The sequence below is a fragment of the Vipera berus genome (genome assembly GCF_964194415.1).
Source record: "Vipera berus genome assembly, chromosome: 3".
NCBI lineage: Eukaryota > Metazoa > Chordata > Lepidosauria > Squamata > Viperidae > Vipera > Vipera berus.
Window position 1 is genome coordinate 166,765,441 of NC_138204.1, and position 115,988 is coordinate 166,881,428.

Sequence of the window (115,988 nt, forward strand, 5' to 3'; positions counted from 1 at the left end):
TTAATAGAATTGTCAGAATCTAACAATGTTCTTACAGTATTTAAAGATCCCTATAAATCCCTTTGTCCAAAGGAAGTTCAGTTTACAAACATCTTGTTTGGCATAGCCCTGATCATTACAAATGGTCCCCTATTTTCTAGAAGTTGACTTTTGAAAGGCATATGAAATTGTAATTAGATCATCCTATTCTGAACATGGATCCTGCTTATAATAATTAGTTCGTAAATTGTTTGCCCTTTATAATGTAATCCTATCTCTGTGTCTGCTCAGACAGAAGTCTACTGAGCTCAGTGGCATTTATTTCCCATTAAGTAAATAGAGGATTGCAGTCTAAAAGGACACAATTATCATTTTTATTCCATCAGTAATATCAGACACTTGTGTCTTTCCAGTCTCAGACACTAGGAATTAGTAGGAAGATAATTTTCCATGTCTTATAATCTGTCAATTTTAGAAAAAAAAAGAAAGAGAATATGATCATTCTTCACTCAAGGTCTTTCTGCAGTCTCAACCTCCAGCAGCTATGGAACACTTTAGTCTTTCCTCCATATATTTAATCCACTTGCCCTAAAGATATTATATTGCCAAATAATGTATTTGGTAGCCCTCACCTTATGATCATTCATTTAATGACTGTTCAAATGTATGATAGTATTGAAAAAAAGCGAAAAAAGTTCTCACATTTACAACCGTGGCAATGTTCCCATGTTCCCCTGCTGTCATGTGATCTGAATTTGGGCTCTTGGCAACCAGCATGTATTTACAATGGTTGCAGTGTCCCAGCGTCATGTGATTGTTGTTTACAACCTTCCCATGGGATTTCTGACAAGCAAAGTCCATGGGAAAAGTTGGATTCACTTAATGACTGGCAAAAAAGTCACAAAATTGGAAGTGACTCATTTAATGATTGCCTTGTTTAGCAAAGGAAGTTCCAGTCTCAATTGTGGTCATAAATTGAGGAGTATTTTGAAGGAGTATTTCGAGATATACCAGATCATTTATGTATCAGTCCAGGCATATTGTCATTTTCAGAGATCCTTTCCAAGTATCTCTGGCAAAGGAAGTGAGGCACGTGTTCAGGTACCCTGTCTGTTTTTTGAAACCATAACAAGACTTCTTTTTATAAGCACTTTTACATTTTTCTATTGAATATAATTTAAAATGCTCACTCTGCACTGAAATAATGAAAATGTTATAAGTTGTTGAATAGTGTTTTAAATTTGTTTCATCACATTTCAATTATTTATATTTTATTGTTTATTGTTAGCTGCCTTTGGTGTTGTCTGAACAAAAAGGAGAGAGGTTCTTGACATGGGAAGACTGACAGTGACAGATTTAGAAAGAGCTGAAAACTGTTTTCTTTTTGGGAGGAATGCTGGGACCTGTGTGTATGAACGTCCTTAGCATTCCCATCAAACTGTGGTTGTTTTTAGGATTTGTCAAAGAACACTGTAACCGTTTCTTCACCACAGGTCCTCTTTAAATGCTTTTTGTGGACCATGGCCATAGATCACCAAGGTTTAATTCAAGATTTAAATCATAACATTTGTTCAAGCCCCTCTTGACGGCATCTTAGCTCCCCCCAAGGGTTCAACCGACCATAGATTGAGAACCACTGCTGTAACCAATCCAAGGAGTGTCAACATTAATTCAAGCTGAAATACATTTTTGAAAATTCACAAAAGGAGTATATCTAATTTTTCTTACTTTTCTAATGTGTTACAATTTTCCATGTCTTAGGCTATCTCAGAAAAACTTCCATTCAGAGCTCAAGAAAACAACCAGAAGTGATCAGAGGCTGCAGAAGGAAGAGAAATCTGAGCATATTTATTTTCTGTTAGCAGAACTGCATTCACAAATATTAGAATTCTCAGTAGAAATAAATTAATTTACATTATATTTAATTTTGTCGCATACAAATTCCAGTCCATTACTAATAATTTGATTACCGGTACTTCTCATTCAACTTTTATTATGTTCTGAACAGCTTTTAAATGGTATTTTTTGTTTTACTTGATAAAATGATTTATCAAATATATATTTTGCTAAATTATAATTGACTCAAGGGAGCATATAATAAAACCACTGCACTCTCAGCAGATCAAAATAAAGTACAATAAATAAAACACAATGCTAATAAATAAATAATATCTAGCTCCAGATGGCCCTCGGTTAGTCCCCAAAAACATGTTAAAAAATCATTTATTCCGCGCGAACGGGCAGCGGGGCCGCTCTTTGAGAAAGCTGCCACGGCCCGTCTGCAAAGCTGCCACTTTCGGCAGTCTGCAAACGTGCCACGGCAGCTTTCTCAAAGAGCGGCGCCGCTGCCCGTTCGCGTGGAGGTACGCGCGCACCTCTCCAAAGGTTTGGGGAGGTGCGCGTGCACCTACGGTCGTTCGGAAAGGTGCGCGCGCACCTCTCGGAATGGGCAGCGGTGCCGCTTGTTGGGAAAGCTGCCGCGGCCTGTCTGCAAAGCTGCCGCTTTCGGCAGCCTGCAAACGTGCCGCGGCAGCTTTCTCAAAGAGCGGCGCCGCTGCCCGTTCGCGCGGAGGTACGCGCGCACCTCTCCAAAGGTTTGGGGAGGTGCGCGCGCACCTCCGCCCATTCGGAGAGGTGCGCGTGCACCTCCCCAAATGGGCAGTACCACTCTTCATTTGGAGAGGTGCGCGTGCACCACTGCCCGTTTGAAGAGGTGCGCGCGCACCGGGCGGCTGGGAGCCGCAGGAGACGGCTCAAAGAGCCGCATGCAGCTCCGGAGCCGCGGGTTGCCGACCCGTGGCCTAGGGAAAGTCATTTGAGTCATATGTAACACTCATCTTGTAACTACCAACCTCTAAAATTTTGGAATTTTAGCTCAGCTCTGGCTTAAGTTCTTGTTCTCAGTCCTCCTCATCTGGGAACAGTAATGTGAAGCTACCTTAGGGAAATCATGTAACCTACTTTGAAAGAAAGAAGTATTGATGTACTAATGGACTTCTAGCCAACACGAACATCATATTCTTTGTTCTATGCAGGTTCTCTTTTGCCATCTTTGACAAAAGTGCACAATGTTATCCATGTTGTCTTTTTTAGAAAATGAAAGCTGCCAACTGCTTTTGCAGGTGCACAAGACTGGACGAAGTGGTAGTGGTATCTCTGGCTCCTCATTTACAATCTGTTCTGTGACTTCCTAGGCCTTTGTACATCCCATTTCTTAGCACACTGCAGGAGAGACACTTGTATTATCCAGAGAGGAACTATACAAAATAAAGCAGTGGACTATTGGACTACGCCCTCTGGGAGGTGCAGAGATGGAAGAAGGATTTTTTTTAAATCTCTGCCTGCATACTCTGTCCCTCTTGTGGATGATGTTAAACACTGAAGTAGTTGAGTCAATCCCCCATTTCCCCACACTAGGGTACAGTGGTTGAGAAAATTAGGTGATTCTTCATTATTAATTCTGTGCTGCACTACCAGAGTTGCAGGCAGAAGAGAATGCTTCTCCTTTCCTTCTCTAGCCAATAAGATGGTCCAGTCAGACCAGGAGGACAAGAAGGGTGTCAGAGCTGCCCTTACTTTCTTGTTTCCACATTTGCTGCAGTGGCAAAGTGTACAATAAAAGAGTAGCTGGAAGAGATAAACCAGGAGATCTTCTGGATGGAGCATCTCCCCACCCCACCCCCGCTCTTTTCCAGTCTCCGATGAAGAGATGACAAATAACTGTTGTTGGTTTTACTCAACTGGTTGCTTTTCCTTCAAAACAAAGTAGAAGCGGCTACTGCCGTTTCGCAAATGCAAACATATTGCCGTGTACAGTAAAGCCTGGCCGTCCGTCTTTGATAATTAAGTGTGTTCATGCTACAGCATCCGGTTCTAAGTAATAGAATTGATTTTCTACTTTAAAAAAAAAAACTGGCCGGATGTAGCTCCTACCTCGTTTGGTCGGTCGGGGGGTCTTAGAAGCGCTTGCACATTTCTGATTTGCTGAAAATTGCGGAGGGCTCGTCCTGGGCAGAGCCCGGCTGTGCTGCTGCTGCTGACGCGTGGCTCTGCTGCGGCTGCTGCACGTCCTTGTGACGCGCTGGAACAGACTTCGATCCCGGGTCCGGGTTCTGCGGCTGCGGCTTTTTTTGATAAGGTACGCAGACCTCCCTTCTCCCTTTCTTGTCATACAGTTTGGGGAATCTCTTGTGTAAAGTAGATTTGGCGAAATGGAGAAGATGAAAAGCTTCTAAGGCCTTCCTTTTCTGCACTGATTTAAGTCTCTGGTGATGTATATACTAGGAGCCATTTTTAAGTTAACAGTTCGCGGTGAAAGGTTTCGACCGGGATCGCTCCGCAGAACGCCGACATTGCACGAGATGGGCGGATATGTATGTTTGCGTCCTGGGGGAGGAAATCAAAAAAAAAGACTCGGGCAAAAGTCGCTGTACGTTCACACATGCACGCAAACGAGAGGAATGTATGGCCTGGATCCAACTGGCCAATTCATTGGATGACTTGGCTAAACTAGGTACGGATGACTCGATTTAGATGGCGAACTGCGCTTTATTTGCTAGTCCCGGCTAAGTTCTTTCTGCTGATTTACGTATTCTCCCAGTGTGCCCTGAAAATTGGGGCTGGGAGGAAGGGCGCTTTGGGGGGGGGGGTAAGTGGGGGAGGGGAGCGATAAATGCTGAAGGGCTCGTGGAGGAATGGCACGGTCTGCATCGCGGGTCGGCGAGGAAACGCAGAGGTAAACTGCAGCATGAATTGGCTGGAGTGGCCCCGACAAATGGTCCTTGCTTTGTAAATTATCGCACATGCAAGTTGACTCTTTCCCCCCACCACCACCACCCCCGCAAGATTAGGGTCTGCAGCGGCTCCCTTTGGAGAGGATAGCATTCCGAGGCAATAAGAGTCGCATCGTTACGGGGAGGGGGAGGGAGGTGGTATGTTGGCGTCGTCATTTCTTTTATAGCGCTCGTCGGCCGAGGGGAAATTGGGAAGGAGTCTGTGGAGTCGGAGTTGGGGGCAGGGTTGACTTTTTGCCCAGGCGCGCTTCCTGCAACCCGCTTGCCTCTCTATACCAGCGTTTCCCAACCTTAGGAACTTGAAGATGCGTGGACTTCAACTCCCAGAATTCCCCAGCCAGCATAGCTGGCTGGGGAATTCTGGGAGTTGAAGTCCACGCATCTTCAAGTTCCTAAGGTTGGGAAACGCTGCTCTATACATTTGGTGAGAGGGTCACTTAGCAGAAACCGCAGGCGACCGCGAAACTGAGTCTGGGGGCATCCAGCCTGTCAGCCCTAACCCTTTCATTCCCCTGTTGTTGTTTTTTTCTGTGGGGAACTCCCCTGGCAATAAGACACCCGCAGCCCCAACGGTGATTTAGTTGATGATGCGGCGCTAGGTTCCTTCAGGCGGTAGTGAAGGCGCCCGGTGGCCTGATTTTCTTCATTAGGGAAGTCAGCGAAGTGCTTTGCTTGGCTTTTCTTGAGTAAGTCCATTGAGTTCTGGATCTAAAATGAGCGAAATGCGCCGCGGTTCAGTGTCCCAGCCTTGCTGCCTTCCCTTGGGAGTTCTGCTCAGAACCTCGCTTTCCTCTCCTGAGCTTTTTCCCTCCCCCGTAAAGTGGGACGAATTCTTAACAGAAATTTCATTTCCAAGGTAGCAAGTTCCTATTAGTCGTTCTTTTTGGCCCTTGTGCGCTCTCAAATGTTTCTTGATTTCTGGCGACAACCATGCATGCGCCTTGCCTCGTGATAATTGCTGACCGTTGAGCATCGTCCCTGATTACCCCTCTTAATTATTGACGATGATCTGGCTTGGGTCTTTTTTACGCTAAGAAATGAAATAAAGGGGTGGCTAGATACTTTTTAAAGAAGAAAAAAAAAGGACTCGAGTTTCTGTGGGGATGCTGCGAAGTAGTTTTGGCGGCAGAAGAAAAAGTAGCTTCATCCCGCCTTAAATGCCATGTGGTTTTTTACTCCGCCGCGCTTGTTTAACTTAAGAATTGTTCACGTCCCTGGGTTCCTTTTCAACTTGACTGCTCTTTTGCAGAATTCGCCTGCACCCGTCTGGCGTGGCTTTTTTTTTCTTATTCTTTTTTTGAAACTCGGTTGGTGGCATCGTGTTCAGTCTCCGTGGGCTCCAGTCTGCCCCCCCCCCCGCCACCCCGTCTCTCCCCCGCTCGTGGCTTCTGCAATGCGGTGGGTGTGGTTATATAGTAAATTGTAGATCTGGACCTCTGCAGTGGAAGCGCTATATCCTCCTTTTTGCATTTCCAATCCCAAGGCCCTTGTGGCTGTATGTATTTCGGCTGCAGACTGGAGTTTAAAGTTGAGAAAGAAGGCTCCTGCGGGCTTGAATGGAAAGATCGAGGGAAACAGCTGGTATTAATCAGATGTATAGGATGGGGGGGGGGGGGGAGGAAGCGAGGGAAGCAAAGAACCAGGCAAACTTGTAAGCTGAGAATCAACATATGGTGCATTGTGTTTAAATCGTGGTCCTGTTTGGAAGTGTTACTTTTCTGGTTTTTAAATTCAACTTTCTTTTTTTAAAAAAAAACAAACAAAAAAACCCAATGGTGACTCAGTGGTTGATGACCGCTGAGTATTTGATTGCAAAAGTCGCAATGAATTCTACGAATATTTTGAGAGAAATGCTAAATGTAAAGTAGTTGTCCATTTCATATAAAAGTAATGAAGCTATTTAACATTTTTGTGTGATCTATTCTAAAATGTCTGTTAAACATATTCTGTTGTACATTTCTGAGAAAGTCGGTTTGAATTTTAAAATTGTACATAGGGTTATTAATGCCATTTTGCACTGACATTTCATTGCAAAATATGCTTAGTATCATTTGCAGCTTTTTATTGCTTTGTTTTATTTTATTATTAACTACTGTAAGTCAATAAATGAAACAAGTTAAATATGTAGGATAATTATTTGTACAATACGTTAAAAATAAAAATGGTATTTCACTATACCCTTCTAATGAAATGATTTCATTGACGTTAATACTGTTCTAAAAGTAAAAATGGCTATAGGTGATTTACTTATATGGACTTGGGCTTGTATTTAAATTATGTTTGGACTTAGTGCAATTTATAAAGGAGCGTTGGAGTAGATAGGGTATATGGGTTTTGCTTTTCATTTATCTTATTTGATTGGTATCTATAATATTGAAAAGTGGGGTTTTATTCTAGGTCATCTTGTATTTGGCTTAGTGTAGAAGTTGGAAGATAATACTTAACCTTTTGCTAACTCTGCTGTCCACATCTTCCATTGAATTTCCCTTGAAAATATATAGCTCTGTCTAAGTTAATGCACTTTCTCCTAGATAAATAAGTATGTTATCTTTAATTATTTTAAATATAATTGTTTAATAGAATCTGGACTATAGAGTGGAAGTAAAATTAATATATAATGTGAAATATGATTTCCTTTCCTAACCTGATACAGAGGCATTCAGCCATAATTCCTAATAACTTCCATTAACATGACTGATGAATGAGGATGATGGAAGTTGCAATCAAACAGTTCAAGAGAACATATTGGTAAAGGACAGTGTAAAAGAAAACTATTCTTAGTGAAATAAACTTGCAATAGCTGCTTTTTTCATTCTGATTTTCTTTAGATAGCATGATTGTCAGCCTAGTAACCTAGTCTGACTTTTGTTAGTAAAGGCAGCAGTATGTGGTTTCAGGGAGAACCATAATCTTATAGTTTGTTTTGTTTTTACTGAAACTGCTTTGACTAGATTTGTTTCTGAATTATTGCATCTCCTTATTATGGAAAGTGAAAGTTTGTAAAATGTATTGCTTCCTTTGTGCCTGCCATAAGAAAGGTCCCTGATGGCCTTCTTATTTTTGTAGTGTCATGCTATGAAGAAAGGGTGGAGACTACAGAAAAAACTAGAATTGTAGCAATGAAGTCTTAATGCTGTTTTGGACATGACATCACTTTGGCTCAAGAAAATTAGGGTGGGGCCCTGAGACTGACTGACTGAGCTATCATAATAAATCCAATAAATAAGATTACAGTTGTCTTAGACTTTCAGGTCTGTATATGTTTAGAAATAAAACGACAGAAAGCAGATGCTATGCTATTCAGCATCATTTCCCCCCAATAATTGTCCCCAATAATGTTATATAAACTTATCTGATAATATATTTGTGCCAATGTTAGTGCGCACTATGCGTGCGTACTAAGAAGAATGACCCCACATGCCCAGTTGCATTTATTTTTAGGTAAATGTGTTTTTCATTGTAACCTAAAAATGCTTATTTTAAAAAAATGTGTAAATATTTACTAAAATCAAAAACATTATTGAGATGTGTTTATGGATTTATTTCTCCATAAATCCTAATTTGAGCACTCTTGTAAAACAAGAAAAAGTAAGAGTATGAGATTAATAATTGCTGGTGCAAAGTATACAGAACAAGATTATATGATTCATAATTTGGGATCAAATAAGTATATGCCTATTTTATAGCATTAAAATATTCTCTCAGCAGAAAATGTCAGTCAGATTTGTTACATTGCAGAATTCATTATGAGAGTTTTAACAAGTCTAATCCAATCAAATAAACTTCAGCCTCAATAATATTTTATATGTAGATTCAGAAGTCTGACTATTATCAAATTTATCTCCCTCCCCAAGCTCATCTAAAGTGACTCTGGGCCACCCCAAACAATCAGATAAAATAACAAATGTAAAAGCAACAGGTATAAAGTATAAAAATCCATATTAATTAAAAACCAAAGATAAAAACCTAGATGAAGGGAGGATAAGAACGGCACCCAACAATGGAGCCATAAATGCAAGTTGTTGATTCCCTTGGAGTCCCAGGCCTGATAATATAACTAAGTCTTAAAGGTCTTTTGGAATATCGAAACTTATGAAGCTAATCTAATTTCAAGGTGAAGGATGTTCCATATAGTGGATTTCCCATCAGAGGAGGCACATGTAGGGTCCCTAACCCATGGTACCCATAATATTCCTTCTCTGCCAGATCTAATGAGTCGGGCTGAAATAATCCCTCAACCGGGTTCATGTCCAAGGAAACTGGAGAATTTTTTTTTGAAAACTGTTAATTGTGAACTTGTGAAACAAGATGCCATATGATTGTACATCTGTCAGCATTTCAAAATATTTTCCAAAGCCTTTAAACTCTGTTTGACACAAATGGAAATAAACACTACAAGTACAACTGTACAAATTCTATTTTCCATCTGTGTTAGACATAGCCCACAAGATTGTGTTAGTACTCCAGAAATACTGATAAATTGCTTTCACTAAAAGTACGCAAGCTGAGAAAACATTAAGAAATGTATCTGGGAGGAATTTTTTAAAACAAACAAAAATAGCAAAAATTTAACTTCATAATAAGCAGCTATCATTTGTTTTTCTTTAAATTTTAAGCTTCCTACTTTTAGTTTCCAGAACATTTAAAACATACTAGTTATTTTAAGATCATATTTTTGTAGCTAAATATTTTTGTTCATGCTTGGGGAAATAGGGTAATTTGCAAAATAACTTAAATGTTCCCTCTTTATCAGCTACATAAGACAGTTTGATTATTTTATTTCTTCATCAGAAAGAAAAAGAAAAAGGTTTTAACCTTGATCCCACAATTTTATCATTTTAAAAGCACATCTAATTACATAGATTTTATTATCACCTGATAATTTGAAAGTGACTTTAGTAGACATGTAATGACAAAAGTCTTGCTTCCTAGTACTTTTGTCATATGATAGAAAGAGGAAAAGTGGGCTGCAAGAAGGTATTATATGACTCACCCAGATGTGAGCCAGCACTCTCCTGCAGGCTTATTGTTCTAAATCTTGCCATTAGCAGTATTGTCATAATAATATTGGAGAGCAACTTGCCAAGAAGTGTAAGGAGCCCCTAAAAATTAATAATAATTTGAGATAGCTTTACTATATTTGAATGAAACTTCAGTATAACTATAAATTACATGTGAATTATAATAGCCAAATATGTTGTCTTTCTGTAATAATCTTTTCTCAAATGAAACTTTGGAAAATAGTTATCCAATTGAAGACCTCCTCGCAACATTTTAGTAGTAAGGAGTATAAGAATGTCTGAGGTGAATAAAATAACTGTTTACATTGCCTTCTCATTCCCTTTATTTTTAAATAGCTTTTAAAAACCAGTATTTACCACTTGATTTTTAATGTATCCATTGCAATAACAATAAATCTTATCAGTACTTGTTGATTAAGATGTTATTCAGTAAAAATTTCTGAATTCTAAGGGAGATTGCTCAGGGAAATCTCATGTTTAAATTTTCATCTTTATACTGTAGTTTTTAAATCACACTTTCCTTTGGGTTTGTTTCTGTGAGATCACAGTTTGGACTGGCAGTTGGTAAGTTGTTCACAGTTGCCATTTTTTTTAATGTTAGTATTCCATCACTGTTCTATCACTTGCATATATCAAAGCTGGTTTGCTTTGAACATCCAGGAACTGATTTGGGATGGGTCTGATCTGGTAGCTAACTGGCCCTAAATGTTGAAAGGGAGCAAAAGCATGACAATGAAGTAAGGTAATGATAGATCCCAATTACGATAAAGAGACTGGGTATTTAATATTACATGTATTAACAGCAGCGAGAATTATGTATGCCCAATATTGGAAAAGGGATGCGGTGGCTCAGTGGGTTAGGACGCTGAGCTTGTCGATCGGAAGGTCGGCAGTTTGGCGGGTCGAATCCTGAGTGCCGCGTAGCAGAGTGAGCGCCTGTTACTCGTCCCAGCTTCTGCCAACCTAGCAGTTCAAAAGCACGTAAAAATGCAAGTAGAAAAATAGGGACCACTACGGTGGGAAGGTAACAGCGGGGGAACCTTTACCTTTACCTTTTAATATTGGAAAACTTGAGAGTACCAACTGAAGAAATGCTAATCAAGAAAATATTAGACTGTGCAGAAATGGATAGATTAACTTTAGAGATTAAAGAAAAACAGCATTTAGTCTACTATAGAACCTGGAATAAATTTTATCAATGGCTAGACAAACGAATTAGAGAGAAAGGAATGTGATACTTATTTTTGACTTTATTCTACTAAGAAAAATATTATAGATTGAAAATTTAACATTGTTTACTATAATTTGCTATATCTATTGTTGTCATCAATCATTATTCTTACTACTTCTGTTGATATATATCAACCCAGACAATATGCTATTTGCTAAATATTGAATGTAATTGGGGGAAACCCCAACCCCTCCCCCAACTTTTCCGCTATCCCAACCACACACCGTATCCCTTCATTTCCCTCCCCATCCTTATAACAACCAATAAAATTTACATTAAAAAAGTAAGGTGAAATAGCAAATAAACTTTGGCTGGTGAAGACAGAGAAGTTGTGACAGACCATGTAGTAGACTTTTTTATAGGCCACCATTTGGGAATCACTGCCTTTGATCATATCTTTTAAGTTAATTTAGATAATTAAGCAGTTAGTCTTATAAATAGTCTTTAACTTATGACTATAATTGGGACTGGAAATTTGGTAAGTTGTTATGGTTGTAAGTTGAGGTACCCACACAGCCAGAAGCAATTTTCTGTCCTTTTTTGCTAAGATCATTAAAGAAACACTGCAGTCATTAAGTGAATCACAGTAAAGTGTTGCAGAGTGCTATAAAGCTGACCTATCCAGCTTATGGTGACATGATCCTGAGGGCGCTTTGCAACCATTTACTTTGCTCATTCCATAGCTGTCACAATGTGAAATGATCATAATATGACTGGTTGTAAGTCAAGAACTACTTGTACACCATTTCTTTCCAAGATCTTTTTTTTAAAAAAATAGTTTTATGTCTCAATTGTAATACCTCTTAAAATTTAAATTGGTGGTGCTGGTGATGATGAATTTCTCTTCTGCCTGGCTGTCTCTCTTTTTTATTCCTACTAGAGAAAACAACTGAAGGATAGTAATTGACCTAAATTCATCCATGAAACACTGTAATTAAGGGCAGATTTGAACCAATTTTGTTCCTTAATCACTATTTTACAGTTGTTCCACAAGCCGATTTGTTTCTACACTGAGGATTGAAGTCACTGGAAAGGGCTTCCGCTTACATAAGATAAGTCACTTGATCCTCAATTATTCCTTCCCCATAACCAATGCCTGTAGCCACTTCCTTCTGTATTGTAAACTGCTCTTAAAAAAAGGAAAACCCAATTCTCAGCTTTAACTTTTCTGAGATTATCAGTAGGATTGTAATAAGAAGACTGCAGTGAGGAGGCTGCATCACTTATAGGGTACATCAGTTCTTGGACAAATGGGACTACTATGTCTTGGTTTTGAGCCACTGTCACAGGTACTTTGTCCTGTTCTTGAGCCATTGTCACATGTATTTCTTATCCTGTCTTGAGCCGCTGTCAAATAGAGGCTTTTTTTGGTTCTGCTTCGGGTTGTCACCTCTGCTGCTTATTTGGTAGCTCATTTTGAGTAAATAGTTAATGACAGGGAAAAAAGTAATGTGCAATAACTTAACTAACACTTTACGTGCTGTCCTTGCTGATGGCTCATGGACCGGTAGAGGGAATGAAGGTGAAGAGAAATGGTAGCAGCAACTATGGGAAAGAAGAGATGGAATATTGTTGGGAAGACATAGGGGGATACAGAAACACACCTGAAAATTCTGCACATATACAATATGTTTATTTCTTTGACAATGTTAAATGTGTATCTGAGTTCCCTGCTTTAGCCAATTACAATTAAAAATGAAACAAAGATTGCATTTCTCCTGGGTATATCCTATTCTACCATGTACAGTGAGGTTAGGGTCACATTGTACAATAAATTGCTATATATCTGCTTCACCTAGAGCTTAAGCAATTATTGTAAAAGACCTTAATACCTGTGTAAAGTTTAAGTCTTGATTTTTTTTTCTAAGCTGGAGAAAAACACACACCAAGAGATCTCTAAGTGACTGTGTGATTTATATCAAACAATTGGTATGATGGGGGATTGTGATTTATATCTAACAATCAGTTAAACTCCTTGCAAACCGCTGGCACTTTTTGTACTTTTGAACACACTGTATAAAAGATTGTCACTGATAGATGAAAGAAAATACGTTTGTAGTTGAGATTGGATATGGGGGAAGATGCATGGAAAATACAGCATCCTTCATTTCTGTTGTAGTGGTTTCTGTCGTAGACTTTTCAGACAAGTTCTTTACTTTTCACAGAAGAATAGTGGTTGTTTTTGTTTCTATTGTTTTTACTCAGCTCCTAAGCCAAAGGTCTTATTTGAATGCAGCAGCATATTAAAACAGAAGTACCAAAATATTGCTTAAAAATTAAATCAAGTTGATTTCCAGTTGACCTTTCCAAACACTGGTTAGAACACATAAAATTGATGAGTAGATAGTCAGAACTGAGGACTTAAAAGAAGATATTGGATAAGACAGGTGGCTGCAATTTTTTATCTGTTTACATTTTGTTTTGCTTGAATTGTGAAAGATTAGAAACTCTAGAAGAACAATTAACTAAAATGAACTCTGTTGTCCAAAAAATACAATAAATTGTAATGAGGAACAAATTTATGTTCTATAATAGAACTCTCAACTTTTCATTAAAACTTAAAAATGGTTCTATTTCACACTTATAAGTAGTCCTCATTTTACGATGATTTTTTTAGCAACCATTGAAACTTAATAATGGCACTGAAAAAAATGATGTATGACCGTTCTCACACTTACAACCATCATAGCATCCCCACAGTAAAGTAATCAAAATTTGGGTGCTTAGCATGTATTTATGATGATTGCAGTGGGCAGAGTCATGTGATCACTATTTGCAACTCTTCCAGCTAGCTTTCAACCAGCAAATTCAATGGGAGAAACCAAGTTATAACTGTATGATTCACTTAATAACTAAAGCGATTGGCTTAACAACCATGGCAAAAATGTCATAAAATGAAGGGTTGTAAGTTGAGGACTGTCTGCATAATACAATACAGAACATTATGTTTAAATATAATTTGCAGAGAGTTGCACTGGAGGAACTTTGTATTCCATTCTTGCTCTGCAACTCTCTGATTTTAAATAAATAGTTGTGAGGAAATTTGGGAGTGTTATGAATGGAAGATGTATGGAATCTTTCAAAATACCATGAATTAAATATTACATTGAAAAACTATTTGGAAACTTTGATTCTGTAAAGAGATTTTGGTTCAGAAGGGTTTATGGGGACAGATGGTAACTTAAAAGCTTAAAACTAAGTGACTGCAAAAAGACTGCAGATTTGAAGTGAGAAACAGGCATCACGCTTCATTTATCCAGCTTGCTTTTTTAAGATGGCTTGTAGTTTGTTTTCTTTGACTGACATCAATTCAGATAAGGGGGCAAGTTATTTTTGCACAGAAAGTTGGCTTTGTTTCATCTGTCATCACATCTTTTGAATTTGACCTAATAATAACAAACAGTAATAAAAATAAAAAGTTTCAGGTTGTCACTTCAAAGAGGAGGGCCAAAACATACAAACAGAATACTGCTACAACAGATAACTGTATCTTTCTTGCTCTAAAAATAATGTTGGGAGTTATGCTTTTTTAACTGGACAAGTGCTTCTCAACTTCAGCAGCTTTAATACGTGTAGACTTCATCTGCCAGATTCACCAGCCAGCATTCTGGGTACATGAAGTGAAGTCTTCACATCTTAAAGTTGCTGAGGTTGAAAACACTGGACTATGCCGTTGCTTTTCATTAGCTTCTTCCCACATGAAGCTCATTGCACTTCAGCTGCAGGACGTGACACAATAAACTTCAGCAATTCTGGCAAGGACCATTTGTTTTGGTTTCCTTTATTTTGCTTTGCTTTGTTTTGTATGTACATCCTGATACAGAGTTGAACAGAGATGGCCCAGCTATCAATATATATGGCCCTCACTTTCCTGGACAGTAATGATTATATTGATACATCTCTAAAGGTGAATAAGGCCCTCAGTAGTGATTTTGTCCTACACAAATGAACACGAGAGTGGGCACTTCTATTAGAAACTCTATTCACTGTTGTTAACTAATTATGACATAGCTCAGAGGACTTGGGGAACTGCTATACAGAAAAATAACAAAGATCTTGCTAATTATTGACTTTATAGCTTTTGGAGGGTAGTAACCAAACTGTATGCTAAGCATGGAACCAAGTTTTCTAAGATTGAGTGGAACTTAATGACATAACTGGAGATGAACAAGTGGATTTAATAGAAGAATTCAACTACAGATCACATTCTTGTAGTTAATTGTTCAGTGGAGAAATTTATTAATAAATTGAAACCAGCCTTATATGTCAGTTTATTAGATTTCAAGCTTGTCTTTGACTCTGAAGTTTCCCCCAGAAATGGAGGGAACCCCCCCTAAAAACATGTCACTCAATTAGAATTTTATTTTCCTGATGCACAACTGATACCTATTTAAGAACTTGTCCACACTGCAGTGTTCAACTGACTGTCTCTGTATATAAATCAACTATGAATGAAAATAGCTTAATCATTCCTTTTTTGAACTTCAGTCCTTTCCTTCTTATTGGCCATGGGACTGCCTAGGGATCCTGGTTGGAAAATTCCTGATTAGTGGATTTCCTTGTTTTACTTTCCTATTCTCCCTTCCCTTTGTGACAGTTGCTTTCCATTCTTTTGAGAGATATTGAGGGTGGAGAGGGGTTGTGAAGCAACTCTTCCGCTACTAAATTACGAGAGAAAAGGGTACAGATTTTCATTGCAGGCAGCTCAATATTGTGTGAAAGAGTTGGAAGGGAGGGAAATATAGCTCTCAGAATACAACTCACTGGCCAAGTATGTATGTTAACATATGTGTGTATATGTATGTGTGTGTGGCAGAATATTTAGTTGAAATTTTCACATTTCTAGAATTGTATGATGTAACATTCTCATATTGTATGGATAATGCAGCCATCATCTTGCATACCTCCATTGAACTCGAGACTAATAGATTCTTTAATCCATTACTTAAGACAGAATAAGCTAGTTGTTAATTTGCAAAATAGAAACAAAACTTATGGTACAGGTAATCTTTGACTCATGGCCACAGTTGGAAACAGGATTGCTGGTATAAATAGATGAGGTTATAAAATGAGATGACGGCAATCTCAGTACCCTAGGTTGCAGTTGTCAACTGAGAATTGTGGGTCATTATGTCAGTACCCATCCAATCCAAGCCATTCTGTTGGTCCTTCTCAGCCCCAAGCCTCCATCTCTCCCCCCCCACACACACATAAATATACACACATATGTTAACATACATACTTGGCCGGTGAGTTGTATTCTGAGAGCTATATTTCCCTCCCTTCCAACTCTTTCATACAATATTGAGCTGCCTGCAATGAAAATCTGTACCCTTTTCTCTCGTAATTTAGTAGTGGAAGAGTTGCTTCACAACCCCACTCCACACACAAACACACACACACACTGTTGGTTTAGTTACCTTGCATCCTGCCTTGCTTCCTAAGGCTGCACACGGTGTTCCAAAAATAGCACAGCTTTTTGAAGACAACATTGCCTTTGTAAAGAAAGAAAAAAAGTAGAAAATGTTTGCCAGAGAAGCTGGGTCAGAAAAGGAGACAGCAAAAGGTGAAAGGTTGGTGCAGGAATTGGAAGAGAAGGGTGATGCTTGCTGGGGTTGTTGAGGTTTTCTAGGGCAGGGATCCCCAACCTTGGCGACTTTAAGACTTGTGGACTTCAACTCCCAGCTTTGCTGGCTGAGGAATTCTGGAAGTTGAAGTCCACAAGTCTTAAATGCCAAGGTTGGGGACCCCTGTTCTAGGGCATGGCAAACAGTCCCAGAGCCATGTGGCTTGCTGCTCTGTAAGGCAGAATGCAAGGTTGCCAAAAGGGCAAATATGGAGAGGGGGGTTGGAAAGGCAGTAGGGAGAGTTGGAGGAAGTTCCTTGTCTTAATGAGGCTCAAGGCTAGGAAAGGACAAAGTTTTTACCATTGTTCTATTTATTGTATTGGGGGGGTGCTTTTCTAAGTTTGCTGATCAGTAATCATAAATAAACAGGATCATTTACCCTTCCAAGTAAAGGCTGGATGGCCACCTTTTGTGAATGTTTTAATTGGGATTTCTGTATAAAAGAATGAGTTTGATCTGCTAACCTAAGCAGTCTCTTCCATTTTTATAGCTCTGTTACTCTATTTAAAAGACGAATAAAATTTACCCTTACGTGGACAGAAAATGAAAGAAAGAATACAATGGGGGGGGGGGGAAAGGAAGAGAGCAAAACATAAAAATATAAAATTTCTTATATTTTGTTTTTTATATAAAATTACACAATAGTTTCTAGAAAGGATCATCATTTCATTGCAATGTTCATGCATAATCTCTTATGATCAATGAACATAAAGTCATAAAGCATAAAGTCATAAATCATTTTGACTATCCTGGAATTCACAATATATATTCAATTATACTTGTCCTTAAGAGTATAAAATTACATTTTATTTAGTTACAGCTTTCGGTCGTTTACATGGAGAGATCTGTGCATCTTGGTATGGTACTGAGGTAGCTTGCTAAGTGCCTTTCTTTGGGAGTTCTCCCCCCCCCCCCCAATCTTTCAGTCTTGTCTTTCTAATCAAGCATTCAAGCATTGCTTGGTCACTTTCTGTTAATGCTCATACTACTTCCACTTCGTTGGTTTAGTTTTCTCTCTTGATTAGTATCAAGTCATTTTTCTGGGTCTTCTTCACCTTCCTGTCATGCATCTTCTTGAGCCTTCTTTTGCAGACGCTATTTCCAAGGCTTTTCTCTTCTCTCTGCAAGGATTAGAAAAGGATGTGAACAAGTCAGGACCACTGCTGATTTCTTTCAAGGCACTGTTTGGGGCATTTGGGCTAGGAAGTACAATTAAACATGGTCATTGCAAGTTTCATTTATAAATTAGTGTAAAAGTCAGATGACCATTCTTAGCCTTTGTCCAAAATGTTTCTAAAACAGTGTTAAGATTTCATTTCTCTTTTGCAGTTTGTGTGTATTAGCTGAATTACTTTATACAATCCCAATAGAACCTGATCTTGAAAATCACAGCAGTAATACACTACCAGCGCTTCTACAGTCTAAATCCCTTGTCATGATTATACTGATTCTAGATTGTAAAATATTTTTTCAGTCGGCATGGATCCCATGAATTTGGGATGGGGGAAACAAGCAAGTACGTAAGGAAATAGCAGTATCATGTGATGGCAGGATGGAGGTGAAAATTATGTGGAAATTTCCATGTTGAAAACTTGTTTTTGAAAATTCAGAGTAATTCCTTTCACATACATCCTTTGGAAGGATCAGCTACCTATTTTAAAAAGGACTCACAAGTTAAAATTTTCTTTATTAAATTTATACACTATCAATCCCCCAACTTCGAGCAACAAAGTATGTACATACAGTATGTCTTTGTATATCTGTATAAAATTCATTTGTATACTGCTTTAAATTAACAGCATTTTAATTTGAGGGAACTCCTACATCAGAAGCAGTTGTGTCAATATGGAAATGTTGCTCACCCTTGTTTTCAACATCTGTTTTACTTTTATTTTCTCTTTAATTATCTCTTATGTGAAGCAATTGTTATCTTCTCCATTGTCTTATTTTTCTTAGAAACGTCACTGCCAAACAATAGAAATAGTTCTGCTTTCTCAATTTTATAAAGACACAGGTGTAAATATGCATTTAAGATATGAGTTTGTATAAATAGCTCTTAATACAATATTGTCAAATTGGAATACTCATTAATATACACATAAGAGTACATTGGGTTGAGAAAAATAGCTAAATTTTCATATACACAAATATTCTGACATATTGATTGAAGTCATTCCATTTCATGCTGTTTGCACTATCATTTGGACTTCTATTCTGAATTAATTATCCAGATTTCTCAATATTTGCCAGATGTGTCTTCCAACTCTCAATATAATGTTCTTTTGATAAATTTACACATGATTTCTGCCATAGGCTCTACTAAATGAAGTATTTCTTTTAACAAAATAAATTTTCACATCATGTTTATGAATATATTATGCTGAAATTTCTTGTGAGATGTACTTGAGTTTCCTTGAAAAAATAATCCATTTACAATTTTGAATAACAGTTACCCTCCATTCTTTGGTCATATGTGGATCTTATATACTGCTTTATGAAAAGCATGGCAAGCATATGATCAATTATCATTTGCTAAATTCCAGTTTTGAAGTTAAACATTGCTAAACATATCAGTGGTTTGATTGTTACATACAAATAGATTTGTTAACACAATCCAATATTTGTAATGATATTTTATCCTTGATTAAATTGGAAAGTATCTTTCAGAAAGGGAGCAAGCATGGATTCATTTTAAAATGGTCAATGTTTCTAACATAAGTGTTAAAATCCTTGGATACTTTGAATTAATTCTGGTGGATTATACAAAATGAGAAATCAAAAACTAGTGGATATTCTGGGAGTTTCAGGACGGCCCTGCTGAAAACTTGATAATGACATGGAATCAAAGGGTGGCTGAGGCTCTGGACAGGATTGTACCTGTGCAGCATTATTTCTCTGCCCTTGCTGCATCCACAGAATGTTGCTTGGCAGTCCTGACCCCTGAGTCAGGAACACTCAGATAATCATCTTCAGGGCTGTGCAAAATAATTTGTCAAACACCTGACTAACAAAATTGCTCAGATTCATTCCCAGTTGGAACCCATGCATGGTGCAGGTGCAGGTGAAATGCCTGGGAAAAGGTTCTGCTCGGTTATTTGGGGATAGTTTGATCTTGTTGGACCTGAGAAAGTAGACACAATCCTTGACACCATTAGTGCAGCAGGAGTAACCACCTGTCAATTAGGCCCATGTCACTCTTGGTTGGTGAAAGCCTCCAAGACAACGGCGAGCAGGTGGGTTCAGGCAGTGATAAATTCACTTTAGAAGGGGATGTTCTTTGAGCCTTTTAAGGAAATCCTGGTTTTTTCCCCCCTCCTTAAAAATCCATTGCTTGATCCCATGTGCCTGGACGATTTTTCGTCCAGTCTCCTATCTTCCCATTTTAGGAAAAAGGTCTTAGATGAAATTATTTGGACTCCTTCCAGTCAGGATTCAGGCCCAGTTATGGGACAGAAACAGCATTGGTTTGCACCTCATAATTTCTGGTGAGGGCATGATGGGGATAGTGCAACCTTCCTTGCTCTCCTTGATCTCTCAGGAGCCTTTGATACCATCAGCCATGTATCCTCGTGGGCCAGCTTATGGGGTTTGTGACTGAGCAGCACAGTTTTGCACTGGTTTGGCTCCTTCTTCAAGGCTGGTCCCAATCAGTGTTATGGGATATGAGAGATCCATCCCACAGCCACACACTTGTGGCGTGCGGCAGGTCTTGATACTCTTTCCACTCTATTTAACATCTATGTGAAGCTGCTGGGTGAGATCATGCATCACCAGAGGTTGACGTATTATCAGCATGCTGCTGCTGATACTCAACTCTATATCTCCACCCCATGGTGACCCAGATAGATGTTGTTGCTGCTCTTTCACGGAGCTTGGAGGCTGTGGGGGCCTGAATGAGGGACAACAGGACAAGAGCAGGTAGTATTACGGCTAAAAGAGTTGTTGCACAACTTTGGATTGTTTGCCAGTTGTGGCCTTTCCTAGATCAGGATTTTCTGTGCTTAGTCATTCAAATCCTGTCAATTTCACACTTGGACTCTCAATGTACTCTACCCTTGAAGAACATTGGAAAGCTTCAATTGGTGCAAAGTGCAGTGGCGCAGGTAGTATTTGGAGCCACTAGAGTGGCCCATATTTACCATTGTTCCATGAGCTGCACTAGATACCATTTTGCTTCTGGATGCAATTCAGGGTTATTACCTTTAAAGCCTTCATAGCATGGGCTCAGGTTACTTGAGGAACCTTCTCACTCCAATAGGACAAGCCTGCTTCACTTGTGCCAGCAGAGGAGGCATGCTGAAGATCCCATCAGTCAAGGGATTTCAGCTGGTGGGATCCAGAGTAAGAGCCTTATCTACAAGGCCACCACACTTTGGAACAGGGTGGATTTGATTTAAATCAACTCAATTTAAATCATAATTTTTAAAGAGCAGCTGTCTTCTTTGTCTCGCAGCAACTTCTCCTCTGATCCGCTGTTGACTCACTGACATTCCCATTCACTTTAATGGGATGGCTGGTGATGCAGCAGTGACACAAGGTGAGAGACGTGGCGGGCAACAGGTGAATGGATGCCCGCCAACAGGGGCTGCCATGATAGATCTGAAATGACAGGTGCCTTTAAATGTAAGTACTCATTCTTGCTGGTAGTTAGAATCTTTAATATTATTTCCAAACCAAATGAAGGTTTCCTATTTAGAATAATAAGCTGTTAGGTTAGTAAAACAGCAATATCAACCGATTTTAGGTTAATAGGCTCATCACACCTAGTTGGAGAACTACTCAAATTCTTTTATTTAATTAAAACAATAACATTATATTACATATTCTTGTATTTGCTTAAACATCAGTGTTTAGTAACTGAAGTGCATAAACAAAATATCTTTGAAAAAACAAACAAAAGAACTTGAATATATCAGCTGGGTCCACATAAAAAGAAAGTCAAACACGGTCTTTTGCAGCTCACTCATTTTCATCTTCATTCTCTTGCTTGTTCTTGATCTGGAAAAGAAAAACAAGCTTTCCTGCTTTATCAGGCCCTAGACGATTTCTCAATTTAGAGTGAACAAGTCCAAAGGAAGAGAATATTCTTTCAACGCCAGCAGAAGAGGCCATTGCAGTTAAAAGGGAAATCATTACTTCAACACTTTCTGAATCCAAGTACTTAAGTGACTTCCACCACTTCACTGGTGAAACTTTCTTTAAAACCTCATTAGCAAACATATATTTCTTGAATGGTTCCCCTTAGCTCTGAAGTTCATTATAGTTGGCACTAGAGATGGATGATTGCTGGATACCCATGTCATGGCTAACTCCTCTTCTTCAGCACAAGGTTTGACCCTATTGACAATGTGTGCAAGAAAATGAGCTGGAGACAGTACTTGTCCCATTTGCTTTTTTAAATCTTGTAATTACTGCTTGTCAGTGTGTAGTTTTTAAATGCTCACTCAGTTCCTTCCAAATTTTAACAGCATCAGCAATAAAACAACTATTTTTCTGGATTTTATTTGAAGCTTCAGAAGCTTCAGATTTTATTTATTTTATTTGAAGCTTCAGAAATGAGTTTCAGGATGCTCAGCATATGTTCAACATTTCTCTTAAGCCCAATGCTGAGGATTTTGGCTGTGATAGTGCCATCTATTTTTTCCCGATTTTGCACAGAAATGGTCATCAGAATAGGCCAGGTTTTTTTTAAATATTGTTCAAAACAGTCCACTACAAAGTTTCATCTAACATCTTGTGGCAGAGTTAGCTTGATTCCACCCATTATTTTCAGAGCTGATGTTTCAAAATAATTGTATTTAGCAATTTCAACATTACTCTTTATTTCTGGGAGACAGAAATTTTGGCTAGGAAGTGCATCAAATGAGCGCTACAATCGTATGTTATTAGCTTGGTAGTTTCTTCATGTTTTTCTAAATTTCTTCTCATTTTGGATCACATTTGCAGCATTGTCTGTGACCAAACTGGGTACTTGGCATTTGATTTTTTTCCCCACATGTTAAAACTTTTGCTGCTTACGTCTTCTAAGTATGCTGCTGTGTGTGCATGTCCTGAAGTATCAATTGTTTCTGCATGGAATACATTCCCTTCTTCCGTTGTTATACAAGCACTTATAATAGAATCATTGTGGACATTATTCCACCCATCAAGACTTAGGTTAACAATTGTACCTTCTAGACTTGTTGCACATTGCACAATTTCTTCATCATATACTTTATCCAACGTTTCCCTGCAACATCTATTCTACTTGGTGGACTGTATCCTAAGTGTTAGTGATTGAATCATATTAGCAAAGTGTGGGTTTTCAAGCAGATGGAAAGAAGAGTTTGTTGCATAAATAAACTGAGCAAATTTTTCATCAATTCATTCTTTTTCTAATCTGCTGGTTTTTATCACAAACGTACCTATGGTGGTGGTTCCAGATGGTTTCTTTCTTTTAGGTGGTATATTGTGGATATGTGTAAATGATGTGACTGATGCTCTATCCTGGAGAGATAACTCTGAAACTAGAACAAGAGGATGGTGATTTAGAAAGTGGATATTTTCCAGAATCTTTTATGTTGATGGTGGTTTCACCTAAACAAAAAAGTCAATGATGTTGTTTTATTATTTAAACCATATGTGCCTAAAAAGGAATAGTTGCATATTTCAACTCATTATATTTTTTTTGGCAACTGTATAAAAATGCAGTGCCATGCAGTAATAATAGCAGATATATATTATTGCTTTAGCATAACAATACCTCATGGCAGTCTAAAAAATATGGTAAAACAAAAACAGTTTACTAACCTGAAGGTCCTGCCTTTTCAAACGTGTTCTTTCCATCACAGCACTTCTCATGATGTTGTTTCATTCGGGCCACCAGGCCTTGCATCTCTTTGTTGCGTTGGTTGCATTTTGCACGCATACCTGCTTTACCTGTAGGTAGAGGAACTTCATTAAGATATTCCCAAACTGGGACTCTTTTACGGCCTGCTGCCATTTTGCTCCTCAAGGGAGGAAGAAAGCGCTTCAAGCTATGTGCAGAAAGATCACAAGGTTTATAAACTGCTTAGAAGGTTTCATTTTCATTTTTACTGCTTGCCCTTCCTCCTCACACTTAGAGCCTGGTACAGATGCATTTCTCTTCAAACAATCATACAGTTTGTAGTGTACATCGATTTGCAAAACAATGGGATAAAAGAATATACCTGAACTTTGTTTTATGATTTAGCTCATGGTTACTGTGAAATTGTGTGAATGCATCAGTGCAGTGCATGTTATCTCAGCTTGCAGAGCTTGGATTCATTGAGTTTACCAAAAATGTAAATATTGCAGAATATACAGCCTCATGCTACATAACTAAGCTCCATTTCATGCTGAATGAACTAAATTAATAATGTATCTTAAATAGAAAACTATCTTTAGGTAGATTTTTATCCAAAAGCATTTTATTCAAATAAATTTGATAAAAATCAAAAAATCCAATTTAAATTTTAAAAAATCCAATTTAAATCTAAAAAATCTGTGTTGTTGTTTTTTTAAAAAAAACATTGATTATTATAGATCCTGCTTTGGAAGGGTTATGCTCACTATAGAAGGTAAGATCTCCCTTTCTATTAGCCTTTAGGAAAAGCCTTAAAATCTGGCATGGGGTCCTGAAGGAGAAGCTATTGGCTGAAGGTGGTTGGTACATAACAGAGATGAACCCCACCTGTCCCATCCAGACCCATGTATTTTAGTCTGTTTTAATTTTTGTAATTTTAATCTTGTTGGATATTTGTATATTTTATCTTGCACTGATGGGTGACAAATTTAATAACAGCAACAATAATCATAACCAAAATAGAACAAAAATATGCACAATAAGAACAAAAGTCAAAAGATTGTCATATCAGAGAACATTTCAGAATTACCATATAGTGAGAGATATTAGCTTTCCAAGTCTGAGATGCCTTACCTTCTGAAAGTAGATAGTGGGAGAGTTTTTCAAGGATATTTTGTACAAGTTTGTTGACATAATTATTTGTGACTGTAATGCGTGAAGATAAAAATTTTAAGCAAGAGATAGTATATGTCTATTTCATTATTATTTGGGTCTTCTGTTTCTGCCTTACTAAATTTGTGGATGCGCTCGTTCTTTTTAAGTTGGGAGGTTTCTACCACATTGATTTTTTATTCCTTTTGTAGGGGTCTTTCTAAAAGGCTATCTGGGATCTTATAGTGGCAGAATATAAGTAAATCAAAATATATGTTTGTCGATTCAGAAAGTAATAACATTTATGTATAACATTAATTGGTTATGACAGAAATCATAATTAAACCATGGACACTTTAAAAGTTTTTTTAGAATCTACCTATGGACTCACAAAGAGAATATTAAACAAATTATTCTTTCTGATTCAGTCTGGAATCAACTGGAAAGTTTAATAATAATAGGGTTGGGAAACCCTGCTGGGATTAAGGGAAATTAGTTAAAAGGGTGAATATTAATGACATGTGTTTGCCATAGGCCCAAGAAGCTGTTTATGTGGGGAGTAAAGTGTAATGTATAACATGTGCTTCAAAGACTTTTGAATGCCAGATGTTAAATTTGTATACAACAGATCAAAAATGTGAATGTGTTTGTTTATAATAGAAACAATTTTCCTTTTTATTCAATATAAGATTGCACACTAGTGCTCATAATCTGACTCCTATAAAAATATATTGTAACTTTCATTGTTTTATGCATACCTAAAGAATAATTTCATTTATTTGCATTGCGCTTAAGTAGGTGGCAGCAACTAGCTGACTTCAGTCCCACCAGATAAAACAAGCAAGGCCCCATTAATACTTAGATGGAAAAGCACTGGGGAATTCCAGGGCTGTTAAGAGACTAGGGTTTTTTTTCGAAAAAGCCAGAAAGATGGCAGTCAATCATTTTTGTAATACTGCCAAGAAAATTACATGAATGTTGAGCTCAGTTTAAGGAAATGATTGCATTATAGAGAATAAACACAATTTATTTTCATTATCTAAATTGCTTCACAAAAACTAAAGTTAAAGATATAATATTTACAAAGTTAAGTAGCTCATTCTGATCAAAAATAGAAAAAAAATCCCCAAAGAGTACAATTAATCAAGATTCAGACATCTTGTGATATAAGACTGCTTGCTCAGCACTAGGTAGGAAGAGGTGCAAAGTTTCTTGAAGAGCAAATTACACAATTTCTATCTACCGTACTCTGTTGTGTATCATTTTGCATTTCAACCAGAAGGAATGATTGGATATTTGCATGGCTCCTGTAGGAGAATCTCACACACAACTTAGTGTTTTGGCTACAGTATATTACCTATTTTAATTACCTCCTTTAAAATATGTAGTTATGATTCTTCAGATGTAATCAATGCTTAAGATGCAATCACTGAAAATGAAAAATACATTACTGAAGTAAGTGCTGAAGTACTTAAAAATTAAGTATGTGCTATTATCAATAATTAGGCTTTTTCTTAAAATAAGCAGTATTTAAATGGAGACTGTATTAGGGTTGGATTTAATTCTCACTCCTTCGTTTGGTTTCTCTTTGGCTTCATTCTACTCCTCACTTGAGTGCACTCAGAGTAAATTTCTTTTGCTGGTTTATTTATTAAATTTATATGCCACCCGTTTCTTTAATAGGGCTTATATGTAATAGTGGCTTATATGTCATAAAAGTATAACTAGAAAAGTAATTAAAATGTTTAAACTATGTAAATTTAAAAAATTAAAACTGCAATTTAAAACTATGAAAAAAAATCCAGGATATGGACAGCACAGAGATGAGGTCTTCTTACTCTGTCAACTATCTTCAGTGGTAGGCACCCCTATCGGGGCCCCACCCATGGGGCAAAGCCAAGCTTTGATACCACTCTAGGAGGCAAAAAGAGTGAGCAAAGTTCTCACCTTTGGTGGTAGCGTGTTCCACAGAGTTGAAGCCACAGGTTAATGGGCTCTAATCCATCCAAGCTAATCTCGTAGTGCAGGGGTCCCCAATCCCCGGTCTGTGGACCTGTGCCGGACTGTGGCATGCCAGCAACTGGTCCGCACAAACAAGCAAAGCCCCATCTGTGAGATGCAGGCAGCACATAAAACTACGCACCCTCTGTTACATGGAAAAACGTCTCTCCACAGAGCCAGTCCCTGGCGCCCCAAAGGTTGGGGAACTCTGTCATAGTGAATATGTGAGTTTTTAGGTGTCACAGGATTCTATTGGCTTTAGTTCTTTGCTGTAAAAATTAATATGGCTGCTCCTTTATACAGTATATTACAATCAATTTGCAAATATGTTTACAATTTGAAATATGGTTGATAACTTCTCATATACCAGAAAAGTAATGTAATAATGCCCAAGGAAACATATTAGAGCGCCATATTAGAAATTGGCCAAAATCTACAATTTACCAAAATCTACAAATATCTGACTTCAGATAGTAAGGCAGTTACTATTAGAAGTGCAGTTCTCTTCTTCCTCGACTTTTTGCCCTTTGTTGTATTTTTTAGTGAATACACCAACATATTTTAAAGTACTGTCTTTTCCAATAATACAATAAGATACAAACAAATATACCAAGTAAAAATGATAATTATATGCTAATTGTGTCATTGTAAAAATTTTGTTTGTAATGGTCTAATTTCAGAATGTAATTGAAATTTTTTAAAGAAAGAAATTATTCTCCTGAAGGTACCCAAACAGGACAGGATTTAAGGACCAAAAACTGTTTCTTCTGGGCAGATTAAAGCAGGGCTTTTCAACCTTTTCACCCATTGTACCACTTTTAGGATATGGCAACATCCGAGTACCACCAGTCGCCTAGCAAGGTGTCAAAAACTTGATAACCAAAAAAAAGGAAAAAAAGTGATGAAATACAGGTAGTCCTCGACTTACAACAGTTCACTTAGTGACTGTTCAAAGTTACAATGGCACTGGAAAAAGTGCCCCTCAAGCCATAGCTGAGGAAGACACCTGCCTGCCCGCTCAGCGGCGCTCTTCCTCCTGTCTGAGGTTTTCATTCTTGTGAGCATTTCTGTTGAGGATTGCCAGCGGGGGTGAGGTGGGGGGGTGTTTGGTTTTCATTCCCTCCATCTGCTAAGTGGTTGCAGCAGGTTTTGATCACTTCACATGACCCTGGGACACTGTGACTGTCATAAATATGAATCAGTTGCCAAGCATCTGAATGTAAATCACAAGACCCTGGAGATATGCTGCAACATTCAGCTGATCGGTGCTTCTTCTGGTCTCAGAAGCGCTAGGATCAGTGCCGAGCTCCAGCTGGAGCCTGGTGCTTTCGCTGAGCCGTGACAGCCCTGCAGCTCCAGCCATCTCTTGCTCAGGCTTGTCTGGTGCTGCCACCGTTTCAGGTCATTCCCCTCCCCCGCTACCACTTTTCTAGGATGGTCGCGTACTACCTGCCAGGTGCCAATGTACCACAGGTGGTACCCGTACCACTGGTTGAAAAGCCCTGGATTAAAGGATATAACATTTGAGATGGTGTGATGCATCTGCTCTGCTGTAGATGGCTGAGACACTGCTAAAATAATGTGAAAGGGTTAGATTTAATAAGGGCCCACTTGTATAAAGCAACGTAAATTTACAGCTTGCTAAGTGTATGAAATGTCCTGAGTCAGCTCTCCCTTTGAGGTAATGTCTGACATGGATTCCGCATTTTCATTATGTTAGATCTGTGTAGTGAATTTAGGGTAGAAGGAGAGGCTGTTTTGAATTCTGACTGCTAAGCAAGTGACTTCATTTGGTCTTTGGATTTTTGCAAAAGATTAGCGTAGATATACATAATGATATAGTAGAAAAGGCTTCCCCTTAAATAATTAATACCAAAGACTGAACATTAATCTGATTTTAATCCAAAGTAATTTTCCCAAAAGATATTGTACTTGCACCTCTGTATTTTAGTGTTAGTGTTATTTTTGGTGCAATTTTTATGGCATCTGCTTTGTTCTAAAAAGGCCTTTTTTACTTTTAATGTCCTTAAATAATGTGACCTGAAAATTGAAATTAATTAGCAGTTTAGTGTGCTTTTTCATATTGTCAATTTACTTGGTTTGGTTTGGGCTGATAAACTACTGGTCTCAAAATTAAGATCTTCAAAATAGTGGGAAAAGGGGTTTGTATATATTTAAATTATTGTTCTCCTCTTCTGGCCACCCCAGTACTTGTTAACACAGTATTGTCTGAAAGCCTGCTAAGTTGCTATAGCTTAAAGCAGGAGTGTCAAACTGGCAGCACGCAGGTTGGCTGCGTCACGTGCAGGCCATGCTCACCCCAGCTTTGCAAAGGCAAAAAAAAAAGTCGTGATATGTCACGTGAAGCAATCAAGTTTGACATCCTTGATTTAAAGACTGTAATATGGATATTCCTAGCATCCCTACTATTCTGCTGTGGCTTCATGACTTTGACTTTATCTTCTGCTCGGATCATAGTTGTGATAGCTTTAAATTATCGTTAGTTCCAGTTTTAAAGGTACCGGTAGTATGTTTTTTTAACATCATAGCAACTGGTGGCCACTTTATCACAGGCCCACAAAATAAACTCCACCATCCTCAACTAGCCTAAAACATAGGATGGGAATTAACACAGAGGCAGCATATTTTATGCTGGTTTAATTTTCTGCAATCTCAAGAATTGAGAACACTTTTAAGTGAGCCATGGGGATAGATCCTATAATTAAATTGTAACGGGTTTACAAAAATAGTTACATAAAGCACTCTTAATTTTCAAAACATCCTACTGCAATAGCTAAAGATTTGATAGTTATGCAAATTTATAGTAAGAAATGAATATAGGAACATGAAAGAATTACAATGGAGGCATCAGAGATTTTGTGTCTTGATTTTTTTTAAAGAAATGGCTATTTTATTAATTGAAACATCTTGTGTTATTTTGCCATTTCCTAGAGTGTCATTCATATTAATTACTATAATGAATTCCAATTTTAAATATTGAAAACAAATTTAGGCAATTATATGTAGTACTTTATAAAGTATGGAAGAAATGAATGATTTAGTGCCAATTAATCTAGAATGATATTTTAAATTACATAAGAATTTTGACATTGCATAGTATCTATGAATTTCAAACTTTGGATAATCCATTAGAACTGTTTCTATTTTGTAATAGATTTGTTTTGTAATAATTGACTGAAATACTTGATGTGGTGAGAATATTTTCTCATACACTCAACATCAGTAAAAAAATTAGATTAGGTAATAAAATGCTACTGCTAGTTATCCTGCTTATATATAACATCTGCTCAGTAAAACTTTTTTTAGCATAAATGTCCTCACTGTTATCTGAAGTTCTATCTAGAGCAGGTGTAGGCAACCTTGGCTCTTTCATGACATGTGGACTTCAACTCCCAGAATTCCTGAGCCAGCATGGCTCAGTATGGAAACCTTCCTTTTTCCTCAGCATGGCTGGCTCAGGAATTCTGGGAGTTGAAGTCCACGAGTCACAAAAGAGCCAAGGTTGCCTACCCCTGATCTAGAGTATATTATAGCAGTATATTAACAGCATAACTGAAGCTTGCTAGCAGAAAAGGAAAAACAAAACAGTGTTGTACACTCTTTTTCATTAAGAGACAGTAATAACAATAGAAAGCGAAGCCGTAGAATAAACCCAGTATGATTATGATAGGCTCTGCTTATACTCATGGCTGTTATATTTTTATTTTATATGCATTTATTCACAAAGACAATACTGATGATATTAATTTTTCAAGTTATGGCTTTTTCTCATGTTGGAAAATATCTTTTGTGCCTTGACTAAATTATTAATATCCATGCATGATATTGCCAGAAGTGACAAGTCTGAGTAATTCTTATTAATGTACTTATTTGCAGCAGAACCATTAGATTGCATACCTCCTAGTATACAGAAATTTCTAATGGACATCGGCTTACTCTTATCATATTAATAAATTATAGACCTAACAGTCCCACATCTGAGCTCTCATTATGTCTTAAGAGCTCTTGAAATCCACAAAAGATGGGGGTAGTTTTGTTGTGCTACCAAAAGAATCAAAAGACAGATTTATGCAATACATTATCAAATCTAGTACAAAACATAAAATACACTGTTTCAGTTACGTGTACGGTAGTTTCTTAATTAATTAATAATTAATAATAATTAATTATTAATTAATTAATTATTGGGACTTATATGCCGCCCTATCTCCCGAAGGACTCAGGGCGGCTAACAACAACATACAATAAATACAGAAGTTAAGATAAAATTAAAGGCCCCTGTACAATAAATTAAAATTAAAATTAAAATAAATTAAAAAATTAAAGTTAAAAAATTAAAAACATAATTAAAATCCCTGTCAGTCCAGGTCAGCCAGGTGGAAAAGGAGTGTTTTGAGGCCGCGGCGAAAGGACTGGAGATCTGGGGCCATCCGAAGCTCAGGGGGGAGCTGGTTCCATAGGGCTGGCGCTCCCACAGAGAAGGCTCTCCCCCTGGGGGTTGCCAGCCGACATTGTCTAGCCGACGGTACCCTGAGGAGGCCTTCTCTGTGTGAGCGTACTGGGCTATGGGAATTCGTTCCCGGCAGCAGATGGTCCTGCAAGTATCCCGGGCCTAAGCCATGTAGGGCTTTAAAGGTAAGTACCAGCACCTTAAATCTCACCTGGAGGGCAACCAGTAACCAATGCAGCTCATGCAGGAGGGGTGTAATATGGGAGTATCGGGGTGCTCCCATCACTACCCTTGCAGCCACACTCTGCACCAGCTGAAGCCTCCGGGTGGTCTTCAAGGGCAGCCCCATGTAGAGAGCATTGCAGTAATCTATACGGGAGGTAACGAGTGCGTGGGTGACTGTACGTAGGGCATCTCGGTCCAGAAAGGGGTGCAACTGGCGTACCAGGCGAATCTGGGCAAATGCCCCCCTAGCCACGACTCCAATATGATCTTCAAAACTGAGTTGTGAATCCAGGAGGACACCTAGATTGCGTGCTCTATCAACGGGAGGTAAGATCTCTCCTCCTATAACCAAAGATGGAACCTCTTGGACTAAACGAGATGCCGGTACGTAAAGCCACTCAGTCTTGGCCGGGTTGAGCCGGAGCCTGTTCTTTCCCATCCAAATCTGTACCGCTTCCAGGCAACGGGACATCACATCGAGGGCATCACTGGGTTGGTTTGGGGTGGAGATGAAAAGCTGGGTATCATCAGCATATTGATGATACCTCACCCCGAAGCCACGGATGATCTCTCCCAGCGGCTTCATATAGATGTTGAACAGGAGAGGGGAGAGTAACGACCCGAGGCACCCCACAACTAAGGGGCCTAGAGGTTGACCTCTGCCCCCCTGCCAACATAGTTGATCTTATGAAAGCAAAAATGTAATCTTTATGCATGCTGTTTCATTCTTACTTGGTGAAATAATTTGTCATATTAAAATAGAATTTTCTATTGCACATCACTTTTTCATCCCCCTCAAATTCCCCCCAAAATTTGATTTTTTTTAAACAAGAATTTCTGATATCTATACTATTTAAGCAGAGTTAAGCAACATATGGTACTGCATATTACATTAGATTATATTACACTATAATGGAAAGCTGTTACATTATATGGGCTATAAAATTTGGAATCTCCAAAATAAGTATAGTAAAATAAGATAGTAAAATAAAGAACAAAAATGTTGGAAAATGCAGTCAGCTTTTCCCTTAACAAACTGATACTTTTGTTACATACCATTTTCCTCACATCTATGAATATGTTCTCTGTATTGGCATTGTGTGTAGTGTTACTATGTGATATCTATTTGCATAGATATCTGAACAGGTGAGGAATTTATTTCATTTTTTTCAGAGTTAGGGAATCCATTTCCCTGATCTATTAATTGCCTTCTGAAATTAAGGAACAACTTCAGTTCAGAGAACCATACAAATTATATATTTTTAATTTTTATAATTAACATGTTCATACCATGGTACATGGGTTGATGTGCTGTTTTAGTAGTTCCACTTTGATCTCCAACTTTATGTCTACTTGTTATAAAAGGAAAGAAGGCAATGTGAAAATAATAGGGCACAGGTTGCCGTATTCCTGAAAAACTTTGATGCTTGTGAAAATAGTAAATTGAGATTTAGTGATGGATTTAAAAGACATAGAAGAGATGGAACATAAGTGGTTGTCATTAATTTGTTCTTAGCTAGGGAGAAAAGAAGGTCTTGGACAGCTTATAATTAAAAAAGAAGAAATACCGACTATACCAAAACTACATACTTTCCGTATTATATCAAACTGCTGTAATGTTTGCAAGAAATGTGTCTGCAGTTTGACCTCATCCTGTCAGTTGCAGTAGACAGAACCTTTAGGTCCTGGTAGCTTTGGAAAACAAAGCTTTATTTTTGCTGTGTTTTATTAATGGCTGAAAACATGATCCTCTGCATTTGTTTGCCTATAATAATTTTTAAATGTAGTTTTGATATAGTGCATGTTAATACCATGATGTAAGAAAGAATATATCTCAAGTGTTAGGAGGTCCAATGCTGTTGTCTGTGTCCATTTAATTATTTACATTTCTGTGTTACTCAGAAACGCCCATAGATGATTCATGTGTTCATGGTTAAGTTGAAAAGACCAAATGATTTTGAACTATTATCAAAGATATGCAAAGCTTTCCAAGGAAAGGTTGTGCACAAAAAGTATTTTGTTGGTTGGTTTGTGTAGAGCTTGAAATAAAATGCTGCAAGCCCCAAAGTGCATCCAACTGTTTCAATTTAGCTGCAGATCAGTAAAACAAAATTTGAAAGTTTAATGTTTTGTGTTCTCATCAAAACAGTTCTAAATGTTTTTGGTGATGGAAACTATGGGGTTCAGAAACAGCCTCCTGGATTGGAAAACATCTGGATAGCCACTAGGCAGCAGCAAAGAAATCTAGAAAAATTTAAAAGCTTTTCAGCTATAATGTAAAGAATTGTTGCTGTCTATATGTAAAGCCTTAGCCCTAGCATTCCTTGAATTCAGAACAACAATCATTTCACCTGGAGACATAGGTATTTTCTTTGAAAGGAATGTAAGGAAAAAGATTAGTAGATGGCTTTATGTTTTAGGTCTCTTACAGAACCCTTTCAATTTCTTTCTGGGCAGGAAGACACCCTGGCAAAAAATTATACATTAATTCCAACCATTCCTTTCAAAATATTCTAGCACAGAAGAATTGCTGATCTAATTGTTTGGTATGTTCCTGTCCAACTTCACTTCATCAATTATCACTTCAAAATGTTGAGTCAGCTTTCAATGTTATTTCGAAAGCCTTTCTGGATTACAGTATTTCCACAAGCACAAGCACAAATAACTACTTATTAAACTTTTCCATGTCCATGTAAACTTAGATATGGACAATGTGGGAGAGTCTTCAAAGCAGCTATGCCAAGCACCCCGGATGATTCTGATGCCTATAATATTGAGGAGAGAAGTGTCTTGAAACAGTCCTTCAAATGTTTTCCACAACCACAGCTATTTACTGTATTTCTGAATAGACTTTGATACAAACTATGATGTATTGATTTTATATGAAATGTTTTGGATTGTATAGTTTATTCTTCAGGCTTATATCCACTCTGATTTAGGAGCATTAAGTAGTATTTTTAGAACTCCCTCTTATTTTTCTCCACAGTAACAACCCTGTGATAAGTAAATAGATGTAGATCTTTCAGCTGCTTTGACACTTTGGTATCTTACTTCTTGGCCAAGTACTCTTATTGAGCCTGGCCCACCATGATAGAAGCAACCCTCATAGGTTTCCCTTGAAGGATATTTATAATTATAGGTAAAGGTAAAGGTTCCCCCGCACATGCGTGCTAGTCGTTTCCGACTCTAGGGGCCGGTGCTCATCTCCGTTTCAAAGCCGAAGAGCCAGCGCTTGTCTGAGGACGTCTCCGTGGTCATGTGGCCAGCATGACTAGACGCCAAAGGCGCACAGGACGCTGTTACCTTCCCACTGTAGTGGTCCCTATTTTTCTACTTGCATTTTTACGTGCTTTCGAACTGCTAGGTTGGCAGAAGCTGGGACGAGTAACAGGCACTCACTCTGTTACGCGGCACTTGGGATTCGACCCACCAAACTGCCGACCTTCTGATCGACAAGCTCAGCGTCCTAACCCAATGAGCCACCGCGTCCCTTATTATTTATAATTATAGCCACTGGTAAATATGTTATGTGTGTAGAAATTGCATTGCATTGCTGTCTGCTCTTTCTTTCTCTGGAGCTCTCAATTGTTCTGCCCAGTCAAGCTAGCATATGCGTGCACATAGAGGAATCTCAGCTTCTGAGCCTTCCTCTCAAACATCCCATTGCCTCTGGTGTTATCTATCACCCACATGTGTCTTTCTCTAAATTTTGACTGGCCTTTTGGTATACAAAGACTCCATGGCAGGCAGCTGATAAACATAGCACATGTGCATTTCTCTTTTTCCCTCGCTCTTAATTTAGCTACGCAGTTTTCACCCCTATCCTGTTGCACCTATTCTGTTACTTAGTCCTTTGCCTAAGTGCACACCCTGCACTTTCTCATGGTTGTATATTGGAATTAAATATTTTCTTTCACATACATGTTATATTAGTACTTCAACTTGTACTGCATCCTGCCTAATCTAGAAAGCTCTATAAACGTGGCTATGCAGCAGTTGAGTGCCACAGAAGGTTGAAGACTCAAGGCTGTGCTTTAGCACTGCCCTACCTCTCCCCAGACTACACTCCTTCAGGCAGGAGGTCTGAAGTAAGACTGTATTTGCAATCATGAGTATGGCTCCTTGTATAAAAGGAAACCCCTGGCTAGTTTAGACCATTGCATTAACCTTAAAATTAATGCCAGTACTACTTCTCTGCATATCTTACATTGGAATAAAAGGAATTTGAAGATTCTCTAGCCAATTCATATATTTCCCTCTTCAAGCAGATAGCTTCATGCAGCTAGAGATATATTCTCCAACAGGAGGAATACTTTGCAGAACCGGATATTTGATTTTCCTGAGATATCAAAGATAATCTTAAAGAATTGTTTATCTTACTGGTTTTTATTGTATTTTGCAAGTCTGAACAGGCATTGTGGCCCCAGCAAATTAATTTCTATCTGGTACTTTCAATAAATGGAGTTAGGAACATCCTGCATTCAAAAAAAATTATCCAGGCCTTGCTCAGATTGACTTCATGTGAAGGGAGGGTAGAGTTGGACATTTTGACTAGATGGAAAGGAGTCCCTTGTTCCTCACCTGCAAGTGATCTATACATGTGATATTTGTAACAATATTGGTATAAATAGTATTATATAGAGATATTTTATAAATCAACCTTTCTTGTATACTTTTTAGATTGTTAACAATTCTGAATCTCATGATTCTTCCTTTTATTGTAGGATAATCAACTATGACTACAGAATCTGGTTCAGACTCTGAGTCCAAAGATCAGGATCAAGAGCAGAAAGAAACATCTGATAAACAAGAAAAAGCAACCCAAGAACAGCAGCCACAGCAAGTGAAGGAAGAGCACCAGAATGCATTAGAACAATTTCCCAGTGTTGCAGCCCATAGCACTCCTGTAAAAAAGGAACAGGCAAGTTATTTAGGAAATCACCCTTCCTCAATATGGCACTAACCTAATGTGTTAGAGATTAGCATTATTATAGTAACGAGCATTAGAAATAACATTATAGCATGCATCATTTTGAGCAGCAGTAGCCTTCCATGAGAATTTTATAGAAATGATAGTCCAGCTCATTTGGAGAGAGGCAGCACATTGTTACTCACAGAAATCCAAATGGATTTTAGAAAGTATAACAAAACAAAATAAATGCTCAGTGTTGCTTTTTTCTTTTAAGGCTATTTTTACTAAAATTTTATAATGATAAGCATTTATTGTGGAAAGTAGGGAAATTCTGAGATTCTGAATAAAGGACAGGATATAAATCTAAATTCAAAGGACTGCCTGTAAAAAAAAAATTTCTAAAGACTAAAGAATGTGCATTGAACTTAACCACTACATGAGCTGAAATAAATATATTGGCATGTCCCAACTGTGTCACTCTACTGGAGAGCTCTAAATTCACACAACTCCTGGGTTCCCATAGTACCCTGCAGACCATATGCACATCATCAGGAACGAGGAGAGGTCTTTTTGCTTGAAGGGGACATCATTCATACAATGTTAAATGTAGGCTAGTATATACTCTCTCTCTCTCTCTCTCTGTGTGTGTGTGTGTGTGTGTGTGTGTGCGTGTGTGTGTGCGTGTGTGTGTGTGTATGCATGTACAGACAGTAGGATGCTAATTGCTGAAAACACACATAGTTTTCAGCAATTGGTATCTTCCTGTCTGCAATGTTAATAGTTGATATATTAAAAGCAGACTTTAAACATTCAAATTTATAGCTAAAATATATACATTTATTTTGGATTAAGAACACAGAATTTACAGAAGGAATTGCCAAATTATTTTCTCCTGCTTAGCTATTTGTAAAAGTATCTGTCCATTCCTTTCCCAGGAATGAAGTTAGTGTTTATGCTTGACCTAAATGTTTTCCAGAATAGAAAAATATTTTTTTTCTTACTTATTTTTGATATATTTTAACAGGACTATAATTCTTCTCTACATGGGCTGTATTATTCTAAGTGGATTTCTGCACTTCTCTATTACACACTGTATGATCTTTCATCTGAAAGCAGATTAAAGTTTTTGCTGAATTTATTTTATTCCCATGGAAACAAGTTACAATAAGTGAGGCATTTGTAGAAATATTAGTGATGGAAATCAGTACTGTAGGTTGCAGGCCTATTTTAAAGTCATTTCAGGCCAAAATAGGTATTCATTTTACTATCATTAAAAACAAACTTATAAAGTTTGAACTGAATTATTTCTGCATTTCTTCTGCTTTTAAATATGTCTGTTAGCTAGTGGTAGAGGAACCATCCACATATAAGACATTATTTTAAAAAATACTGCTGGTACTGAAAAGAGCAACCACTTGGTATGGAGCATATTTTTGGACTATTACAACATCTGAGATTTCTGAAATGAAACATGGTTGTTTAACAATCATTGCAGTGTTGGATCTTTTCTATTCAGGTTATTTAACTTTATTTTTAAATGAGCGACTATATTGCAGTTTCCTTTAGCACTTTTCTAAAAAAAAATCAACAAAGCTATACAACATCAGAATAGCAGTTTAATTAACCTAAAATGCCTCCACAGTTTATGAAATGTGATTTATCTTTTTTACAATACAGTTTATATGCTTATTTTAAAATGGGTTCTGAACAGACTTCTACAAAGAGATGCTTGGTTATGCTTTGATTGCCCATTTTTATTCTGAAACGAGAATTAAATTTTCCTCTGTTTCTAGGCCACCGAAAAAGAACTTGAAGTTGCTGCTGCAGTGGCAAAGCAGCTGGAATATCAGCAGTTTGAAGACGACAAACTCTCCCAAAAATCATCCTCAAGCAAACTCTCCCGATCTCCTTTAAGGATTGTGAAAAAACCAAAAACTATGCAGTGCAAAGTAATCCTTCTGGATGGCTCTGAATATGGCTGTGAAGTAGAGGTAAAAATGAAAAGAGAGGAACTTCTACAGGATAGATTTATGCACATAATGTTAAATTAGGTAATTTAAAGGTAAAAGTTTCCTCGCACATGCGTTGTAGTCGTTTCCGGCTCTAGGGGCCGGTGCTCATCTCCGTTTCAAAGCCAAAGAGCCAGCACTTGTCTGAGGATGTCTCCGTGGTCATGTGGCTGGCATGACTAGACGCCAAAGGCGCACGGAACGCTGTTACCTTCCCACCGGAGTGGTCCCTATTTTTCTACTTGCATTTTTACATGCTTTCGAACTGCTAGGTTGGCAGAAGCTGGGACGAGTAACAGGCGCTCACTCTGTTACGTGGCACTCGGGATTCGACCCGCCAAACTGCCGATCTTCTGATCGACAAGCTCAGCGTCCTAACCCACTGAGCCACCGCGTCCTAAATTACCTAAATTAAGTAATTTAGGGTCATACAATTGAGTGATTCCAGTGAAATTTCCTTTTTTAAAAAATCTAAAGAGAATGACTCCCTAAATAAGGAAATATATACGCATGTGTATGTGTATGTGTGTGTGTGTGTGTGTGTATAGATATATATACACACACACACACAGCAATGGTGGCAAACCTATGGCACACGTGCCAGAGGCAGCACTCAGAGCCCTCTCTGTGGGCACGTGCGCCATCGCCTCAAACCCGCCTCCCCCTGCAGCCCGCTCCTCATCAGCAGCCCCCTCCTGAGCACAGCCCACGTGGAGCAGCGCAGACAAGGACATGGCAGCCAAGCAGTGGGGACAAGACTTCACCCTTGTATCTGTCACATACAGTTGATGCTGCGGGACACGGGCAGAGGATGTGGCTGCCATGGTGCTGCTGGGCCACCTGGGTGATCTGCGGCGGGCCGTGGAAGTGGTGGGTGGCTGCGCGGGCGAGCGGGGTGGACAGGGGGGCAGTGTTTGGGCACTCGGTCTCTAAAAGGTTCGCCATCACTGATTACAGATTTGGATAGGATATTCTATTTCAAAAAGTCTATATGAGATGGGAAAGGCAATAAATTGATCAAAGACCTAGAGCATTTTATTTGTGAACAAAATTATTGTTCAGAACTCCTTAGCTTATGAAACAAGATATACTGCAAACATATTTTTTTAAATAAATAAATCCTTATATAAAACATTAGTTAAATTGTTACTTGATTTGGAACAATCAAAGTTATAATGTATAATTAATTTGGAGAATTTTTTGTCACAAGGTAAAGTCATGGAGGCCAAAGCCAACAATAGTTGTGATAACGTCATAAGACTTCCAGATTTATACCCATCATTCTATTGTGTTGTGCTGGTTACTGTGCCCCACTTCCACCAAGTGATTCAATTTCTTGTCGCAGAAGCTAAGGAGCTGTCCAGCAGATCATGATTTGAGATAATCAAAATAGGGAGCTGTCCAGTAAAAACAAGGAACACACATATCTGAGATTGTACTTCCATTGTTGTACTTTTATGTGGATGGCTTTACTCATTTGTCCATTCTAGATAGTCTTTCTTTAAACTGATCTAGGACTATGAGAAAATAGTTCTCAAAAAAATAAGTCATTGATTTTGTGCTGACAGATAGCTGAAACTTAAGTTCTGCATTTCCTGTTAAATTTGCTGTCACCGTTGATCTTGGAAGTAATTTTGATGGATCCAATCTGAAGGAAATCCGCATATATAAAAGAAATGGAGCAGTGTGCCAAATCTGCAGCATTTTGTTACATCTGAAGCTGAATAGAACCTTAGAAAAATATAATACTGCAACATTTATCGATATTATAGGCAACATGTTGTTGTTGTTAGTTGCGAAGTCGTGTCCGACCCATCGCGACCCTATGGACAACGTTCCTCCAGGCCTTCCTGTCCACTACCATCTTCTGGGGTCCATTTGAGCTCACGTCTACTGCTTCAGTGACTCCATCCAGCCACCTCATTCTCTGTCGTCCCTTTCTTCTCTTGCCCTCGATCTTTCCCAGCATTAGGCTCTTCTCCAGTGAGTCCTTCCTTCTCATTAGGTGGCCAAAGTATTTGAGTTTCAGCTTCAGGATCTGGCCTTCTAAAGAGCAGACAGGGTTGATCTCCTCTAGGACTGACTGGTTTGATCGCCTTGCAGTCCAAGGGACTCGCAGGAGTCTTCTCCAGCACCACAGTTCAAAGGGCTCAATTCTTTGGCGCTCAGCCTTTCTTATGGTCCAGCTTTCAATAGGCAACATAGGCCACTTCTTTTATGGAAGAAGAGAAGTGACCTTACTGTAATTTAGAGTTTTGTATTGAGAAGGAGGGTGCTTAACTTCTGTCTGTAAACTGGAGGAGCAACCCACAGTTTCTTTTTAATATGTTTGGGATTACCTGTCTATCTTGGGATGCCAAATAAAAAATACTTGATATTGGATTGGCTGGGATTATGGCCTTTTCTGTTTTATCTAAAGTAGCTGTTACATCCAGCAACTATTATAGATTTGTTTGCTGTAGTTCATATCCGTGAGACGATGAATAGAAATTTGTTACATTTTTCTGCCAGTAACATCTCCTTTGAGTTCTTACAAACTCCTGCTTAAATCATCAGTGATTGTATCTAATCATCTTGCCTCCTATCGGCCTTTTTTATTGCTTTCAATTTTTCCAAGTGGAAGTATTTTCCAGTGACTTTTGCCTTCTCATTATGTGTCGAAAGAATTGAAGCATTATCTTCATTGTCAGTGCTTCCAGTAAGCAATTTTATTTCATCTGGTAATGAATAATCTATTTGCAACAATTTTCAGCATCAGATTTTCCTTGCTCAGTCTTTTTTACGGTGCATTTCTCCTGTTATATGTTACAACTTGGGAAACTATGGCCTTGACAATGGATACAAAGCATAGCTGAAGTTTATATTTCTCCCAACAATTTTAATTCCAGTTTTTATTTCTTCTAACCTAGGATTTCTCGTTATATATTTTGCATATAAGCTAAATAAATTAGAAGACAGATTACAATCTTAATACTCTTTTTTTCAGTTTTGAATCATTTATCTGTGCTGTATTCTGTTCCATCTGTTGCTTTTTGGCAATCAAACAAATTACTGTATAGGATGACAAGATGACATATTTTAAGGATGATTCTTTTGTTTATATCCCTTTGAGTCACTGTTGACTCTTAAAGACTGCCTGGAGAAGTTCCTGCAGTTCTCTTAGAAAGATTTCAGATTTGTCTAGGGCTGAGTGAATGACTGCCCAAAGACACCAGTTGATTCCATGCCTATGGCGAGACTAGAACTCAATCTACCAATTTCTAGTTTGGTGCCTTAATCACTACACCAATGGTTTACACAGTCAATCTTTGTATAATCAATAAAGCAGGGATCAAAATATTTGTGAAATTCCTTACTTTTTCCATTAAACACTAGATTTTAACAGTGTGATCTCAGGTCTTCTGACTCTTAAGATCCAGTTTATATATTTGACAGTGCCATTCCATACATAATTGAAATCTGGATTGCCAAACCTTGAACATTATTTTACTAGTGTGTGTGTGTGTGTGTATGTGTGTGTGTGTGTATGTATGTATATAGTTAGATATATAGATATGTGTTAAATGTTTGTTAAGTATTTAGATTACCTTGCTAGGCCCCAAACATGGGACAAATCTTTATTTCCTGTTTCAGCCTAACCCAAGGCCATCCACAGGCAGTGGTCACAGTAGTGACAGCTCATATTTGTGTAAATTTTTTTGTTAGCAACCCAAAAAATTTACATATGTGTGTGTGTAGATAGATAGATAGATAGATAGATAGATAGATAGATAGATAGATAGATAGATAGATAGATAGATAGATAGATAGACAGAGAGAGAGAGAGAGAGATAGATATAGAGATATAGATATATAGATTATAGATTATAGATATATAGATATAAAGAGAGACAAAAAATATTTGATTGTATTTTCTGTATTGATAAGAGTTACCCTGTCAGGTTCTTTAGAGCATTTGAAAAGAAAGTAGTTTTTGTTTGATTTTTTTAGAAGTGTATTTAAATGGACTGCTGTGATCTTAAAAAGGCAATTAACATACAAACATCAGCACACATAGAAGGAATGTTGCTGGAATTTATGGTTATATATCATTTGATGTTCTGAACATTCAACATAGCTTTTTCAAAGTTCTTTCCAGGTTGTGTCCGCATAGAGGCTGGGATTGGCATTCAATTATCATTGCTAATCTCATTAAATCATTTTGGAGAATGAACTATATATGCATGTTAGAAATTGTTCATTTCAATTAATTCTACCTTTTTAAAAGAATATGTAGTTCTGTTTCCTATCTCACTTATCCTGTGCTTCTTCCTATAAACACATTTAGAGTTCTCTGTCAGCTGCTTGTCATCTATGCTTTTCCCCTATATGCTACAAGAATAAAAGACTATGCCTTGAAAAAGATGTAGAAACTCATTGGAAATTATATCAGTCACAAATGTCAAATTTCTATGAAAAAGTGAAAGCTATCACAGTACTAGACCACATTAAAGAAGCTAGAGAAGCAGTGCTTTGTAATATTGGAATGATGTGACCTAGGAGACTGATTTAAGATTGGAATAAGAGCCTTCTAGATAGAAATGATGACGTGCAAAACAGAGTGTCATTTCAATTCCAACACTTGAATTTATTTGACTTAAAAGCAAGCTAACAACCTGCAGAGTGATCAATTGCTTTTCCCACTAAAAGCATATTAATAGCTATGTATCTGAATTATTTTTACTCAGAAAATTAAAACTGAAAATTAGAACATTTAGAACAATTAATTTGATCTGATCTCGGAGTCAGTCTTGTCACAATCACAGTCTTATCAAGAATTGGCTGTCCTTTGTTGAATGTTTGTTTGGCTGTTTGCTTAGCTTAGTACTGGCTTTTTCAGATTGTTAGCCCAACAAGTCGTTGCACTTCTTAATGATTGTTCCACTTAAGTGCTGAGTTGTTTGTTTTGCACTGCAGTCACCTATTTCTTAACAGCTAAACTTATCAGAGCATGACATAGTTCCCATCACAAAGAATATGGGAAATAATAAGCAACTTCTTAAGCTATTACTGTATGCTATGCATTTCTTACTACAGTATAGCTGCTCTTGATACAGAGAAATGAAGGTAAAATATACAGGCATTATAACTGTTGCAATCCAAAGGAGAAAGTGTTCAGTTTTGCATCATTTCTGTACAGATTTATTTAATAATGTCTATTTGCATAGAAATTACTATCCAGTTTTTTGCCTACAGTAAGCTATAGGCATTTACTTTTTATTATGTTTTTTTTATCCCATTTATATCCCACCCTTCTCCGAAGACTCAGGGCGGCTTACAATCTAAGAAGCACAAATGTGCTTAGCAATAGCCTTCATTCTATGTATATGCCTGCTTATTAGGGCTTTCGCCGCCCCCCCCCAGCGTCATTTTTACAAAGTCAGCTTATTGCCCCCAACAATCTGGGTCCTCATTTTACCTACCTCGGAAGGATAGTTTTCTATAGTAAGCTACCCGAGGGACTGTCTCATACCTCTGGGATTGGCCAGCCCCAGGATGCTGACAGAGAAGGCGTGCTGTGGGCCCCATCAGCCAGAGTATTTTGGCTGGCAGAGTCCAGGAAAAGAGCAACATCTGCTGTTGCATCAGGCCTTTGAAACATCTCCCCCCACTCCAGTGAGGTCGGTTTCAATCCTCATGACCTTCCACAAGAGCTTAAAGACCTTTTCCTCCCAGTTGACTTAGGCTCCAGTGGAAGAGTTTCACATGGGAAGTAGTTGATAGATTAATAACAGATCTTATCTCACATTACTTCTCATCCTACTCCCTCCTATCCCACCTTTTAATTGGGACGCATTAATGGAATCTCTACAATATCTTATATTTTTTAGCTTTTGTATAGTTTTTACCTTTTTAAGATTATAATATGGGTAGCCAATAAATTTTACAAATAAGTAAATAAGTCCAAAACCTCCAGAGGACAGACATTCTGTCACAATTATGTCATTCACAGTTATAGTATGAGAAGAAAAAAACCTATTCTGGGAAAAAGTATCTTATAGCACTACTCAGGAAGGCTTACTTCTAGGTGGTGGTTGTTGTTGTTGTTTTTATTATATTCCTGTTTTTATTTAAGAGGGGATACAGGAAGCTTACAGTTCTGTCCTTCTATTGGATGTAATCCATGCTTCTCTGTATGATTTACCACCATTTTATGGACATTGTCATACCATTTGGAGATACACAATTTTACAGTTCAGACTAATGCCCGATTTATGAAATAAATTAAGTGATGAAAATGAACTCACTTTTTCTACACTTTGATATATAACCCCTAATCCATTCTAGCACAGAGTTCCCCAATGTTTCTGGCTTTGTGGAAGTTACCAATTAATTGGAAATTGTTGTTTATCTTTTAAGTAATCAGTTTTAAAATTTGGAATAATACTAAATAATGCTAAATATGCTATTAGTTGCTTAATATTAAAATTACTAAATGTTTTTCAGACAGTAGGAATGGCAAAAACTGTAGGCATGTTAACATGTCAGATTATTGTTTCATTGAAGTATATGTTCATGTTTTCATAACGTTTGCAGAACTTTAGGATAAAAAGATGTTTACATGAAATTGATGAAGAACCTATGTTGTAAACAGTAACAATGCAAGTTCTATGGATTAGAAGTACCTCCTAGACAGATCTTATATTTTTTATACAATCCAGCTGAGTGCATTCAGGAAACTTAACAAACATGTATAGGAGGGTAATCTCTATTAAAAAAATCTGGACTGATATATTTTTGATGCTACTTAACATTGCTTAAGTGGTGGTTTGACATTTTAATAAGACTTCTGTTTGAGAAAAAGTATTAGAAGACTATGGACTACAAATGAAAATTCAACTTCTAACAAAAGTGTATCTCATTAGTTAAGTTAACGGCATGGATGCCGTTAAGAAGATTTTGAATGAATAGTGCACAAGACCATGGTGTTAGAAAGAGGCTGCAGGAGTAGTTTAATAGTATAATACACACTGCTAGGAGAATGGGAGAATCAGTGATATGAAGTCTCAATTGTCAGGTTAAGGTCTAACAATATGTCTTTTCTCTGTTGTCACTTGAAGTGATTACTGAAAACATGTTTTCTGTGGCTGACAGCAAACAAGGTAAAAGCTTCCCATACTTCAGTGTATGGGATAATTAATGCCCATTCATACATTGAAAAAGACATGAGAGAAAGTTTTTTAGAGAAGATCAGAAAGAAGGTTGCTTTTTTAGTGAGAATTTAACAAAAAGGATTATAAGTATAACAAAAAAAGTACAATAAAAAATAACCTGCAGTATAGAAATCAACAATCATCATATGTCAACATATAAATTCCAAGCCTTATGTTTCAGAAAATTCCCACATCAATAAATGTACAGTCTTGCTCACTTTAGAGCACATCAGGAGGACTGGACAGATGTTGAGGAAAATAATACATTCTATCTGGTTGTTTGTTCTTATTTAGAGTTACATTTTTCATGACATATGACATAAGAGAAAACTGTATTCTGTTCCTGTGCAGGACCACACTTTTCTCACCACTGAACTGCATCTAGCTGAAAAATCTGCCTTTATTCTTTCCTCTTCTGAACTACTGATATAAGGAGATCAGAGACTTTGTCTCCAGTTCCTAAAATCTTTAGATATGGAGGAATAAGTAAGCAGTTAAACAGATAACAATAAATCAAGAGGATCTTGCTTGACCTTTTACGCTCAAAAGTTCATTAGAATGGTAAATGGTAAATATTTAGATAAGCATTAACAGGATCGTGCTAAACTTATGGGATAGTACATGTTACATGGAAGCCATTGGGCAGGTACAAAAATATTAGTGATGTATCAAATTGCTTTAACCAATGAATGCTTGTTGTTTTTTCAAGTAAAACATTAAAACGTTAGTGCCTGAAAGAAGAAAAGGGCGAGAGGTTAAGTATTTATGCACATAAATAGTGCTTTTTCTACTTTACCTTTCCAATTAGAGTGTAGTTGGGTGAAGATATAGCAAGCCCAACAAATTGCTTGTTTTTCCTGCTAACACTACTGGCATGCAGGATTGGCTGATGAAACCCCAAAATGACAGGTATTTCTCTTTGAATGTGATCTACTGATATATTATTTCAATATATTGCAGATATTGCTTAAAACAAGGCTTCATTTTGAACATGCTGGCAATATTAGGATGTTTCAATGAGAGAAGGATTGTTCTGTACCAGCCTGCTACCGGCCTTGCAGAAAAGGCAACCCCTTTATAAACGGCAAGAGGCTGGAATACGTCTGCCAAATTTATTACAAAAACAAACAAGACACGTACCAAGATACAGGAGCTTTGAAACACTATCTGAGCGGTTGCTTTCAGCAAACCAGCCCTCCCCAAACATTCCCTTTATAAAGAGTTCAGGGCGTGGCCTCTCTTTGCCTCCTTCCGAGAAGCCCCACAGCCTTCCTCTGTTTGCTCCTACTTGACTGCCTCCTGCGTCGGGCGTCCTTGAACAGGGCCAGCTGTGGGTCATCTTCATCCACACTGTCAGGCTCACACAGCTGGGTCTCCATGGTGACCAAGTGGGAGGGGCCTGCCTGAGGGCTATCATCAGCAAGATCTTCAACACCCCCCTCCTCCTCTGAGTCGTCGTCCGACCCAACTGCCGAACCCACAGGCTGACCCTGAATCACAACAAGGATTTGTTTAGAGTCTCTTCTGCATGGGAGCCATTCAACCTTTTGCAAATAAACCACTGCCTTTCTCAGCATAGAAGCTGACTGAGGGAGAAAATGGCTGCAGTTTTGCATCCTCACTTCTGTTTACTCTTACTATTTTCAATTTGTAGGGTAATCTTGGTGTGCAACACCAAGTCCTGGCTGACACCAGAGCAGGGAGTTCCTTTCTGGAAATGTGTCCAGCTGGGTTTTATGGCTGGCACCAGCCAAGGCCTCATGGTAAGGTAGAGGTCGTAGTGATATCCAGGAATATCTTTTGATCTTCAGGGGCCATGCTCCACAACTTTCTGGGTGTGAGACTCTATTCCTAAAGCTGGGTTTGCTGCATTTGTGCCCAGCTAATTGCTAGCTTTTCCAGCTGACAGTTTCTTTGAGCCCAGCCAGAAGGGAATGTCCATTTTGCACTCAAAACGGCAGGGACTGAGTAGATCTGATACTGTCTGATGTGCCTCAATCACATTTCGATTGGTATCAGCTCTTTGCATTTCCTTGCCACCCGAAATCCAACCCAGTGGAGCAATTTGTCCAATAAAATAAGGAAATGTAAATTACCGTATATACTTGAGTATAAGCCGAATTTTTCAGCCCACTTTTTGGGCTGAAAAATTCCACTTCGGCTTATACTCCAGTCAACAAAAAAAACTTACCGAGGACTTGTGCACGGCCGAGGCTTTGGTGCTTCCGGGATCGCCCGCACCTCTCCCAAGCCACCGCCGTCCGAGACCTGCCGAAGTTTGGGGAGGTTTGGGGAGGTGCGCGCGCACCTCCCCAAACTCCGCGCCTTGCCTGCCTGCTTCTTTCCACAGCGGAAAGAAGCAGGCAGGCAGGGCGCGGAGGAACGGAGACTTGCCGACGTTTGGGGAGGTTTGGGCGCCTCCCCAAACCTCGGCAGGTCTCCGTTCCTCCGCGCAGACCTGCCGACGTTTGGGGAGGTTTGGGCGCCTCCCCAAACCTCCCCAAACCTCGGCAGGTCTCCGTTCCTCCTGCCGACCTTTGGGGAGGTTTGGGCGCCTCCCCAAACCTCCCCAAACCTCGGCAGGTCTCCGTTCCTCCTGCCGACCTTTGGGGAGGTTTGGGCGCCTCCCCAAACCTCCCCAGGTCTCCGTTCCTCCTGCCGACCTTTGGGGAGGTTTGGGCACCTCCCCAAACCTCCCCAGGTCTCCGTTCCTCCTGCCGACCTTTGGGGAGGTTTGGGCGCCTCCCCAAACCTCGGCAGGTCTCCGTTCCTCCTGCCGACCTTTGGGGAGGTTTGGGCGCCTCCCCAAACCTCCCCAGGTCTCCGTTCCTCCTGCCGACCTTTGGGGAGGTTTGGGCGCCTCCCCAAACCTCGGCAGGTCTCCGTTCCTCCTGCCGACCTTTGGGGAGGTTTGGGCGCCTCCCCAAACCTCGGCAGGTCTCCGTTCCTCCTGCCGACCTTTGGGGAGGTTTGGGCGCCTCCCCAAACCTCCCCAAACCTCGGCAGGTCTCCGTTCCTGTTTGGGGAGGTTTGGGCGCCTCCCCAAACCTCGGCAGGTCTCCGTTCCTCCGCGCAGACCTGCCGACCTTTGGGGAGGTTTGGGCGCCTCCCCAAACGTCCCCAAACCTCGGCAGGTCTCCGTTCCTGTTTGGGGAGGTTTGGGCGCCTCCCCAAACCTCCCCAAACCTCGGCAGGTCTCCGTTCCTCCGCGCAGACCTGCCGACCTTTGGGGAGGTTTGGGCGCCTCCCCAAACGTCCCCAAACCTCGGCAGGTCTCCGTTCCTGTTTGGGGAGGTTTGGGCGCCTCCCCAAACCTCCCCAAACCTCGGCAGGTCTCCGTTTCTCCGCGCAGACCTGCCGACCTTTGGGGAGGTTTGGGCGCCTCCCCAAACGTCCCCAAACCTCGGCAGGTCTCCGTTCCTGTTTGGGGAGGTTTGGGCGCCTCCCCAAACCTCCCCAAACCTCGGCAGGTCTCCGTTCCTCCGCGCAGACCTGCCGACCTTTGGGGAGGTTTGGGCGCCTCCCCAAACGTCCCCAAACCTCGGCAGGTCTCCGTTCCTCCGCACAGACCTGCCGACGTTTGGGGAGGTTTGGGCGCCTCCCCAAACCTCCCCAAACCTCGGCAGGTCTCCGTTCCTGTTTGGGGAGGTTTGGGCGCCTCCCCAAACCTCCCCAAACCTCGGCAGGTCTCCGTTCCTCCGCGCAGACCTGCCGACCTTTGGGGAGGTTTGGGCGCCTCCCCAAACCTCCCCAAACGTCGGCAGGTCTGCGCGGAGGAACGGAGACCTGCCGAGGTTTGGGGAGGTTTGGGGAGGCGCCCAAACCTCCCCAAACAGGAACGGAGACCTGCCGAGGTTTGGGGAGGTTTGGGGAGGCGCCCAAACCTCCCCAAAGGTCGGCAGGTCTGCGCGGAGGAACGGAGACCTGCCGAGGTTTGGGGAGGTTTGGGGAGGCGCCCAAACCTCCCCAAACAGGAACGGAGACCTGCCGAGGTTTGGGGACGTTTGGGGAGGCGCCCAAACCTCCCCAAAGGTCGGCAGGTCTGCGCGGAGGAACGGAGACCTGCCGAGGTTTGGGGAGGTTTGGGGAGGCGCCCAAACCTCCCCAAACAGGAACGGAGACCTGCCGAGGTTTGGGGACGTTTGGGGAGGCGCCCAAACCTCCCCAAAGGTCGGCAGGTCTGCGCGGAGGAACGGAGACCTGCCGAGGTTTGGGGAGGTTTGGGGAGGCGCCCAAACCTCCCCAAACAGGAACGGAGACCTGCCGAGGTTTGGGGACGTTTGGGGAGGCGCCCAAACCTCCCCAAAGGTCGGCAGGTCTGCGCGGAGGAACGGAGACCTGCCGAGGTTTGGGGAGGTTTGGGGAGGCGCCCAAACCTCCCCAAACAGGAACGGAGACCTGCCGAGGTTTGGGGAGGTTTGGGGAGGCGCCCAAACCTCCCCAAACGTCGGCAGGTCTGCGCGGAGGAACGGAGACCTGCCGAGGTTTGGGGAGGCGCCCAAACCTCCCCAAACAGGAACGGAGACCTGCCGAGGTTTGGGAACGTTTGGGGAGGCGCCCAAACCTCCCCAAAGGTCGGCAGGTCTGCGCGGAGGAACGGAGACCTGCCGAGGTTTGGGGAGGCGCCCAAACCTCCCCAAAGGTCGGCAGGAGGAACGGAGACCTGCCGAGGTTTGGGGAGGTTTGGGGAGGCGCCCAAACCTCCCCAAAGGTCGGCAGGAGGAACGGAGACCTGCCGAGGTTTGGGGAGGTTTGGGGAGGCGCCCAAACCTCCCCAAAGGTCGGCAGGAGGAACGGAGACCTGCCGAGGTTTGGGGAGGCGCCCAAACCTCCCCAAAGGTCGGCAGGAGGAATGGAGACCTGCCGAGGTTTGGGGAGGCGCCCAAACCTCCCCAAAGGTCGGCAGGAGGAACGGAGACCTGCCGAGGTTTGGGGAGGTTTGGGGAGGCGCCCAAACCTCCCCAAAGGTCGGCAGGAGGAACGGAGACCTGCCGAGGTTTGGGGAGGCGCCCAAACCTCCCCAAAGGTCGGCAGGTCTGCGCGGAGGAACGGAGACCTGCAGAGGTTTGGGGAGGCGCCCAAACCTCCCCAAAGGTCGGCAGGAGGAACGGAGACCTGCCGAGGTTTGGGGAGGCGCCCAAACCTCCCCAAAGGTCGGCAGGAGGAACGGAGACCTGCCGAGGTTTGGGGAGGTTTGGGGAGGCGCCCAAACCTCCCCAAAGGTCGGCAGGAGGAACGGAGACCTGCCGAGGTTTGGGGAGGCGCCCAAACCTCCCCAAAGGTCGGCAGGAGGAACGGAGACCTGCCGAGGTTTGGGGAGGTTTGGGGAGGCGCCCAAACCTCCCCAAAGGTCGGCAGGAGGAACGGAGACCTGCCGACGAGCCGCGGCCACACAGGGTATTCCTGTGTATTCAGGCTTGCAGAACGGCGGATCGGCTTATACTCGAGTCAATAACTTTTTCCAGTTTTTGGGGGTGAAATTGGGGGTCTCGGCTTATACTCGAGTCGGCTTATACTCAAGTATATACGGTATATTACAACTTCCAGGAATCTTGGAACAACACTGCTATTGGTAAATAGAGGCTTTCCCTTCCCCAATTAAATCCTTATTAAAATGGACAGAGGTTCCAAAAAAAGACAGAAAACAAGGTCTGAAGTATTTTGAAGTATCCGTTCTGGGAAGAGTAAAAGGATTAAGGCAATGACTTTAGGGGGGGGATGTTAAGTCATTTTTAAGACTTGCGGGGGAGGGGGGATCAGGGACCAGTTCTGTGGAAAAAAGTTTTTCCCATGGTTTTGTATGTCGCCTGCATCCCATGCATGGGGCTTCACTTGTTTATGTGGCCCAGTTTCTGGCACGCCGTGGACTGGTGCCAGTCCAGGGACTGGGGGTTGAGGATCCCTGCTCTAGAGAATGGAGCCTGTTAGTCCATTAAGGGATCTTTAAATTATAATAGTATTTTACAGTTAATGTCAACTCACATTTGAACTATTACAATGCAATTTACATGGGACTATCCTTGAAGAGTATTTGGAACTGCAAATGGTGTAGAATGTGGCAGGACAGGCAGTTCTTGGGACCCCTAAGGTGGGCCGTGTTATGCTGATATTCTGTGTATTGCACTGGCTGCTGATTCCAGATACAATTCAAGGTGTAGTTTATCACCTTTAAAGCCCTTTCATGACATGGATCCAGGCTATCAGGAACTGTCTCACCCCTATGTGATCAGCCTCCTTCACCCACACCAGCAGAAGGGACATGCTACAGACCTTGTCAGTCAAGGAATTTGGCTGGCAGAGTCCAGGTGAAGAGCCTTTTCTGCCATGGCTCCTGCCTTTTGGAAGATGTAACCCCTGAGGTGAGATCCACACTCACCCTTTGGACCTTCCATAAGTGCATGAAGGGCTCTTTCAGTTGGCCTGGAGCCCAAATGGGCTGCATCACTCTGGAGGTGGCTAATGGATTAAAACATCCTGCTTCTCCCGAGGTGCATCTTGCTCCCTTCTTCTCCATCTTTTAATTGTACATTATTATGATTTATTGTTTTAAAATTTTACCAGCTTTTAATGTTTGTAAGCCACCCAGCGTCACCTCTAGGCAAGATGGGAAACATTCAAGTCAAATAAATAAAATAGAATAATTGAATTGGCTGTAAGTAGCAGTAATTATTTACTTGTGTTTTATCCAATGCTTCCTGGGAAGGTAGAACTTGCTTTGGATGTAGGCTTAGATCTCATTACTCTTTTTTTAAGGTTCCAAATTAGGACCTACCTTTCTACCACTACTATCTGGTTTTGAATCACAATTGTATCTACATAAACTTGTTTAAACTGACTTAGCAGCAGTATGTGGGTGTTAAGCTTAATAAAAGTCTCTTTTATTTGAGTGTCCAATTCATTGTTAACTGTGGTTAGAAGCTTGATAATGCTGTTTGTGCCATCAGTAGGCATTTTCTGGTTGTGAAGTCAGTAATACTGGTGGCACAGTGATTAAAGTACAGTATTGCAGGCTAACTGCCCATAGACTGGAGTTCGATCCTGATGGGGCTCAAGGTTGACTCAAGATCAATAAAATGAGCACCCAAACTGTTGGGGGCAATATTGCTTCTACACTGTAAACCACCCAGAGAATGCTATGGGTATTAGGTATTTAAGCCTAAAATGGTATTGCTGTGCTGTTTCTGTTTTTGTTTTTTAAGTCCTCATCCCTTTGTTGGATATTGTTGCAGTGTATCGGCATCTTGATTCAGGATAACTAGAATAAATGATTTACGTTATAAATATACTTCCAACCAAATGAGAAATAAGTTTGATCCCTGGAATAAATAAAATATATATTAAGCTTAATTTTGCTTGATGAGTTCTATATTCTATAAAATGTTATTTTTTTAAAAAATTAGGATGTTCACGGAGAAGATAGCTTGAAACTCACTCTGATTTTTTTCTCCCCTGACTATAGAAGCGCTCAAAGGGCCACATTCTTTTTGACAAAGTATGTGAGCACTTGAACCTCTTGGAAAAAGATTATTTTGGACTCACTTACAGAGATATGGAAAATCAGAAGGTAAAATTAACCATTTATTACAGAAAATCATGAGATAACATGGGGAAAATATATTTAATCCAAGAATAAGCAACTATAGAATGAGACCAGTGCTTTGTTTAACAGTAATTATAGCTGAACTCCTGATAGGTAATGTACACTGAAATATTCAAAAGAATTATTACATCTCATTTTGATTTTTGAGATTTAAAGAGAACACACATATAGTGTTCTGTTGCATGTTCTTGAAGATGGATTAAATTTAAAAAAACGTATAGCCTTACAGTTATTCATTAATACATATCTCATTGATCTTTTTTTTTACTTTTTTCCTTCAAGATCTCCCTATCACTTCGACAATTCTTTGAGAATCCTAATATTTATTGTTGAAATATTTATGAGGGAGCTTAAGAAGGAAAAATACCTGAAATAGATTTACAGATTACTATTGCCTCCTGCAAGCAATATTTGATTGAAAATGCAACTGCTTTTATGTTACTAGTTAAGCCCAGAAAGTCCAAACTAGGTTGACTTTGGATTTGACATGTTTATCCATCTATCAAATCTTTTCCAAGGACCTGGGATATGCAGACAATCATTGTCTGATTGTCATAGGATGTAAACTGTTCCAAATAAAGCTGCCTTTTGCAATTGATGGATAGTGATTTTGTCAATGCCAGTGGTGTTCAAGTGGTGTTCCATATGTTTTGGAATTGCACTCAAAGCACCTATTACTATTAGTACTGTTTTTGTTTGTTTTTGCCACAGTCATTCTACTTATATTTCAGCTATTTATATTTTGTTATTTTCTCCAATTCCTTTTCTTCTCTTCTGCTATCTTAAGATGTTAATGCACTTTTATTATTGGTATATATCCTTAAACCTGGTTTGTACTAGTTATAATAATAAAATATATAATGAAATTATCTTGTAAGATTAATCATTATATCTAGATTATAGATATAAGCTGCAATTAAGTAACCTGGAATTTGCTTAGGTCTTAGCATGAATTGGAGACATGTTAGTTCTTAGATTTGCTAAAATCTAAAGTGGTTTGACCAAAGTAATTAAGCACAATTAAGTGTCATTCAGTTAAAACATACTGGTATTGGTTCTTAAAGTGTTTCATATTAGTTCAATTTTAATATTTCACTTGTTATTTAACATGACTTATCGAAGTGTTTGCACATCTAATTTAAATATTTAAAATGTTTCTTTTCAGAATTGGTTGGATCCAGCTAAAGAAATTAAAAAGCAGATACGAAGTAAGTTTTATCAGTCATTTATCAGAGGTAGATTCTAAATTTTTAAAGAGAGAGGCATCATTTAATAATTCAGTAATGATGACAGTAGTGATGATATATTTAACTTGTATGCTGCCCAACTCTCAACAACTCTAGATGGCTCGCAACAAAGACATTAAAATAAATCAATAAAACGTTAAAAATAAAAGATTATAATGGAAATGAAAAGGGGGGCGGGTCTCATTCCCCTTTGCCAAAGTCTGGGAGAAAAGCCAGGTTACCACAGCTCCTTGAAATAATAGCAGAATGAAAACTATTTTGGATCCGGAAGCTAACTTGAGGGCTAATCCACATGGAGCCCCATTTCCATCTGTCCTGTTTGCCATCGTTCACTCCCTAGAGACTAAAATGGACAATGTGAAATTTGAGCGGGCCACAAACAAGGAGTATATATCGGAGGTGGTGACCCTTTGAGAGCTGTATGCAACGAAATTTCATTTTGATGTATGCCGATTGGTGTACATTCAAAGTGACAATAAAGTTATCATCATCGGAAGGCAGCACCACTACAGAGAAGCCATCTTTTCAGTGTCCCAGTAGATGGAGGTATTTAATTTAAGGAGCTGTGGACTGCACAAACTTCACAGGATCAAATTGGTTGGGCAGATACTATAGACACAATAAGTCCTATAAATAACCAAGCCGTGTGCCATTTAGATAACTAGAAATATTTTTAAATCTTACAAGTAGCAGTAAATTTTGTACAAAATTTGACTTTTGCAATCTTGCTGGAATAAAGTGGCTATTGCTTCTTAAAATGCAGTGAAGGAACCAAATCATCACTTAGTGTCTCTATTCCATATGAATGAATAAATTAATGAGTCAGAGGAGAAATCTTTAAAAGCTTAGAATTTACTTCATAGAGGCTAACATTATTTATGGAGCTCTGATTTTATGCTATTGAGGGCTTCCAAGATAGAAAAGCTCTTTATAAAATAATCACTGGATTCCAGCCATATTCGAAATCATTCGAAGTTTTTGGACTGTCCTCAAGGGACTTTTGAGTAGGCTTTATTGTGATAACCTTACTTGGAAGTCATTAGATCAGAAATAACAAAGGCCAGACCAAGAAAAAGTAGGAAATAGTTTGCAAAATGAAACTGTTAAAAAGCACTACATGAAGTGTAAACGTTCAAACCACAAATCATTCTTAACTCCCATCAATAAGCATATTGATACAACATCCCCTCCTTTTCTGTACAATTTCATTTATGCTGAAGTTCCAATGAATGAGATATAGAGAGAGTTGTGCATTTCACTGGATTATGGATAGAGATTTTGAAGCTCTACTGAATGCCTACTTATCCATGTGGTTATTTCCGTATTTATTTTATTATTTAACTATTACCGAACATCCTTGCCTATAGTGTTTTATGGAAACTTCAGATAATTGAATTGTTGCTGAATAAAACTCAGAAAAAAATGGTTCTAAGAATTTTAAAGGAAGCATCAGTTTTGAAAGTAGCAACAATGTCTACTTCAGTAAATGAATTATAATGAGTGCAGAAGACAAAGAGTCCCAACAGTACTTTGTTTTATTTTAGGTGGTGCTTGGTATTTCTCGTTCAATGTTAAATTCTACCCTCCAGATCCTGCCCAACTTTCTGAAGATATTACAAGGTAGTTTATACGTTATCACTGAACAGAAATTATTTCTAAAAAAATATTTTATGACCATAATCTACTTAGCTAACAAATTGTTGCTATAAGATCAGCTGATTTCAATCATCAAAGTTCTAGGGTTTCCTGCCTGAGCAGGTGGCTGGAATAGAAAATCTTGAAGGTCCCTTCAAACTCTCTTATTCTGTTATTGAGCTGATAATAAGTAATGGAAAAGCTGTCATACTTACTGGGATGTTGTTACTTCCTCTAACATTCATTCCTGGTTGAAGTTGAAATTCAGCCTAACTTCTAGGGGCTTATCTTAGAGTCACTCAAATTTATTCTTATTGCAGAGTTCAGGAATCGCACAGCTCAGTTTTTCAGGCATTGATTACACAATTTTTAAAGTGTAGATTTCTATTCCTTCTAATCCCTTATGTATTTAATGAAAAAATACAATTCCCAGATATCTTGGCAATGAGTGCTTCCATGTTTAGTGTATGTGGAAACCCAGCTTGTTTGTTTTTAAAACTTTACATTACTGGATGATATGTTAAAGAGCTTATGGTAAGCTTCATTATTTTATTTATTTATATCCCCACCTTTATTATTTTTATAAATAATTCAAGACAGTGAACATATCTAATAATCTGGACTTAATTGGGCTGGGTTTCATGCGTAAGCAGGGCTAGAACTCACATTCTCCTCGTTTCTGGCCTGGCGCTAGAAACTGATCTATCTTCCTTTTGTTACGTTAGCTTTTCTAAGGGAGAACTCTTTATTGCAAAAATTCTCAAGATTTAGTTGAATAAATTCAGAATAGATTATTGTTGACTTTAATAGATGAAATTGTTTGCAATCAATTATTCATTTAGTTAATAATAACTAAAAAAAATAGAAATTGTCACTTACTAAGATCTTGCTGTGCCTCGTAATAACAAATAAAGCTGTTGCTGCAAACAGCATTTCAGCAATTGTTCATATTTTGGGATACAGGGCAATTATTTTAGTTTCCAGTTTGTGTGTATGTATCCATGAAGTGTGAAGTGCTTCTCCCCCCTCCCTGTATTACTTTTTCCTGTTTTTTATGTCCACTATTGAAAACAGCAATGCATTTTATATAAATTGTGTATTTGCTTGTGAACCAGTATAAATTTAAGAATGCTTATTCTTAGAGAAATGCTAATATGCTTTTTTAAAATATAAATTTGTTGCAGGTATTATCTCTGCTTGCAGCTGCGAGATGACATTGTGTCTGGACGATTGCCATGTTCTTTTGTCACACTTGCACTATTAGGCTCCTATACAGTTCAGTCAGAGCTTGGAGATTATGATCCTGATGAATATGGGAGTGACTATGTCAGTGAATTCCGCTTTGCACCAAATCATACTAAAGAATTGGAAGATAAAGTAATAGAGCTTCATAAAAGCCATAGGTGAGACTTGCGGTGGGAATCTGTGCATATAAATAATGGGCCTATGGAAAGTCCTGATCTACTTTGCTGTGCAAGTTGTCTTGACTCTAGTCATTCAGGTGCCTTAGCTTTAAAAACCAAAACTCTCTGCCTTAATACCTCCACTTAAAGCAAATCCCTTTGCATAGCTTTAGCAAAAGTGCCAACTCATTGACTTTGGCATATGCACAGGCATGCATGGAGAATCTACATTTTGAAGAAAATTGTTTTTTATGAAGCAACTTCACTTTCACTTGTTTTTATGTGTGTGTGTTTTTCATATTGATTAACTTTAGGGGAATGACACCTGCAGAAGCAGAGATGCACTTTCTGGAAAATGCCAAAAAACTGTCTATGTATGGAGTAGATCTACATCATGCCAAGGTACATATTTTATTCAGCAGTCTAAAAATTCGACCTCATGAGTCTTCCATGAGGTTTGACAGATTATTTAAATAGAACTCAAACAAGAAGAATAATATAATAAACAAAGCAAAACAATAATAATTACTAATAAAATATAAGTAAAAAATTATAAAAAACAAGTTTTGGTAACACTTTCTTCCCTTTTCTATTTTTCTACCAATACTAACCACTACCTAAATAATTATATTGTATTGTGCACTTAAAAATAGTATTATTGAGGCTGGTCTTTCGTACCTTGAGTGAAAAATATGATTGATTTAGCAATAGCAATAGCACTTAGAATTATATACCACTTCATAGTGCTTTACAACACTCTCAGTGGTTTACGGAGTCAGCATATTGCCCCCAACAATTTGGGACCTCAATTTACCAACCTCAGAAGGATGGAAGGCTGAGTCAATCTTGAACAGGTCAGGATCAAACTCCTGGCAATAGGCAGAGTTAGCTGGCAATATTATATTCTAACCTCTGCGCCACTGTGGCTCTTTATTCTGTGATCCATTTGTTTTCTTGGTTATCTGTGGTCATCTTCAATGTTAAATCAATACACACTCCTGCTTCTTCAAAATTCAGCTTTCATCTCCATAGAATATTTCAGGAAAACTATTATACCTGTGATTTTGATCTTTGTAGATATATACAGATCACAGCTTTTGAATATCTTCTCCAAGGCCTTTTCCTGCTACCTTATCAAGTGCTACTGTGTGGTGTATTAAATTAAATGATTGTGTACAGGGTTCAGTTTAATTTTAATGTCACCTTATTGATCACGAATGATCCCAGGTTATTAGGTTTTAGCCTTGTAGCTAATTATGTCCCTTACATTGAAGTAGTCCTTAGCATTGTTGTAAAGGATTTCACTAACCAGCTGCAGTAAGAAAAATAGATCTTCTTTTATGCATTTAATTAAATTACTTAATATTAACATATTTATTTTTTAAACTTATCTTTCTCCAAAAAAAAAAGATTATTTTCATAAGGCTTTAGTAAAATTGTTGTATTCAATATCATAGCTGATAAACAACCCGTGGACTTGATTCTAGATTAAAATAAATATCCAATCTTTTTTCAGGATTCTGAAGGAGTTGAAATTATGTTAGGTGTCTGTGCAAGTGGTCTCTTGATTTATCGAGACAGACTCAGAATAAACAGATTTGCTTGGCCTAAGGTTCTCAAAATTTCATATAAGAGGAATAACTTCTACATCAAAATTCGACCAGGGGAAGTAAGTAAAATTGAATAAAATTGATCATCATGTTTCTTATGTCTAAATATTGAATTTTACATTAGAAATTAATGCATTGTAATGTATTTATATATTGCCCTTTAAATATTTTGAAACTTGACTTTTCAGTTTCTCTCTTTTACTTGGTACTACTGCTATAACTCCTCTGTTTTTTGCAAGGAGAAAAAAAACAGAGATTTGTAATACAGTATCCAATATGCTATACTTTATTTATCTATTGTCAGTTTGTTATTAATTTAAATGTGGTTATTATTTTTGTTTATTGTGGTAGTGCAATGCTTACAACCCATATTGCTATCCTAACTGCAGATACTACCAGTATCAATCAATCAATCCTTTTTTATCCCAATGGCTAAATCTCTCTAGCTTCCTTTAGAGAGAAAGCATATTGTGTGTGTGTGTGTAATTTAAATGGTTGCCCATCACACAGTAGCAATAGGGCAATTATAAAGATTAAAATCAATGAATTGTGTTACAAACTGTGACCCAAGATGCCTGAGGTAAATACTGCATCCTAATCATAAAACCAGGGACGCGGTGGCTCAGTGTGATAGGACGCTGAGCTTGTCGATCAGAAGGTCGGCAGTTTGGCGGGTCAAATCCCGAGTGCCGCGTAACAGAGTGAGCGCCTGTTACTCGTCCCAGCTTCTGCCAACCTAGCAGTTCGAAAGCATGTAAAAATGCAAGTAGAAAAATAGGGACCACTACGGTGGGAAGGTAACAGCGTTCCATGCGCCTTTGGCGTCTAGTCATGCCGGCCACATGACCACGGAGACGTCCTCGGACAAACACTGGCTCTTTGGCTTTGAAACGGAGATGAGCACCGGACCCTAGAGTCAGAAATGACTAGCACGCATGTGCGGGGGAACCTTTACCTTACCTTTAATCATAAAACCGCACTTGTTTTGATAAAGATTGAATATAACTTCTTTATATATTTATTTTCTTTATTCTTACTTTTTTCTTTTTCTTTGCCGTTTTTGTTTTGTCTCTTCTCTTTAAGTTTAGCCTGTATTAGATTTTACTATTATAATCAAATTCTTAATAAAATTTAATAATAAAAAATGATATGTGTTCATTCAGCATTAATCATGTCACATCCAGTCAAGCCTTTAACAATCAAGAGATGATGGTTGAGTATGTTATATAAGTACAGCAGAATATAATGTCTGTATCTTTATGTTTTAAACACTTTTAAATTATAAAAATCTACAAATGGGTAATAGTATAGGCTTAATTACTGAGCATACAATTTGTAAGTAAATTTGTTTCATCCCAGCTTTCTACATCAGATTTATGAAACCTGAAATGACCATCATGGTCTTGCACACATTTCTGTAGATTCTGGCTTGCATTAATTCATAGTTCTTTTGATTATAAACTAGAGCTTACTGGGTTTTTTAAAAATTATTGGTTAATAACCCAGTATATGATATTTTATGACATTATATTTAATTGTTCTCTCTCTCTTCTTCTGTAACATTTTCATACTGTATGTAGGGTAGAGATTATTCTCATATAAAATAACAAGTAAGTTTTCATGGATTACTACAACTATACAGTGTCCTGAAACCTTTTTGTTTAAATGAGATCAAATTAAATTGGTGTTTTTATAATAATTGATAGTTCAAAATAAGAATGTAACGTAAAAGAACCAGTAAGATATAAAACATGGGGTTAAAAGCCAGATAAAATTCATGGCCCAAATTATTGTAATTAACCTGTGCTAATGGATAACCTTGACTGTGAATTCCTAGTCCATTTGTAAGTAATGTATTCATATTGGTATGAATATATAAAGATAATTCATTGTAAAGAATTCAAATATTTTTATTAGAAATTTTAAAAGTAATTATTTATTTTCTTTCCTAGTTTGAGCAGTTTGAAAGTACAATTGGATTTAAACTACCAAATCACCGTGCTGCAAAACGTCTATGGAAAGTATGTGTTGAACATCATACATTTTTCAGGTACAAAGTTCTTTTTAATGAGTTTCTTCAAAGTCTGTCACAATGAAATAAGAATAAATTGGTCAAGTTATATAAACAGATATAACATTCTTTTTGACCTCTGATCATTCCTGTCCATTTAAAAATCTAATAGAAAGACACCATGCCTATTAATCATAAAATGTAAGTAAATTCTTAAAAGAATAGTTGAAAGCCATGTTACTAAACATCTGTTCTGTTTTTGATACCCAGTAAAATTAAAATATTGTGTGTGTGTGTGTGTGTGTGTGTGTAGATTTTCACGGGTACAGGTATGTAGGTCTTGGCGTATTCGGGTCTTTTCCCGTGTAAGATAGATAGATTTATTTATTTATTTATTTATTTATTTATTTATTTATTTATTTATTTATTTATTTATTTATTTATTTATTTATTTATTATATTTTTATACCGCCCTTCTCCCAAAGGACTCAGGGCAGTGTACAGGGCAATAAATATAAAAAACAGAATATAAAAGTTAAAAAACGATTAAATATAATGCCCAAATTTAAAATTTAAAACAATAATTAAAAACATATTAAAACCCCAACCCTAACCCATCAGACCAGGTCAGATTGCTCAAATAAAATGTTTTTAGATCGCGCCGGAAGGAGCGAAGGTCGAGAGTGTCTTGGTGGCGTTTCAACGAGGTCCCACCCGTCATCTTCAGGCTGGTGTCTTTGGCTTCGTGCTTGTGCACACAGCCCATTATCCAGGTCGTTACAACACAAAAGACTAATGGGCACACAGCCAACACCTCAGCCACACAGGATGTTACAAAACAGCCAACTAAGCTGCAAACAATAACTCCATCAACCAATCAAGATGTAACAACACAGCCAACCAACCCGCTTACAGCAACAAAGCCAGCACCCCACACACCCCCACCAATATTTATAGAGACGGCAGCTCCGATCACGCTTTGCTCGCACAATATATATATCTCCCACAGGTTGGAGGTGGTACAGATCCATGTATCAAGTTACACTACAATGTGAACCAAATGAATTTTTTCTAGGCATTGAAGCATACTCTCACAACTTAGTGAGCTACTCTTCCATTGAAGAGATCAAACAACCTTTCCAGTAAAAAGCATATGATAACAAATTCATGGATTTGATGGCCATGGGCCTATCCCAGGTCATTTGTTGCCTGACCTTGGAAAGTAGACACACCATGGATATGATCTAGTTGCAGCAGGGGCAATGTGATCTGGTAGAAGATTTATCATTATCTCCTCTGTGATGGTCAAACCATGCCCTGCTGCCCATAAGATTTTCCAATCCTGCCCTCCTGCACAGGGTACTCAGATCTATTGGAATGGTTCACCCTTGGTGACTGATACATGCATTCAGGTTCTAGAGGGAGCTGGAGGATGTCCCAGGAGATCTTCTACATGGTCTTGTGGAGGCTCTGACCACAGCTTGGAATCAAAAGGCAGCCAGGACCCTGGACAGTATCATGTCTGTGCCCATCACTTCCAGTGCTTTCTGTGATTCATGGAGGAATTGAGGGTGTTAAAAAGGGCTAAGAAATGGCTAGAGAACCACTGGGGGAAAACGAACAAACCTGTCTGACCACAGATCATCAAGGCCTATCTCATGGCGGTAAGAACAGTGAAATGCAAGTATTTCTCTGCTCTTATTACATCTGCAGAGTGCCGCCCAGTAACTGTTTGAAGTCACCCAACCCCTCCCTAGGGAAGGAGGGCTCATAAGAACATTTACAGGACTGTGTGGAAGAATTGGTATAGCATCTGATGGATAAAATCGCTTAAATTTGTTTTCAGTTGGAATCCAAGCATAGAGCAGGGTCCTCGCCCAGGGAGAGGGAACTTAACAAGTTATCTAGAAGCAGTTTGACTCTGTTGAAGTGGACAGAATCGTGGATCTGTTAGTGCAGCTTCTTGTTTAGATTAATAAAAGCCTCCAGGAGGATGACTTGCAAGTGAGTCTAGCCAGTCATTAATACATTGCTGCAGGAGGGTTGGTTCCCAGTACCATTTAAGGAAGTCTTAGTTCATCCCTTCCTTAATCTGAATCCCACAGATTTTGGACGCATTCTGTAAGTTAGCCCATTTGGAGCTATCTTGATTCAAAAGGGTGCCTTATTTTACCCAGTTAAAGGCTACAGGAAAGAGAGTTTTAGTACTACATAAATTTAATCTTGCAAACTACACAAAAGATTAATTCTGCACTGAGTGAATTTTTTTAGCGTTTTTGTCTTCACTGAAATAAAAGTGAAGCAAGAGGAGAGAGATTTGGGCTTATTCTTTTCCTGTATTTATCCCACATGTTCAGCTCATTAGTTATTATTTCATGATCTTTTATAGACCGTTAGTTTCTGTTTGTATCAACCAAAAATATATTTATGCAGACCATTTGAGTATAGATAGCTAGGCTGTAAGAAGATACAATTCACTCTGGAATCCATGTTAAAACAAGTGGCATGGTAATGCAATTTACAGTTTGTGACTGCTGGTCCATTTATCAGTACCCTCAGAATATTATTATTCTGGCCTTGAAATGGAGATGAGCACTGCCTCCTATAATCAGCAACAACTAGTGGAATAAAAATCTGCGGGGACTCCATTACCTTTACCTTCACACTGAGAATATGTCTGATGTTATTTCTTATATATGTGTTTGGAACAAATCCAGACTGATTAGAATATATCATTGTAGTTAAAAAAAAATAAGTATTGCTGTCTTCATTGAAGAAATAGGTCCATCTGACAAACACATTCTAGCTTGAAATATTTCAGACACCATTTTATAATGGGTAATTGACAATAGTTTTTACTATACACTGAGTTTTTAATAATGCTTAAAGTGATACTAAATATCACATCCCTTCAATTCAAGGACAGGAAAAAATAGTTTTAAAAACACTAATCTTTTATTTCAGTTCAGAAACTCAGTCGTTTGTAATATTTATCCCTGTGTGATATATTCTAGACTCTTGCTACCGGAAGCTCCTCCCAAAAAATTCCTCACCCTGGGTTCAAAGTTCCGCTACAGCGGAAGGACACAAGCCCAGACCAGGAGAGCAAGCGCACTGATTGACCGCCCTGCCCCTTACTTTGAACGTTCCTCAAGTAAGCGCTACACGATGTCTCGCAGCCTAGATGGGGGTAAGATATTCTTAATCATCCTTACTTGGAGCTTTGTCTCATTTTCTTTTTAAATAAAACATTGCATTAGAGGACAGATTCAAGTTTCTTGTAATCTCGTGTCCCCTGAGCTTCTTTGGATTACACATGTAAGTATGTGCATGATATGTCATTTATTATAAGATGCCCGTTAAATGAATATTTGCCCTTTCGCTGTTTCTGGCTTATTCGTGTGGCAGTTCTTAAACTTCAGTTCTCCACATTTGTTTCTTTAGCTGCTACTGTTCTTCCTGCTACTGTATTTTTACCCTTTCTGTGCTTTTTTTAGGGCGCTGTAGCTACCATTGCTAGGATGGTAAATGCACTCAGCTTGTATTTTAACGTTGACTGACACAATATGCAAATTGAATGTCATTATGCTATAGTATTTGGTTGTGTTTTTTTTACAAACTTTATGATATAGTTCCAGTATTCACAAAAATAAATCACTATATGAAGTTGTTGATGCTCTCTCAGCTTGGATGTTTGCTTGCTTATGTTCCACTGCCTGACTAGGTAACGTCATCCGGCTTGCCTGCCGGTGTTGGTGGGGTTTTCATTATTCAGATGAGTACAAAATCAAAAAACCCTAGGGTATTACTGGAAGTTTGGCATTCAGACAAATCAGCCATCAATAGACACATAGATCAACCACATGTACATACCATTCAAAAGTAGAAAATAAAAAGACAAGAACACTTCCTCTTCCATCAGCCAGTACCCAGATAAACAGGGATTAACACCAGACAAAGAAACAAGCAAGAAACTATCAAGGAGAAAATTAAACATCCACCAGCTCTGGCAGGGCAAACTATGGATAATTCTCGACTTGCAACTATTTATTTAGTGACCTTTTGAATTTACAACAGCATTGAATTATGTGCCATTGAATTATGACATAATTAGCAACCATTGCATCATCCCCATGGTCATGTGATCAGAATTTGGCACCTGGTGTTTATGACAGTTACACTGTCCTGGGGTCATATGATCGCCATTTGTAATCTTCCCAGAAAGCTTTTGGCAAGCAAAGTCAATGGCGGAAGCCAGATTCACTTAATGACTGCATTAGTCCCTTAGCAACTGCAGTAATTCGCAGCTGTGTCAAAAAAAGTTATAAAATGAGACACAACTCATTTAACAACTGTCTTGCTTAGAAACAGAAATTTTGGGCTCACTTGTGGTTGTAAGTCCCGGACTACCTGTATATAAACAGAGAGCAAATCTCATACTCACTAGCACTGATGATGTTATCTAGTTGGGTAATGAAACATCTGCAAGCAAACAACCATGCTCAGAGAGCACTTAAGACTCCATGATTCAGCCCTTAGCTACATATACTGTATACTTCAATACATCACTATATTTGAATGAATAATATTAAAAAGGGATTGCATTAGAGAAAATAGTTGATGTATATTAGGCAAATATATATTTAGAAGAAATAGTTCAATTGCTGCAGATTTTTCATGTGAATGGTTATAAATTGTCAAAGGTGATATAAAACTACATGTGGAAAAAGTACAAGTCAAGGAATACCAAAAGTTACCATTCTTAATCTGCATTTCAAAAATATTTTTGGTCAAGATAATAAACCAGTAGTTAACATTCTTCCATACAATTTGGGAAAAAACTGGTTCTATTGTTGATTACATACCATCCAAATTACTATCTGTTTCTTTATGTTACAAATTGGTATAAGTATACTTGCCCTGATGACAAGTAAAAAAACAGTAGCTACCACATTTAGCCAATAGTTAAAAGATTTGGGTTTCTGTACTATAAGAGATTTTAAACTGCATTTACATTACACCCTAAATTGAATTTATGTGATGCCATTTTCCATGAATAAAAATGTGGTTGAGCCAGAAATAAATATGCCATATTAATAATTAAATTTCAGTCATTGTAATAATTAAAACAATGATAGAACTTACAACTTTGGAAATCAGCAGCAAAGAGTCCAATAAAATCATCCATGTATTAAAGGGAAAGGATGAACTGACTTGTTTTGGCATACTTCCTGAAATCTCAGTTTTATTTTGAAGATACCGACTCTTACTCACTGAAAGAAAAGTGAATTCTTTCCTTCCCACTCCACTGTTAAAAAGCTGCATTTTGCAAGCTGCTAGCAGATTAGAAGTTGCTTTTGGCATTCTCTCTCAGCGTAGCTGCACCAAGATGGCTCCTCTGCTTTTTTCTTTCCAGCCTGATGCTTAGAAGATCCTCCCCCCATTCTTGCAATTTCAGTTCTCTCTTCCACTGTATTGCAGACTGAGGGTCAAAGCTTTGCATAGTGACCATGTCCCTTTTAGGCATGGTACTCTTCGTTTGAAAGGCAGATGTGTTAAAAAGACAAAAAAGACATTAAGTTTTCATTAATGGTTGTAGAACTGTAGCTTTTCTTTGAATTCAACATACTTTTTCCATCAAACTGATAAACTTGCTGGGAAACAATTTGCACTCTTCAGCAATACTTCATTTATTGCTATGTGACCCCGCTGCAAGTCACAGATTGGGAAAGACCCTGCCTACAGATTGGGAAAGCCTGTTACTCAAAACACAAGTTTGGAGTCATTGATCTAAGTGGCTTTTTCCAACGCCATAGTTTTATTTACATTCTGATTTTTTTCCAGTGAACTCCAAATGACTTGTGTATAATCAGAGTTGGATTTATTGAGCAAAAGTACTGATTCATAATCCTTTTGAATTCATGAATCTCACTACTTTTAAATGTAAAAATCTTTTTTATTCATTTGTTCATTTTAATTTTCCATATAGTACAGATTCATTATGCTTCCACTTTATTACATAATACAAATTACAGCACAAAGAGTATTTTGTGCTAGTTTTCATCTCTTAATTCATTTTTTTTAAAATTTTTTATTCCAAGTAAGTCCTAAGTGATTTGTATGTACTAAAGTCAATTGCATCTATTTCATAGACCAGAAAAGAACTCATCTAGAGTGAAATATTGAAAATAGCATCCTTCTGATGGCAGATCAAATTCTCTCAGCCCATTGCAGCTTATTTTTCCAAAACCTTATAAAACTCTTCTGGAAAAATTCAGGAAGCATCCTGGAAGATTAAGAGGGAATGGAAAAGTCATTCTTGTATGAGCAGATGTCTTGCATAATTAAAGAGAGCTAATTTTCATCTTTTGCATGCATACTTTCTTTTCTTATAAATGATGACGATAAGAACTCTTTAATACAAGTTCGGTGAGGAATGGTTAAAGGATCTGGATATTTAAGGGAAGGGAAATTGTGATAGTTGTCTTTAAACCTCTGAAGGTTGTCACATAGAAGAGGGAGTGCAATTATTGTCTGTTTTCTCAGAAGGCAAGACCAGGTTAAAATCATAAAAAAGGAAGCCCAGGCTAGACCTCAAGATGACTATGAGCTGTCGGTCAGTAAAACAGATTGCCAAAGGATGTGCTAAGTTTTCTTTTCCTAGAAGATCCAAACCATCAGGCAGGAGAGTCAGGAGCCCCCAGTACCTTAATCATCATAAAAAATCTTAGGAAGGAAGCGTTCTCACGGATCAAGTAATTAAAAATGGTGTCGGGAACTTTTGACTTTCAAACAATCAAAATTCAGGTGCTTGGTAACTATATTTGTTGTAGATTTTAGGTTTCTGCCTTCCCAGCCAGTTTTTGATAATCAATGAGAGAGGCTAGATTCACTTAATGACTGCATGAGTCACTTAACTGCAGTCATGCACTTAACAGCTGTGGCAGAAAAGGTCATAAAATCGCCTGTGTTTCACTGAACCATCTTGTTTAGTAACCACCATTCTCTTCCCAGTTGAGGTCATAATTGAAGACTACTTGTATATGATTAGAAAATAATGCTGTTGTATTTTTGTATGCAAAGCATTTGGAAGAAGTATTTGCAACATTCGGCAGACATACAGAGGTCCTGTTTTATAATTGCTCTTGCCTATTGTAAAATATCTCTTTATTTTGTACAGCCCTAATGTATGCCTTGTATATTTAGAGTGTTTCAAGTTGGTATAATAAAGGTGTGGTGAAATGGCCATTTTTTTTCTTTCTATAAATTACTTTTTAACCTACTCTTCAAAAAAAATTTCTCTTTCCAGTGAATTAGTGATACTTCTTTGAGTCTATATGTCAAGCACATTGGTAGCTTGCAGTTTGAATTAACTGTGTTTAATTGCCTCTGGTTGCTAATTACTTTTTTTTTAAGAAAGTACTTTTAAGTTGTCTATATTAATCGTCTTTAGGTTCTTTACATAAGTATAGTGCAGTGTGGTCAGATAATTTCATTATTTTGAAGCTATTCTAGGACAAACTTTAGAAAAGAAGATTCTAGATATAAAAGTATCTGCATGAATGTGAATATATATCACATTAATACAATAGTTGTATATGCATATACATACACATACATGCATATTAATTGTATTGTTTTATATAGGTATTTAGCATTTATGTTTCTGCATGTTTTAGAAACATGAGGCTTTCATTTCACTGGCAGACTGCTTAATGCTGCAAACCTGTGCTCACTGGCCTGGCCATAAATCCCATTGAATTTAATGAGATTTACTTTTGGGTAGGCATGCACAAAATTAAAGAATTAATCCAGAATATAGTTTTACTTAGCCTAATGAATCATCTGTTTTAAGATTTCATCTTTTCACGTTGCATTTACTTTTAGCATCAGTGAATGAAAACCATGAAATGTACATGAAGGATTCTATGTCTGCTGCAGAGGTTGGTACTGGCCAGTACACTACAACAAAGGGCATCTCTCAAACAAACTTGATAACTACTGTGACCCCAGAGAAGAAAGCAGAAGAAGAGAAAGATGACGAACAGATAAAAAAGAAAGAAGAGGAAGGCACTCCAGTTTCAGCAATACGGCACGATACTAAGGTATAGTTTTATATTTTTAATTTAATTCTGTCAACTAAGCAATTTTGGTGACAGAGCATAAAGTGTTGGCAAATTACCAGTGTTTGGTAATAAATAATTTGTGATTCTGTACAGTAGCTTTTTTCTGTCAATTTGAAGATGAACACTGTCAATTTAGTTTTATATAGAGAACATGATTCACTTTTGAATATGCTACATGCTCTACAATGTAAATAACTCTTTTTGTGGGTTACTGCATTTTATTTGCTGTTTTGAATTGCCTTTAAATTATTTGTCATTATAAGACAACTGTCTTTTTTCCTGATCTTAGAATCAGTATTTTGGCATTGTTTATTTCTATGTTATTGTCATAATAAATCTGAAATTACTTTTAACTCCAGATCATGTTAATTCCAGGTCTCCTATTAAAGAAATAGACTATTGGTAGACCTTCAGAAAATATTGTATAGAATGAACAGCTAGAAAGACTAGCTTTAGTCCCAGATCCCTATATAGTATGTCACATATTGTACAGACACACATATAGTGGCATAGGAGTCAATATACTTGTATCCCTTAGTACAATAAAATCAACACTTATCAATGTTTGGGATGTGAGTCCACCCAGTTTAGACATTTGAGTCCAAGAATTTAAGACGTTAAGTACTCACTGTGTTTCAACATGCTTCTATAAAGGTATACAGATGTATTTTTCCATAATCCTGCTTGTCACGTATTTCTCCCACGGCCATTGTTTTCCAGCAGTTTTGCAGCACACCCCAGATATAGTAGGAATACACTCTCTCAGCTTAGATTGGCATCTTTTGTGTGTGTAGGCCAGCCTTCCCCCAAAAATGTTGTTCTTCCAAACTGGAACTCCCAGAATTCCCAATCACCATAGGTAAAAGCTGAGAATTGAAGAAGTTAAATTCAAGTGTCTAGGTGGGTTAGATAGCATCACCACCAGATGGATTTGTAGCTGGCTGACAGGCTGTACTCAGCGTGTGGTCCTCAATGGAACTGCATCTACATGGAAGGAAGTGTGTAGTGGGGTGCCCCAGGGCTCTGTTCTGGGCCCAGTGCTCTTCAATATCTTCATTAATGATTTGGATGAGGGGATAGATGGGGAATTCATCAAATTTGTAGATGACACCAAGCTGGCAGGAATAGCCAATACTCCAGAAGATAGGCTTAAAATACAGGAGGATCTGGACAGACTCGAACACTGGGCGCTATCTAACAAAATGAAATTCAATGGTGAAAAAAGTAAGGTTCTACATTTAGGCAGGAAAAATCAAATGCACAGGTATAGTATAGGTGGTACCTTGCTCAGTAGTAGTAACTGTGAGAGGGATCTCGGAGTCCTAGTAGACAATCACTTCAATATGAGCCAGCAGTGTGCTGCAGCTGCCAAAAAAGCCCACATAGTGCTAGGCTGCATTAACAGAGGGATAGAATCAAGATCAAGTGAAGTACTAATACCACTTTACAATGCTTTGGTAAGGCCACACCTGGAATACTGCATCCAGGCTTGGTCACCACAATGTAAAAAAGATGTCGAGACTCTAGAAAGGGTACAGAGAAGAGCAACAAAGATGATTGGGGGACTGGAGGCTAAAACATATAGGGAACAGTTGCCGGAATTGGGTATGTGTAGTTTAACGAAGAGAAGAGTGAGGGGTGACATGATAGCAGTGTTCCAATATCTCAGGGGCTGCCACAAAGAAGAGGGAGTCAAGCTATTCTCCAAAGCACCTGAAAGCAGGACAAGAAGCAACAGATGGAAACTAGTCAAGGAGAGAAGCAACCTAGAACTAAGGAGAAACTTCCTGACAGAACAATTAACCAGTGGAACAACCTGCCTCCAGAAGCTGTGAATGCTCCAACACTGGAAGTTTTTAAGAAGAGACTGGCCAGCCATTTGCCTGAAATGGTATAGGGTTTCCTGCCTGAGCAAGGGTTTGGACTAGATGACCTCCAAGGTCCTTTCCAACTTATTATTATTATTATTATAGGTGTGATAGATTGCTGTATAGGTATACATTATCACAGTAATTACTTATTAGAAGGTACATAGGCTGATGTGAGCTTAAATGGACTCCAGAAGATGGTAGAGAACAGGAAGGCCTGGAGGAACGTTGTCCATAGGGTCGCGATGGGTCGGACACAACTTTGCAGCTAACAACAACAAAGGCTGATGTTGCAGTAACTTCACAAAATGTATGAATTCACACTTTTAAAAAACTTAGTTGATAAAAGGACTTTTCACCTCTTAAATATAAAAAATTATCAGAAACAGTTTTATTCATTGTTGCATTTGTCATTCAATTAGCGATTTTAAGATGTCTGGTTGGGGAATTCTGGGAGTTGAAGTCCAGACAACTTAAAGTTGCCAAAGTTAAGAAACACTAAATTAAAGGCTAAAAATGAAGAGTGACATTTATAGTTGCAGATTACATTGCAAGAACTGTCTTGCTGTAACAATGCTTTTCATGTCCAATTGAATGCACTTTTAATTTTTATTTGACAATTAAAGTTCACTAAGTGATAATATGCATGAAATATGGCATATTCTAGGGATTCCATGTTTCTTCAAATGTATATTTAGATTTTTGACAACCATGATGTTTATTCTTATTCGTTACTTAAAATTCCTACTGGAATATATTCACCCTTTGCAATAAATAGATACCACAATGTACTAATTATACCTCTATTATTAAGAGATTAAATGATACGAGAAAAGAGGTTCAGAAAAAATATACCAAGATACATAGTAAGAAAATAGGAAATAAATATTTTTCCTATATAAATACGGATTTATATCTTCTATTTTAGGACCCAATCTACTATTGGTTTTATATAGCTGCATTTAGGAGCAAATATCTTCAAGTGTGACTGTATCAAAAAAATATGTAAACTTACATTTGAACAAAGACCCTTACCTGCTGACTGGTTTCAACCTCTGTCCTTCTGAAACGTATCCAGAAGTATAGAAGTGGGAATGCCAATTACAACGGCATGGACAATGTTTATTTTCCAAATATTGTTGAATCAACTCTTAGCAGGCCTAGGTAACATAATAGTGAGATATACTATAATTGCAACATCTGGAGAGCCACAGTTCACCAGTTCCTCTGTAACAGGATGCACACCTGAAACTCCTTCAGTAAAAAAATATAACACTCATGTGAAATATTACATGCATTGTAGTCAGTGAGATTGTTTCTTTATACTGTTTGTTTTTGTTCTATAGATAGGAGTTCTAGAATTTTATTCTAGGGATGTTAGGGATTCTTAATTAGAAGATCAACTAGTGGACAATTTAATCTGAAAATCCGTTTGATCAATTTATATCTAACTTTCCATAACACTATTTCTGGAGTATTGGATGTGTAGGATTACTTAAATATTGAAATATTTAATTTCTAACTTTTGTGTTTTGTAAAGGAATTGCTTTCATGATTTGCAAAATATAAAACCATTAACAACAATAATCAGTTATTACAAATGTTCACAGTATTTGAAGCAGCAAAAACCGGGGGTGGGGAAATCTAGCAGTTGGTAATACTAATACAGTAAAGCATTTGCCGAAATTTCTACTTTGTGGAATATACATATGAACAAAATAACCTAATTTCTTGGGGAAGGTGTTGTTATAGACAGTATTGTTACAAAATTATGGTTCTGGAGCAGCTTACCCTAAAAGACTGTCAGGTTTTTAGCAAAAAATAATTTTCCCAATAGCAACATCCCAAGTCATTTAGAATTTTTAAATTGCTAGCCCAAACTTTGAATTCCATTTATAAATTAGTTACAAAGTTAATTTATAACCTCCATAAATCAAGCACAATCCAAGAGAATAAATCTAAATGATACAGCAACAAAGACACAGAAAGTCTTTGCTACTGTTTATTAATCAACTAGATTTTGTGGTTAGCATTGACAGTCCTTGTTGAGAAGGCCTCTTGAAATTCTCTGTAATGCATAAGATTTTTTTTTTGTATTTATGTATTTATTTCCCACCATAATTATTTTGAATAAATGACTCAAGGTGTCCAACACATCTTCCTCCTCCTATTTTGCCCACAATAACCGGGGTGGGGGGGGTGGACCTAGGGTGACCATTCCAAGAACATCCAGCTGGCTTTCTTGACTAAGGTGGGATTAGAACTCATGGTCTCTGATTTTAAGCCCGGTGCCTTAATTATTAGACCAAAAGCATTCTCCATGGATGAAAATTTTGAAGATATTTGTTCTGCTGTTTCATAAAAATAAATTAAGAATTAAAATAATTCTCCGTATTCAAGGAGCAAGCACAAATTGTTGGGTTTATATAGACTTCCTGCTCTACTGCTTATGCTAGCAGTGAATATTATCTTCCATTAACAATTTTTATGTAAGATACTGTACGTGCCTCAATTTGAGAGATTCAGACACAGGTGAATTAAGAAAATTCTGGCATTCAGGTAAAAGAAAATATTCCATATTCCTATACAGACTTCTCTGGAAGCAGATCTATTGCAATAAGATATACTTTGATGTAAATTCATTTTTATAAGGCATTGCTTATTATTTTTCAGGTAGACCTTGTTTAGAACCAAAGGATTTTAAAACAACTTTGCGATCTAAGTCCTTTTGTTTGAGCTAGCTATCTAGGGCACTGCATTCCATTCTTAACCTCCATTTCTTCCATTTTCTCTAATATTCAACATTCTGTAACAGTAAACATGGATGGTTTTCAGTAGGCTGTGTGAGAAGATTTGCTCCCTTAGGTTTTTATTTTTTTATTACTAAAGAATTTTTGCTTGGGTTTTTTTGGTAATTAGTAGTTCCATTTTAGTAAGAGATCTTAGTTAAGTTTTTAATAGAGAAGGAGTTGCTGTTGTTTTCATTACAGTAATATATGGTATTTTCATAGACACATTCCTCAGTGTTCAAAATCTTATAGACATTTGTAATACAGAGTTTTATATAAAATGTTCTTCAAAAATCATGGGGAATTATAATTAAAGACTCAGAATGCCATAAAGAAAGAAATCCTTTTTTGGAAAGTAAACTTGAAATGGTAAAGTATTACTTCCACTTTAACTTGTTCGCATCATTGTCCTCTTCCATTTCCTTATCCATTTTACAGTGGTAATTCAGTTGGGAAAATGATGGCAGAATGAGTGGTGAACCACAGATTTACAATCATGGATTCAGAGAATAACTATGTAGCATTCTTGTGTTTGTTTGTTTTTTTGAAATACCAAATTTTATTTTTAGCATGCCAAAGAGGAAGGTACAATTAGAGCAACTTGAGCTAAAAAGGGAATGGTGTAATACACAAAAGAAGCATATAGCCCATATAGTTTCATTCCTTTGTAGGGTAATTTTGAACCTTTCAATTTGAGAATTTCTAGTTTGCAAACTTAATGTAGCAATTAATTACAAAATGTGTATGTTGAACTTTTTAAAATAAGATAATTAATAATGTATATTAACAGATGAGTTGACTTTGTATTTGGCTGCCCTCATAGAATACAGCATGGAAATTGGTATAATTAATTCAATTAAGCTTGTTCTTTTAACTTTATGCAATTAACTTTTATATGCAGAGGAAATTAACCAATTATAATTTTCTTTTTGTCCTTTTGCTCTTGCACTTGCTATCTTTTTTTTTTCATCAGCCACTTTTGCCTGACATTGATTCATTACCCCCCTTGCCATCCTCACCCAATGGTTCCTTTGCATCTTCAACAAAACTCCATAGCAGGAGGTTTAAGGAGAATAGTAAAATATTATTAGATGGTGAATCATTAAAAAACACCAGTCAAAAGCAGGGTGAGACCGATTTGAACTTTAGCAGGAAAGGAAGAGCTTATTCTATTGAACACGACATGGCATTTAATTATAAGCAGAAGGCCAGAAAAGGTGGAACATTGTTTTCTTTCTCCTTGCAACTTCCAGAATCATTCCCTTCTCTCCTGGATGACGATGGCTACTTATCCTTTCCAAATCTGTCTGAAACAAACATTCTGCCACAAAGCGTGCAGCATTTCCTTCCCATTCGCTCACCTTCCCTTGTACCTTGCTTCCTTTTCATCTTTTTCTTTTTGCTTTCGGCTTCTTTCTCAGTACCCTATGCTATCACTCTCTCCTTTCCCTTGGCTATGTGCCTCTGCTACCTGGAGCCCAAGGCGGCCTCCTTGAGTGCTTCACTTGAAAATGACCTGAGTGACAGTTCAGAGGAAGAGGTGTGTACCTCGACACAGAACACACTTTTTTTGTGTTCATCGTTTCAGTCCTAAACAGTGTTAGAATGCTGCACCAGTAGTCCTTTCAGAACCTCATTTTTGTCTGTGCCAATATGTTCAGATATTTTTTTTAAAATTTTTGTTGTGTTGAGAGTGTAGCTTTGAGCCCAGGGTTAGGCACAACACAAAGTGTATAAAATGATGACTTTTACAAATTGCTTCTAGGTAATGAACGTTGCAAATAGTTTATTTCAAATACAATCCTGAGTTGTGGGTTTTCAGCTGTGAAGTCAGAAAGCATTCTGCTTGCTTTTTGCTCCTTTTATATGAACTTGCATCCAGCTCAAAAATTATAACACTTTAGCTAAATAGGAAAATGAAGTTCCAAATTACTCTTCCATCCTTAAAACAGATTTAGTGTCAAAAAGTGTATTGAAGATGAGAGTACCATACATCCAAACTGAGTTTCTTAGTTTCTGTTGAAGAATAGCCAGGAAATTGTGTCTTATCATTTACTTCAGCCCACAAAATTGCATAGATGCAAGCACAGGAGTAGAGAGCACAACTGGAGGGTGTTTCTATTCCTTAGGTGCTACATACTGTACTTCCCTTACTGCCAAAATTATTTGCTTAGAGCATTTTATTTTAATAAGGCCTATAATCAAAGTGAAGAACATGCTTAAGCATGTCTAACAAAAAAATATTCTAGTCTAGCAATAAGTCTTTTACAGGATTAATGAAGCCTATTTAAGACAAAATACTGTCTCCTACACACAAGCTATTGTTTTCCGCAACATAAAATTTGAAAACTGAATTGTACCATACAATTGTACCATGAATAATAGTGTCAAATGTATAAGATGCAAGTACTTTATGACGGTCTTTTAAATTACAAATTTTTGAACAGAAACATTTGCATTTTGCAAATTGTTTAATTAGAATTACCAATCAACCCAAATAATAATTTAATAATTTAATTTGTATACCGCCCTTCTCCCGAAGGACTCAGGGCGGTGAACAGGGCAATACATAATAAAAAACAGAATACAAAAATTAAAAAGTGATTAAACCATTATGCCCGTAATAATTAATACATATTAAAATTAAAACTATTTATAAAAACCCAACCCCATCCCGTCAGACCAGGCCAGCTGACGGGAAGCATATTTTATAATTCATTACAAAGCAACCTTGCTTGCCTGCCAGTAAGCTTAAATGAAATCAATAAGATTTATTCTAAATAAAATTGAGCTGGAATGGGATAGGACGGGTTTTCTAGTTTGTTTGCTTTAGATTGGCTTGGTTCAGATGTAGTGTCAAATCATGATTTGGAACTATGCGGTTAGACCTGTGCTTGCTTTAAATTTTATTTATACCAATTCAGTTAATTATTTTGTTTGTGTAGAAATTATAATGTGCCAATACACAGTTCTGTGTGTGCCAAAACACAAGTTTCAGATCAGCGAACTAGTTGGCAATCCTGGGTTGAAAGGCATGAATATTGTAACACCAACTCATGTCATTATATATGAACCAAGCTTGTGATTAGACCAGGACTAACAGTTGTCTACTAGATTACACTGATTTGTGCCTAATCCAGGGTGCTTCTCTTGTTTGGACATATTGCATGATATTTTCTTTTGAATCTTGGCATGTCTACATTACATCAGCAAAACAAAACACAGCAGTTATTAATATAACAAGCTAGGAAAAAATGTCTGTTTTTAAATTCCAGCAGTAGTTCCAACAAACTTCAAGTTGGTCAATGATCTAGTAATTATTTTCTTCGGGGGGGGAGTCTCTTAAAACTGCTTAAAATCTCACTTTAGAGTGCTGCATTACCTCCATGTCTTGAACCCATTTACCTGGGAGTACAACCCATTGAATTGAATAGGATTTACTTCTGATTAAATACATACAGCACCGTGCAATAAAATTCTCTACAAGAGCAGAAGGAATTGCATTCTAAATACTTATAGCTAGATAATAAGTAAGTGTTTTGGATTTGAAAATGTTCTCTCATGTAAAAATGGTTAAAAGAGGATGCTCAAGCAATTTAGAATTTTAAAAGGTAGCAACAAGCTAGCAACAGCTATAACTCTAGATGCAATTTAGAGTTATAGCCAGTAAAAAGACAAGACATGAAGTGCTGGGTCATACTGATATGATGGCACCTAGAGAAAAAGAGATAAACTGCATAGGTATATCATATATTCCTTGCAATTTATTTAGGATTCATACAGTAACCTGTAGAATTATGCCTGATTCTATTCTGAGAAAAGTAAACCTTCAACTGCCATAATGATTAACAAGAAAGTATTATTCTGGACTGAATGTTTTAATTGTTAACAATTTAATTGCTGACTACAATATGTCTCTATTTAATAGGACTTATTCCCAAATAACTGCAGCATATTAGTTTTAAAATTAATTTTTATTTTATACAGACACTGAATGGAAATAAACTGTGTGCCCCAAAATAAATAAATTGATTTAGTTGTTTTAATGAAATTGTAGTGACATAAGCAGCTCTTTTATATTATTTATTTGAAACTGTTGCCTTCATTCTTTATGCTATAGATATATTCGACTGCATCTTCCTGTTAATAGGAATTAAGGGAGTTTAGTCCAATAGATACACTGGTTGTTATAAACATCATCATACTAACTATATCAGTGCAAATTTTGTTTAAAACAACTTTAACAACTGTTTTTGGTAAAGCAATTTATGCTGTAGTTTTATAGCTTAACCGTACACACCAGAAATAGGTAACATTCCATGTCAACAAGCACATTTGAATTTGAGAGCATTTCATTGATCATCTCACAAAATGGCTCCCATTGAAAAGGGAGCTTAGCTTGTTCACAAATAATTGCTTAGGAAATCCATTCTGGACTTGGCTGGTCATAAAATACTGTAAATTAAAATTAAAAAGAAGTAAATGATAAACTGGCAATTTTTCCCTCCACATGCATCCCAGAACGTAATTTGCAGATACTAATATTCCCACATCCCTTGCTGTCTCAGTGCTACCCTAGTCTTGTAACAGTCAGTTTAATGCAGATCATGCAAGGACTGTGTTAGTGACTAGTGTTTCTCCTTGTCAAATACATGTGAATATAGGTCTAGTTCAACCCAAAGCAGGGTGATAAAAAAGGAATAGGCTTGATTATAACTCTGATTCTTTGAGTAGTAGTTTTTATATTTATACATATGAATGATTCTCTGGAACAAAGACACTACTAGGAACTCTGTAGCCAAGGAGTACGTTTGTTAGAGGTGAGCCCTATATTGCCAAGCCTCTGGATACAGCTTCCAGTCTCTTCTCAATTCAGCATGGCACTCAAGGTCAGGACAAACTTTTGCTAGGGAAACGAAAGAGGTTCATAGAAATGCGCTGATGAACTTCTGAAAATCCATAATCATGTGTAAAAAAGGGGTTTTTTTGTGTGTATTGGCTATGTATGGGTAACTAGCAGATTTACTTTGATGTGAGGTTCCTACCTCTGCTAAGAAGAAAATGAAATGTGTGCAAGTATCTCCCAAAATGTATCCTTAATGCATTTGAATACCAAAATACCGATGCGTTGTGAAGGTAAATGTCTGGGATTGTGCGGATACCTCGTACAAATCCAGCAAAGGAATACCTCAAGAGAAGCAAATAAAGAGGTAGTTGTTTCTGTGGAATGTATTTTGGCAATAGAACCAATAGCCTGGATAATTTTAAATTGGTATCTTGAATGCAATGGGTAAAAAGATATTAGAAGATACCTTTTCAATGCTGAGTACAAAGAGAAGGGAATAGCAAAATAATACAATTTTGTCTGCCTAAAAAGCTAGAGCTCACTTAATTTTATCAAATGTGAATGGCTTTCACTCAGGCAAGCATTTAAAACTATATAGACCTAACAGAGGAGCTCCTATGCAGTTTGTAGTAGCAGCAAACCTTCTAGTAAGAATGATAGGCCAGTAGGAATTACAGTGTCAGCTAAGTGGTATAATGTCTGGATGGAAATCCTGAGATTTCCTGTCAAATGGAATATTGTGCTACGAGTTGTAGGTTATCTTGGACAAAAGGAAACAAGAACCGAAATCATGACTTTCTGGGTCATATTCATGCTACAAGGAAATCTTGAGTAAAGATGAGGAAGGATATCAAGCTTTGTGAAAAGGAAGAAACTATTCTTTCCATGGCTGAAAGAAGGTATTTCTCTGGGATATTTTGGGACAGACTACTGTTGCGCAGATGTAGTAAGCATTTTAGGATGATACAAAAACCTCTGGTTGGGCACAGCAGCACTAAACAGATGTAATAAAACCAAATGCAATCTACTTTGTGTACAAATCAAATAATTTCTTGAATGAACAAGGTAAATTGCAATAGAGACAGGCTAATGGTAAAACTACAGCAGCAAGGCAACAAAAAATGTAGATTCCATCCATCTTCTTTTATATAACAGACAGCTGGTATACCGTTGGTTGCCATTTGAACTGTATTAAGATTTAAAAGCACTTTAATGCATGGACAACTTTGGAAATGATAAACATCTGAAGAAATTGATAAGGAAGCAGTGATCCTTTGGGGATGAATTGCTCCTGATAGACTAGATTCTATTTTAGAACTTGGAAGGATTCAACACCGGATAAGCAGGTTGCTGAAACAGGAGATGCTAAAAAGATAAAGAAGAAATCACCGCCGGTATAGGGTTGGCAGAGGACAATTTTCATATACAGTATTATGAGCAGGGTAGACACAGCCAGATCAGCCTTCTTGATCAGTGTGGCTGTAACACACTGGCATCATTGTAATTTATATATTACAAAAACATGATTCACTGCATTTCATCTTCTGGGGAAAGGCTGAATGGATCCCAGTTAACACAATTCATTAGAAAAGTAAAGAAAATGTTTATCTGAATTGGACAGAAACTCAGTTTGCAGAGTAGGTGTGGAAGAACTGGTGTTGCAATAATTGAAAAAATGTGAATACCTAAATGATAAATGTAGTAAGAACCTATGCTGCTAGTGACAAGCCACATGAACACAAAAGGGTTGGAAGTAAGTTTTTTCTGGAAACCAGCAAAAAAAATGTCATAGACTGCAGCCATGTGACAGCAAGAGCCTTGGTGGAGCAGTGGGCTAATGCCTCCTTAAGTAACACCAGCTGCCTGCAATTAGTGCAGGTTCGAGTCCCACCAGGCTCAAGGTTGACTCAGCCTTCCATCCTTCTGAGGTAGGTAAAATGAGGACCCAGATTGTTGGGGGCAATAAGCTGACTTCGTAATAATGCCGCTTGGGGGCCCCCGAAAGCCCTAATAAGCAGGCATGTACATAGAATGAAGGCTATTGCTAAGCACATTGATTTGTGCTTAGAGTGTAAGCTGCCCTGAGTCTTCAGAGAAGGGCGGGATATTAATGGGATTAAAATAAAAAAATAAAAAAGACATTGCAACCAGTTATAAATGCAAGTTGGTTGACAAACACCTGAAATGCAATCATAGGACTGCAAGGGGAGATGTGGCAGTCATAACCGTGAGGATGGGAAGTCATAACCAAATGGTTGTTAAGCAACTGCTCATTAAGCTAGGACTACCTGTAAGCATAATGAATGTGATACTTCTTTTTCTTGCATTGAAATAAGAAGAGAATTAAACTAACAATACTGCTGTTCATGGAGGCCTCACAGAAGCATGAAGGGCCAGCAGCTTCCTTGGCCATGAGTGTCTTGTTAGCAGTGGGAGGAAGAAGATGATAAAGGTCAGCAGGGATGGTTGAGTACAGGGCAACCAAAATGGCAGAGATGGGGGGAGATGGGTGAGTGGGGTGGGTTGAAGCAGTCGTAAATGTGGGCAGGCTGCCAAATGTCGTGCTGCCAAATGACCATGGGTGTGCTGCAACAGCTGTAACTTTGAGGACCAGTCGTAACTGCTATTTGTTAGTGACATTTTAACTTTGAACAACCACTGAATAAATGGTCATTAAGCGAGGACTACCTGTAGGTAAATTGTTCTGTCAACTTAATGATTGTTATTCCAACCCCAAAATATGAATTAATACAATTGCATGTTTAATATATTACATCATTTGCCCATGAAGAGGTTCTGAACTACTGTAGAAATAGGTGACCTGACACTGTCCAGTTGTGTAGATTTTCAATTTCTCTATGTCCCAATCAGCATGGCAAGGGAATGTGTAGTTATAATCCAAAACATTTGGACTGCATGTTATATATCTACCTACCTATACAGAATAACCGCTCTGTCTTGAATATTTTCAAACATATTTCAGTCCCTTGGATCATTGTATAACTGTCATAGCTCATAGCCTGACTTTTTTCATAATAACCCCATTCAACATTTTATACATTTATTTTAAAGTATTTTTTAAATCTCTTTGTTGTTCATTTTGAGACAGTATTAATGAAAACAAAGTGTTCATGATACATATTAGGATGTATCAATGCTGGATGGATAATGCTGTGCTTTGTTTACTTTGATCATTTCTACTTTCTGTTACTTAAAAATACAATGTTATGTTTTATAAACACTGATAGAAAATATAGCTTTACATAAAAACATTCTCTTACAGCTAGATCAGATTTAAATATTGAGAAATGTTAATTCTGTTCAAGATATAGCTAAATTTGTTCTGTTTGTGTGTTTGTTAAAACTTTACTAATGCAGACAGCCTTAAAACCATGTGAGAAAAAAAAATCTTTGTGCAAATAAGGGGCTAAAATCAAGGGGCTGTTAAAATAGATGTGTATATAGATTTTCCTTCTCTAAAGGAAGAAATTATAGAACAATATTTTTATGATGTCTCATTAAAAGTACTGTACAGGGCTCTCCCCAGTTAAATTATACTTACAAAAGTGCAATTAGCACATTTTGTTGCTTGTTTAAGTCAATGGCTCTCTTTAGAAAAAATAAAGAAAAAATATTTTTCTGATTATGTTTTGTTTGGCTAACCAGTGTCAAGGATGGCTTAATTGATGTTCCTGCGTATTGCAGAGTATTGTACTAGGTGATCCTTGTGTTCCTTCAAACTTCACAATTTAATGATTTTGCGTAATGCAAAAGCCACTACTTTATACAGTATGCCTTGATCTTAATGCTGTCTGATCTGTTGTTTTGGATTATGCTTGTTTTAAATTATCATTTGTCTGAAAAGAGATTATAATGCAGTTCATGAAAATGTAGATTTGACCGTTCAACCTGTGATTTTGTTTAATTACAAATTGGGTTTATTTCTCATTCTTGTTTTCTTCTTGGAACCTGTCATATAACACAGACTGACAGTGAAAGAACTGACACTGCAGCAGATGGTGAAACCACAGCCACAGAGGTGTGTACTGTTGCTCTGGATTTGTTGTCAAAGAATATATCATATATCTTAGATAATCTGAATGTTAGCATAGTTGATACCATTTAGTAATGAAAACACTGTAGGACTGAATTGGCCAGGCAGGTGCTATGCAAGACTGGCCCTCCCTCAAGTAACCAGGCCCTATGCCATGTAGGGGTATGTCCTATGACAGTGCATAAATAGTTTCTATATGAAAATGTTTTCCACTAATTTCAGTTATCTCTCTTTATATATACATTTTGGCTGCTCCCAAAACATTTTGAGATAGCTTTTAAAACAGATGCATCTGGGTGGAGGTTTATGCCAGCAGAAGTGTCAATACTTCCTGTATAGATTGTTCATTTGATCAGTATGAACTGTTTAAAAACATTGCGATGATTATTATAGCTATTAAATGATTTTTATTAGTAAGAATGTTTTCTGTTTTTTTCCTACCTAAACAGTCAGATCAGGAGGAAGATGGTGATCTCAAAGCACAGGCAAGTGAAAGAACGCCTTGTTTTTTTTGTGTGTATGTTGTTCTCCATAGCTAAAAATTCTTGTGTTTATTCATATACCCACAATATTTGCAAACATTACTTAGAACAACATTTTTACATTCTTTGAATATTGTGGTCCTCACGTTTTCCTTTTTTTTCCAGTTTTTTCAGAATAGTCTGATTAAGCGCATACAGGGTGAAAATGTGTATATCAAACATAGTAATCTTATGTTAGAGGTTGGTACGGGTATATATTAGTGCATGTATTCTACGTGTTTTAAATATAGTGGTTAAGCTGTGAATTTGTATATGATGCATGATACGTGCATTTTTTACTTGCTAAATAAATCAAATTATTAATCCTGTAAGATTAGGATATTCTGTTATACTGTTTTTTAGAACTGTTGCACAGTCTGTTTCTAGAATGTGTGTGAACTATGACTCTCTTAAAAGTATTTGATGCTCACATGAATGAGGACTACTTTACACATTGCATATTGAAGTGTGCCCAGGAAATGTTTTCCACATACAGAGCAATGTACAGAGAGCACAGGTGCTTCTGAATGCACATTAATATAGGCTCAGTTGGCAGGGAGTTTGGATTGGCTGGCAACCCCTAACAGGAATCCTACCTAGTAGCAAATGCCCTTGCCACATTGTTATGTGTGAAGTGTCCTACACCTGTCATTTAAAACACCAGTTTCCCAAGAGTGTTGTGTTAGTGCTGTGAGAGCTAATCTCATCAAGGCTTTTTTGCTGATTAACTTTGAAAATTTAGTTGTTTTCCGGTTGTGTTAACTCAGAGAAGCTAATATATATATGTGTGTGTGTATATATATAAAATGCTGCGTTCCCTTTTCTAAAATCAGGAACTAGATAAAACCCAGGAAGATCTGATAAAACACCAGACCAATATAAGTGAGCTGAAACGGACATTCTTAGAAACCACTACAGATACCTCAGGGACTAGTGAATGGGAAAAGAGACTTTCAACGTCACCAGTCCGGCTTGCTGCAAGACATGAAGAAGCCCCTATGATTGAACCACTTGTGCCTGACGAGGTGAGTGCTTATCTGCCTGTTTTTCAAGACTCTCTGTCTACTCCAACAACTTTTCTCGTGGATTTTAATGATAGACATCTTATCCTTTAGACCAAAGAAGATAAAGAAAAATCTGAAAAACGTATATTTTTACAGAAGGAAAGCACGACACATCTTGATTCTCAGGTAAAGAGGAAAGTTTACATTTTATTATCGAAAGATGCTACATCTTAAAATGATAATTTGATAAATACATCACATTTCTTTTGGCAGTGCATTTTTAAAGGTTTGGTTAATATATCACAAAGGTTTCTGATTTAGATTTGTTTCCGGATTTCTTTGCATTTTATGTTTTCAGAGCTTAGAATCTCATCATTGATTCTCTGGACATCTGCATATATACATGTTTAAACATCTCGGTGAAAATAATAACCAATATCAACTGCCTTTAGAATCCATTTTCATTTTAGCATATATATTTTTTTAAAAAAAATTCGATTTGCTTCTACTATTGTAGCAAATATATTTTCCAGATGTGTTTATGGTAAAGAAGCATGCTAATCAAAATACTGCTTGAACTTCTTCATTCTTAGGTGTGCAATTTTCATTGTGCAGGCAGAATCTTCACAAAAGACAGCAAGAATCAAATCTGTACATAAATATGTTTATATAGAAGTAGGGTAGGATCCTGCAGGTGAATGCACTTCATGTATTCCTGTATAGCTTGATCGAATTCAGAAGATGCATTTTTGGCCTGAATGGAAATATTATGCGGACTGGAAATGCTAATAAATATTTCCAAGATTGTCTAGTGTATTTCCATATATGCATTCATATATGTAGTAAGGCAATCCTACCTATAAACTTTTATAAATCATTTTTAAAATGAGGAGGTACTGAATTAGAAATGAGCTAAAAATAGAGTTCACCACTACCTCTACAAGGCATATGATTATATAAACAGCAAAATCTTTAGGTGCTTTTAGAAAAGCTGTATTTTCAATTATTCTATCTCAAATCTGGAATATTAGAGGGGATACCAGTATTTACTGTTTTTCACTTGTAATTCTGTCTCTCTAATCACCTGCTTTTATCTCTTTTTCTTAACTAAATGTTAAGGAAAGCGGCAAGCTGCACCATGAATTTTTAGTAGTAACATTATGGACTGTCACTCAGGAAGTACTATTAAATACATATTCTTGGAAGTATATGAAATTGATGGTTCAGCATATGCTTGCAATTGAATATTCAGACTATAATGTCTTGATTATTTATATAAAGTTACAAAATGCATTATGTAGTGAACAATTGGATAAACAGTGCTCTGTAACATTTGCAATATTTTAGAGAGTACAAAATATTTTAATATTTTAATAAGCAGAATGATTCACCTTCATTTGTAAAATATTTTAAATTGTTTCAAGCACATAACTTCACAGAACTGGGCTTTGAGTATAAAGCTACATCTTCAGATGTTTTGGGAATGTTTATTGCTCCAAACAGTTCTATTTTGCACTTAAAACAGCAGTGTTTTGTGTTGAAGAAAATTAAAAACTAAATGATTTTCACCCCCTAGCTAGCATTTTTAAAAAATGTGTAAAAATATTAAGCTAGTATGGTGCCCTTTGCTGTATTATGTATTAAGCTTAGTTGTCACAAGTTGAAATATTAAACTTGCATTCTGGCTTATGAAAAGATTTAGAAATGTATGTGTTAATTAAGGTAGCTACTGTAACCACCGAAAAGGTGTAATATTTTAGCTTCCTGACATACAGTAGAAGTAACCTCTTAGTTGTTCTAATTGAGCTTTTATATTTCAAATATAGGGCACTGAGGATTGGGTTATTGTAGACAAAGTACCCATTGAGGTAGTTGATGGTGAATCGAAAACCATTGTGACATACAAATTAATGACTGTGAGCAGTAAAACTGGTGACATCCCACCCGAGCTTTTAAAGCACAGTATCACTGACATACAGAGCTTTGAGGACTTGGAAGGTGAATTGCTTTCAAAAGATGATGATAAACAGAAAATGTATACCTTAGGAAAATCCTATGATACTGTTTCTGGAAAAATCGTAACCATGACCACTAAAGTGAAAGAGGGAGAAAAAATGGTCCTGCCGTCATTTCAAAGCACAGAGATGGCAATGCCAGAATCTGTGAAAGTCGTTCCTGTAGTAGCAGAATATGAAATTCTAGAACCAATAACTGATGAGAAAGCCAGAAGATTATCTGATGCCAAAAGGAGGGTCTCTGAGTCCTTGACACCAATTAAAGAAGCAGACTCCAGACTACAAAGTCCAGAAGAAGAAAATGTGAAGAAAATACTGAAGGCAGATGAAGATTTGCAGTTGCCCGAGATGGTGGGACGGGTACAGACAGCCAAAGCTGAGAAATCGCTTGAGAAGGAACAACAGAAAGGAGGAGAGACTTTTGGTTGGAAAACTAAGCCTGAGAGGAAACATGGCAGACAGCCACCTTTCACTATTGCTACTGCTCACTATGTCACTGAGTCATCAGCATCAAAAGTAGTGGTAACATACAACTTTGACCCGGTTTAAGAATTAAAGCATGACTTTTTTTTAGGCGATTTCTGCACTACCCCTGCCTCTTAGTCCTTTTGCTGCTTGGCCTTAATTTGACAACAGCCAACCCAGCTTTTTTATTATTTCTCCATGATTTAAATCAATTAACACAATACAAAGCTGACATTAGGCGTTTAAACTAAAGATCAGTCTTACTGAAACGTAGTATGCTGCTACTGCTTGTTTTTGAAGAGAAAATAATGCTTTACAAGACCAGCAGAACCCTAGCCCTAACCACTTGCTTGTTTAGATTACTACTTAGATTCTGTACAGACTTTTGCTAATTTATTTTCCATTATTTTCTCTTTGTAACCCTGCCACATTTCCTCCTCTCCTTTGTCTTTGTGTCAGTTAACATAAACTTTGTGTGTGTGTGTGTCTTTCGCTTTCTGTGTCCATATGCGTATGACTGTATATTTCTCTGTCTGTTTAGACAAAACAACTCTCCGATGAAAAAACCTTGGATGGTTCTGGTATCTTCACATTAATAGAATCTGCAAGAAAACCAACTGAGGTCATAGGAGGGGTTACAACTACTTCACATAGCTGGGCACAGGTGGCCATCTGATTCATCTTTAGATTTTAATGATTATCCCTTGATGGGTTATGGTATTACTTTATAGTAACACTGAGTTTACCTTTATTATTTTGCACATAAGTATCTTTAGGAACGGTATGGAAAACATTAATGCACATGCTGAGTATTTTTTCTTCCTAAAGCTGTACATTTAAACTTGAAGAAATTCAGAAATGGGAGGTAGTAGTCAGCTTGTTACTCTTGAGATAAAATTTAAGTGTATGAAAGATAAAATTGGACTTCATATTTATTAGCGATATGCAGATATCCAGATTTAAAGGGCAGAATATAATTTGGAACATGCTAATGTGAATGTACATGTCAGGTAAACCTTACGGCAGTTGCATCTTTTTCCTGATCACATGACCTAATTTGGTTTAAGGTACTTCCGTAGCATTTTGTATTTTAACAAATAGTTCAAGCATGCCACGTGTAAATCCAAATCACATTTTGCCCTTCAAACTGAGGTCTCTTCAAACCCTCGGTCATGTTTGATGGTCTTTAATTGTAGATTTTACACATTAGCTTTTAATATTAACTTGCCTTTCCTGCAGCGAACAGAAACACAAACTGATCAGGAAGAGAAAGCAGAGGAGCAACAGCAGGAGGCCATCAAGAAGGTTGTGCAGGAAACTTTAATAGTCAAGGAGAAACATGTGATGAGTTTGCATGCAAGTGAGGATGCTGCTAAGTTGGCTGGCCTTCAGCTGGATGCTACAGCACAGACAATATCTCATGTGGCTTCTAGCATCAAAGGGAAAGAGGGCTCTGCTATCGCTGAGGGGGCTAAAGAGGAAAAAGCTGCAATCCAACAGGAAGAAACTGCTACTATTTCTCATGATCTACAAGAGGAGCAAAGTAAATCGGCCCATATTTTGAATACGCAAGAAAGCAAACCTCTTTTTGAGGTAATTAAACATGTCTAATTTGCTGATTCTGAACAAAAAGATAACTACTGTATACTTCTTTAAAGAAGTTATGCAATGCATCTAACATTGTTACTGTGAGCAGTTTGTTTCTTAAGGCAGCTTCACATGCATTTGTTCTTCACTTGTTGTATGGCTTGCAAGTTCAATTTGTCCTTTTCATGAATTGTCACTGTTTGGTTTAGTATGAGATTTAAATGCGGCGACATGGCTACTATATGGTTAAGGCTAGCAGCCTAAATAACTGTAGTTGTGAGTACAGCCAGGGCTTCCCTTGATGTGTGAATATAGACTTAATGGCTAACTTAATATAAAATAGCACATAGCCCATCTGGAAGGCATGTGCATCCAAGGCAGGATGCATGAATTATCTTTCATAGTGATTTCTACTGCTTCATTTTCTTCCATCTCTCCCAACTGGTATACATGCAGATGTTAAAAACAAAGTTTGCCTTCCCCTTTAACTCCTGGGATTCTCTGCAGATCACATTGAACATTTTAAAAATTAACCAGGAAGCAACGCAATGCTTCTTCAAAAGCATGGCATCTTGGAAGTTTATTGCAATGTTCATTTTACATTTATTTTTTCTTTTTATTTTTTTATTTACTTTTTAGCATCATATGCACTCTTTAAGAAGCATTTTGGACTAAGTAATACAGCTTAATGCTGATACTAGAACATATGTTATCAGAGCAAAGACTGAAGTATAATCTTTCATGGAAAAATCATTACCCATTTCTTTATCTTATCTACTTTCAAATCTGTAAACACTTTCCAGCTTGAATGTTCTAATTGTAAACTCCCATATATGACATCTTTTCATGATTTCAACCCTGTTTTAACTATTTAAAGGAAAATAAGCTTATGTAAATTTGGGCTACAGCAAAATTAATTTAAGCTTTAAATGAAAATATATATATGCTATTTAAATACGTTCTCAATTTAGATCTAAATGATGGTGAAAATGCTGTTTATAAGCTGATGTACTTTTAAGATACTTGTTAGGCGAGGGCATTTACATTTTACTCTGGATTACTAGAAAATCAAGCAGTTTTAATCTGTCCTATGTTTACATTTCATTGGAACAGTCACCCATTGTGAAGACTGAGGCAGTCAGTTTTGGCAGTGCTACAGGTGCAGAGAAATTGGAAATTTCTATGAAAGAAGTACCTGTTGTCCATACTGAAACAAAAACTATTACATATGAATCCTCTGAGGTAAGGTACTAAAATAAAAACATTAAAAAACACAAGCACATTCTATGAACAATAAAATTTGCACTCAAGCTAACAGATTGGTGACAAGGGCAACATATATAACAAAATTAAACTTCATTTGGACTAAGAACACTCTAATAATAGATTAAGACCATTCCAATCTTATTTTATTAAAAAAAGATTATCGGTAATGTTGCAAAAAAGTTTTGTTTTTATAAACATTTTTACAGACTGAAAACATTTTTGGTATAATATTAAAATATTGAGTACATGAAAAATACCTTCATAATGAATTGAATTGACAGGTTGAATAAAAGATGGATACAATATTGCTAGTATATTTTTCCCGTCTTGTTTTCAGTCCTAGACAAGCTGACAATTCTATCTGCACTTGATTATTGAAAGAAATGAACTATTTAAATTCTACTACATAGTAGAATGTTTGCCAACTTTATACAAATAACTCCAATCTTGAATGCATTTATCATTTCATATTATTTTTTCTTAGGTGGATTCTGGTGCTGATTCTGAACCAGGAGTTCTCATGAGTGCACAGACTATTACTTCTGAAACTACTAGTACTACAACTACTACACATATCACCAAAGTAGGTGTATCAGAAATTAGTTTTATTCAATGTAGGCATAGGTTTATTATTAAATATATAAATATCTGAGCTAAAGAACTAAAGTAATCATTTATTTGTTGACCATGGAATAGAAGCCGTAGTTAGGTATGCTTTTTATAGCTTAGTCTCTTTTTAAGAATGTATTTTAATACTTTAAAATGCAACACAAAAAGAATACCAGTAAATTAAAAATTGATCCAAAGTTCTTTATAAACTGATTCCAAATTTTAGGAGTAAAATTCAACAGCACACTGACATCTTGAAATGTTTCAAATCCATTATGTTAAGAACATTTAAACCATTACTTGGGCACATATCCAAATTGTATGCATTAATGTGCTTTTCAGCATAAATAGATATCACTTTTTAAACATCCAGTGAATTATCTATCCAGTAAATTCCAAAAAGTGTTGTTGTGATGCAGTTTCTGTTTAACGTTATGAGAGAAAACATTATGAGAGAGAAATCAGAAGCTTGTTCCTATTGCACATGCATATTGTATATTTTCTCATTTGGTATTCTGAAAATTAAACAGCATATCAACCATGTGTATTATTTAAATGTGGACTACCATTTTGCATTTAGCAAGCTGCCTTTAAAAAGAAAAACATGGAACATAGAGGCAAAAACATTCTAATTTCCCATAAGGGAAAAAAGCAGTAAACATCCTTTGACAGTATCTTGAGGCCTTAGTTGCTTTTTTTCCCCCTTTAAGACGGTGAAAGGAGGCATTTCAGAGACAAGAATTGAAAAGCGAATTGTGATAACGGGTGATGCAGACATTGACCATGATCAGGTATGACATGTAAGCTTCTAAAATTGGCTCCAAATTAGTCTGTTTTTCTGTAAGCTTAAAAGTCTATTTTAGTATCAGCAGGTCTTTAAAGTATATTGTAAAATGTCTATTTTGAGTCACATTTCCTCATTTGGAAATTGTAAATTTAATCATGAATCTCTCTTCACCTTGCTACTGATCATGCACGTACCACCTCCTTCTCCTTTCTGCCCTTCTGTGGTTTCCTTACGCTAGGCGCTGGCTCAGGCAATTAAAGAGGCCAAAGAGCAGCACCCTGACATGTCAGTGACCAAAGTAGTGGTACATAAAGAGACAGAAATCACACCAGAAGATGGGGAGGATTGACTACAGGTAAGATGACAAGAATTGTTTTCCAGGCACTCACAGACTGGCATGTGACAAAGATCATTCCTTCTCCCTGAACCCATCATTATTCCTTTCTATTTATTCTTTCTGGCATTTGTACTATGCTTTGTGGAAAAAAGAGAGAACGATTTGGCTATTTAGATTAACTTTATAGAGTAGAACATTTTCTTTCTTTATGTTAATGCCAGTTAGAGAAATAGGAGAAACCCATTTGCTTGTGTCTGCTTGCTAGTTGCTAAGCATTTTCCATGAAGTAGCTCTGTAGTTGACAATCTTGAAGATTGCTTATGCATAGTTTGTGGGCAAAAAAAGCATATTCTCTAATTGTAAAATACTGTTTTGCCTGAGAAAGCTTGCAAGTATGTTGAACTGAAATACCAGTATTTAAGTTTCAACTGCAAAGTTGTTTGTGGATAACCTTTTTAAAACTGTTCATTTTTCTAAGTTTCCTAATATGTTCTGGCATTTTTTATGATTGTTTCTTAAAAGGAGACAATGACATGCAATTTTCTGTTGCTGTGATTGAAGAAAGGCATGCTGACAAATTCTTGCTAAATTAGCATTGGAATGTTAAATGCAGTTACTATATGCATGTGCTAGAATGTTTGGCATACTAACCTGCTATTGCAAGATTTAGTGACACTTGCATAGTCTACAAAAGCTGAATATTGTGTGTAAAAAAGGAGATGGCTTTTACTTGGTTTGAACTTCTAGTATAATCTTAATTTCAAACAAGTTTTCCTTGTGTGTGTGTGTGTGTATATTATGTGTTACTTCATGAAACATTAGAATTTTCAAAAATCAGTTGCTGTAGCTTTAGCAATATGTGAGGAAGATGAAAAGAGAGAAGAAGGAACAAAGATGAGTCTACAAACAGAGCCTGAACAACAAATTAATGGAATTATTTGTAGCAGAACATTTGGGAATGACAAGTATATATATATAGCGTACATATAGCAGTTATTTTTATGCCATGTTACATATGTTATTAACTTATATTGAATCAAGGCTTTTTCTACATGGCCAGTAATAACTATTTTGTTAGTTATCCCAAATATCAAATCTTTCCAGTGTATATACTTGATATCCTTTCATTACAGATGTCAAAAATTGAATCTGGAACATTGTTTATAAATATAGATTTGTCATCAACAGGCTCTCATTAAAAAAGACCATCAATATAATTGTATAGATTTTCAGAAAATAGAGATCTGAACTCCACTTACTTTTATGACTCATTGCATCAGCCTCAAAGAGTTCTTTTGTATAGAAATATTTGTCATTATTTTTTGTGACTTTATTTACTATTTTAGATTTATTATTGATGGAATATAACTATACTTTCTCTACTGCAGGATTAGAGTAGCTTTCTATGAACTTCATCACTGGGAATATCAGAGCCTATATGGAGTCTTGGTTCTAACCCAGCTGACTTGCATCTCTCCAGAGAAATTTTCAATGTGAAAGATTTTGATTTTAATTGCTAATTAAGGACAGTGGCAGAAATCCCCCAGTTACACCAATTTGAATCAGCTTTAGTAATCTAATAATTGCATGAAACAACAAATTACAAAAAAAGCAGCATTTTTATTTTCCTAAATCAACTTTACATCTAAATGGCACGTTCATCAACAGTTAAAACAATTGTATTATGCTACACATAAAACAGCTCATGCCTTTACTATTATTAAGAGTCTAAACACAGTTTCTTGGGGTGCAAAGTTTTGTTTAGGAAAAATCAAGATCACACTACAATACTAGAAACTGTACAGGTATCATATATATATGTTTTATTACATTAGATGTGCCAATAACATACTTTGTTCAACAAATAACTTGAATCATATACTTGTTATAATTTGGTTTTATTATTCTTGTTCTATAAACAATGGTGAATCTCTAACCTTATTTAAATGCTTATAAAATATGCTTTGTTTATCTGATTTGGGACCCTTAATAGCTAATGATTCTTAGAATTGTTAAAGTTAGAAATCCTGCCGTCACTTTTCTAAAGTCTCAATCTATAAATTTGCATTGTGATTATTTTGAAGAAAATGTATATTTTCCTTAGCATCTCAGATATGTTCTTTTGAAAACATGATTTTTCAAAACCAAGTCCTGTCCACTCTCAGACAAAGAAGTTTCTTTTGCAAGTCTAGTCAGTGTTCCTTACTTAGGTCAGAGTTAAGCCTTAAACCATACAGAACACTTAAAAAGCATTATATCTTTATTATCACATCAATTTAAAGGGATCCAATGTTCTTTATGCTGTCAGTTTCATCACAATACATGGCGAATGTATGTTTCTGCATAGTAAAATAAAAGTGGTAAATGCACCTAAATTTGTACTGGTCTGTGTCTAAAAATGTTTTTGCTATACAGTATTTAAATGTTGCTACTATTTGTATAAAAACAAAAGCATTTAATATTTTAAAGAGATGTTCTTTAATACAGTTTCAGTATGGTTTAGGTAGGTACAAATAGAAGGTCAAGGAAAACTGAAAGAAATTGTAAAAACTAATTCTGTCTGTTCAATTTTGTACATACAACTTCCCTTTGATTTCTTCTGTATTATAAATCTATGTACTGTGTTTCATGTAAGTTTAATAAGGATCATGATCAACTAAATATTTTTGAGCATTAGCTTTAAAAGATAGTTTTGTATTTTATATTCTAAATCTAGCCAGAATGCTCCAAATGCTATATTGGAAGAATTCAATATGTGTTTTGTGATCAACCAGTGAAATGCTGAAGTATTGTGCCTTTCATGTTGAATTTAGTTGCTCATTCACAATTCAGGCATGATATCTTTCACTGAAGAGAAGATGTAATAAACTTCATTTAATAGGCTTTGAAATAATGGAGTATCTAAAATGTTATTTTTGTCAATAATAACAGTATACACACTGTCCAGCTCAAGGCTATTTAGGATAGAATAGGATAAGTATTTTGAAATAAAAAAGAAAATCTATAGAGAAAACATATAGAGGCTTTTGCAGGTATGTAGCCACATGTCCAGTTTATATTTTCAGTGCCTCCCACCTATTATATTATTACAAAATAAGTTGCTTTATTGTAAGTACAACCGAAGCCATATAGTCAAAAGATCAGTGCATTGCAGAACACAAAAATGAACCATAATTATAGTATCTATTTTCTCCAGAGTTTAAATTCTAGGCCCCTTTTCTTCTATCTGTTTGTAATAATGGAAATGAGGCTATTCTCTTCCTAGCCTTGATAGTGGGAGATATACAATTATGTCCCCCCTCAGAGAACCACTCAGGTGCTTATCTTAATAGCTTCAGCCTTAAAAGTAACCACTATAGTTGCATTGCTATAATAATCTATAGAAGTGGTTTTAAAAAGGCCAGACTGTTATGAACATTGTGGTTGTTTTACCATTCAGAAAATTGGCATATCTTCATAGAGCTTACAAAGTCAAAATGTGCTTCCATTTGGCATGTTAGTAGTTTTGGCCATGTTCATGATACTTAATATATTGGAATTTGTTCTGCATTATTTTGTATTTACTTTACCTCAAACAACTTTTGGTTTGGTTAAATGTGGTATTTTTCAAGACCCACGGTGGCGCAGTGGTTATAATGCAGTATTGCAGGCAAACACAGCCTACAGCCTGGAGCTCAATCCTGACAGAGGGCTCAAGGTTGACTTAGCCTTCCATTCTTCCGAAGACGGTAAAATGAGAACTCATAGACCAGGGATGTCAAACTGCCAGCCCGCAGGCCGGATGTGTCATGCCAAAACCACGCCCACCCCATTGCCGGCAATGGGAAAAAAGTCGTGTCACTTGATGTTGTGAATTTGACACCCCTGTCATAGACTGTTGGGGGCAATATGCTGGTACTGTAATTGGCCCAGAGAGAGCTGTAAAGCACTATTGGGCAGCATATAAGTCTAAGTCAGGGGTCTTCAAACTTGGCCCTTTTATGACTTGTGGACTCCAAATCCCGGAGGAATTGTGGGAGTTGAAGTCCACAATTCAAGTTTGGAGACACCTAGCCTAAGTGCTATTGCTAATGCTAATCTTTTAATAGAGTTATTTTTCATAATACATTGATTACTCATGTCTTTAAAATTAGTACAAAAACTAATTGATACTTATCTAAATGTAAATGTACTTCATTCAGAACATTCTCCATAAGTTTCAATATGTCATTTTTTAAAGATCTAGCTATATATATTAAATGACATAATTGTAAACATTTTACAAAGGATTAAATTCTACTTAACACAATTCACAAGGGAAGCCCATTTTAGTAGATTTGAGAGTATCCATTATTCCCAAAATCCTTTGAATCAAAAGATAAGTCATTTGGATGTTATGTAAATTAAACAATTTGTATTGGACTTTATATTGTGTCCAAGGCCCATTTAGTCAAAGTATTATAAATTAAGGTTTCGTTGTACTTGTAAGTAAACAAGCAAATGATTGCGGTTTATTAAAATTATTGCTATAAACTCATAAATATTTCTCTTTGAGATGCTAAGTTATCCTACCCAACATACTATTATAATTTTGGGTTCAATGCTCATCTAATCATTTTTTATTTTTTCTTGCTTTGGGCTTCATATTTGTGCATGATGTTCGCTCTTTGCAACACAAGTCATCTTATTTTCCACAGTGAAAAATAAAAAATTAATCTCTTAAAATCATTTTTATCCTAATACACTTATAGTGTATTGAAATAAAGTACCCAAAGATGCACCAGGATCTTTGTTATTAGTGTTGCCATAATAAAATAAGTTTGATAAAGAGAAAAAAAAGTGTTTTTCAAATAATAAAGGTGTTGTGTTTTGAATTTGGAATAAAGCAGCTCTACCTGAAGCTTTGTGTTTGAGTGTTGAAATATTCCTTCCATTCTAAGAACAAAAACACTTTAAACATTTCAAGGAACTTGGATATAGCTGCAGTCCCTTATTTCTTTCTTCAGGGCCTCAGTAATAGTGGTAATTCATGTTGTATACTGCTAAAACTCAAATTGAAAAAATAGGCCTAAGCACTACAATTTTTAAACAATTTTAAAATAATGAAAGTCCCCACAGAACACATTAACTTGAAAAAAATATTCAGAAAGAAGTCTTTTCTATTTGTGTAAATAAAATCTAGTTTGATCGGCCAATTGTAGGAAACAGATCAATAATCTAATATTCCATTCAGTATTAAGTTATTTATTTCTTAAAAGTTTCATTAAAAAAAAACTTGAATACCTCAGGGTAGTTTCTGTAGCATCAATTTGTTCTTTCCTGATATTTTTACTTGGCCCTAAGAGTGGTTGAAGGCTAGGTTAAAGAATGAAAGGGTCTGGTTTTGTTTTTTGATTATATAAGTGATAATGTTACCACGAGATGTGAAGCACACATGCACTCTGGCCAAGTTGAAACAAGGATGAAAAATAGTTCAATCAAATACTCCTAACTTTAGTCCAATTGCAGTACTTGGGGGAGTTGGAAGATTTATTGCTACTGCTTGAAACAGGCAAGGATGTTTCATATTCAGAACAAAAAACCTGAAATTTGTTTTGTACCTGGAACACTCAAACCATGTAACAAGCTATATTTAATTTAAAATATGCTGAAGAAAGGATACCTTGAAGTGACTGGAATAGTTAATTGCTAAACTATACCAGCAAAATACATATCCAAATCTGTCTTTCCGGAAACTAGAAATCATGGTTTGTATAATAAAGTTACAGCTACATTAGTAATTTTGCAACACTAGAAACAGTATTATGACTGTTAAGTGTTGCTACAGATATACTGAAAGACTACAATTCTAACCACATGATTTAAGAAATATGCTGTAGTGAACATAAACACTTAAAATGTGTTCAACTGCTGTACTATGTACGGAACACTTTCCTCCAAGGGATGAACATGATAAGAATGCTAGGAAAAGCAAATTAACTGGTTTAGAAAAACCAAATGGTATTCTCTACTAGAATAAGCATGAAATGCACAATGATAATTCAGTGTTGGTGAATTTGTTTTTTGTTGGAGGGGTTGCAAATTCTGTGGAAGAAAAAAATAAAAAGTTATAGCCTATTGACAACAATTGCATTTTGTCTGTTTTTTGTTGGTATAGAGTCCACACCATACAAAGTAACTAAAACAAGATCAATCTTGTTTGAAGTCATTATACACAGAAGTATACAGGGTGTAATATTTATAGAGGAATCCTAATTTCAGAAACATCAACTTCAGTTGTGCTTCATTAAGAAAAAGATGACAATGCCATTGTTAAAGGGGAATTTGGTAGGATTACTGAATATGTAAACACATAGATATTATAGCAAGGAAGACCCAGCAACCTATGGGGGGAAAAATTCTGCCTTACAGAAAAAATTGTTTTCATTGCACAAATCCCATGTATAGTTGCACATTATACATCTGAATGCATTTTTGTTTACTGGCAAGCACTCTAGACCAGACATGTCAAACACAAGGCCCGGGGGCCAGATCCGGCCCGCGAAGTGGTTTCACTGGAAACAGTGAGTGAACGGCCCCCACTGCCTTGGCCCTGGCCCAGAGACCCTCCTTTTGCCAGAGACCCTCAGATCTGTCCCACTTCTGCCAGGCCCCCATAGGCACCCTTGATGCGAACGATGTACAGCTGGCCACGCCCACCCAGTAGGCCACGCCCACCCAGGCCATACCCACCCGCCCCCCTGAGGGCAACCGCAATGCTGATGCCGCCCTCAATGAAATTGAGTTTGACACCCCTGCTCTAGACAATATTGGCCAAAAAAAAAAAAAGGTTTTCATACATGGTTTCTACCAGGTTTCCAGAGATCGTCCCAAACATGTTTTTTTAAAAGGCAACTGGACTTTGTTTTTTCCTTGAAGATGTTTCTCTTCTCGTTCAAGAAGCTTCTTCAGTTCTGATTGGTGGGGAATGGGAAGTTTTATATTCTTTTATATCTTTCCAATCCCCACCATTCTGTCATAACTGAAGAAGCTTCTTGATTGAGTAGCAAAACGTTTAAAAAAAAACAAGAAAGACCAGTTACCTTTTGAAAAGCACCTTTGGGAAAACTATGACCTGGATGACTGAGAATCTCCATAGACATTCTTAATTATTTGCACTTCTAGAATGTTGATTTTCCAGCAGGTCAACAATATCACCTGATTGTGTTCCCTGAGAATTCAAATTTGTATTTTTTTTTTCTCAGAGAATATAGATATTAAAATAAAACCTGTAGGTTCATCTGAAAATATGAAACAGTCTTGCTGGTGTGGCTAGAATTCCTGTCAAAACTCTCAGTACTCAGAAATAACCCATGTAGTTGATACAATTACATCCCAAATACCTGGATCATATTTTGGTAAAAACTAGTAAAGTAACTTATGATAATCTAGAGTGTTGATAGCTGTAGTCACAGCTGTGGTGACAAAGATCTAACAGAATTCGCAAAGTACACAATAGAAAACATGGATTGCAATATCTAGATAAATGAAGAAACTCGAATAATGCTTTTGAAAGCATCTGGGTTAAAATAACAGTAGTACTACTGCTAACATCTGCTTTTGATAAAAAAAAAGATGTGAATGTTTTCCAAAAGCAAACTACAAATATGTCAAAAATACAGGAGTTAGTAATGATCAGAAATTTTAAATAAATTTAAATAAACTTCCTGCCCTTTCTTGTTGAGAATTTTCTCCATCAGCTATCCTTAATTTGATTTTAAGCAGTAAGGACAGTAGATGAAACAGAAATAGAGGGAACTATGGAGGAAGCTGTGTATATACAGCTGGATTTCTTGATACTAAGGAAATCCAAAGCTGAGTACTGTTGAACTTTGGACTTCATTTAAAGCAGTGATTCCATGGCAGTGGTAGCTAATGGGAAGAGAAATCGAAGATGGGTAGGATTTAATTTAAAAATGATACTAAAAGTATAATGGCAAATTATCCAATGAGGAAAAAATGGTACATAGCAGAAGCCAATCTGGCTACACAAAATTCTTAAGTGAAACACTCAACATATGAATGAGATGAAAAGTGGAATAGGTAACCGAGGAAGAATGCAAGATTCTCTAGATTTGGAGAGAGATGGTGTCATGAAAACTAAAGTTCAACAAAGGATGCTAAAAACAACAAAGAGGAAAATAATATATGCTACAGCACAGGAGAAATGCAGAAGGGTAGCAATGAATAAAGATGAAACTAGTTTTTGCGTTCTTTTGTTCAGTACCATAACATGCTGCTTAAAGGAGTAGGACTGCAGCTTAGCCATACGAAAAACATGAAGAATACCTGCTGCCCATGATTAACTTAAATCTCCAGGATTAGATGCATCCTGTCCAAATACAATGAAGAGGAAGCTGGACAGCCATATTGATATGGGCAAGGGAGTCCTACAAATTCATTTTCATTTTAGGTTTAGAAATCTTACTTAGGATATTACATCTCGGAACCTAATCTTATTTTTAGGTACTATATCTTGTGTTTTCCCCTATTCAATTGTGTCTGATTCTGGGAGAATGCCGTAGAAGTCCTTCAGGGTTTTTTTGCAAAAATTTTCAGAAGAGCCATAGCCTGTTTCCTATGAGTGAGAGAAAGTGATTAGTCCATGATCATCCCACTGGCTTTGTGCCTATGAGAGATTAGAACAGTTCCCCCAGTTTCTAGCCTAATGCCTTAATCACTATACCACACCGGCTTTCATATATTACTTACACCTTTTCTTTTGTCCAAGAGAATCACTGTGACAGAAAAATAAAGCCATGACTGGTAAGATTTCAGTCAGCTGTTACCAATTTTATGTATTTGCTTCATAGAATTAATTAAAGATAGCTTCATAGAATTATTTTTGCACAACTTTTTAAACAGATTTTGCATGACATATTGAACTGCAAACTAAACACAGTTTAAGGTAAAGGTAAAGGTTCCCCCGCACATGTGTGCTAGTCGTTTCCAACTCTAGGGACCGGTGCTCATTTCCGTTTCAAAGCCGAAAAGCCAGTGTTTGTCCGAGGACGTCTCCGTGGTCATGTGGCTGGCGTGACTAGACGCCAAAGGCGCACGGAACGCTGTTACCTTCCCACTGTAGTGGTCCCTATTTTTCTACTTGCATTTTTACGTGCTTTCGAACTGCTAGGTTGGCAGAAGCTGGGACGAGTAACAGGCGCTCACTCTGCTACGCAGCACTTGGGATTCGACCTGCCAAACTGCCGACCTAATCGACAAGCTCAGCGTCCTAACCCACTGAGCCACCGTGTCCCCAAAACACATTTAGTTTAGCATAAATGTATCAGATAAACCAAACTTCTGTGGTCAATTCATTATTCACCATGCAACACGGTGGGGAAAGAAAGGAAGAAACAAAGTAAAAGACCAACCACATGGTACACTCTGCCATACATCAAAACATTTCAGAAGCTGTAGAATGCAGCTTCCGGAGATCTACAAGTAGGCATCGCACACTGCCCAGAGACTAATATATGAAGACAAATTATGCATTGTAAAGATCACCCTGAGGTGAAATATACTTCCAATGTAATCTACCAAATCCCCTGCATGTATTGCCCCTGTGACTAGGTCAGACGGGGAGGGAGCTAATCACCAGTTTGCAAGAACACAAGCGAGAGGTCTGATGAGACGACCAGAATTCATTGTAGCCTCACACTGCAATGAACAAGGACACAGATTTACTTTTGCAGCTACTAAGATTGTTGGAAGAGCAGACACAAAAACAGCCAGGAAAGTGACTGAAGCCTGGGAAACAGGTCCCTTGTCATTCAACCAGAATACTGATTTACTAGTACTATCTAGTACTTAGAAGGCGAGGGCTGGGTAGCAGAAGCAAATGGAAGCTAATGACTTTAAAGCCAGCCATCCACACCCCCAATCAACATCTAAAAAGCCACTTACAACAGGCACTATAAATACCACACAGAGAAGAGCACACACCCTGCTAGAGAGAAGTGCCCTGAAGATGGGCTCCAATACAAATCCAAAAACTTGGAAGACAAAATCTCTGGTCCCGGTGACCGACCCAGATTGGATCCTGCAACATTATCCTGGGACAAGTATATTCGCCTTCATTCATCAACTCATTATCTTTAGTTATTTATAATCACCTCTAGGATAATAACTTTTCCAGAGTGGCTTAATGTAAACTATTTGACTAAACCGTGACTATAATCAATATAAAGGTAAAGGTAAAGGTTCCCCCGCACATGCGTGCTAGTCGTTTCCAACTCTAGGGGCCGGTGCTCATCTCCGTTTCAAAGCCGAAGAGCCAGCGCTTGTCCAAGGACGTCTCCGTGGTCATGTGGCCGGCATGACTAGACGCCAAAGGCGCACGGAACGCTGTTACCTTCCCACCGTAGTGGTCCCTATTTTTCTATTTGCATTTTTACGTGCTTTCGAACTGCTAGGTTGGCAGAAGCTGGGACGAGTAACAGGCGCTCACTCTGTTACGCGGCACTCGGGATTTGACCCGCCAAACTGCCGACCTTCTGATCGACAAGCTCAGCGTCCTAACCCACTGAGCCACCGCGTCCCTTATAAACAACTGTAAATCAAATATTAAAAAAAATAACGTATAAAGACCTCAAGCATGTCAGTCAGCCAGGGCAGTAGTGACAATGCCTGTGTGAAAAGGGTCACAGTTCCTCGCCTTTTTTCCTTTAATCAGAAAAAAACTTCTCCCCACCCCCAACCCCCAAGATCAGTTTATGAATCGGGGTGTCACGGTGAGCTAGAATCCTAGATAGTAAAGTTAGCCATCAGCAAGCAAACCTATTGGCCGAACATGGATGGCTCTTTTCACTTTTCTCAGCGCCTGCCCCATCTTTGGCGGAGAACCTCTTACCTCAACCGGGAGAGGGAATTGGGGCGGGGGGGGGGAAGAGAGAAAGGATCTTATGGGAAGAACAGTCAGTATTTCAGCCTCAGAATTTACCATTATTTTTGTTCTCAGCGTGGAAATGGAATATTCCGGTCCTTCAAAATTAGCAAATGACACGGAACAGCATGTGCAGCTCGAAGGAAGGTCGAACCTGTCCCTTCTCATTGTTTTTATTATTCGTAAAATGTAACCGATACGTAATCGGGATAAGCGTCCGTCAAGAGACAAATTATTTCCCGGTAAGTAATTTAATGCGTGGAAAGACGAGCCAAGGAGATGGATGCCTCCTTCCGCTGCAGCAGAACGAAAGCAGCTAATCCGGACTCCAGTCCTGCCGACGCTTCCATCTCGCGCGGCCCCGACCACAGCGACCAAGAGCCAGAAGCGGCTCAGCCGAGGGCGCGCGAGCCCGGGAAGAGCGGCAGAGCAATGCAGGCGCGCCTTCCTCCTCCCCTTCCAACAGCCGACGTCGCCGCCGCCGCCGAGCTCCTTCGCCTCTTTAGAAAGAGCCCCGCAGTGCCCGCCCTTTCCCCGCGGGGGGCGCGCCCTGCTCGCATCGCGCATGCACGTTCCCGCCTCCGGCGCGCCTCGCGCGTGCGCGCGCGGGGCTGTGAATGCTCGTGCAGGAAGCGGCGGTAACGGCTGGAGACGCGCGCCATTCCCCCTACATTCCCCCCCCCCCAAATCCCCAAATCTTTCCTCGGACCAAGCACTCCCGCCACCATAACCCAACCTCCCCCGCTTCCCGGAGTCTCTCCGCGTGAAGCGCAGCCCGGCAGGTAAGTTGGACGAGCATCTGCGCGCGCACTCGAGGCTCGACTGCTGCAGCAGAACCGGAGGGAGGCGGGGAGGTGCGCTTGGAGAGGTTCCGTCGCGCGCCGCCCCTTGCTGCTCTTCCTGCGCGCGCCATTGGTCTCGGGGCCTTGGGAAGGCTGCCTCGCGCTACTTGGAAGCGCCGCCGTCTCCTTTACCGGAGCAGGAGGATGCCGGAGATGGCGCAGTCCCGTGCAGCGCGGCAGCAGGCAAAGGCTCGCTCCGTGGTAAATGAACGCTTACAGTCCGGCAGCGCCGCCCGTTCGTTAATGCTGGGGAGCGCGAGCGAGGGAGCGAGCTCTGCCGCGGGATTTAGCGGCTGGGGGAGGGGTGGAATGGAAGGCTGTTGTTGTTTTTTTCTTTCCTTCGCTCCCGCGCGCGCGGGCCTTCCTGAACTCCGCCTCCTCGGTGAAGGGAGGGGATGGGGGAGTCGCGCGTGAGGGATCTGTGCACTTCGCTTAGCTGCAGCCCCGTCTCAGCGGGGCACAGTCGTAAGGCCTTGCACGGGCACTAGCACGCATGCACCGACCGTGCACCGTGCACGTTTCTTACATGGTTACTCGCACGGAGCCGGCAGTGTTACTTTTTTTTTCCCCCCTACAAAACGTGCACGTTAGAATTGCATGCTCTTTTCTACATACAGCGAAAGATCGCCACAGGCTCAGCATGGGGAAAAAAAACTGACTTGGAAATCGGTGTCGTTTTCGTGGTAGCCGTTTTGATTTCCCCATAAGACTTCAGACCATTTATGTCAAGAGATTTTGTTCGTTTTATTAGTGCTTATACTAGTCGTTGCAAGAAAAGCTTCTTAAAAACATCACTGTTAACTTAGATCGGTAAGGGTTCGATGCATACTTCCGAAAGCTAACTAGCAAATTTCAGGAGTCATCCATAAAGTCGAATATATTTAATGTGTTCTGAAAAGATAATATTTTGGAATTCAGTTTTGAAACGTCATTCCAATTTTACCTTACAATATAAGCTTTAGTCCTACTAGGACTTGCTTTTGATTTATATATGCATAGAATTGTTCTATTCTTGGTTTAATAGTTCTTTTGGCTTCACAAATTGAAAAAAAATCTCTGGATTTTGTTACCTTGGTGAGTTTGTTATCAGGAAAGATAGTTTAGAAAATAATATTTCCTAACACTGTTTTAGAAAACAAAATATTAATTATTGAGGGAATCCCCCTGTACAACGTTCTAGATTTATCAAGAAGTTAGCTAAAGGATGATAGAATTCATATCTCCCCTAAAATTAAAGAAAATGTTATGCATGGTATTCTCTGTTTCCAGAACTTTCAGTGGTAACATTCTGTCTCTAGGCATTCAGAATACACAATAAAAGGACCTGCATATTGTACAGTCTTCAAGAATTCTTGAGTGACTAGAGGCCCAATTAAGATTTTATCTCTCATGATGAATCTCTGTGAGCATAGAATCCTTTTTGTATGCACTAAAGGCACAAAAAACTGTCTGACTCGCCTTCCAGTAAAGAAAAATGGCATATCATTCTATGCCCTTTTATTTTCTTCAGTTGTTTTGCATATTCTGAAGCTTGTTCACTGTTCCAAGCAAAAGTGAAATCAGAGAACTGGTCCTCCCCCCACCCCAGCAAAAAAATACAGCATTGAACCGGTTGGTTTTCAATCCATTATTATAGTCCAGATGTATTTATAGAATAAACTGCATGTCTGTACATGAATTTTAGTCATTTCTTGCTCATAATAGCAACCACTGTTTTATACTGGATGTATGAATAGGATGTTTGCATATGTGAACCAGGTTGGTTCTTGATTTACAAATCCTAATTTAGAATAATAGTACTTGGATTATCAGATAAACTAGGATCAATAGTTTTAGATGAGAAATTCTGGAGTATGTCGGAAAGAGCAAAAATGCAGATGCAAAAAGTGCCAAATATAGCTTTCTGTCAATAAGCAGGATCGTACTTTATGACTTTTATAGGCCTGGTTATTGGCTAACTATTGTGCTATTATGAATAGGCCAATCCTAAATTCTTAAATGAAAAAAAGCTTTGGAGGCAGTTAAATTCATAAAAAAAAATGTGTTTGGGGAAAAATGTTGAAAAACTGAGCAATTTTTAGTCTCTTTGTGAGATCACATGTTGGATCAGTTTCTTGCTTTAGACAAATGTGTGCAAGCACCTGTGTCTAATTGGTAGTTTAAAAAATGCACTTATTTTTCTAGTTCAAAAGGTATTCCCAATTGCTGACAGTCGTCCACAACAGATTAAAGTGCTGTAGATAACATCACCTGGAGCAGTAAGGGAAATGTTTATTTTGCATTTTGGGAGAAAATACAGTGAAAAGACATTCAAAGTATGAGGGAAAGTATCTGCCCAAGATGACCCCTGTTCTAATGACACTAACTAGCAATAGCACAGAGAAATAAATAACTTGCTTTGAAACTGAAATAAATAGAATCTAAGACCAACAGCTTTAGCAAAAGTGCTGTGATTAATTTTTATTTTCTAACTCTGTGCAAAACATCAACTTTGTTAGGTGGCTATCAGTAAAATTAGGATAAAAGTGTTGTACAATAACAGAAAGTATTGACTCAACATAAGATAATTTCTATTGTATTTTCTACCAGTTTGCCACATCCATTAAATGAATCACTACAGAATCACTAAAAGATGGTGTTAAATTTAGAGAAGCCACAAGAAATCTGGAGAGGAGGTTCCATTCAGAAAACAATCATGTGGACCATAACCAGCAACAAAAGTTGCAAGTCTTTCAAGTTTCCTTTCTTGCTACACCTTTGTCCTTTTCCTGGGTAGGTCATTGTGTTTCCAGACAATGTATAGGCTTGTAATTGCCCATTATTATTTTGTTGTAAAAAACCAAAACTTATAGGCCTCAGACACATCCTTCAGGAGAAAGGTTAAACTTAACTGATTTTACAGTTAAAATGCTTTTTGAAAAATGTAGTGTCAATGGTACAAAGAATCAGAAGTGAGCATTTCCACCATTTGGGATACCTTAAATTTGGGGAATTGGCTTTGGATCCAGGGATTCTAATTCCTGCCCAATCTTCCCAGTCATAAACTTATTCTGTAACCCTGAGCTAGTGATCTAACATAACTCACAGGATTTATGAGGGTGAATTTCTTTTCATAGATTTGTTATTGTTTTCTTTTTCAGGTGCAGGGAGCCCAGGATAAGAATCTGCTTCCAAAACATTGCTCAGATACTAAGGAAAGATTTTTCCTTGTTCATGGTATATTCTTTTTTTACATTTCCTTTTTTGTCTCAGTAAACTGTTTTATTCTCTAGTTATTATAAATAATTAGGGGACGCGGTGGCTCAGTGGGTTAGGACGCTGAGCTTGTCGATCGGAAGGTCGGCAGTTTGGCGGGTCGAATCCCGAGTGCCGCATAACAGAGTGAGCGCCTGTTACTCGTCCCAGCTTCTGCCAACCTAGCAGTTCGAAAGCATGTAAAAATGCAAGTAGAAAAATAGGGACCACTCCGGTGGGAAGGTAACAGTGTTCCGTGCGCCTTTGGCGTCTAGTCATGCCAGCCACATGACCACGGAGATGTCCTCGGACAAGCGCTGGCTCTTCGGCTTTGAAACGGAGATGAGCACCCGACCCTAGAGTCGGAAACGACTAGCACGCATGTGCGGGGGAACCTTTACCTTTTTATTATAAATAATTATGAGGAATAAAGGGGGAATCTTGGTCTTGTGTATATGCTTTCTTTTACTTAATGGTTTCTGCTTTATCTCCTGGTTGAAATACAGCTTGTCTCTCTGTATTAGTTCTTTTTCAAATATATTTTGTTTTGTTTTGGGGTTTCTTTTGCTTTAGCTCAGATGAAAGAAGGAATAATATATTCTGGCAGGTATAATAATATATTCTGATAAAAGAGAACTCCGGTCAAAGGCTGTAATATTTATATTATTTATAAGATTGGACAACCATTTGTCTGAAATGGTGTAGGGTTTCCTGCCTGAGCAGGAGGTTGGACTAGAAGACCTCCCTTCCAATGCTGTTATTCTATTCTATCTATTCTATTCTATTCAGATCTGTAGTTCATTAGAGAAAAATACGCTTTTTCTCTTGAAATGTATACAGTAATAGGTAATCAACTTTGCATCCATAGCTCCTTTGAAGGTTTTTCATTTACTTTAAAATGTTCATCAGCTTAATATACATTCAATTTTTTTATAATATCTTGATTTTCGTAGAGTAACTTAAATAACTTTGTTTTTTTTAGGAGTTTTTCATCAGTATGTCTGAAACCATTAAATATAATGACGACGATCACAAAACTGTGTTTCTGAAAACATTAAATGAGCAACGATTGGAAGGAGAATTTTGTGACATAGCTATTGTTGTAGAAGATGTAAAATTCAGGGCACACAGGTGTGTTCTAGCTGCTTGTAGTACCTATTTTAAAAAACTTTTCAAAAAACTGGAAGTTGACAGCTCATCTGTAATTGAAATAGATTTCCTTCGATCTGATATATTCGAGGAAGTGCTCAATTATATGTACACAGCCAAGATTTCAGTTAAGAAAGAAGACGTCAATTTAATGATGTCATCTGGTCAGATTCTTGGTATTAGATTTTTGGATAAACTTTGTTCTCAAAAAAGGGATGTATCAAGCCCAGAAGACAATTCACAGTCAAAGAATAAGTATTGTCTTAAAATAAACAGACCAATTGGGGAGTCTAATGATAACCAGGATGATGAAGTTGAAGAAATTGGTGATCATGATGATAGTCCATCAGATATGACAATGGAAGGAACTCCTCCTAGTCAAGAGGACGGTAAATCACCAACTGCTACTTTAAGAGTTCAGGAAGCAATTCTGAAGGAGCTGGGGAGTGAAGAGGTTCGAAAAGTGAACTGCTATGGTCAAGAAGTAGAGTCTATAGAGTCTGCTGAAACTAAAGAATTAGGATCACAGACTCCTCAGGCTCTAGCATTTAATGATGGCATAAGTGAAGTAAAGGATGAACAGACACCAGCATGGACAACAGCAGCTGGAGACATGAAATTTGAGTATTTGCTTTATGGTCACAGGGAACAAATTGCATGTCCAGCATGTGGCAAAACATTTTCTGATGAAGCACGATTGAGAAAACATGAAAAGCTCCATACGGCGGATAGGCCCTTTGTTTGCGAAATGTGCACTAAAGGCTTCACAACTCAAGCCCACCTGAAAGAGCATCTAAAGATCCACACAGGCTACAAGCCATATAGCTGTGAAGTATGTGGAAAGTCTTTTATTCGTGCACCAGACCTAAAAAAGCATGAGAGGGTTCACAGTAATGAAAGACCATTTGCGTGTCACATGTGTGACAAAGCTTTTAAGCATAAGTCCCACCTGAAAGATCATGAAAGAAGACATAGAGGAGAGAAACCTTTTGTCTGCAGCTCTTGTACTAAAGCATTTGCCAAAGCATCTGATTTAAAGAGACATGAGAACAATATGCATAGTGAAAGGAAGCAAGTAACCACAGCCAGTGCCCTCCAAAGTGAAACTGAACAATTACAGGCAGCTGCCATGGCTGCTGAGGCAGAACAGCAACTTGAAACTATAGCTTGTAGCTAAAAACAGGAGGGGCCATGTGCTGGAAAATGTTTGGATCAAAAAACTCACTACTGAGCAAAGTATTTTAGTGTGATTTAGAAAGAAATATAGTTGCAGTATGCAAGAAAAAACTCATATCAAGCATGGATAAGACCTTAATCAAGGCATCCGTCCAGTTGGATATAAATTTTTTTAGAAGTCAGACTCTAGCTGTGTTTTATTCCTCTCTTTAAAGTACTGGGTTTCAATGCATGCCTTGCTCCATTGGAATAAACTGCATGTGGAATGGAAGATGTTACACTCCGATGCTCAGAGAATATAAAGACTAAGTATTTGGACTTAAGCTACTTTTGTTTCATTGAATCCAGTTGCTTGGCACCTAAACGTTTTTTATGATTTAGGAAGATCCTAAATTAGAAATTGTCAGCAATGGTAGGAAATTATAGGATGAGTTGCCAAGTCCAAAATAACTACCTGTTAGAGATTCGTTGCACTGCAAGTACTAAGTAGCTAAACCTCATGAATTTCAGTAGAAAGTAGTACCATCTGAGTAAAGCAAGATTATATTAATTCAAAATCTGTTGATTTCTTGGCCTACAAATTGTGCTGTTAGCAAACAGTTTCATAAATTATGTCTGCTATAACAGGTTGGTTTTTTTTTTAAAAAATGGGAAATTATGAGTTGGACTGAGTGCAAGAATTAATTTGAGGGAGTGAATGTATTAATTTCCAATGTTCTAATCAAAAGTAATGAAAATGTGATTAGGTTTCATATTGTATTTATTATTATTTTGCAATTGTGTAGCTCCAGTTTAATCTATTGTCATTGTTGATACAAGGTGTATGAGCAGTAGAAACTGTTGTGCTTTCCCCTCCCCCCCTTAAACTGGGTGGCAGTGGAGCTACGTGGAACTCATCAACAGATTATGATTTCAGATTTCAGAAGCAAAATGGCCAACTTTAAGTAGGGTGAATTTTTTCCCCTTCCCCATCTCGGGCCTGACATTACACCATGAATTTTAGGCCATTATTTTAAATTGTATTTTTAAAAACCACAACACCTAATAAATTGATCATGCCTCTTCCATTGTCATTCCGCCATCTTGAAGCTCTCCTTATGAAGGAGATGACTCTTAAATCTCTGCCCATCTCTAGATAATGACTAAAAAACATCCTGAGGTTTCTCTTGTCTTTTCTGATCACTGTACTTTGCAGTCTTACTAACACATAATTTACACTAAGCTTCATTACTTGCCCATTGCAAGCATACACAGCATTCTATATGATATAATGCCTTTTTATTTGAAGGCTTGGAATGTAGTGTGTGTTCATTATGAACCATGGACAAAAGTTTTCAGGAATGCTTTAAAATTGTGCATGATCCACTGGGAGATCTTGGCTAAATTAGAAATAAAGATTTCCTCTAAGATTCATAAACTGCAACCAAAATCATTCTGACTCTTCCTTATCAGCATTTGGGTTTAGCAAATCTATTGATACGCACCTATCTGATACTGGCTTTTTGCTTTCTCTGCCCCGACAAAGAAAAGTTTGTTGAATTGTCTGCAAATTCCTTTAATAATACTTAACATTTTTATTATTACTCATTCCGTATCATAAGAAATAAAAAGGACAATTGGGAGAAATGTAGAATTCAAGTGCAAATCCTCGCTTAAGATTATCATATCCCAGGATTTGGGGGTATTTAGCAAGAATTACAATTGTCACTATCGAGGCAGCATAATTATCAAGGGTTCATATTCTAGTGTAGATAGCAGAATGGAGTTCAGGCAGTTAAGTGTAATGAAGGAAAGATAAGAAGCTATCATGACTTTGAAAATTGTTGACAGTAAATTCATTTCATTCATTTCCAATTAACTAAATTGTTAAGAATTATTTTTGCTGCTCCTGAACACTTGATAAGAACTAATTATAGTGCTGCTGATAGTTCAGAAAGTCAAAAAAGTTAAAATTAGGTTTGAATTATTTCCAGGAGAAATCAGATTCAAAGATTCCAGCTTTGATTGCGTGACATTTTTTCGGTATGGAGGGGAATTCCTGAGCCCCAAATACAACTTTAAATAGCATAGTGTCAAATGTTGTCATCTCAGGCCTTTGATGACTTTTCCATTAAACTTTGAAAAATTGGAATAATGGATTATGGTTTGGAAAAAAACAACACAGAACAATATAGTTGCCACATTTGAGTGGAAGAATTTAGAATTAGACAATTGAATGTACTTTTTTTCCTATTGTATTTGTTGCTCAAAAACTTTGTATCCCATTAGTGAACATAGCTGAATCCTGCATGTTTACTCGGATGTCCCACAGAATAATTATTCCTAACATAATGTTATAGAATTGCAGCCTAAGACAATTCAAATAATTGTGTGTTTTGGGATTTATATTTTAATTCGAAAGTATCTTATTTGAAACTAAGTCCTACTGACCTAAACCATGCTGCTTACTAATAAGTAGGCTTGAGCTTGCAGCTTAATGCCTGTGGTTTATAAGCAATTATCCTGCTTATCTTCACAAAATTACAGCCAGCTTTTGGGGACAGGATTCATACTTGTTTTTGATTATCTTTCAGAGAATGAACTTATCTCTTGAAGTATTTATTCCAAGGAATTAATAAAAGATGATGGGATATTTTCCATAGAAGAAAATGGTTACTGTAGCTGTGAAGTTAGTTCAAATTTTTACTTAGCCTACCAATTTCAAATTAATTAACTAGTGTAATTTAAAATAAAAGTAATTTTATTATTTCAGTTGCAGGTTTCATTTGTAACAGAATAGGTTTTCTATGAAGCAACAGGACATATCAGTTAAAAATCTTGAAAAACATTTCTCCACATATTTATACGTAATTGTTTTACATGTATTAATACAACTCATTTTAAATGAAGTTGAACACAGATATGTTCTGGCAGGAGTCAGATAAGTATTTATAAATTAATATGAGTCAAACATCTCTTACATTTCTATATAAAGCTAACATTTTAAATAATAATGTTGCATATATCTATGGTCTTTGTTACAATGTCATTGTGAAATATTCATTGAATAGGCAACTTAAAGTTATATTTAAAATGCCAAAAGTTTGAAACATATCTTGTAAATAAAACTTGAATATTTTAGAATATATACAGATTGTGTGCCTTACATTTTCTAAGAACATCACTTCATTTTCTGTTTTGAATGTTTTCGTAATGCCTATTAATTTTACTAGATACAAATCAATTTTGCCTTACATTATTTTAATTTTTTAAAAAAGAGACATTAGAACAATATGCACAGTGCAGATTAGTAAAAATAATAACAAAATAATTATTTATATCTAATTATTTCTGAAATAGGTCTTGCAAAATAGAAGTATGTGGGCAAGTTGAAGGTTCACCAGTTTAAACAGAAAATATGAATGTGCAAAATGTTCTTTCATGGATCATTCTAGCTTTAGAACAGCCAATTTTGGAATTAGAACATTCTGTGCTGGAATGTTGGTATGCAACTTGCATAGATAACAAAAATATTGAAACTTAATGGGCTGGATCTATAATAGCCATTTTGCAAGCAGATAGCAGTGGGTAATAAATAGATGCTCTACACTGGAGAAATGGAAAGAGGCGATTAATTTTGCAGCTCTCCATGGATCTCTTCTACTTCAGAAACATTCCCAACTTTCCATAACATTTTTCAAGAAGGAATGGCATCTGCAGGAAGAGGAAGGACACAGAAAGAGCTCTTCTTTCACAGGAATTGAACTCTACAAAGAAGAATTCTTGAACTGTTGTGATCATTAGTTCACAAAAACAGGAAACTTTGATCCTGGGAATTGTCTATTCATATTTACTTTGAAGAAAATACACTAAATTTAACTGATTGTTTATAAGTAATGGTGGATAGGATTTTTCCAGCACGTAGGAAAGTCTGTTTCTGCTTCATTGTCAGATCTGCAAGTAATTCATTTTGGTTCATGAACAACCTCATATGGCATCACAATATGCAATATGTTCTAAATACCTATGTGTTTTCTTCTTAATCACAATGAACTACGACAATCGATCGCAAGCAAAAAAACTAGTTCAAAGACATAACATGTTTCAAAATGAATCCAAATACAAGTAGTCCTTGACTTGCAACCAAAATTGGGACCAGAATTTCAGTTGTTGAGTGAAACCATAATTAATTGAGACACTCACTTGGCTGTTCTGCTCCACGACCGCAGTCCCAGCATTTCCAGTTGTGATCATTAAGCAATCTCCTGTTTCATTAAGTTTATGGAGTGAAAGGTGCCTGCCAAGTTCAGTTCCCCTCCATGTACAGGACAAAGGTCCAGTGGGTTGCAGGAACAAAGCTGGACGGGATCTGAGCTCTATTTTTCCACCTTAGAGGACAAATTCATCTCTCCTTGCATAGTAGACAGTTGCTCTGGTGGGCTGCAGGAATGGAGCTCTTTACAGGGTTGTAAAGCACCCTTTCTTAGTCTCACCACTTTGTATTGTTACGGCTTAAACAACCATTGTAAGTTGAGGACTACTTGTGTAGTGTATTCTGGTGATTTGAAAAATAGTGTTTTCCTGAACCAGACTGCTTCTTAGAAGAAAACAATTAGAAATGCCCCAACCCCACCTTTTTATGGACCGTGCTCATTGTTCAAAATTTCACTATACAAGTATTCCGTTAAAACCATGTGATTCTTTTATCAGAAAATTTATTTTCCTTAAAAGTAAGAGAAAATTCAGATTTGCTGGATCAGATCAAAATGCACTCACTTCAGTAGTAGCTGCCTCTATTCCTGGGTAAGATACGCAGAATGAAATCGGCCCCCAAACAATTTATTAATTAAGATGGATTCAGGGAAAATATTCTAATTTAGCCATTTTTATTTAAAATGAACCTTCTTGTTCATTTGCTCTTTTAATCATTCAGAAATAATTTCCAATCAATTTAATTGAGTGAAGGGGTGTTTTTTTTGTGATAATGTGACAGGGCATTAAATCACAATATAAATTGCACTAGAGAAGGAGCAGGAGACAGCAGTGGTAATAGACATAGGGTGCTGCCAAGCGACAACAACTTTAGGGAGAAGCTGGAGAAATATCAGGGCCTGAAGGAAGAAATACCAATAGGGAGGCTGTAGACAGTAAAAGCCAAAGTAGTCCCAGTGATGGTAGGAACACTTGGTCTGTCACTCCTAAACTCCAACAGATCCTAGGAATAATATCAGAGCTCTTAGTATAGAAAAGTACAGTGCTGGGAACGGCTAATTTACTGTGCAGAAGACACCACCGTAAGTGAAAAGGAAATTTTATATGTTAATCTTGTTAATCTTTTGCAGCAAAAACAACATTGTATTTCAAAACCTGTATTTCTATGTAAATGCATAAAATGCATCACTTGTGAGATGCCATAAGTTTGATTTCTCTACAAATTTATTAATTAGAAATGTAATGACTTAATGTTTTTCTATGTTTATGATATAATGTATAAAGAGAATAATGTACAAACAGAATTCAGTATACATGCAAAATACATGGGCATATTTATTCTTTTCCAATATTACATCAAATATGCAGGAAGATGGAGAATATTTTTTGCACATTTCTTGTGCACTTAAGCAGTTTCCAAAATGACTGTATATATTTTCAGATATTTTAAAGTAAACTTCTAGCTTTTGATATTGGCTGGGATAGCTGATAGGCTGTTGAAATTTAAAACAGAAATGACTAGGTTGCTCATGCTTACTGACAAAAATCAGAAATATTGTAGATATTTTAAAAAGCTTGCAAGTATGTATCCGAGCTATCAGCCAAAATGCTGGAGGTGTGGTGGTGAAGATGCAACATATTTTCACATATGGTGGACTTGTAAAAAGGTCAAGGCTTTTTGGATAAAAATTTGGTGGAATATGCAGAAGATCTTCAAGCAAAAGATAAAGTTTTGTCCGCAATTTTTTTTGTTGGGTATAATTACAGGTGCTACTGTTGTGGACACTAAGTTGATGTTAAATTTAGTTACAGCAGCAAGACTTCTAATAGGTCAGTATTGGAAGAAGGAGGAGCTGCCGACTATAGAAGAATGGACTTTAAAGGTTTCTGACCTGGCAGAAATGGCAAAGATTTCGGCTTATTTGAAAGATCATTCGCAAGAACGTTATATTAGGGAGTGGGAAAAATGGATTGAATATATTCAGAAGAAATATGGGACTAAAAAGTTTCACTTAGCATTTGAATAAGTCTTCCTTTCTTTTTTTTTTCTTTTTTCTTTCTTTTTATATGTAATATTAATATTGCTTGTAGTTATTTTATATGAGCTAGAGAGTGATAGATTTAAGAATTTATTGTTGGTAGCATATGGATGTTTATGATTGTTCTTTGTTTTTATACCCTGTACTTAGCTCTGGGAAGTCGGGGGGGGGGGAGGGGGGAAAGGGTAGGGAGGGATAGGTTGGGGAGGGGGAGGGGGGTATTGTTAAAGATAAAATGTATTTTAAAACTTTTCAATAAAAAAAAAGAATGTAAGACCCTTTTAATGTACTTTAAATTCCTAAACTTGTTATTATTGTGGGATATCTTAATTCTCTTAATCCTAAACTTGTTATGATTTGGACTTTTGAAGATGTTTGAATTTTGGGTAATAGGTGGCAAAATTATCCAAGAGTCATAAACTGTAATATAATTTACATATTAAGCAACCAATCAAACATGCAACTTTTTATTCTCTGTCATTCTCAGATACTCTGATACACAGCTGATTTTAGTGAGTGAAATCAATAATGTTTTTCAGCCTTTGCATTTAGTCTCCTGACTAAATGAAAAGTGCTAAGTTGGGCAGATCATACTGTGTGACCAAAGTTCTGTCGTTACTTTGACAGAAAGTAATAATGGACTTGAAAAAGTAAATACAACCTGTTTAAAATGGACACTTAAGGACTGTTTCTGTTCAACAAAAAGAATGATTTTTTTAAAAATTATTATTTATAGGAATGATTTTGATTTTAAAGAGGCAAGTTTCTGTTTTCATTTTACAGGGCAATCAGCTGAAAGTGGCATTTTTGGCTCATAACCACAGCAATAACTGCCAAAGACATTTTTAAAAACCCTCCTCCCACCCCAGCTTTTAGTTTCTGATAATCAGTGGAAGGATTCACAATTTACTAACAAAGATTGTTATGAAAAGTATGACTCTTGATACCTTTTACTCACACATTTTTTCCCCTGTAGCTGCAGTTCAACTAGTTCCAGATGATAGACTGCAAACGTTAAAGAAGAAAGCAGCATCAAAGTATACAGAAATGTCGAGAACACCTGGCAAAACTGATAGATTGATTGCTTCTTTAAAAAATATAATTAATATGAGGAAGCCCTGAATATTAAGATGTTGCAGTGGCTCAGAACAGTCAGTTTACAAGAGGCTTTTAACTTAGCCTTGAAGACCACCCTGTTCATTTCACCTAGGCTGCAACTAGTACAGAAGATGGCGAGAGATAATTGGGAGCAATT

General features: G+C 37.6%; 2 protein-coding genes across 17 annotated transcripts; both read left to right on the forward strand.

The window, feature by feature from the left end:
• The first annotated feature begins 3,900 nt into the window (after positions 1 to 3,900).
• Positions 3,901 to 94,290, forward strand: EPB41L3 (erythrocyte membrane protein band 4.1 like 3). 12 transcript variants are annotated; one of them, XM_081324665.1, is made up of 24 exons: positions 4,071 to 4,117; positions 21,105 to 21,274; positions 36,030 to 36,226; positions 38,011 to 38,208; positions 52,879 to 52,983; positions 54,185 to 54,227; positions 55,811 to 55,886; positions 57,086 to 57,304; positions 57,619 to 57,706; positions 58,821 to 58,973; positions 60,867 to 60,964; positions 63,940 to 64,115; positions 68,813 to 69,030; positions 82,540 to 82,593; positions 83,058 to 83,093; positions 83,963 to 84,154; positions 84,245 to 84,319; positions 87,155 to 87,277; positions 87,853 to 88,206; positions 89,314 to 89,442; positions 89,951 to 90,049; positions 90,786 to 90,866; positions 91,101 to 91,217; positions 92,588 to 94,290. In XM_081324665.1, the coding sequence occupies exons 3-23, from the start codon at positions 36,041 to 36,043 to the stop codon at positions 91,209 to 91,211; spliced, it is 2,814 nt and encodes a 937-aa protein (XP_081180791.1). In that variant the 5' UTR covers positions 4,071 to 4,117; positions 21,105 to 21,274; positions 36,030 to 36,040; the 3' UTR covers positions 91,212 to 91,217; positions 92,588 to 94,290. The 12 variants fall into 12 exon arrangements, with proteins under 12 accessions (XP_081180790.1, XP_081180791.1, XP_081180794.1 ...); XM_081324663.1 differs by lacking the exons at positions 4,071 to 4,117; positions 21,105 to 21,274 and adding exons at positions 6,209 to 6,353; positions 85,960 to 86,670; XM_081324664.1 differs by lacking the exon at positions 21,105 to 21,274 and having other exon boundaries at positions 3,901 to 4,117.
• Positions 94,291 to 102,774: 8,484 nt separating this feature from the next.
• Positions 102,775 to 111,628, forward strand: ZBTB14 (zinc finger and BTB domain containing 14). 5 transcript variants are annotated; one of them, XM_081323263.1, is made up of 4 exons: positions 102,820 to 102,884; positions 105,534 to 105,716; positions 106,085 to 106,160; positions 107,161 to 111,628. In XM_081323263.1, the coding sequence occupies exons 2-4, from the start codon at positions 105,577 to 105,579 to the stop codon at positions 108,502 to 108,504; spliced, it is 1,560 nt and encodes a 519-aa protein (XP_081179389.1). In that variant the 5' UTR covers positions 102,820 to 102,884; positions 105,534 to 105,576; the 3' UTR covers positions 108,505 to 111,628. The 5 variants fall into 5 exon arrangements, with proteins under 5 accessions (XP_081179391.1, XP_081179389.1, XP_081179390.1 ...); XM_081323261.1 differs by lacking the exon at positions 102,820 to 102,884 and adding an exon at positions 103,094 to 103,145; XM_081323265.1 differs by lacking the exon at positions 105,534 to 105,716 and having other exon boundaries at positions 102,775 to 102,884.
• Positions 111,629 to 115,988: the final 4,360 nt, after the last annotated feature.

Coding starts and splice junctions, on each gene's coding strand:
- EPB41L3 (XM_081324663.1), top strand. CDS start 36,041: ATGACTACAGAATCTGGTTCAGACTCTGAGTCCAAAGATCAGGATCAA. Junction 36,227..38,010: donor CTCCTGTAAAAAAGGAACAG/GCAAGTTATTTA, acceptor CTCTGTTTCTAG/GCCACCGAAAAAGAACTTGA. Junction 90,867..91,100: donor CAGACATTGACCATGATCAG/GTATGACATGTA, acceptor TCCTTACGCTAG/GCGCTGGCTCAGGCAATTAA.
- ZBTB14 (XM_081323263.1), top strand. CDS start 105,577: ATGGTGTTAAATTTAGAGAAGCCACAAGAAATCTGGAGAGGAGGTTCC. Junction 105,717..106,084: donor CACCTTTGTCCTTTTCCTGG/GTAGGTCATTGT, acceptor TTTCTTTTTCAG/GTGCAGGGAGCCCAGGATAA. Junction 106,161..107,160: donor AAGATTTTTCCTTGTTCATG/GTATATTCTTTT, acceptor TGTTTTTTTTAG/GAGTTTTTCATCAGTATGTC.